The sequence below is a fragment of the Balaenoptera borealis genome (assembly GCF_965194805.1).
Source record: "Balaenoptera borealis genome assembly, chromosome: 14".
Lineage (NCBI taxonomy): Eukaryota > Metazoa > Chordata > Mammalia > Artiodactyla > Balaenopteridae > Balaenoptera > Balaenoptera borealis.
The window spans coordinates 44,468,916-44,613,094 of NC_138875.1; the positions used below are offsets into that span (position 1 = coordinate 44,468,916).

The window sequence follows — 144,179 nt, forward strand, 5'->3', positions numbered from 1 at the left end:
TATTTTTGTTTTTCTTTCTATTACTCTGGGAGACAGATTAAAAAAAAATATTGCTGCGATTTATGTCAGAAAGTGTTCTGCCTGTGTTTTCCTCTAAGAGTTTTATAGTGTCCCGTCTCACATTTGGCTCTTTAATCCATTTTGAGCTTATGTTTGTGTAAGGTGTTAGAGAATGTTCTAATTTCATTTTTTTACACATAGCTGTCCAGTTTTCCCAGCACTACTTGTTGGAGACACTGTCTTTCCACCATTGTATAGTCTTGCCTCCTTTGTCATAGATTAATTGACCATAGGTGCGTGGGTTTATTTCTGGGTTTTCTATCCTGTTCTATTGATTTATATGTCTGTTTTTGTGCCAGTACCATATTGTTTTGATGACTGTAGCTTTGCAGTGTAGTCTAAAGTCAGGGAGCCTGATTCCTCAGGCTTCATTTTTCTTTCTCAAGATTGCTTTGGCTATTTGGGGGTCTTTTCTGTCTCCATACAAATTTTAAGATTTTTTTGTTCTAGTTCTGTGAAAAATGCCATTGGTAATTTGATAGGGATTGCATTGAATCTGTAGACTGCCTTGGGTAGTATAGTCATTTTGACAATATTGATTCTTCCAATCCAAAAACATGGTATATCTTTCCATCTGTTTGTGTCATCTTCAATTACTTTCATCAGCATCTTATAGTTTTTGGAATATAGGTTTTTGTCTCCTTAGGTAGGTTTATTCCAAAGTATTTTATTCTTTTTGATATGATGGTAAATGGGGTTGTTTCTTGAATTTCTCTTTCTGATCTTTCATTGTTAGTGTATAGAAATGCAACAGATTTCTGTGTATTAATTATGTAACCTGCAACTTTACCAAATTCATTGATGAGCTCTAGTAGTTTTATGGTAGTGTCTTTAGGATTTTCTATGTGTATCATGTCATTTGGAAACAGTGACAGTTTTTTGTTTTGTTTTTTTTAACAGTGACAGTTTTACTTCTTCTCTTCCAATTTGGATTCCTTTTATTTCTTTTTCTTCCCTGATTGCCATAGCTAGGACTTCCAAAACTATGTTGAATAAAAGTGGTGAGAGTGGATATCCTTGTCCTGTTCCTGATCTTAGAGGAAATGCTTTCAGCTTTTTACCGTTGAGTATGATGTTAGCTGTAAGTTTGTTGTATATGGCCTTTATTATGTTGAGGTATGTTCCCTCTATGCCCACTTTCGGGACAGTTTTTATCATAAATTGGTGTTGAATTTTGTCAAAAACTTTTTCTGCATCTATTGAGATGATCATATGGTTTTTATTCTTCAATTTGTTGGTGTGGTGTATCACACTGTTTGATTTGTGGATACTGAAAAATCCTTGCAACCCTGGGATAAACCCCACTTGATCAAGGTGTATGATCTTTTTAGTGTGTTGTTGGATTTGGATTGCTAGTATTTTGTTGAGGATATTTGCATCTATGTTCATTAGTGATATTGGCCTGTAATTTTCTATTTTTGTGGTATCTTTGTCTAGTTTTGGTATCAGAGTGATGGTGGCCTCATAGAATGAGTTTGGGTGTTTTCCTTCCTCTGCTATTTTTTGGAACAGTTTCAGGAGGACAGGTGTTAGCTCTTCTCTAAACGTTTGATGGAATTCGCCTGTGAAGCCATCAGGTCCTGGACTTTTTGGTTGGAAGTTTTTAAATCACAGTTTCAATTTTAGTGCTTGTGATTGGTCTGTTCATATTTTCTATTTCTTCCTGGTTCAGTCTTGGGAAATTGTACCTTTCTAAGAATTTGTCCACTTCTTCCAGGTTGTCCATTTTATTGGCATACAGTTGTTTGTAGTAGTCTCTTATGAGCCTTTGTATTTCTGTGGTTTCAGTTGTAAATTCTCCTTTTTCACTTCCAATTTTATTGATTTGAGTCCTCTCCCTTTCTTTCTTGATGAGTCTGGCTAAAGGTTTATCAATTTTGTTTATCTTTTCAAAGAACCAGCTTTTAGTTTCATTGATCTTTGCTATTGTTTTCTTAGTCTCTATTTCATTTATTTCTGCTCTGGTCTTTATGATTTCTTTCCTTCTATTAACTTTAGGTTTTATTTGTTCTTCCTTCTCTAGTTGCTTTAGGTGTAAGGTTACGTTGTTTATTTGAAACTTTTCTTGTTTCCTGAGGTAAGATTGTATTGCTATAAACGTCCCTCTTAGAACTGCTTTTGCTGCATCCCATAGGTTTTGGATTGTTGTGTTTTCATTTTCATTTGTCTCTAGGTATTTTTTGATTTCCTCTTTGATTTCTTCAGTGATCCATTTGTTGTTTCATAGCATACTGTTTAGCCTCCACGTGTTTGTGTGTTTTACAGTTTTTTTCCTGTAGTTTATTTCTAATCTCATAGTGTTGTGGTCAGAAAAGATGCTTGATATGATTTCAGTTTTCTTAAATTTATTGAGGCTCACTTTGTGGCCCAGCATGCAGTCAATCCTGGAGAATGTTCCATGTGCACTTGAGAAGAATGCGTATTCTGCTGCTTTTGGATGGAATGCTCTATAAATATCAATTAAGTCCATCTGGGCTAATGTGTCATTTAAGGCCTGTGTTTCCTTATTGATTTTCTGTCTGGATGATCTGTCCATTGATGAATGCGGGGTGTTAAAGTCCCCCACTATTATTGTGTTACTGTTGATTTCTCCCTTTATGGCTGTTAGTATTTGCCTTATATGTTGAGGTGCTCCTGTGTTGGATGTATATATATTTACAATTGATATATATTCTTCTTGGCTTGATCCCTTGATCATTATGTAGTGTCTTCCTTTGTCTCTTATAACAGTCTTTATTTTAAAGTCTATTTTGTCTGATATGGGTATTGCTACTCCAGCTTTCTTCTAATTTCCATTTGCATGGAATACTTTCTTCCATCCCCTCACTTTCAGTCTGTATGTGTTCCTAGGTCTAATGTGGGTTTCTTGTAGACAGCATATATACGGGTCTTGTTTTTTATCCATTCAGCCAGTCTATGTCTTTTTGTTGGAGCTTTTAATCTGCTTACATTTAAGGTAATTATCAATATGTATGTTCCTATTACCTTTTTCTTAATTGTTTTGGGTTTGTTTTTGTAGGTCTTTTTTCTTCTCTTCCTGTTTGTTCTCTTCTCTTGTGGTTTGATGACCATCTTTAGTGTTGTGTTTGTTTGGGTTGCTTTTTCTTTTTTGTGTGTGTATCTATTGTAGTTTTTGGGTTTCTTGTTCCCATGAGGTTTTGATATAGCAGTCTATATATGTTCAAGGTTGTTTTAAGTTGCTGGTCTCTTCCTCGTCTAGAGGAGTTCCTTTAGCATTTGTTGCAAAGCTGATCTGGTGGTGCTGAATTCTCTTAGCTTTCACTTGTCTGTAAAGCTTTTCATTTCTCTGTCAAATCTGAATGACAGCCTTGTTGGGTAGAGTATTCTTGGTTGTAGGTTCTTCCCTTTTATCACTTTAAATATATCATGCCACTCCCTTCTGGCCTGCAGAGTTTCTGCTAAGAAATCAGCTGATAACCTTATGGGGGTTCCCTTGTATGTTATTTGTCATTTTTCCCTTGTTGCTTTTAATAATTTTTCTTTGTCTTCAATTTTTTTCAGATTGATTAGTATGTGTCTTGGCATGCTCCTCCTTGTGTTTACCCTACCTGGGACTCTGTGCTTCCTGGACTTGGGTGACTGTTTCCTTTCCCATGTTAGGGAAGTTTCAACTGTTATCTCTTCAAATATTTTCTCAGGTCCTTTCTCTATCTCTTCTCCTTCTGGGGCCCCTATAGAGTGAATGTTGGTTTATTTAATGTTGTCCCAGAGGTCTCTTAGACTGTCTTCATTTCTTTTCATTCTTTTTTCTTTATTCTGTTCCATGGCAGTGATTTCCACTATTCTGTCTTCCAGGTCACTTACCTGTTCTTCTGCCTCAATTATTCTTCTATTGATTCCTTCTAGTGTATTTTTCATGTCAATTATTGTATTGTTCATATCTATTTGTTTGTTCTTTAGTTCTTCTAGGTCTTTGTTGAACATTTCTTGCATCTTCCCGATCCTTGCCTCCATTCTTTCTCCAATACCCTGGATCATCTTCATTATTATTATTCTGAATTCTTTTTCTGGAAGGTTGCCTATCTCCACTTCACTTAGTTGTTTTTCTGGGGTTTTATCTTGTTCCTTCATCTGGGACATAATCCTCTGCCATTTTATTTTGTCTAACTTTCTGTGATTGTGGTTTTCATTCCACAGGCTGCAGGATAGTAGTTCTTGCTTCTGCTGTCTGTCCTCTGGTGGATGAAGCTATCTAAGAGGCTTGTGCAAGCTTCCTGATGGGAGAGACTGGTGGTGGGTAGAGCTGGTTCTTGTCCCTCTGGTGGGCAGGGCCATGCTCAGCAAAACTTTAATCCACTTGTCTGCTGATGGCTGAGGCTCTGTTCCCTCTCTGTTGTTTGGTCACCTGAGGCAACCCAGTCCTGGAGCCTACAGGCTGTTTGGTGGGATTAATGGCGGCCTCTGGGGGGGCTCATGCCAATGAGTACTTCCCCGAAGTGCTGCTGCCAGTGTCTTTGTCCCTGTAGTGAGCCACAGCTGCCCCCACCTCTGCAGGAGACCCTCCAATTCTAGCAGGTAGGTCTGGCCCAGTCTCTTATGGTGTCACTGATATTTTCCCCTGGGTCCTTGTGTGCCCAAGGCTTTGCATGTGCCCTCCAAGAGTGGAGTCTCTGCTTCCCTCAGTCCTGTGGAAGTCCTGCAGTCAAATCCCACTGGCCTTCAAAGCCAGACTCTCAGGGTACTCCTCCTGGTGCCAGACCCCCAGGCTGGGAAGCATGATGTGGGGCTCAGAACCTTCAATCCAGAGGGAGAACTTCTGTGGTATAACTGTTGTCCAGTTTGTGGGTCACCCACCTGGTGGTTATGGGATTTGATTCTATTGTGATTGCACCCCTCTGACTGTCTCACTGTGGTCTCTCTTTTGTCTTTTCGTGTAGAGTATCCTTTTTGGTAGGTTCCAGCATTTTTCCGTTGGTGGTTGCTCAGCAGTTAGTTGTGATTCCTGTGCTCTCGCAAGAAGGGGTGAGCGCACGTCCTCTACTCTGCTATCTTGAGCTAATCTCCCCATCTAAATATACTTATTTTATATCCAGTGACCTTACTAAATTCATTTATTTATCCTAGTGGTTGATCAAGACTCTCTAAGTGGCTATGCCTTTGTAATGATCTCTCTTCCTCTGTCTTCTAGATTTTTCTCTTATTGTTCTCTCTTCCCCACTCTGCTTCACAACTCTGGTGTAAGATTACACAGGAGATATTAGTGAACTAGACTTGTGTCCTGAATGGCAAGTACTGTTCAGAACCATGGAGAGCAGCGTTCATGGTTCAAACTTCTAATGGTCATGATATGATTATGGCAGGTCTTTGCTGGCCTTGTTCTAAAGCCTAGAGTTTACAGCAGTGTGTAATCTATAAAAAGGAGTGAGTAAGTATTTATTGAATGAAATGAAATGAATTCTCCATAGTGAAATCAAATTTGTGCAGGACTATAAACATTTTCATAGCTCTTGATACCTTTCAAATTGCTTTTCAAAAGTGGGATGTCAATTTACAAAGCCACCAAGTAAAACTTTTAAGATTTCTCTCTTTATAACTTTCACTCATTTATCTTATGTGGGTGATGAAATGAGTGCCTAATGTGTACTTGCTTGCTAAAAGCTCAAAATTTAAATAAGAGAACAGATGAGGAAACAAATGATTATTTTATGAGATACAGTCTATATTAAGGTATGCTATGAGACACATAGAGGGACAGCTTATGGTTAGATCTGAAGGTCAGAGAATTCTATCTCATGAGAAGGTGAAATTTGAGCTTAATGTTGAAAGAATAAGAATTAATCACATGAAAAGAGAATGATGAAGAAGTGGTAGTAGGATTAAAGGGAAGTTTTCATTGCCTGCCCTTCCCATAACACTTTTTATAATACATGACTGCTTGTCACTGACCATGGCTAATTAAAGCAAGGATGGACACCTAAAAACAACCAACCATTTAATCTGTTTTAATAAACTGAACAGGGAAGCAGAGGGAATACTTTATTACATCATATAGAATTGGGATTTGGACAACTATATTAAGTATCATGTAAAATGAGTAAAGAGAAAAAGGTGTGTTTCTGTGTGTGTGTGTGTGTGTGTGTATAAGAAATAGAGGAAGGAGGAAGAGGAAAAGGAGGAGGAGCAGGAGGAGGAGGAGGAATGAAAAGAAATGAAAAGGAGAGGAAGAGGAAGAGGGTGGAGGAGGAGGACAAGGAGGAGGAAGAGGATGAGAAAGAGGAGGAGGGAAAGAAGAAGAGGAAGAAGAGAAAGAAGAGGAAAGAGAGGGGTTTAGAAAAAGCATAGACTCCATAACAGAAAAGAGGCTGAGATGAAAAGGACATTAAGAACCCGGACTGAGGAAGGAGCTTTGGCTCTAGCATTTCTATTTCTGTTTGCATCAAGCCCTGTTATATTTCAGTTCCTGCCCTTGGATTTGATGAAAAGTCTATATTGTAACAGTTCCCTTTGCATTGTATGTGAGTTATTTTGAGTGGGTCTCAGTTTTCCTGTAATTAAAGGCTTAGGGAACTTCTATTAAAATTCTATTATAATTAAAGAGCGTTGATAGATTTAAGGAAATTTAAGTTTTTTTTGTTTTGTTTTCTTCTGGCCTCACAGCATGTGGGATCTTAGTTCCCTGACCAGGGATTGAACCCACGACGCCTGCAGTGGAAGTACAGAATCTTAAGCACTGGACCACCAGGAAAGTCCCATCAAGTGTTTCAAATATTGTTAAAATTTTGCATTTGAAGATCAAAAGACTGGGGGGAGGACAAGGACCATGTCAAGGTATATCCTAATATGTGCCAGGGATTTGTGCTATGGGGAGTCACTGAAAATTTTTATGGAAGTGAGTAACATGTTTACATATGCATTTTTGGAGAGTTCACTTTGGTGAATACAATTGGAACTGGGCAAGACTGGAAATTGAAAGAGCCAATTATTTGGCCATTGAAAAATTGAGGTGAGGTATAATGAAGCGCTAAAGTGAGACAATAACTGAGGCTGGAAAGAAGAAATGGAACTGATTTGAGAGATGTGTAAGAACAAAAACATAGAAGGAAAGATTTATCATAAATATAACAAAAAGAAAACATGTTTCTCATAAAAAGGCTTTATTAGAAACCCTTTATATGAAAAACATATTTGCTTTTTGTTACATGTATGATAAATTTTTCCTCCTGTCTTTTTGTTTTCCTGAATTTTGTTACTTTTTTTGATCAAATAATAGTTTTAGGGACTTCCCTGTTGGTCCAGTGGTTAAGATGCCACGCTTCTACTGCAGGGGGTCACGAGTTCCATCCCTGGCTAGGGAATTAAGATCCCACATGCTGTGCAGCATGGCCAAAAAAAAAAAAGTTTTAAGTTTTGAAGTAGTAAAATTTACCCATTTCTTCTTTTGTGATTTTAATATTCTTAACCTTAGAATTGAAGTCACATATTAATTGGGGAAGATCTGCCATCTTTATAGTACCGAGCTCATGAACAAAGTATATCTCTCTATCTACTTAAGCATTCTTTTAAATTCCTGAGTTTTTCAATAAAGTTTTGTAGTTTTCTTCACAAAATACCTCCAAGTTTTAAAAATAATTATATGTATTACTATATATAAATATTTTGTCAGTAGTCTCAAATATTTGTTATTGAAAAACGTATCTCTTAAAACATCTATTTTCAAATTTCTAATTGTGCTGATATGTAATAGCACAATTGATTTTTTTTGTATATTGATCTTTTATCTAGCAAACTTGTAGAATTCTTTTTCTGTTATCAATAATTTTTCTATGATACTAAAATAAATTTTCTATGTAGAAGGTATTATTCTGCCAAATAATGAGAGATTTATTTATTTTTCTTTCTGATCCATAAACCATATATTTCTTTTTTTTTGCCTTATTATGCTAGCTAGGGCCTCCAGTATGATGCTGAATAGAAGTAGTAATAGACATTCTTAAGTAAAGGAGTTAATTCATCAAGAGAAGTTAGCACTACTAAATGTTAATGTACCTAATAAAGAACCTCAAATTACATGAAGCAAAAACTGATAAGAACCGAAATGAGAAATAAGACAAATCCACAATTATAACCAGATATTTCTATACTTCTCTCTCAATAATTAATAGTAGTACACCAAAACTCTTACTCAAAATTTTAGTCTAAAGATATAGAAGGCTACATCCTTCTATGAGGATAAATATAAGGATATAAGACTAGATACAAGAATAGTATTGTAGGGGCTTCCCTGGTGGCGCAGTGGTTGAGAATCTGCCTGCCAATGCAGAGGAGACGGGTTCAAGCCCTGGTCTGGGAAGATCCCACATGCCGCGGAGCAACTAGGCCCATGAGCCACAATTACTGAGCCTGCGCATCTGGAGCCTGTGCGCCGCAACAAGAGAGGCCGCGATAGTGAGAGGCCCGTGCAGAGAGGCCCGCGCACCGCAATGAAGAGTGGCCCCCACTCGCCGCAACTAGAGAAAGCCCTCGCACAGAAACGAAGACCCAGCAGAGCCATAAATAAGTAAATAAATTAATTAATTAAAAAAAAAAAAAGAATAGTATTGTAGGGGAGTTCCCTGGTGGCTTAATGGTTAGGATTCTGGGCTTTCACTGCTGTGGCCCGGTTTCAATCCCTGGTCAGAGAACTGAGATCCTGCAAGCCACGAGACGCAGACAAAAAAAAAAAAAAAAAAAAAAAAAAAAGGATAGTATTGTAGGTTGAATTGCATCCCTCAAAAAGATATGTTGAATTCCTAATCCCGATGCCTATGAATGTGACCTTATTTGAAAATAGGGTCTTTGCAGATGTAATCAAGTTAAGATGAGGCCATACTGGATTATAGTGGGCCCTAAGTCCAAGGATTGGTCCTTATAAGGAGAGAGAGGTTTGAAGATACAGAGACATAGGGAAGCAGGCCAAGTGACAGCAAGCAGAGACTGGAGCTGCCACAAGCCATGGAATGCCAAGAATTGTCAGTATCCACCACAGGCTGGAAGAGGGAAGAGGATTCTTCCTTAGAGCCTTCTAAGGGAGCACGGCCCTGCTGACATTTTGATTTTGGGCTTCTAGAATCCAAAACTATGAGAAAAGAAATTTCTCTTGTTTTAGGCTTCTCAGTCTGTGGCAATTTGTTAGAGCAGCCCTAAGAAACTAATACAGATAAACATAAAAATACAAGACAAAGATATAGAGGACATGAAGAACACGATATTACATAATTAACATTTAGAGAACATCCTTCTAACAATTATAGAATCCATCTTTTTTTTCAAATGTGCAAAGAACATTTACCAAGATAGACCATATTCTGAACCTTAAATGAACTCTCAATAAATTTAAAATAATTCAATCATACCAAGTACCTTCTGATCACAATGGAATTAAATTATAAATCAATAATGAAAACATTTGAAAAATCCCAAATATTTGAGAAATAAATAACATACTCTTAAATAATCCATGGGTACACAAAGAAATAGCAAAGGGAATTTGGAAAGTATTTTGAACCAAACGAAAATGAAAAACAAACATATCAAATTTTGTGGAATGCATCTAAAGTAGCACTTATTTGTAATTTAACTGACCATTAACTGCGATCTTATCTGCTACTGTAGCATTTTTACAAGAACATTTAAGATTTGTTTGTTTTGTTTTGTTTTTGTCATATATGGTGTTGAAATTTTCATTGGTTGAGATAACATTCTAATTTAGGAGTATGGATTTGAATGTGATATCTTTTAAAAAAATTTTTTTTCTAATTGAATTATTCTTATTCATTGCTATTGACTTTATGAATTTAGAATTCTTTATTGAGTACTTTTATTAATTTTCACTATACTTTTCAGTAAATTTATCTGAGCTTTCTGAGTATATAATAATTTGCTTTTCTTTTCCAATATTTATACTTATTTTTATTTCATTAACCCAAATTTTCAAAACAATATTAAATATTAATAGTAATTAATAGTGCCTTGTTTCTGATTTTCACCAGAATGTTTCTGATGTTTATCAACTTCTCAAAGAGATCTGTGATTCTAAACATTAAGAACCGTTGTTTAGAATCATGAGTTATTAGCAATCATACAGTCTTTAGTCTACAGGTGATGATTCCTGAGATCAGAAAGGTTAAGTGACTAGTTCCAAGGTCTTAAAAGTGGGCAGTAGAAGAACCATGACTAGAATTTCTTTTCATTTATGGTTTTGTTTTTACCAAAACTTACAACAAAAATTGTAATAGTTTTCCTCATCTCTGATTTTTTAAAAATTGCAAAACATTGCATTTGTACCTTTTTTGGTAACAGCTTTATTGAGATATAATTCACATACCATACAATTCACCCATTTAAATGATACAGTTCAATGGCTTTTAGCACATACACTGAGTTATGCATCATCATCACAATCATTACTAGAATATTTTCACTACTTCAAAAAGAAACCTGGCGCCCCTTAGCCATAACCTCCCAACTCTCCTACTCTTCCCATCTCCATCTTTACCACCAGGCCTAGGCAAGCACTAATCTATTTTCTATCTCTATAGATGTACATATTCTAAATGTTTTGTATAAATGGATTCATATGTGGTCCTTTGTGACTGGCTTGTTTCACTTAGCATGTTTACAAGGTTCATCTATGTTGTAGCATGTAACAGTACTTCATTTCTTTTTTAAAATTATTTATTTATTTGGCTATGCCGGGTCTTAGTTGCAGCATGCGGGATCTTCGTTGCCACATGTGGGATCTTTGTTGCGGCATGTGGGATCCTTTAGCTGCGGCATGCGGAATCTTTAGTTTCAGCATGTGAACTCTTAGTTGTGGCATGTGGGATCTAGTTCCCTGACCAGGGATTGAACCCGGGTCCCCTGCATTGGGAGTGCAGAGTCTTAGCTGCTGGACCACGAGGGAAGTCTCAGTACTTCATTTCTTATTATTGCTAAATAACATTCTATTGCATGGCTATACCACATTTTACTTATTAATTTATCAGTTAATGAACATTTGGATTGTTTCTACTTTTTGACTGTTACTAATATACTGTTATGAACATTCAGGTACAAGTTTTTGTGTTGACATATGTTTTTATTTCTCTTAGGAGTCTCTTAGGATCATATGGTAACTCTATGTTTAATAGTTTGGAAAACAGCTTGTCTTCCAAACCAGCTGCACCACTTTACTTTCCCACCAGCATTGTATGAAGGTTCAAATTTCTCCACATTTTTGTCACACTTGTTATTGTCTTTTGGATTATAGCTATCCTGTGGGTGTGAAGTGGTATTTTATTATGGTTTTGATTTTCATTTCCATGATGGTTAATAATGGTGAACTCCTTTTCATGTGTTTATTGCCTATTTGTATATCTTTTCTTGGAGAACTGTCTATATCCTTTGCTCATCTTTTAAAACTTTGAGAATACTTAAATATATATTGGTCATTCAGATTTCCTCTTTTGTGACTTTCTGTCACTTGTATCATATTGTGTTGTGTTCTGGCACTTATACAGTATCAATTGTATAGCTTGCCTTTTTTCTTATTAATTATAGGAGTTCTTTACGGTAGATATATATCTTTGCACATTTGTAGCTTGAATTTTCACTACTTTGTGATCTTCTGATAAAAAGATCTTAAATTTAATGTAGTTCGATTATCAATCTTTTCTGTTATGGTTTGCACTTTTTGAATCTTGTTTAAGAAATCTGTCCCTATTTCCTTCATGAAAGGGAGGCAGTGTTAGTGTAGTTGTTTAAAATGGGTACTCAAGAGGCAGATTACCTGAGTACAAATCACAGCTGTTTTACTTTGTGGTACTGTGGCCTGGGACAATTTAGTTAATCTCTTTTGCGTCAGTCTCCTCATCTATAAAATGGGAATGATATTAATAGTACCTAGGGCTTCCCTGGTGGCGCAGTGGTTGAGAATCTGCCTGCCAATGCAGGGGACATGGGTTCGAGCCCTGGTCTGGGAGGATCCCACATGCCGTGGAGCAACTGGGCCCATGAGCCACAACTACTGAGCCTGCGCGTCTGGAGCCTGTGCTCCGCAACAAGAGAGGCCGCGACAGTGAGAGGCACGCGCACCGCGATGAAGAGTGGCCCCCGCTCGCCGCATCTAGAGAAAGCCCTCACACAGAAACAAAGACCCAACACAGCCAAAAATAAATAAATAAATAAATAAAAAAATAGTACCTACTCACAGGGTTGTTATGAGGACTAAATGAATCGGGATATATAAAATGCTTAAAACAGTACTGGGCACGAAATAAGCATCAAGTAAGTGTTATTACTGTTTGCATCTTTATTCTACCTGACCTGATTTTTTTTGTATGCCGTGACATAGAAAACGAATCGGGTTTTTGTTCCATAGAGATAACCAATTACTGAAGCACTGTTTATTGAATAATCTGTCCGTTCTACATTGCTTTGTTCATGTTTCAAGTTGCTCTGTCCCACAGCTCTCCATTCTATTCCATTGGCCTATTTGTCTACGCCTGTCTCTTCATCACCGTATTATAACTTTAATATATCTTGCTTGCTGGTCGGGCAAATTCCTCTCCCTTTTTATTTAACTTCAAAATTATCTTTTTTTAAAAAAAACATTTATTTATTTAATTTATTTATTTGGCTGCACCGGGTATTAATTGCGGCATGTGGGATCTTTAGTTGAGGCATGTGGGACCCAGTTCCCTGACCAGGGATCGAACCCAGGCCCCCTGCATTGGGAGTATGGAGTCTTAACCACTGGACCACCAGGGAAGTCCCCCAAATTATCTTAACTCTTCTTAGATCTTTGCTCTTAGGTATGAATTTTAGGATTACTTTGTCAAATTCCATAAAGTCTCTGTGGGTATTTTGATTGGAATTGCACTGAACTTCTGGATTAATTTTAGTGGAACTGACAGCTTTATAGTGTCTCTCACTACCAATGAGAGCATAAATGAAAGCTCTCCAAAAATGTTTCCTCATATAATTCACTTTCAGATAGGATTCTTGCAGATATATGTCTAGCTGACAAAACTTAAGTCAAATGATGATGTCTTAGCTATAAGAGAAGCTGAAAATATGAGTCCTGCCTCCTACTTTTGGGAGGAGAGTAGATGGGACAGCTATATAAATATGAGGAAGGTGTGCTATATATTTATCCCACTATATAATTTCTTTTTTTAAATAAATTTATTTATTTACTTATTTGTTTATTTATTTATGGCTGCGTTGGGTCTTTGTTGCTGCACGTGGGCTTTCCCTGGTTGCGGCGAGCGGGGGGCTACTCTTCCCTGTGGCACGTGGGCTTCTCATTGCGGTGGCTTCCTTTCTTGCAGAGCACAGGCTCTAGGCACTTGGGCTTCAGTAGTTGTGGCTTGCAGGCTCTAGAGTGCAGGCTCAGTAGTTGTGGTGCACGGGCTTAGTTGCTCCGAGGCATGTGGGATCTTCCTTTAACCTGTGCCCCCTGCATTGGCAGGCAGATTCTTAACCACTGTGCCACCAGGGAAGTCCCTCATTCTGATTTTAAAGGAAATGATTCTTACTTACATTTAACCATTAGGTATAATATTATGAATCTTTGCTGCATAACCTTTATCTGTTTAGGAGTTTCCTTTTATTTTTATTAAGCTATAATTGACATAATAGTATACTACTTCCAGGTGTAAAAGGTAATGATTCAGTATTTGTGTATATTGTGAAATGGTCACCAAAAAGTTGCTAAGAGAGTAGGTCTGAAAAGTTCTCATCACAAGAAAAAACAATTTTTGTAACTATGTATGGTGATGGATGTTAACTAGATGTTGCACATTTTTGATTGGATAATTTATCTTTTTTATTATTGAGTTATAATAGTTCTTTACATGTACTAGATTTTTTCCCTTGTATTTCTGCACTTTTGGTATCCAAAACCAGTTTTTGGCAGTATTTAAATTTATCAGATTTTCATCAAATCATATTAGATATGTGATTTGCAAAAAAAAATCTCCCATTCTGTGGGCTGTCTTTTCACTTTCTTAACAGTGTCCTTTGAAGCACAGGTTTTAAAATTTGGTGGTGTTCAGTTTCCCTCTTTTTGTTGCTGTTGTTGTTGCTTCTGCTTTTGCTGTTGTATCTAAGAAACCATTGCCTAATTCCAGGTTATCAAGATGCATGCCTATGTTTTTTTCTAGGAGTTTTATAGTTTTAGATCTTACATTTAGGTCATTAAGTGTGAGTTAATTTTTGTATGTATGGTGTGAGGTAGGGGTCCAACTTCATTCATTTGCATGTAGATAACCAGTTGACCTACCACCATTTGTTGAAAAGACTATTTTATTTTCCTCTAATTGTCTTGGTACCCTTTAAAAAATTCAATTGCCCTTAAATGCGAGGGTTTATTCTGCCTGTATCACACTGTCTTGGTTACTGTAGCTTTGTAATAAGTTTGTAATTAGCTGGTTTGAGTCCTCCAACTTTGTTTTTTGTTTTTGTTTTTTTTAAAGATTGTTTTGGCTATTCTGGATCCCTTGAATTTTGACATATACTTTACTATCAGCTTGCCAGTTTCTACAAAGAAGCCAGTTGGTAATTTGATATCAATCTGTAGAACAGTTTGGGGAGTGTTGACATCTTATTAAGTCTTCCGATCCATGAACATGAGATGTCATTTCATGTGTTCAGGTCTTTAGTTTCTTTCAAACTGCAAGTATTTTTTTAAGTTGCATAGCAAGTTAGCTAAAAAAGTACATGACTTTTGGGGACTGCTTAGCAGCTGTAACTATTCCTTTTATTTTTATAGAGATAAAATCATTTTTAATGTGTTGACATTAAAAGCATTTATATAGAAGTATGTATTAAAACAATATCCATTGCATTAAATAATTTCTGAAATAAGGAGGGACAAATAAGTAAAAACTTTTCAGTTAATATATAAACCGAGGAAGTATAATGAAAAGTGCTTGAAACTAAAAGTCAGGAAACTGGGAAGCATTTTCTAGCTCTGCACCTAACTAGGCATATAACCTTGGGGAAATTACTTTATCTCTCTAGGACTGTTCCTCACATTTAAAATGATATTGTAATTTTTCCTAAACGGAAAGTCATGGGTTTATGCAACCAATCTAAATATGGCATGCAAATTTGTATTTGTTTTTAGCCTAAATCTTGAGGATTAATGTTTATAGAATTGTTTAGAGTTTAGATCTTCAACATTCTCACCCACCGTTCCCCCATCTACATTTTTCTTATCCAAACCCAGTTGTTTTTGGAAGTATTTACATATGATTTAAAACCAAGCATTAATATTATTCCCTTAGAAGCATAAAGGAGAAAATATGTATAAAAGATTTTTACTTGCTGAAGATTAAATTAGAGAAGGATTTATATAGGGCTTAAATACCTATAATAAGTATAAAATAGAATTATGAGCAAAATTGTGGCTATGATTCATCCTTAAAATAACCAGGAAATGGATGCCATCTGTTTTAGTCAGAATTTTAATGATAATAAGTATACTCAAAACATCCAGTACAGGGGCTTCTCTGGTGGCGTAGCAGTTAAAAATCCTCCTGCTACTGCAGGGGACATGGGTTTGAGCCCTGGTCCGGGAAGATCCCACATGCCGCAGAGCAACTAAGCCCGTGCGCCACAACTACTGAGCCTGCGAGCCACAACTACTGAGCCCACGTGCCACAACTACTGAAGCCTGAGCGCCTAGAGCCCATGCTCTGCAACAAGAGAAGCCACTGCAATGAGAAGCCTGTGCACCACAAGGAAGAGTAGCCCCCGCTCACTGCAACTTCAGAAAGCCCACCCACAGCAGCAATGAAGACCCAATGCAGCCAAAAAAAAAAAAAAAAAAATCCAGTACAGTAAATAGAATAAAAAGTGTGGGCCAATATGTGGATTATATATTTGAACCTTTCTTTTTTTAGTGTTTTAAAGTAGCATAGCATAAAAATCTTTGAGCTTACAAAACTTTTTTAAAAAGTGAAGTATAGTTGATTTATAATAGTGTATTAGTTTCAGGTGTACAGCATACTGATTCAGGATTTTTGCAGATTATATTCCATTATAGGTTGTTACAAGATATTGGGTATAACTCCCTATACTATACAGTAAATCCTTGTTGCTTATCTGTTTTACGCATAGTAGTTTGTACCTGTTAGTTCCATACCCTAATTTGTCCCGCCCTCTCTCTGATAGTCATAAGTTTGTTTTCTATGTCTGTGAGTCTGTTTCTGTTTTGTATATACATTCACATTTTTTAGATTCCACAGAAGCTTAAGAAACTTTTAATGTACAAATTTTCTCAGCATCCCCTGACCTCCAATGCTCTGATGTACAGGTCGGTATCTCTTATGTGAGATCCATGTACTCAGGAATCAGAACTGGTTTTTTATTGGCTTTTGAAGCCAATACTCAATAGCACCATCTACTGTTAACATAGTGAAATTTAATAATAGTGGAAAGAATAATAGATTCTCATATACTCATACTCATACTGATTCCAGATTCTCATACTGGAATGGATACAAGAAATCTTCTAGTCCCAACTTCATAAGCTTACAGATAAAGAATGTGAGGTTCACAAAAGACAAGTAACTTGTTAAAAGTCACAGATTTCTTGCTAAAACTGTATTGCAAGCTATTGCAAGCTAGAATTTCTGTAGATGCTTTCAAAGCGAGGGAACACATAGAAAAACAATTTATCCTAGTGATCAAGTCTCAAGGATTAAGAACCGAGCTGGTTCTGCTCCAGTGCTATCTTTGGGCAAGTTAATTAATTGCTCTGTGCTTCAGGCGCTACATCTGAAAACTGGCAACACATGTGCTTCTCAGGGTTTGTGTGAGAAGCAGAATATATATGTAGTAGACAATGTATGTAACGTGCCATGCTTGATATATGGTGAACAATAATGGTGATATTATTTTTATTCACAGGTGGTGGAGTGGTTTTGAATTCAGGCTTCTCTGACTTCAGTGTCCGTATTCTTGACCACACCAGACATCAGAAGAGACTAGCAGTATCACACATGCAAAATAAAATAACCCATGAATGTTTCATAGCACAGTATTTCAAAATTGGCATAGCATACGTTTTACGGGATTCTTTGATTTTGGGGAGAGTAGGAAGCTGGGTCTCATCTTCAATACTTGGAAAAGAGGTCCTTAGTTGCTTGTGTTATTACTATTTTGTCCAGCAAGCTTCCTCTCTTTTAGTGATAGACCCTGTCTGCTTGGCCTTGAGGGTGGGCACATGGCCAAGGCCTGGCCAACCATAACACTTCATGTTTTCTGGACAGAGTAAATGGTTCAGAGGACAAGTGATGCAAAAAGGGTCAACGTCCAGAGGAGTCAGAGAAATGAGAGACGTGTGATATCTTAGACCTCAGGCAAATATTGATACATCCTGCAAGGTACCTCATTCCTAATAAAGCGGGGTGGAGACCGTTGACCGCTATCCCATATTCATTCTCCTCTTCATCTAGCAACAGAACCCTCAAGCCTACATTTTCCAGTCTCCTTTGGAGACACTGGGGCCAGTGGGATGTGAGTGAAATTGCTGAATGCCATTTCTACAATTTGATCTGAAACCATCAGTCATGTACGTTTCCATTCTCTTTTCCCCATTCATGTAGGCTGAAAAGCAAATGTGGCAGTGACTCAGCTTTAATCTTTAGGGGAAGACAATACCTTAGAAGATGAACATGTTAGATAGTTTAGGATAAACTAGTAGAGAAATAGTGTTTTACAGTGCAGTCACTCACTGGAAACAGTGTGTGCATGTGGTGTTAGATTGTAAAGTCAATGCATAAGACGAAAATCCATTTAGGCGTAGTCATAAAAAGGAAGGACGTACTGATTCATGCTACGATATGGATGAACCTTGAACGTTATGCTCAGTGAAAGAAATCAGACACAGAAGGCCATATACTGTATGATTCCATTTACATGAAATGTCCAGAATAAGTAAATCCATAGAGACAGAAAGTAGATTAGTGATTGCCAGGGGCTAGAGGGGGTGTTGCGTTGGAGAGTGACTGCCTAGGGGGCACCAGGCTTCTTGTTGGGGTGATGGAAATGTTCTGGAATTAGCAGTAATGATTGTGCAACTTTCTGAATACAGTAAAAAACACTGAACAGTACACTTTAAAGGACTGAACTTTATGGTATGTGAATTATATCTCCAAAAATCCATTCAGGCTAAATTACCCTTGAAAGTCCTTCTCACAGAGCCTAATACAGCTAGTTTTACCTTCAATGTAAAAAATAAATTGCCTTTTTAAGTTTGAGTTGAGTACTAAAGTAGTATGCTTGCATTAAGGAGCCCTGTTACCAAAAAATATATCTTATAACTTGAGTCACACTCTGTTGTGTGAGATTCTTACATTATAAAGGGTAAGGGATATATTAGAGGTATTCAAAAGGGAATATGTATACCCCTGGGGATAAAAGAAGACTTTCCAAGAGGTCCTCAGGCACAGATAGTTTTAAGGAAACGAATTTCCAGATCCTCAACTCGCACGTGTTATCTTTTCTAGATTGATCTGTGGCTAAGTTGTCATGTCATTATGTCCTATTGTCTTTTCCTACCTCCCATTTTTCAATTCATAGGAGAAAGTCATACTCACCTGTAATAAATTCTTACCAGGGTAGAAACTTCAGGGTGCCAATCTGTCAATTTGAGATACTCTTGTTTGGGGAAGCCTCCTTTAAATCAAGGACCATAAAGCCATGATGTTGGCTTTATGGATGTTGCATTTTTCCTTGTCTTATATTTTTGGCATTCAATTCAGAAGAAGTCCAATCAGCTGAATAAAATTATAGTAAAGTTCCTTTCATTCACTTCTACATATTTAGAGAAAAAAATCTATAAAAATGAAAGCTAGGAAGAGAAGTTCAGGCCTCCATTCGGCACATAATTACTGGATTCCCACACCTCCATCACTATAAAGTAAATACTCTAGCAGAGTGTAAAAAGAAGGCGGCAGCGGATGAACGGGTCGGAGATTGGCAGGAACACCCTTTCCCTGAGACCAACAAAAATGCAGTAGTTTCTCTTACACTCGGGCTAACTGCAGCGCCCACAACGGCACACATTTCTGCTCACTGGTTGAGTCCACATGCGTGGCAGTCCTTTCTAAAATCTTTCTCAAAGCATGGTTGTGTTTAAATGATACGTGGCCTGTTTAGGCCGGCTACAGCGAAACATCCAAACACGCAGCGGGCAGCACGCTTTCTCCGCTGAGCGGGTGCCCCCAGTCGCTCCACCAGGAGCGTGGGAAGGGCGGGGCGAGCGGGCAGGAAGCAGCTCGAACAGCCACATGGTTTGCCCACTGTTTCCCAGGAGGGCCGAGTGGGCGTGGAAGACGAACGGGTGCCTCCACCACTGTGACAGCACCGACCACGAGCGTCGGCCTACCGACCTCTACGTCACACCTCGCTGGGCTTTGCCAAGTACGTGCGCGAGAACCAGGCCAAACGCCGCGTGCCTCCGCGCCTGGCTCCGTCCACCGAGCTCGTAGCCCCGCCCCAGCCCCACCCAGTAGGGGGGCCCACCCGTCGCACTTCCGGCGCCAGCCTCCGGACCGGCCTCCGTCGCTTTTTACTTCCCTCTCCCTGGCTTTCTTCCCCCGCCCCCATCGTCTTTAACACTGTCACGTGAGGGGCGAGCGCGGGGGCTGCTGGGATAAGTACGCCGGTGGGTCAGGGTTCGGCCTCAACATGGCGGTTCCTGTCGGGCGGCGACTAACGCTTTGCCGTCGGGAGGATTAACTGGCGATTGTTGGCGTCTCCACCTATCAGGGTGGAATGCAAGGACGCCGGGGCGAGCGCTGAGGAGCGGCGGTGACGGGGAGGGGTCGGTGGTGGGTGCCCCGGGAGCCGAGGCGGCGGTGTCTGTTCTGTTGGTCTCAAGGCTTCAGTGTCGGGCCCCGCCCGGCCGAGCCGGGCCGGGCCAGGCCGGCGGGCGGCGGCAGTAGCTGCTGCAGCCGCAGGATCAGCCTCTGAGAGTGGGCCGGAGGGCGGGCGCCGCTGCTGCCTCTGCCGCGGTGATGGCCCAGTGTGTACAATCAGTGCAGGAGCTCATCCCGGATTCCTTCGTCCCCTGTGTCGCCGCGCTGTGTAGCGACGAAGCCGAGCGGCTCACTCGTCTCAGTCACCTTAGCTTCGCGGAGTTGCTTAAGCCCTTCTCTCGCCTCACTTCTGAGGGTATGTGGTCTCCCCTTTTCACTGAGCTCCCGCATAGCTGGGGCCGGGAGAGGGAAGTTGGGCGCGGGCAGGGAAGAGAAGGGCGGTGTTTACATCCCGGAGCCGGTAGAGTGGCGTTGGGCTGGGGCCCCGCGGTGTCTCCGGTGGCCGCAGGAGGAGGGGCCGTGAGGTGGTCAAGACATCATGGTTCTAACCTCCAGTTTTTCTAGGCACTTCCCTGACAAGCCAGACTGTTAGGTAATTAAAAATGTGAGCCCCAGAGAAGGGCATTGAGACTGTTCTCAGCCGCCACAGGGAGGGAATTAGGAAGTTGCAAGGCAGGGCAGGGTAAGAAGATGCTCCCTGTTAGACCGATGAGGTCTTAGGGGGAAGACGACGAATCATTTTCTCCTGGGAGTTAAACCGGGCTTTCAAAGTTGTCTTGAGTATTATATTCTTTAGCAGTGAGGTGCATCCCCTTCAAGCGTTCTGTTCAGTTATTTTACTTTTTTCTTTTGAGAATTCAAACATTTCCTTAGGTATCCAGTATTTTACTTAACCTCTCAAGAAAATAAAAAGAATTTTAAAATTAATGAAGCTTGCAGCAGCCTTTTTTTGCCTAATGGACGAGGAAGTAAGGACAAGTTGTAGTTAATTTAATCGAGATAGTTGGAGTTATGATTTGTAGGGATGGAAAAGTCCTGAATTTTTTTTTTTCAGTTAAAAGTTTAATCAACGGGAGAAATATCTTTTATAGAAGAGCTGCCTGTTTTCTCCAGCTTTAGATTCTTTATTAGGGAAAAGCAAGTGTAATAATAGTCAAGTGTGGTTTAACCAATATCTTTACCTGTACTTTGCAAACAGAATATAGCAAAGTATAGGTAAAGTTCTGTGTTAAGAACTTTAAAATAAAAAGGTTCTATAATAAAGCTGCGTCAAGCCAACGACCATGATGTTTATTTGGTTATGACTTCTCCACACAAAAAAATGCTGTGCCATAAATTTATTTTTTTACATGCCACACGTGTGTATTCTTTGGGAGAATATCTCCATTATAAGTTTGCTTTTGTATTTATTATTAAAATAAATTTATTTATTTATTTTTGGCTGTGTTGGGTCTTCGTTGCTGTGTGCGGGCTTTCTCTAGCTGCGGCGAGCACGGGCTACTCTTTGTTGCGGTGCGCGGGCTTCTTTGCGGTGGCTTCTCTTGTAGAGCACGGGCTCTAGGCGTGCGGGCTTCAGTAGTTGTGGCTCGTGGGTTCAGTAGTTGTGGCTCACGGGCTCTAGAGCGCAGGCTCAGTAGTTGTGGCGCACGGACTTAGTTGCTCCGCGGCATGTGGGATCTTCCCGAACCAGGGCTTGAACCCTTGTCCCCTGCATTGGCAGGCGGATTCTTAACCACTGCGCCACCCGGGAAGCCCTCACGTTTGTATTTAAAGGAGAGAGAGAGAGAGAGAGAGCTATCCAAGAAAACAAAGATCGGGAACTCTTGGATTATTTTCAGCATGTACTTTAGCCATCCATCTCATCTCCTCCAGTATTGTCCTAAGTCAATAAAAACAATAAAGCGCGCTACATTCTTAAAAAACAAAACAGTGCGTTTGACTTTGAGCTGTGTGCTCTTTCCTGCTTTGTTAGTAAAGAATAATAATGCTAACACCTATACCTACTTACGTAGCATTTCTCTTTGAGTCCTCCTTGAGTCCTATGAGGTAGATACCGTTTATACCATTTTAAATTTGAGGACGTTGAGGCCCAGAGATGTTAACTTGTCCAGTCTTACAGGTGGGAAAGATTTAAAAACAGGCAATGTGATTCAAGACAAGGTGTTCTTAATCAAGTCATCTTATCTGCTGGTAATATTTAGAATCACTTATTCACACAAGGGAGCAGTGCTGTGCAGTAGTAACATAATGTGAGTCACATGTATAACTTTAAGTTATTTAGTAGTCACATTTAAAAAGGTGAAAAGAAATGGGTGAAAGCAGTTTAAGTAATACCTTATTTAACCCAGTATTTCCAGAATGTTGCCATTTCAACATGTAATAAATATTAAAAAATCTTAATGAGATATTTTGCATTTTTTTTATTGCTAAGTCTTTGAAACTTGGTGTGCATTTTACACTTATATTACATCTCAGTTTGGACTAGATATGTTTCAAGTGCTCAGTAGACACATGTGGCTGGTGCCTCCTGTATTGGACAGTGCAGTGAATAGAGGCTGAAATCAGTACGCTGTTTTCCTTGTGTAGAATGCAAAAGATTTAGGGAAGGAGTATAATGAGTTGACTTTAATAGGTAGACAGTTGGTGGAAAAGAAGAGGGTGGGCATTCCCTGTCGAGGACAGGGATGAGGTTAGAATGGTATGGGCAAAGGTATAAATTATGATTGAGTGGTTGGGGAACAGTGGGAAAAGTCCCTATTGAGTACAGGATAGTTAAGGGAAAAAATGCCTAGATAAGGAAGGATCTTGAATTCTAGGAAAGGAATTTTTGATTTCATATCTAATGGTAAATATGTGGCACTCACAGATTTAAGCAAGGGTATGGAGTTTTGGGGGAGTTGGTGTGGTTTATAAGCAATTGAGTTTTTTTTTTTTTTAATACAGTAAAGTTTTGTGTGCTACGTAAAAAGATATCATTTTATTTTTCAAAATATGTTCTGTAGTACACCAGTTGTATGTTTCCTGGGAAAATTTTGTGGTCAAATAAGTTTGCTTAATATAGCACGTGTTTGGGAGAATTAGTGTCATTCAGCATATGGAGAGTTCTGGGAACACCTGCTGTAAAGAGACCTTTTAAAAACTTAATCCAGTATTTCCCAAATTTATTTGAACATGGAGTTGATTTTTCAGACAACTATCTTGAGCAACCAGTAATCTATGGGCAGCACATACTGGGGAATGTTGCTTCATAGTACAGTATTCAAGAAACTATATTTATATGGTAGTCTATAAACGTAAGGTAATGGTAGAGCTGAATTTCACCCTGAAATTGAGATGTTATATGATACATAACATCACCTTTTTTGACATTATAATCTTAATGAAGCCTTAATATAATTATTTAATTCTGAACCTTTGGATTTTTTGTGTGTGATTTAAGAGCATTTCTCAGTCATTCTTAGCTTTTGCCTTTCTCTTTATTAAGTTGGTTTTGTGCTACTCCAGTGTATTACTTATGTATTGTTGTGTAACAAATTACCCCAAAACTTGGCACCTTAAAACAAAAGCATTTATTACCTCTCAGTTTCTCAGGAATCTGGGCGTGGCTTAGCTGGACAGTTCTCTCTTGAGGTTACAGTGGAGCTGTTAGCAGGGGCTGCGGTCATCTAGGGCTGGAGGATCCGCTTCCAAGCTCACTCATATGGTTGTTGGCAAGTCTCACTTCCTCACTGGATGTTGGCCTGAGACCTCAGTTCTCTGCCATAGGTTCCCTGAGTGTCCCCATGACATAGCAGTTAGCTTATCCTGGAGGGAGTGATCAGAACCCAAGATGGAAGCTGAACCCTTTTTTTAAAAATATAAAAAAATTAATTAATTTATTTTTGGCTGCGTTGGGTCTTCGTTGCTGCACGTGGGCTTTCTTTACTTGGGTCAAGCGGGGGCTACGCTTTGCGGTGCATGGGCTTCTCATTGCGGTGGCTTCTCGTGGAGCACGGGCTCTAGGCGCGTGGGCTTCAGTAGTTGTGGCACGCGGGCTCAGTAGTTGTGGTACATGGGCTCAGTAGTTGTGGTGCGCGGGCTCTAGAGCACAGGCTCTGTAGTTGTGGCGCATGGGCTTAGTTGCTCCGCGGCATGTGGGATCCTCCCGGACCAGGGCTCGAACCCATGTCCCCTGCACTGGCAGGCGGATTCTTAACCACTGCCACCAGGGGAGCCCTGAACTCTTATAACCTTATCTCAGAAGTAGTATACCACTGTTTTTGCTGTGTTCCATTGGTCACACATACCAGTCCTGGGATGTGGGAGGGGACTCCACTAGAGTATATACCAGGAAATACCGGGATAATTGGGTGCCATTTCAGAGTCTGGCTGCCACACGTAATAACTCATTTCTGGATTATTAGTAAGATTACCCAATAACTAATAACGTCATAACTGACTAACCCGTTCTGAATATAGGGCGCAACTAGAGTAGCCTTTTTGTGTTAACACTTACGGATACTAGAGTCAATTAAAAATTTTGAAAGAGGTTTAATACACACATGGCTACTTATGTTATTTGACAATTATGGATCAACCCTTCAAGGAAACTACTTGTACAGTACGTTCTAAAAATGTCAGAAATGTACCATAGTATTTTTGTGTTTTTTGGTCTCTCTGTTTCATAGTTAGACCAGCTGAGACGTTTCATTAGGGAGAGAGGCCTGCATGTATTTATTTAAATAATTTAGAAGACAAACAATTACAGACGAATGCAGAGAATACAAGAAACATCCAGGTCCTCATTACCTAGAGCCAATGAATCTTGTCATATTTGCTTTGTATCTTCCTTTCCTTTAAAAAGAAACATTATAGAGTTGAATTCACCTTTTTACCCTTCCTCAGTCCCATTTCTTTCTTTCTTTCATCATAGGTAATCATTATAATGGAATTTGTGTGTATACTTTCTGTTCATATATTTAGTTTTGCAATACAAGTACACATATTCATGCCACATGTAGTATTTTATTTTTATTTTTTTTAAATTTTTATTATTTTTTTTTAATTTTAGGGAAGGCTCTTTTATTTATTTATTTATTTATTTAATATTTATTTTTGGCTGTGTTGGGTCTTCGTTTCTGTGCGAGGGCTTCCTCTAGCTGTGGCAAGCGGGGGCCACTCTTCATCGCGGTGCGCGGGCCTCTCACTATCGTGCACATGTAGTATTTTAAAAAGATTTTTGTCTGATGTTTTTTAATTAAAGATTTAGAAGTCAACAGAGCACACAGAACACTTCAGGAAGACAGTTTTTAACAGATGTAACTTTATTTAAAATGTAGGCGGACTTGAGCTTAAAAGTTCGGTATAAAGCATTTTCCATTGGGGAAAATAATGTCAGTTTTTAATGGGTAGGTACCCAAAGTCAGTTTTCCAAAAAGTGCCTCATATTTGTATATGATCCATGATGTACTTGAAATAGAGTATGTTGTACATGCTGCCTCCATCTTAACTATACAGTCATGTGTCGGGCTTGTGCTGAGTGCTTTACACTTACTATGTTTTCTAAGAATATCTCACCTAAATCCTTCAAATAACCTTGTGAAGTATGTTACTTTCTTTATATGTTATAGATGAAGAAGTTGAGCATGGGAAAGTTTAAAAGTTGTTTAGGGTAACCCAGTTAATAAGTGGTGGGTTGGAATTTCAAATAAAGTCTGACTCCAAAAGTTGGGTCCTTAATCAGTACAGTGGACTGCTTCTAATAGTACCATGGCAACTAATCATCTTGTCTGATTATATTTATGAGAAAAAATACGCTCACATTTCCTTCTGTGCACCGTGGACACTGTCTTGCTACAGTCGCCTGAGAACCTGTTCCTTGGCCTTGAAGCCCTGAACCACTGGTTATAAATCCCATAGACTGAGCCAAGGCAGGGAGGAGGCAGGAGGTATTGGGTTAGGAGAAGGGATCTGGGCATTGTTTTTTTTTTTTTTTCTTTCTTTCTTTCTTTTTCGTAGACTTTATTTTTTAGAGCAGTTTTAGGTTCACAGCAAGACTGAACAGAAAATACAGAGAGTTCTCATATACCTCCCATTCCAACACACACACAGCCTCCCCACACTGTCAACATCCCGCAGCAGAGCGGCATTGATTTTTATGATAGTAGAATAGGGGCTGAGAATGCAGGCATCGCTATCGGAGAAGCAGAGGAAGCCTGCATGCAGCATTTAATTCCCTTTCTTCCCTTTTATTGTTTTCAGTGTTGATACCATAGACCTCACACTGCCGTGGACCAACCTTAGGGTGAGGTGAGAATTAGACATTTGGTATGGATGGTAGTTGGTCCCTGGCAACTCCAACATAAGAGGAAGGAAAGGACCTAGAGTACAGTAGTTGTGGGCAGTAGCATTGTGGGAGAGGAAGGTTACACTGTTTAGCCCTTTTGGTGTATAATGGAATGTTGTAAGTCAGTTGTATTCTCGAAGACTGTTCCACTTGGAATTTCTGGTTTCCAATTTGAGCATCCTCTATAAACCATTAACCCAGTTTATTATTGTTGTAATAGTTGGCCTGTTACGCTTTGTATAGAAATAATTTCAAGTTTTTTTCTTTTTTCTTTTTAAGTTCATATGAGAGATCCCAATAATCAGCTTCACGTAATCAAAAACTTGAAGATAGCAGTAAGCAACATTATCACCCAACCACCTCAGCCTGGAGCCATTCGGAAGCTTTTGAATGATGTTGTTTCTGGCAGTCAGCCTGCAGAAGGATTAGTAGCTAATGTGATTACGGCAGGAGATTACGACCTCAACATCAGTGGTATGTAATAAGGTTTATTATTATTTTTTAAATGATGTTTTCTTTTACTAGAAAAGGTAATTCTATAACTTGGAAATCATTCAACACTTAAGTGCTTGCTGAGTGCTAGAGCCTGGAAATACAATGTTGAAAAAAAAGTCCTTGCTTTTAAGGAGGTTACAGTCAAGTAAGCAGGCAGCCATTCAAATAATAACTATGAATTATGTGATTTCACTTTACTATTTCATAATGAAAAATTTTTTTTGTAGTTCTAATTGTAAAGTTAATACAAGCTCCTTGAGGGCAGGAACTTTGGCTCTTTATTTTATTCCTAGTATCTAAAGTAATGCCTAGATCATAAGCATAATAAATATTTCTTGAATGAAAGAACTAACAGTAGATAAAAAACAACTATTCTTTTGTGACATTACGTAATACTATGATTACATAAAAAGCATTAAGTTTATTATATATATATATATATATTTTTTTTTTTTTTTTTTAAATGTAGGACCACCAATCTCAGGTGCCATGCAATCCTCCTATTCTTTCAGAGTCAATGCTCTTCCATTCTTTTTTTTTTTTTTTTTAATTAATTTATTTATTTATTTTTGGCTGTGTTGGGTCCTCGCCTCTGTGTGAGGGCTTTCTCTAGTTGTGGCAAGCGGGGGCCACCCTTCATCGCGGTGCGCGGGCCTCTCACCATCGCGGCCTCTCTTGTTGCGGAGCACAGGCTCCAGACGCAGAGGCTCAGCAGTTGTGGCTCACGGGCCCAGTTGCTCCGCGGCATGTGGGATCTTCCCAGACCAGGGCTCGAACCCGTGTCCCCTGCATTGGCAGGCAGATTCTCAACCACTGCGCCACCAGGGAAGCCCCAAGTTTATTATATTTTTTATCTTGCTTAGCGCTAAGTGAAGGAAATGTTTATAATATATAAATAAATATTTGATCTTAATTTGATTTGAATGGTAAATGTTTTCATAATAGGATTGGTAGGTAAAATTATGTAATACTATGTAAAGTGAGTTAGCAGTGGTTGGTGTGACTCTTTTCCAGTATGAAAAAGACTTAATGGGGAGACATGGGATAGATTTTTAGAGGGGAAAGATTAAAAGTACATCATCTGGGAGTTCCCTGGCGGTCCAGTGGTTAGGGCAGTGCGCTTCCACTGCAGGGGAGCACGGGTTCGATCTAAGATCCCACATGCTGCATAGTGCGGCCAAAAAAAAAAAAAAAAAAAGTACATCATCTAATTAGGATATTTTAGCAGCCTAATAAAATAATCTTCTTACATCAGTATAACTTATAATCTATTACTTTAACACCTCCTAATTGCATATTTAAAGATTTTCCCAAACATACAAAGAGAAATTAAGTGGCATGTTTTAAATCCTGAAGTTAGTTGGTTGCACTTGTATAGTTAGAAATATTTGTAGATTTATTTTGTTTAAATATTTATAATTTTTCTTCTTTCTGTGTCATTTTAATTCCAGCAAGGCAAGTTAACTTGATAAGACTAAGTTTAGAAGATTATGGTTATCTTTGTAAATCAAAAGAATCCATTTTCAGGATACATATTTTAAGCAGTTCCTGGCATAACATGTTTTCAACATGAGGCAAAATTTGCAGATTTCTGGGAGAAAGCGGTGGAATTTGAACTATTTCTGTCATCAATGGAAAATTCATGTTGAGATGTGAATGGCAATGAATCAAGGGCCAGAGTTATCCAGTAGTTAATTGGATAACTTGAGTAAGTCAGTTATTCAGAATCAGTTTTATTCTCTGAAAACAAGAGGAATTGGCTAGATTACTTCTTAAGGCCTTTTCTAGATCTTTAATCCTGTGATTCTATTTTATAGGGACTTTAACATTTTTATTATACATGCAACAAGGATTGATTTCCTACTGTATGCTTTGCATTGAGATATAGAGATGAATAAGATGCTATATATAACTTCATATATATAGTCATATATCTGGTCAATAATTATAATACATTCAAATTTATAGTATCTTAAAATGACAATATGTTATAATAGAGATATGGCATATCCAATATGCCAAAGTGCTGAGGGGCACAGAGAGAAGGATTAACTATCATATTTTTTAAAAATTATCTTTTTCTGTACTGAAAATATTTTCCTAACCTCCGAAGCTTATATACCTATTACTTTAAAAAAAAAATTTAATTTATCAGAATGATATATACACAGAGACATAATGCTAAAAAGACTTAAGAGGAACAAGCAACAGTTGATCTGCTCTCTGCACCCCTGCCCCACCAACTCTTTGCTCTGGTATTCATCTCGTGTTTCTAAGTAATATTTTTATATGGCTACTTATGGCTTAATTAAAATTTTTATTTACTGATTTCTCATTATAATTGATGAAGATTTAGCTTAATTACTCCCCTTCCTCCATCTCCCTAATGCAGTTTTTATAATTTTTGATTAATACTCACTGTTTACAGTACTGTGACTGAGTATTCACTTCTTCACTGCTGAGCCGAATGTTGGGCTTTCAGTTCATTCTTACACAGCTCTTTTTTTTTTTTTCAGTATTTAGTAATTGCCTTTTTAAAAGCAACTTGCCCAGAGTTCTTCGTATTTTTTACTAGTCTCTCAAACTTCTAATAGCCTCTCACTCAGTAAGATTTTCCCCTTGACAGATTAATTTATGAGATAATCCCTTTATTAAGATCTCCTTCCTGAAGGCTTCTCTCTTTCTACTCCAGGCATTCTCAATGGGGAATGATACCATCCCTCAATGGGGTGAAAATTTGGTACTTGGGGAGCAAAAATATTAGATATTATAATGGTTTGTGGCTCTCCAAAGGACCACAGTCTGTAAATGGATACACAGTATATCTAAGTATCTAAGAATACTTTTAAGTATTCTTTGGGGAGAATGATCAATTAGAAAAATGTCTAAAAAGGCTCATGGGAGGAGATAATGAAATAAAAGTTTCAGAACACTCTTCTACTCATTTGTGGTCTGGTTGCTTTCCAAGGCCTGCTCCACTGCTGTCTTTCTGGAGATTTCTTTCCCTTTTCTGTAGCCTCTCATTCATATCTTTTTCGGTGTATTTTGTTGATTTGGTGAAGGACATCTCTAGCGGCTTCCTGAGAAAAGTTGTGTGGAAGGTAAAATTTTTGAGGAATGAATGTCTGAAAAAGATATTAGTAAATTGTTGTTGGCTTCTTTTAAGTCTTTAAGTTTTTTTCTATCCTGTGCTTTTTATTTCATTGGTATTATTTTTCAGTTTGTTTTGTTCTCTTTTTCATGTTGGAAACTTTCCTTAAATGTCTGGTGAGCCTTTGGCATTATTTTCTATTTCAAATTGAGACATTATAACCCTGATTGGGCATAAAAAAGTTTGTCATCTTGTGGACTTCTTTATTGGGTGTAAGGCTGTGAATAGGCTTGAGAGTTGCCCAGTTTTTATTACTCACAGTTGTTTTTTTTTTTGGCTGCACTGCGCAGCGTGCGGGATCCCAGTTCCGCGACCAGGGATTGAACCCGCTCCCCCTGCATTGGAAGCTCGAAGTCTTAACCACTGGACCATCAAGGAAGTCCCTTACTCACTATGAATTATTTGGGACCATTTAAGTATCTTTAGAGAAAGATTCTCAAATCCGATGTCTGGTTGCCTGTATATTAGGGATTGGCGTATTTATTTTTTATAGTCTATTAAAGTGGTTTGGTATAGATAGTTTATAGGAACAATGTGGTCATGATTTGGTTGTGAGAAATTTTATCTAATTATATGACTTACATTCTCAGGTCCCTGCCAACGTCTCCACATAAGAAAAGATTCAGTGCCATTTGCCTTTAAACGTGGGTGGAGGCATTACTATAGCTGAACTCCTTAGGCAGATTTTAAAAAAGAATTCCAAGTGGTTAGGACAAACTACAGAAGAAAACAGTTTCTTTAAGTTCTTTCCCTGCTACTAAAGGCACCTCCCTTTAGCTTTATTTTTATGTTGGTCTTGAAGACTGGGAATGTGATATGAAGGACTGAATTCATTTTAATAAAATTCTGTTATAACAGAATACTTCTCTTTGGAGATATGAGGGTGGTTTTATCCATTGTAAATAAGATTAATTCTCTGTTTGTCTAGAAATACGCTTCTAGTTTTTACGATTAATGTGAGTCATCATACTTTTCACCCATTCTATTTATGAAATACATGTTATATATTTACCTCATAAGCCTGGCTTAACAGTGCCATGTTTTCTTCATCAGATTGGTCAATTACAGCTAGTGTTCCTTAGTACAGTAATTGGAAAGACACAATGATGGGATTGAAAGAATCTTCATTATATACAGTTATTTCCTGTGGTGGTCTGTTCCAGATTGTTTACACTCCACTCCTTGCCTATTATCTTTTTTTCCATTCAGCTACTACTATTATTAGCATTTCTGTCTAATTTTTCTGAAACGGAGATAACTTTTATCTGTCCTATCGTCTACTGTCTATTGTGTTTACTTTTTTTTTAAGGCAATTTAAAAAAATTTTTTTAAATTTTATTTGTCTGCGTTGGGTCTTAGTTGCAGCACGTGGGATCTTCGTTGCAGCATGCGGGATCTTTTGTTGTGATGTGCAGGCTCAGTAGTTGCGCTGCATGGGCTTAGTTGCCCCGCGACATGTGGGATCTTAGTTCCGCAACCAGGGATGGAACCTGCATCCCCTGCATTGGAAGGAGGATTCTTATCCACTGGACCACCAGGGAAGTCCCTATTGTGTTTACTCTTTTTTTTTTTAATATAAATTTGCTTATTTATTTATATTTGGCTGTGTTGGGTCTTCATTGCTGCGTTCGGGCTTTCTCTAGTTGCGGCGAGTGGGGGTTACTCTTCGTTGCGGTGTGTGGGCTTCTTATTGCGGTGGCTTCTCTTGTCGCGGAGCACGGGTTCTAGGTGCGCATAGTTGTGGTGCGCCGGCTCAGTAGTTGCGGCTCGCAGGCTCTAGAGCGCAGGCTTAGTAGTTGTGGCGCACGGGCTTAGTTGCTCCACGGCATGTGGGATCTTCCTGGACCAGGGCTCGAACCCGTGTCCCCTGCATTGTCGGGTGGATTTTTAACCACTGTGCCATCAGGGAAGCCCGACATATAGCATTTTAGACTAACACTGTCTAATAGAAATATGTAAGCCATTTACATTATTTTCAGTGTTCTGTAGCTACAATAAAGAATGTAAAAAGAGGGCATTCCCTGGTGGTCCAGTGGTTAGGACTCTGCGCTTTCACTGCCGAGCACCCAGGTTCAATCCCTGGTAGGCGAACTAGATCCCACAAGCTGCGCATTGTGGCCGAAAAAAAAACCAATGTAAAAAGAAACTGGTGAAATTCATTTTAATAATATATTTAATTTAATTCCAGTTTATATATATATATACACACAAAATATTATCATTTCAAATGTAATCAATGGAAAATTTTATTCTTTTTTTTGTATTGTCTTCGAAATCTTATGTGTATTTTACACCTACAGCACACCTCAGTCAGACAAGCTACATTTCAGGTGCCCATTAGCCACATTTGGCTAGTGGCTACCTACTTTATTGGACTCTGAGGACAATGGTGAAATTGATCATATACAGAAATCCCAGTCTGTGAGTCTTCAGATGACAATATCCAGGACAATTTTTCTCAAGCTCAAGAATTGATGAGTGAACAATGTATTTCTAAGAACAAAAAGAAAATACAGTATTTTCATCCAGCTAATCACTAATTTAGCAGGCAAGACTTTACACAATATTTTGAGATGATAACCTGGACCATCCCATTTTGTTAAAGGACATGTGACCGTATTCTTTCATCTTTTATGATGTTTGTGTAACAAAATTTACTTGATACAGTTTGTAAGTGGACAAATGCTGAAGGCAGGTATGTGTGTGAAGGTAATCTGAAAGAATTAGATGATGTAGAAGTAAAAAATTTATTAGCTTGATCGTTCTGTTTGCTGTTTAGAAGTCTAAAGAATGAAAACGTTTTGCAGTGATGGAGCAAATAAAATGACCTTTTTCTTCTCAGCGAATATGAGCCATCACATTTTTCCAAAATATTGCACCTTGACTATGCAAGTGCAAGAAGAACCAGAAGTAAAGATAAACTAGAAGTTGTTAGAGATGTGTTTGAATCTGGAATTGGTATTTACATGATGGATGTGTTCTAGGTTTGCGCATGATAGTTGATGAACAGTTAGTTGGCATGCAAAAAACGTTGCCTAACTGAGGCATGTATCTTTAAAATGGGGAATATATGGAATACAATTTGAGTTTGCTTTACTAAAATTTATTAAAAAGTTTGTTATGGTTTTACTCTCAATTCTGTAAATAATTTGTAAAATGAATTAAAAATACAATAAAATATCAAGGGTCAGTTAGATCCAGATAGTAAATGCAGTGACTATTTTTCCTGATATACTGAGGGTTGAAAGGAATATAGTTTCAATAAAGGACAGCCTGTTTTAAAAAGTCTTCTCCTGTGGTGTGTGAGAAATTTAATAATTGGGCATAAGTAATCATGACTCTCATCTCTTTAGAATACTTTGATTTTTGCTGATTTTTCTGAAAACACTTGATTAGAAATATTCTCTTCAAGGATAGTTCTCAAGGTTGTTGTTAAAATACAAGGTTAGTATTTCTTAGCTCTTCATATTATCTAAGATTATTTGATTTGCAAAATGCTCATAAATTTTATGAGTTCTGGTTTTAGTTTGTTGGAGCTTTTGTAGTCTAAGATACTCTGAATTAAACCATATATTCTGATAATCACCGTGTTGTCAAGTATTTTTGACCTTGAGACTGTATTTTAAAGAATTAAGTAATTATACAGCATCTAATTATCTGATTTCTTTTCCTTACTTGAATATTTTCGTTCTGAAATATACTAAGTTTTGGTACTACTGTTTATCTAAAGTTATAATCTTAAGTGACAACATTATGTGGAATTTGTAATATTTCTTAGTGCTTTTTTGTTTAGTCTGCATGGTGGTTTTCTGGTACTTTCAACTTTTGTGAATGATTACAAAGGGAAAATATGTGATTTACAGGTGACATTTATGTTTAGGGTAGTCAGTCTTTTTCACTGGCAGATTTGGGATTTCTAATGATAGTATTTGATTTCAGTAGAAGGAGGACCAGAGTTGCTCTAGGTCTAGCTCACTGCTGGCAGCCCTTGTTAGATATTGGAACACTAGTAACTCTGTGTCCGAAGCTACTGGCACTAAGAAGGGAACAAAGAAGAAACGGGGAGAGAGAGAGGGCTGCATTTTGTGAGTGTGAGTGGAGGATATAGAGCATTATGTTGTTTTTCAGCTCTTAGCTGCCTTCCTTATCCTTCTTACCAAGGGAAAAGTACATTCTGCACAGAGAAACTTGAACTGGTAGGATAACATGGTTGCTGTTTCAGTTCCAGCCAGAGAACATGTAGAGATGGAAAGGGGTATGAGCAAGATACCGACTTCATCCCAAAATAAGTCAGAGAATTTCTAAGGGAAGAGAATTGTCACTAAATGTTAGTCTTCTGTTAATATTAAAAAAAAAAAAAATTGAACTATTATTTTTTTCTACTTTCTTCAAAAATGTCGCTAGAAAAAGCAAAAAAGGATGCCCTAGACTTACTGACATGTAAGAAAAATAAAGGGGGACTTCTAGCCCTTCAAGGAAACATGGCTGAGGGAAAAACTTACCTCATGAACCTGAATGTGACCTACCTGAAGGATAAAACCCACTTCTGCCATATACATTTAGAAGATTTTCCTTTGCTCCTTATATTCTTTGTTGAGTACCCAGTGTTTTCTTGCACCAGTATTTAGAAAGTATTATTTCTGTTTAAGAACTCCTACATGTGTGTACTTGCTTTTTTTCTTTTTAATTTTAGTTATGTAGACATTTATATTGTTCCAAAGTCAAAACTGTGAAACAAGGTACATTCACAGAGGTCTAGCTTCTGTTCAGGCCCTTCCCCTTTCTCATCTCTTCTCTTTTCTTTCTCTTACACATGATGGCATTTGTTGGTGGCATTTATCCTTCTGTTATTTCTCTTTGACAATATAAGCTAATACATGTGTGGCTTTCTGTATCTTCTTCCCTTTCACAAAAATGTATACTTTTCTGCTGTTGCCTTTTTTCACTTAATGTATCCTGGGAGCATTTCATAGTAATATATAGAGATTTTCCCTTTTCTCTTAAAGCTGCATAGTGCCTCCATTTAATGTCCCCCTCGATGGACATGTAGGTTTTCTAGTCTTTTGTTCCAGATAGTGTTGCAATGGATAGCTGTTTTGGAAGACCTAATTTGTTTATTCAGAACTCCCCAGCCCACCATGAAACAAACCCCTTTTCCTGTGTCTACATTTTATATGTCTACATATGTCTTCATATGTCTACATATGTTTACAACTTACTGTTATTTGTTAATTTGTTAATAATTTGTTAATGTTGCATCATTGAAGCAACAAACAGAAAAGTAATCAAAACTGATAGTCATTTTCCCCATCTGTGGAGATTCCTTCTTCTTTAACCAAAATTTTCATTATCTAATCTTTATATTTTCTTGGCATTGGTATTAAATGAAAATTAATACTAACTTTCAAGATAGAGACTAATTTTGATTCATTGGGGGGGAAGATATAGTTACTGGTTGGTAAGAAAATTGCTTTCCTGTTTTAACAGACTAATCCTTGTCATTCATTCTCCTATTTTTGCCACTTTTCATATATATTGTACTATTTCTGGGAATGTTTTTCCTCTTTTATAGCAATGAACATGAGGTTTTTGTAATAGCCCTCCTAAACAATATGTGGGTTATTCTCATAGACATTTCTTGCAATTAAAGTTTTTTTGTATATGTGGCACCAGGTTGGATATGCTATTCAGTCAAAATGAATAGCTTTTTTTCTTCAACCTTCCCAGTCGTTTAATGTAGTATTATAATGTAAACAGAAAACATACTTGCTGTGTTTTCAGTGATTCTAAGAATAAGACAAAAAAGTACACAAGGTTTTATAGTCAGCATAAGTAAATAGGAATGGAGTATCCTTTTAGTAAAACTGTGATTTAGATAATCTGCTTAAACCTAATGAAATGACTAAGTTTAACTAAATTCAAATTTTTGTCATTAGTTTTAATGTAAAATGCTTAGCATGGAGCAAGAGAGATTTGAAATTTTAAGAATCACATCATATACATGTGTGCAAAAAGTGAAAGCACACGTCTTTGTATTTGATTAGAAGGTAAGTATGCGTTGAAATTCCATTTGAAGAGGTTTAGTTGCTATCATACTCAAGTAATCAAATTATAAAGTAGGGTTTGTCAGCCTCACCACTGTTGACATTTTGAACAAATAATTCTTTGCTGGGGTCGGGGGGTGCTGTCTTGTTCTCCTCATTGTAGGCTGTACTGCGTCATTCCATCATTCCTGACCTATTTCCCTAGATGCCAGTAGCACCCCCTCCCTATCCCTAGTTGTGACAGCTCAGAGTATCTCCTGACATTGCCAAATGTTTCCTGGGGGTCACGATCACTCTTGGTTGAGAACCACTGTTTGGAAATAATACCATTTATGAAAAGGAGCTACTTATGACAACATGACTAGTGGCAGGGATACAAAACTTTAGTTCTAAAATCTGATTATTCATGTAGGTAACATTGAAAGCATTAATAAATAAGCTGTGGGATCATTGGGTAGGTTTGGGAATAGGTCAGTTTTATTTTTGCAAATATATATACTGCCATGTATGAATATATTTGTGTGTAGGCTTATACACATACATCACATGTGTATCTTAAAGCAAAGTGAAAAATGCTTGTGTATTGCTAGAAATGATGTTTCATACCTTTTAGGAATATGGACTTGAAATTTTGTCTGTTGTAAACTGATTCTACTGAGGAATTTTTAACTGGTTTATTGTTAATTTTAGCTACTACTCCATGGTTTGAGTCTTACAGAGAGACCTTTCTTCAGTCGATGCCAGCATCAGATCATGAATTTCTGAACCACTATTTAGCATGTATCCTTTGACTTTTATGTTCTCTTAAAATCAAATGTTTTGGAAGTTATTAATCTCAGAAAGAGTTATATGAAGGCAAAATTGTTGAGAGGATATAGAGATGGAGAAATTATTTTTTATTGATGATGCTACAAGTTTTATTGCTGTCTTTGTTAAATGGCATCCTAGATACAGGACTGGTGTAACTAATTTTAGATTAAAAAATAAGAATACTAAGGGCTTGCTTATTTTTCTTTATCACCCAACTTGAATATTTCATGCTTAATATGTTTTTAAGCTATTTTAGAAAGAAAAAATGTAAACTGCCAGTGTTAACTGCTTTTGCTGATTGCCTCAAAATTAATTGCTTATGCAAAAGCTCATATTTAAAAAGTTATCCATTTTTTTAGTAATCTGTTTTATAGCTATTAACCTACTTTGACAGTTATGACTTTCATTTTCTTAATGCAGTTACAGTGAAAAGTTGAGGTGGGATAAAATATGAGATCACAATGGGATGGAATGGAGAGAAGCAAGATTCAGCAGAATTTTTCATTATGTTGATAGTTGCACAATTTTCATATTGTCCATTTTCATTTTCATGGATTTCCTTATTACATATATAAATGATCTTAAAAACTACCAACAAAAAAGCTTTACTATTTAGAACCTTGAATTACTTAGAAATGTTGAAGAAATTATCAGTGTTTTATGCTTGTAGGAAAACCTGTAAAATCAGATTTTTTTTTAGCTCAAAAAATATCTCCCTAAAGTTTATATTAATAGGATAATATTTATTATTAAGTGATAAGTGATAATTACCTTAACATGATTTACAAGGTATGTTGGTGGCATCGTCTAGTGAAGCTGAACCTATGGAACAGTTTTCAAAGTTGTCACAAGAACAGCATCGAATTCAACACAACAATGATTATTCCTATCCCAAGTGGTTTATACCAAATACACTTAAATATTATGTACTTTTACATGATGTAAGTGCAGGAGATGAACAGAGGTAAGCTTTTCTATTTTTTAAATTTTAAATAATTTCCTGTTAAATGAGTTAATGTTAATTTGGACATGGCTTAAGTTTTTGATATATTTTTCATCCAAGAAAGTAAAAATTCATTAATAAAACGTTTAACTATATCTCTTATTTGGAGTTATATTCAACAGCTACATCATTTTATGTTAGATTTCATATGCTTACCCAAAATTTTCTTTCAGTGTGTATCTCTATTATTGTAATCTTTGTTCACAAGTGCTTGCCATTTTATACCTATAGATCTTCACTGTTATTTCTTACTTTGTATAATATTATTTCTCATTTTTTCTCTTTTCTCTTTCCCAGTTTTCCTCTGACTTTTCACTTCCTGGCTTATAGGCACTGCTTTTTTCACTCTTCACTTTCTCATCACTTTATATTTTTAGCCTTGATGTTTTTCACAGTCTGAGAAACATCCAAGCACTTCTTTCTTATGTTCCCTTTAATGTTCATTATTAGTGATTTGCCATAGTCCTTTTATCTTTGGGATAAGAGAATAGATATCTTTAAAGATGAGTTCTTGAAAAATAAGATAATATTAAAACAATTTTACATTTGTGGCTTTGCAGTTTATTTTGAATTTTGGTTCAAGATGTGGATCAAATTAATCTTTTGTTTCAAACTGTTATTCTGATATCTCAATGCTGTTTAGGATATGCAATTAAATAATTATTTCTTGCCCTTGTTATGAGCACAAACCATCATTTAAAAATAAATTTTCCTCTGTAAGACCACAGAATTGTTCTGAGGGTTACTAATCTTTAGGATTTTTTTGACATCATAAACAACCTGTAGCCTATTGGATAAAGTGTACTATATAAATAGAAATAATTTGAACTGGCTATTAAAATTAGTTTCTGTCATTTGAATATGGTATATATCTTCCATATTGGATGGTTATAACTAGGATATTTAAGTGATAATTGTAGTATTAGATCAGTGGTTCTTAGGCTTAGCAGTGTCATTGGTAAAGCAAGTAGATGTTTAGTTTATTGTACTTGAGTGTATATACATACACATACACTTATATCTGTGTTTATACAAATTTATAACTATTTTATTTATCCAGCCTTAATTTTATAGTGTGTAATGTGATTTAATTATTTGTTAGGCTTGTTATTTGTATAGTATTAGCTTCTGCATTTGAATGTGATACAGGATTATCCATGTACTTTTGGGCACCAGATGGCTGATTGGTTAAAAAAAAAAAGCTTTTTAAATTAGGTTAGCTCTATGTACCAAAATTTCATTTTCCATCAGAATGTACTGTTTGATTCTTAGGCTGACTTATGATTTGAATTATCTTGTCTCCCACCAACTAGCAAGTCTAGTTAACTAAAAGTAAGGAAATCAAATGCTTTTTGTTGTATCTGAGATTAGCTCATGGATCCAGCTATTATAAATTTTGCAAGAAAAAGGGTGGATTTTTATATAATAAATATTTTGGCTGCTTTTCTTGCATTTTCTCTTTTTTCTTCCTCTGAACTGTGTCCCTTTGGAGACAGCTAAGGGAATGGTAAACTGTAGCAGTGAAAGATGATTTTTTTGGGGGGTGCTATAATTTTTTATATTAGCACTTACATTTTTTGATAAATGTCTGTTCTCTAAGACAGAATTTCGCAAAGTTGTATTTCCTGAAGGCTAGTTCACATAGTTGAAAGAGTTTCTGATCTATAAGTTTGAAGCCAGTCTTTGGAAATTCACAGTACATATTAGCAAATGGAAGGCTCTGAGGTGGTCTGCTGCAAAAGAAACTGGTTGGCTTGCTTACTGTAGTTCCCCAAACTAGTTTGACCACCAAAACTTTCTGTTTGACTAACATAAGAGTATCTTGCAAAATTTTATTCCATGATGCATACTTTGGTAACTGTGCTTTAAGGTGATAACCAAGCTAGCTAAATTTCAGTTAGGATCATAAACTTTTAGTTTTTTAAATTATTCTATCTCTAACTTTTTGTTCTGTCTTTTTTGGGGACTATTTTTTCATGGTTTTTGTATTATTTTAATATCTGTTATTGCCTAAGGTCTGCTCCCCATTGGCTACAAACTTTTCCATTTTTTATTTTAGAGCTGAATCAATTTATGAAGAAATGAAACAGAAATATGGAACTCAGGGTTGCTATTTACTTAAAATTAATTCTCGAACACCTAATCGAGCGTCAGATGAACAGATACCAGATCCTTGGAGTCAGTATCTCCAGAAAAATAGTATTCAAAACCAGGTATATGTAAAAAACAACAATGAAGCAAACCACAAAAGCTGTATTTCAGTTTTATGGCTAATGGTATCACTGTAGAATTTGTAGAATTACTAATAGTTATTTTGTGGAATCTGGCTAGTTTTGATCCATCAGTATGTGAGCTCTTAAGTCAGTAGTTCAGAAGCTGTTTTTAACTAACTGCAGTAATCCCTTATGTGTATACCTTTCAGGTATATAATATCAGTGTTAATTGATTGTTTTCTTAAAAGATGAAAAGTGGGGACTTCTCTGGCAGTCCAGTGTTTAAAACTCCATGCTTCCACTGCAGGGGGCGTGGGTTTGATCCCTGCTCCGGGAACTAAGATCCCATCCTTCATGACGTGCGGCGCAGCCAAAAAAAAAAAAAGAGAAAAAAAACGATGAAAAGTGAATTACACATTAAGAATTGAATTAGATTGACTAAACATGTAGAGAATAGAATTTTTGGCTTGTACATTTAATTCATTATGAATGCTTACAGTCAATTCTTTATTATCCACATGCTCTGGGGTTGCCTTCCTTCATTTTCAACATGCTGTTCTTATGGCCACCTTTTGGAGCTCATACTTTTTAGGTGGGTGGGCTTTTTTCCCTAACTTTCCTCTGATTTTCTTTTCTTTTGAATTTCCAGCAAGTTTTGTTTCTTCCTAATCAACTCTTCTAATATAGAGTTCTAGACTAATGTTAATTGTTGTCTGTTGGCTGATGCGTGTGGGTGTAAGGTTTCACATTCTGTCCAACTTTTAAGGTAGAATTTTATGCCACTTGGTAGTGGTCAAATGCCAAGTTACTATGCTTAGTTCAGATAATCAAGAGTTGACTGTTTTTTGTTTAGAAAGAGGATTTCTTAAGTAAATGGAAAATATATTTATATTTTGTACAGTTAAACTGCATTATGTACTTGATGTGATATTATTTTAAGAAATATGAATTAGAAAGTTCATGTAGTTTTGATGTTCTAATATAAATATTGTTTAATAATCTGTTTATTTGCCTTTTCTGTCTTATATATGGAATTTTTAATCCAGTTTTACTCACTTTAATATTGAGATGATTGTTGACCTTCTTTAAGATAATGCTGGGGAAAGGTGTCTGAGAGAAAAGAACCAGTTGGATGTGGAGAAACTTTAAATGGTGTTTCAGGGCCACACTCAGAATAGGAATAGTATTGAAATATTCAATTTAGAATCCAGCCATCTTAGGTTGGGAAAGGGAACATAATAAGTCAGATTGTCCAGTTGGAGAACTTTTAATAGAAGACAGAGCTATAGAAATTCTACAGCTTAGAATCCTAGAAGCCCAGGATTGAAGGATAGTTTAAAGGTTGTCAAATCCAACCCCTGTTCTAATGCTTTAATTTCCTTTAAACCTATAAATGACCTCAACTAGTAAAAGTACTCATTGTCTTCTCAGGTGACCTGTTCCATGTCTGAGCAGCTTGAGGATCAACCAGAATTTTTCTCCCTTTGCTTGTACTCAATCCTGCAGGGACCATATGAGTTTTCCATTAAGACAACTTTCAAATTATAGAAGATAGCTCTCATGTCTTTTTTAATATTTTTCTAGGCTAAATATACTGTTTTTTTCAACTCTTTCTTAAATGTTGTTTTTAGACTGTTTCTTGTCCTGATCACGTTCCTCTTATTAAGTTCTAGTTTATATATTTTTCTCAAAGTCTGGCACTCAGAATAATACCTCATAGTATTAGTGGTCTCATGGAGTAGTCTGGGTATTTTTAAAGTTTTTTTTGTTGGCTGAAATCAGTGCCCTTTTTACAAGTAAACGTTGCATTGGATATTTTTCCAAAACACTTCTGTGTATTCAGAATGCACTCCAACCTATTAACGCTGCATCCGTGATCCAGGAGATTCCATACCATCTTTCTTTTTTTACCCCTGCTTGACTCTAGTAGTCCATCTGTCTTGCCATTATTCCTTACATAGATACATATACAGGTATTCGTATAAGCATGTGCATATCACATATAAACAGAAAAACTGAGATAGAAGTAACTTGAATTCAGAAGAATTAGGATAGTAGGTTGCATGTGAAACAGAATTTAAGAATATAGTAGGTGTGGATTGAAGTGATGGAATATGATACATGGAAGAAGTTAAGAATTTGGAGGATTGGAAGAAAAGAATTGCTGTAGCAAAAAAAAATGAGATTTACCATAGTTGTTGATGAATTTGATGGTATCTTAAACATGATTAAATATAACCATTAATGCTGTTTAAATTTTATTTTGATAGGAATCATATGAAGATGGCCTTTGTACTATAACTTCAAATAAGAATTCTGATAGTAACTTGCTTTCATTGGATGGATTAGATAACGAAGTCAAAGGTCTTGATATACTTTCTCTAAGTTTCTCTTTTGATTGAAAATATGCACTGTTGTTAAATCTTTATACATAAAAGATGGGGGAATTTTCATGATGAAAAAAGATAATGGACAGGTTAGCTTTTCCTCTGAAGATTTTATTGAGTTATTTGAGTTTGATGTTTTTTGACATTTAAAAATTTGTTTTTTAAGAGTAATATATCAGGCTTCATAAAAATTTTTTTTGTTAGAAAGCAAGGGAAGATATTATGTGTAGCATTAATTATTCCCCCAATTCACATGATTTTGAGAGCTTTATTTTTGTATTTTAAATTACAGTTTAGATAGTGATAGCTTTAAAAATTTTTTGTTATAATTTTTCTTATTGGTTAGTTATGCTATTTAAAAATAATTCTTTATATTTTAACATTATTTTTCTTCATTTCTTTACATGAATTAAAAAATTTCTATTACATGTAACAGGTATTAACCCAAGTCCTAAAATTTTAGGGGGAAAACTTTAATGTTATTGTTTTAGATTTCTTAAGACATACAGAAAGATAAACGGTTCCAACATTCTTCCTTTTCTTTAGTAATATGGTAGTAATATCACAATTTTCTGTTGTTTTCTGAGAGTAAAAGAAAGATCTGTTTTTCAGTAGATGGCTTACCAAACAACTTTAGAACGCACCCGCTTCAATTGGACCCATCTGGTGACTCTTCTAACAACATTGATGGCCCAGATCATGTAAAATCTGCTTCATCATTACATGAAACAAAGAAAGCAAATGCTGGAATTATTCATGGTGCATGTTTAACCCTTACTGATCATGATAGAATTCGACAGTTTATACAAGAGTTCACATTTCGGGGCCTCTTGCCACATATAGAGAAAACAATTCGGCAATTAAATGATCAGGTAAGATTTAATTATTTGCACTAGTATTTTAAAAAATTTCAGTAAATAGTAAACTTGAGAATATAGTAGTATAAGTTATTTAAAGAATTTAAGTTTTTGTTTTAAAAATAGACCAATATTAGGGTTTATTAACATTACTATCAGTGATGAAATTCTGTTAAATCCTAGAAGAGGCTTATTTATTTTCACTAGGGATTTCGCCAGCATTTTGGACAGTTTTCTTTAAATCAGTGTTGTTAAAATGCGCATTTGCTCACTCTTAAAACTTTTTAGTTATTTAGAATTTTTTCTTTTGTATGTAAAAGAAAAATATTAAATTCTTATATTTGTCAATATGTTTAATCTTTTTTCTTAGCTAATATCAAGAAAAGGTTTGAGTCGATCTCTATTTTCTGCAACTAAAAAATGGTTTAGTGGCAGTAAGGTTCCAGAAAAGAGCATTAATGAGCTAAAAAATACATCTGGATTGCTGTGAGTAAAATATTATTGTTTTTAGTTTTCCTGTATTTAACTCTGATTAGTGTTTGACTATATGGTGTTCTGCAAAAAATGACTGTCTCTTTAGTTTCTTAGTTTCATATTGGTCAAAGCTGGGGTAGATAAGAATAGTGACAATAAGTAAATTATATTAAATTTAAAAACTATGATTAATTGGATATCTAAAAATAAACAAGATAATAAGGAGGGTCACTTTATTTTAGATCTGTTTTCCTATTTGTAAAAAGATGGAGTTAGATTAAGTATTCATTAATAACTCTATATTAAAGTATTGAGGTCTAATAATTCTAAGACATGGCATATATTTAGAAATTTTGTTTAATACAAAATTCTGTTTTAGGGGAAAATAAAATCCATTTTAGATTTTCTTTTTTTTCTGCTGTACATAAAGGTGAGTCACATGGAATTGATCATTTATTTACTTCATAATTTGACAATAGAGAAAAATGCTTGCCTCCTGTTGAGAAGTTCTCAGTATAGGGATATAAATTATATAAATAAGGATGTAACTATCTATGTTTCCGAATATCTTTGAGAAATGACACTCTCTCCTTGGAGGTAGAATTCTTATCAAACAAGATCAGTTTTTCTCATGTTTTGGACAGTTGGGCACCTTTTTAGACATTTTATGATATTTAATGGTTTAAAGGTCATAAATTGTAAATTCCTTTCTTAACTTAATTTGTATTTACAGGTATCCACCAGAAGCTCCAGAGCTTCAAATCAGGAAAATGGCTGACTTATGTTTTTTGGTGCAGCATTATGATTTGGCTTACAGTTGCTATCATACTGCAAAGAAAGATTTTCTTAATGATCAAGCAATGCTTTATGCAGCTGGTGCCTTGGTTGGTATTCTGTAGTATTGTAATTTCTTACTTCTGCTACCATAAATGACTTAGAAATTTTTATTTATGAAATGGCAAGCAAAAAACCTAGGGGTAAGTTGTACTCAAATAGCATACAATGCTTTATAGGTTTTGAATTCATTTATGATAACTTGATGGATTTTTCTTAAACTAGTGCATTCAAACATGGTCATATGTGAGGGTTGGTTTCTTAGATTTGATTAGTACTTTCTATTTAATTTGAATTACAGTTTTCACTGTATTCACAGTATAAAAACTTTTTTTTTAGAAGATGCTTTTTCATCTCTTAAAATGATTTAAAATTGTTTGAAATGTTTTTTTCTGATCTAAGACTATATATTGCTTAAGAACATGTACTTTGGTGTGAGACAGACTTTCATACATTGGGGAAAAACTTGTTAATGCCAATCCACTTTTAGGACGAGTAAACATTTTTCTGCAACAGTTTTTAAAATAGAAAATAAAATACAGAAATAATTTAATTATCTAAGAAAAAAGAATTAATTATCTAAAAACTGAGATATGATTAAAGCCTTTAACCTGACAGACTATATATAAAGTTCCATGACAGTATGAACCATATCTGTTTCAGAATACCTCTGTATCCTCAGCACCCAGCAGTGTCTGCTCAAAAATTTATTGAAGAAACTGAATGAAAATACGTGATTTTCACGTGAAAAAATTTTCTACAGCTCTGAAACGTCATGTTTTCTTAGCTAGTTTATATTTTAACTAATATACATAATGATATACATAGGGGTCTATATTATACAAAAAAATCTAATATATATTATATATATGGTATATTATATAAAAATACATTATATTTGCTATATATGAACTATATATACTGCATATGTATACATCAATAAAAGTGTACTAAGAAAAAATCCTGTAAGAAAAATAGGCCTGAATTCTAAGTTATTTTCTAATTTCATTCTACAAGAAATTACAAATCAGTATACACACAAACTGACAATTTCTAAGGATACAGTGAGAACATTCAGAATGATCACCCCAAGTTACTGCACGATCTTCAATAATCAACCATTAAATCATTTCATATAGTCTACAATAATGGATTAATACATTTCACAAAGACTTTCATCAAGAACTGGAGTGATCTACTTAACCTTCAGCTAGTTATGACAAATTTAACTACAGAAAAACCATATTTCTCCAAGAATTCCTATTATTGGCTTCACTGTGATATATCTTTTAACTTTATAGTTAAAATAACTAAGTATCTTCTTAACTATCATCGAAAAAGCCAGGCAATATAGTCTGTTATCAATTAGCTACTATGTGACTGGTAAATAGGAAAGAGATATCAGTACAAATAAAATTCATCTTAGGCAAGTTATTGAACATCTCTAAGCCTTAGTTTTCTCATCTGTAAAATGGGAATCCTAATGGCATAGGGTTAGATAAGGTATAAGGTTTGTAAAGTGCCTAGCACACTATCTTATACATATAATAAGCTGTCAGTAAGCATTGGCTGTGTTAGTTTTTGTAATCAGTATAAAACCTAGGTGTTTCGGAAAGAATTTTCTATGTTTGTTGCCTTATAACTTTTTAATGTAATTGAAAAGTTGTCATAAATATATTTATAATCTGCTTTCTGTGCTTAGAAAAGAGTAAACTAGCACTGTTACTTTCTACATAGTCTATTTATTTAAACAAGAAGTTTATTTAAACAAGACACTTAAGTTGAAGGAAAAACTATAGGATTCATTTCTTGTAGAGTAATTTATCCCTATTTAAAGACAGATTGCCCTACGTATAATAGCTATGTACAAAAAAGGTATAAAATTGTCCTTGGTTTTACAATGATAAATGAAAAACATTAAAATTCTCCAATTTTCCTTGCAACAAGGTATGCAAGGATTTTTATGTTGTTTTTTTTTTTGTTAAACAATGAGAGCAAAATAACTTGCTGAGTATACTATCCCATCTCCATTTGATGTCGATCAAAACATACCATTGACCATTTAGTTAAAAAAAAAAAATGCAATATGCTTGTGCACATACACCAGTTACTTTATGTACAGTAGAGGAATGGGGAAGGGGAAAATGAAAGAGTAGAGAAACTATATTGTAGTAGTCAGGATGTGGTGGAACCAAGTTGCGGTTTTCTAATTGAGAAAGTCTTCTTGGTCTGGAGGAACAGAATTCTGAAGTAAACTAGCAGGTTCCCTTTTTAGTAGATACCTCCTGTCTGCTGCTGAAACACATCAATTGTATCTTCAGCCTCCATTTCCAACTGTGCAGGTGTGTCTGTTTCATTGATTGGCTGCCCATCAAATCAGAATCTGATCTGCCTCATTGACAACCCCTGTTGTTCATAATAGGCTTTCATTAGTTTACTAAGTGGTGTATGCCTCTTAAACTGCACCTGAGAACCATCCTGCCCCACCACCCTCAAATTTATATGATCGTTGTTCTTAGTCTTGACTCCTTCCGTCTGCTTTCATTGGCCATGGCGAGCGCTGGAGTCTCCTCAGCTGCCTTTTCCCAAACCAGGTCTGCCCTGTACGGGCACAGGAGCAGCGCAGAAGGAGGAGCGGCAGCCCTGGAGGAGGGAGAGGGCCCGCGCCCCTCGTGAGCGCCCTCCCCCACACCCTGCGTGCCTACATAATCTTTTTAAAAACACGCAAGCTATAAACAAAAGTGGAAAGAATAAAAATACTTAAGAACTCTACTTCATTGATAATTATCGTGTAGATACTTGTATAATAACTGCCATCTCTTTTGCATTTATTTTAATACTCTGTCTATAAAAATAAAATAGGTGATTTTAAAATGTAAAACTAAAATAGCAAAATTACATTACTATTCTTTTTTATTTCTTAGTATTTTTAATTTTAAAAAGTCAACTAACTTTTAAAAAACCTTCAGGAACTGAAAATATGTTACCTTTATGAATAAGAGTGTTTGAAAAATTATGTGAATTGTCCTTAGCTAGACAGTCTCTGGTCTTATAGTCATCTAATATGAGCTAATGTAAAATCACAAACGCTTAAATTTTATTTCATCATTTATAAGTTTATAATTTCAAAATTGTACACAATGCATCTGCAAATTGAAAGTTTGGTAAAATCTTAGAAAAGTATGACAAAAACCTATGATTTTATGGTACCTAAGCTTTTTCATTTCTATCTGCAGTCTGATAAATACTGCATTTAAATCATTTAGATGGAGGCATATTAGTAGCAGCTATATGAGAGAAGGTAGTTTAACACTGGAAAATAAAGGCATAGCTGCTGTAGCATAATATATGCATACCTAAAAATCTTTGTAGTCTAGAATAGCTGCCCTAAAAATAATAGGCCTTAGAGAAAAATAGGGCTGGGAGAGTCTCATAAAACCTATGTATGTTTGTAACCAGAGCATAAAATGTTTGTGTGAGGCAGGTTAGCATGGCAGGAGGTTATCTCAAGGAATAAAATACGAAAAACAATATGTGAACGCTGGGGTGGGGAAGAGGAACTTGTAACCATTGTAATCAGCCATGAAGGTGAGCATGGAAGGAAGCGCAGCCTGCCTTGAACCAAGAACTGTGCAAGGCTGGGAGCATAAGTCTCTAGAGAGGCCCCCTCCAGCCCGCCAACCACACACAGATACGAAGTGTAGGCATTCATTTTATATTTTCTTAAAATACAGATTAAAAAAACTCCTGCTTGAGCAACAGCTAAGCTCAGAGCTTTTTCCTTTCCTGCTGAAGTTTATAATTCTATATTTGCTATATTTGATCCCGTTGCCTAAGAAAAACTATTTTTGAATGAATAAAAATTTCATTTGAACTGATATCTCTTTCCTATTTACCAGTCACATAGTAGCTAATTGATAACAGACTATATTGCCTGGCTTTTTTGATGATAATTAAGAAGATACTTAGTTATTTTAACTATAAAGTTAAAAGATATATCACGGTGAAACCAATAATAGGAATTCTTGGAGAAATATGGTTTTTCTGTAGTTAAATTTGTCATAACTAGCTGAAGGTAAAGTAGATCACTCCAGTTCTTGATGAAAGTCTTTGTGAAATGTATTAATCCATTATTGTAGACTACAAGAAATGATTTAATGGTTGATTATTGAAGATCGTGCAGTAACTTGGGGTGATCATTCTGAATGTTCTCACTGTATCCTTAGAAATTGTCAGTTTGTGTGTATACTGATTTGTAATTTCTTGTAGAATGAAATTAGAAAATAACTTAGAATTGGGGCCTATTTTTCTTACAGGATTTTTTCTTAGTACACTTTTATTGATGTATATATATACAGTATATATAGTTCATATATAGCAAATATAATGTATTTTTATATAATATACCATATATATAATATATATTAGATTTTTTTGTATAATATAGACCCCTATGTATATCATTATGTATATTAGTTAAAATATAAACTAGCTAAGAAAACATGACGTTTCAGAGCTGTAGGAAATTTTTTCATGTGAAAATCATGTAGTTTCATTCAGTTTCTTCAATAAATTTTTGAGCAGACACTGCTGGGTGCTGAGGATACAGAGGTATTCTGAAACAGATATGGTTCATACTGTCATGGAACTTTATATATAGTCTGTCAGGTTAAAGGCTTTAATCATATCTCAGTTTTTAGATAATTCTTTATTTTTAGATAATTAAATTATTTCTGTATTTTTTTTCTATTTTAAAAACTGTCGTAGAAAAATGTTTATTCGTCCTAAAAGTGGATTGGCATTAACAAGTTTTTCCCCAATGTATGAAAGTTTCATTTATTTCTAATTAAATTTTTATTAAAACTTGGTCTATATGAGACCACAAGTATGGACGTATTAGAATATTTTACTAAGAAGCCAAAACCTTCATTCTCATCTTCATTTCAAAATTCTTTAGCACTGTTGTATATTATTTGAATTATTAACAATGGAATGGGTTTTTAAAATGAAATTAGAAGTCCTAGAAAATTGACAGTAGTATAGGTCTCAGAAATGGTGTCTGTGCCTTCTGTATGATATAGGATATAAACTATAGAGTGTGTAAGTAGCTGAAAAGATACATAGTGCAAGCTGTTGTGAGCTCTGTTTTCAAATTTTGAAGCCAGTACATTGGAAAGAGACACACTTTATTTTGTTTCTCTCTATATGGTTCTGTCATTGGTCTGTTCTTTAGTCATTAAGGAATAGGGAATAACGAGGAGGAGGTGGTAGCAGATATCTTAAGCTAGGCTCACTTGGTAGTTATATATACCATGACTGAAAGTGGAGTTATATATATACCATGACTGAAAGTGGAGTTATATATATACCATGACTGAAATGGTTTACTAGGTCTTCTTGAAAAAACTCATTTAAATACTGAATGACAGACTTTGGAATTTGACTAGAGAACTTTGAAACTAAAAGCATATAAATATATTTTCCAAGTCTGCGTTAGGCTATCAGATTTATATATGTGGATACATAAAAAAACTCAGCAAACTTCATTCCAATTTTTAGACTTCCTGGATGCTAAACTACAAGAATATTCTCCTTTTGAAATACTATAAATCATGTCTTTTCCTCTAGGAAATGGCAGCAGTGTCAGCGTTCCTTCAGCCAGGAGCACCCAGGCCATACCCTGCACATTATATGGATACAGCAATCCAGACATACAGGGATATCTGCAAGTAGGTGACTAGAATGTTTATGTTCTGTCCGTTTAGAGGTAAATTTGACATTTATATGGTTATTAGATAGAAATGGTTCTTTGTTTTTTATGCTTTAAACTTAAATAAGCTCCCAAATCAAGTTAATATAGCCATAGATAAGGTGAGATGATCTTTTAAAACTAGGGTTTTACTACATTTTCCTTTCCTTTCCAATTTTGTTTGGATATGTGGTTAGGAATTTGTTACATGTAATGTTGAGGTTATTTGTTCTATTGAGGGTGATTTATATTTTGGGGACATCTCTAACTTTAGCTACTGTTAAGCCAGGAGTTAGCTAGCTTGAACTTTCCTTGTTAAATAGGCAAACACAGAGATTTAAATAATGGTTCAGGGAAGAAAATGAGAAATGTTTTGTACACATAGTGAGTTCTGTTGAAACTCTATGGGAGTTAGAACTTACCACCTGTAAAGGAGACTGTGAACTGGTCCAGAGAAGGTGTCATGGTATGCTTGAGGAACAGACCTTGAAAGAAAGGTGGTTGGGAGTTGATAGCCATAAAGACATTTCAGTAATTGTGATTGGCAGGAACAATGTTTTGGATACAGCATTACTGCTGAAAAGGAATAGAGCCCTGGCTAGCTAGGTTAGAGGGTTTGTATATATGGAAAGGTGTTTTGAGAGAAATCAGCGTGGGGGAGCATTAACTCTCATTATTATTTTTAGGCTGTAGTTAAGATTTATGTAGTAGTAAATGGGGGAGTTACTGTATATTTGAGTAGAGCCTTGACATAATAAAAGTTATTTTTCAGAAAGATTTTGTGTGTGTGTGTGTGTGTGTTTTTAAAAATTTATTTATTTATTTATTTATTTTTGGCTGTGTTGGGTCTTCGTTTCTGTGCGAGGGCTTTCTCAAATTTTGGCGAGCGGGGGCCGCTCTTCATCGCGGTGCGCGGGCCTCTCACTATCGTGGCCTCTCTTGTTGCGGAGCACAGGCTCCAGACACGCAGGCTCAGTAGCTGTGGCTCACGGGCCTAGTTGCTCCGCGGCATGTGGGATCTTCCCAGACCAGGGCTCGAACCCGTGTCCCCTGCATTGGCAGGCAGATTCTTAACCACTGCACCACCAGGGAAGCCCCAGAAAGATTAATATGACTTTTCTATGTAGAATGGATGGGTTAGAGTCAGAGACACAAAGGCAGTTTTGTGTCCTATAATGTTGAAGTAGAAGTAGTAGTCATAGCAATGTGTTTACAACACAACACTAGTAATAATGATTAACATTTGTTTAGTGCTCAGCATTTACCACTATGCCAAGGTAATTTACATGCTCATTTAATCTTTACAACAAGCCTATGAAATGGTGGATACTATTATTATTCCATTTGATAGACAAGGAGATTGAAACTTAAAGAGTTTAACTTGCCCAAGGGTATGCAGTTAATAAATGGTGGAGCCAGTATCAAATCCTGCCCTTTGTATAGAATACTTTGTATAATCTGTTTGAGAATATATTTGGAGTTTCTGGCAGGAGAAACAGCCTTCTGTGAAAGAGGAACCTTTGAAGGATTCCGAAAAAGAGAGATTCAAAAGGTAGAAGAACTATGAGAATGAGGCATTAAGGAAGCCAGAGCAGTAAAGTCCTTTCTCTGAAAAGATTTTCCTTGTCTTCATGAAGCACAGAGCTTTTGGAGAGATGCACATGGAGTGATGCAAAAGAAAAGTGAAAATACCAATTGACCCAGATAGCCAAATAAGCCATGGCAATCCAGTTTTGTCCTCCTGTTCATAGCAGACTATATGCTTTTTCTAAATACATACTTAACTGACATGCGTTTACCTTATAATCTTTTTTCTAAGTTACCATAATTGGTAAGGTTTATCAACAATTTAATAGATATTTTGGGATAAATTAGAAAACACTGCATTAGTTATACATATCAATTTTAAGAAGCTCCCTGGTCTCAGAAATATTAAAATGTAAATAAATTTTCTTGAGTACAGGAAATACAATATTACTTTTGCAATGCCCTTATAATGCCAGGCTCCACTTTTTAACTGATGCAATCCTATTTATCTTTATACATTTCTTTTTTGAAGCTTTCCCTTCCCTCCTTTATCTCCCCAAATCATAATAAAAATCAGTGGTACCCTGTTTATTATCTATTTCATGTCAGTTTCTGCTTTCAGATAGGGATTGTGTCATAGAAACACTTGAATCTTTAGTAATTCCACTGCCTGACACAAATGACTTTTTAAAATCTTGCTTTAATAAACAAATTAATATAAAGTCCTGAACTTGGTAGCCTGTGACTTCATAGCTGATCACAAGGGGAAATAGCTGAGGATAAAAATAAAACAATTGTGTTAAGATTTGTAAAGTTTACTTAAGAAGAAGATTTAAGAACTGAGCACATTTGAGCATATTGTAGTATGTGAGTAGGTACTGGCAAGGAGGAGTTAGTCTTTTGTATTCATTAAAACATTCTCAGATATTCAGATATTTTTTTCTAAAAAAAATCATGATTTGTAGAAAGTTTATGGCAGATCACTACAGTAATTTTGAAAGTAGTGAATTGTATTTTTAAACTATCACTGTTCAGAATGACCTTTAAGTTAGTAATCTTTGGTTGTAATTTTAAGGTCAAGTGGTATATTTTTGTATAAGAATTAGAAAGTAAAATGAGAAAAACTTTGCTGCTACAGTTTACCCTTGAACAGGATAGGTTTGAACTGTGTGGGTCCATTTCTTTTTTGGCCACGATGTGCGGCATGCGGGATCTTAGGTCCCCAACCAGGAATTGAACCTGTTCCCCCTGCAGTGGAAACGTGGAGTTGTAACCACTGGACCGCCAGGGAAGTCCCACGGGTCCACTTATACATGAATTTTTTTCAAGAAATATATACTACCGTACTACACAGTCCAAGGTTGGTTGAATCCATGGATGTGGAACTGTGGATACCGAGGGCCAACTGCATATTTTTGACTGCACTGTTCAGTGGTCAAGTGTATTTCTCAACAAAAGGATTCCGTCTTGTAATTTCACAGTAAAAAATATTTTCATTTATTTTTATTATTTTCAAGAATAAATAATACAGCTCTAGATTTTTGATAGTAGTTGTCCACAAGAAAAATCAACTGATTTTGTGTTTTTACAAAGAAGATTTTGCTCAGTAACAGTCAGGCAACACTGGCTCCATGCTATCTCCAAGTGAAACATCTCACTCAATAGTACTAACCAGAGAGAAATTGCCTAATTATTCCTAAAAGTAGTCAGTAAAATGAAACACACATAACCAGAGTTTGCAATAAGGAAGGAAAAAAGAAATCTGGGTGAAATGTTTATATTCCTTTATGTCTGAAAGCAAGTTTTGTTAACTAACTGCTTATTCAGAGATACGAGTTGGGTTCTAGCTTTTTTCATACAGGAAATGTGACTTTGTATTGTAGTCTTACTACAAAATTATACAATGCTAAAAGTTTTGATGAGTTATGAGAATTCTTTGAAGTTTTTTTTTTTAACGTTTTTTGGTAAGTAGAGAACAAGGACATGGATTTCTTTTTACTTAAAAACTAGAATTGGAAACTTCTGTTGAACACATGTTTACTATGATGTACTAAAATATTATTGTAGTGCTAATTATATTTTTCTTGCCTTTTTTTCTCTAGGAATATGGTATTGGCTGAAAGATGTGTATTGCTCAGTGCTGAAATCTTAAAAAGCCAAAGCAAATATTCAGAGGCTGCAGCTCTCCTAATACGGTTGACCAGTGAGGTACTAAAACTGTGTAGTATTTGTTCTAATTAGTACTGTTTCATATTTTTTTAAAAGTGTTTCTTTTTTCTTGAGAGGATATGCAAAACAAAATTAGAGGGGTATCTCTCTTTGGGAATTTATAACCTGGCTACTTTAGTAATTTGTTGAATTAATTTTAATTGCAGTATTCTATAAACTGAATTTATTTTATTTACAGATTTTAAGCCTGCATGATTATTAACCACAAACATGCACTGTATGTCTTCTATGAATTAGGTTTTGACTTATGGATAACAATATTTAAAGCAACATGCATATACATCATTCCTAATATAAAATTGATACTTTAAAAAGTAATTACTCAGGAATTTTTAATTTTGTTTTCATTCATATGAACTTGTTAAAAAATCATCTTACGCATTTTTTTAAATTTATTTATTTATTTATTTATTATTTATTTATTTATGGCTGTGTTGGGTCTTCGTTTCTGTGCGAGGGCTTTTTCTAGTTGCGGCAAGTGGGGGCCACTCTTCATCGCGGTGCGCGGGCCTCTCACTATTGCGGCCTCTCTTGTTGCGGAGCAGAGGCTCCAGATGCGCAGGCTCAGTAATTGTGGCTCACGGGCCTAGTTGCTCCGCGGCGTGTGGGATCTTCCCAGACCAGGGCTCGAACCCGTGTCCCCTGCATTGGCAGGCAGATTCTCAACCACTGCGCCACCAGGGAAGCCCCCATCTTACGCATTTTTTAAATCTATATTATGAATATTTCAAAAGGGAGAAAAAGAAATTCACTTAAATAGTTGCTGTTGAAGGTTTCCAACAGACATTAAGTTGCATTGACTATAGGCTTGTAAAGAATGGCAGTAATTCTTTGTAAGTATGGTTAAAGACATGTTTTTTAGATGAATGCTCAAGAACAGAAAAAACAAAATCAAACACCCTTGTGTTTATATTAATGTTCCCTAGGGTTTTAATCCTTGGACCATTGTACTTTTTTACTTCATACATGTTTTAGGTAATCTATTTACAGTTACGATTTTCACTCTCAAATCTGTCTCCAGCCCTGGCGTCTCCTTGAGCTTTAGATTTGAATGGCCAACTGCCTTTTAGACTTAACCTACTTGAGTGTTTCCAATGCACCTTTGAGTCAACATAGCAATAACTAAACTTCTACTTTCTTACCTTATAGATCTTGATCTTAAATTATAACCAGCCAGCTCCTTATTTGCTCAGGGCAGAAACTACTTGAGATGTTCCTATATTCTTCTATACTGTCAGTGACACAATTAGGGGATTTTTAATCAATCAATTAATTAAATAGGCTGCATCGGGTCTTAGTTGTGGCGTGCAGGATCTTTGTTGTGGCATGTGGATCTTTTGTTGCGGTGCGCAAGCTTCTGTCTAGTTATGGTGTACGGGCTCTAGAGTGCGCAGGCTCGGTAGTGGCGGCATGTGGGCTTAGTTGCCCCACGGCATGTGAGATCTTAGTTCCCTGACCAGGGATCGAACCCATGTCCCCTGCATTGGAAGGCGGATTCTTAACCACTGGACCACCAGGGGAGTCCCAGGGGATTTTTTTTTTTTAACTTCTTAAACATGTTTTTATGTCTTCACATATTTTACTTCTCTCTCTTTCTCTTTTTAAAATCCCTCCTATTACTGTCCTGGTTCATGTCCTTAATGTCCTTCTCTTGGACTTTGGCCCTTTTCCTCTTTCTTCACCTTAATTTAGTAGTCCTGATATCAGTCATATCCTTCAGATATTTGTATGTAGTACCCAGGTTGTTCTAAGTGTCTCTGTCCTGTCCTCTCATATATGCTCTGAGACCTGACTTGTCATATTATATTGGAAATTATATTTAAGCTGTAAACTTCTTGAGGATAGGGAACTGGGTTGCTTTCTACACTTTTTTTCTTTTTTAATTAATTAATTTATTTATTTATGGCTGTGTTGGGTCTTCGTTTCTGTGTGAGGGCTTTCTCCAGCTGTGGCGAGCGGGGGCCACTCTTCATCGCGGTGTGCGGGCCTCTCACTATCGCGGCCTCTCTTCTTGCGGAGTACAGGCTCCAGATGCGCAGCCTCAGTAGTCGTGGCTCACGGGCCTAGCCTCTCTGCAGCATGTGGGATCTTCCCAGACCAGGGCTCGAACCCGTGTCCCCTGCATTGGCAGGCAGATTCTTAACCACTGCGCCACCAGGGAAGCCCCAACTTTCTACATTTTTATCCCTAGTGCCTAACACTGGGCTTGACACATGGTATATGATTTACAGATGTTTGTTGAACTGAACCATTAATTATTCTAAAAAGGTTTCTGTCAGTTATAACTAAGTAGGCTAAGGGATGATTTTAAAAATATTTAATAATTGATACTGCATGGACACTGACCAGTATGAACAGTTGTCAAACAGAAACTATTTGTTAGAGCTGAATATAGGTTCTTGAGTGTGTTGATGTTCTGTATTATAATAAATAATCTTAACTTGGGTTTGAATATGTTGCTGAGTTTTTCAACCTAGGGGTTATCAGTGAATGTAAAAGGAATTTATGGTTTAGGAGCTTGGAGTAAAATTTCTTTAGAGCAAATTCTTCCGTCTGCATTGTAACGTTATTATTTTCTTTCATTATTCTTTTTTTTTCCAACTCTTTGTTTTTACCTTTCTTTTTCAAACCTGGATGATTTATTTTGTCATGAAATTCTAGGAAATTTATCATTGTCATTTACTGCTTTGGGGTGACAGATGGGGATGAATGCGATATATTTCCCCAGAAATTGTGATTTTCAATGGCCTTTTCTACTATACCTGTCAGATATTTCTTTGAGATAACTTGAAAGTAGAGACTGCTAGGCATAATATGTCTAAGATTATTAAATTTTAACTAATAATTTGTATTTATTGTAATTTTGTTAACTAGAAAGGCTGTATGAAGTGAAAAATGTACTCATCCTGAGGGTAGGGAACTGAGTTACATAGTCTTGACATTCATGAATTGTTTTTCCTAGATTTTTGTTAATACCATTATAGCAAAAGATAGCTGTGATGAAAAGAGTTGTGCTTTGACTTTATTTTTTGCACTGTAAGTGTATGGGCAAGTGGGTCTTATTCTTGTGTTATGCCCTGGCATTTTCAGCATGGCAGAGCAAACCCAGTTTAGTGATGAAACATGTCACATTTAGTAGCACATAGGTAGTGTGTCTAAATTTGGTGCTTAAAACATGGTGCTTTCCCCCTCCTTGTGTCTCTGTTTCTGTGTTGAACATTTATTCTGGTCATATAACCCTTTTTGTCTGTTACTCCATTTAAATACAATAAATCAGCTTATCAAGGATATAGTAATAGCACCAGTTTTTTGTAAGTTTCTCCAGCTTGGGAGGAACTGTTCCTGTGGTAAGTCGTTCAGCTGCTAGCACCTTTCCTGTTAATTGCACAATTAGGCAAAGAAAAAAAATCTTAGTGCCATGCCATCCTTGAGATTTGATTCAGTTCAGGTTGTGCAGCGGGTGCCTTTTTTCTATGGAAGTGTTTATGGAAACCTCTACCTCAAATGATTTTTTCCCTTATATTTATCTTCATATTTTAAGTTAGTGTTGCCTTTTCAGCTTTTGTTAAAATTATATCTTGGCTGTGGGCAAAGTTCACAGGCTGGAGTTCTTGTTGAAGTGGTATCATGGGGTTTTTTCCTTAGTTCCTTATAGAGCATATATGATAGACTTGTCATAGCGTGGATGTGAACTAACACTAAAATAAAATTTTATTCTTCAGCTCATTCAAAGAAAGCCTCTGCTTTCTGGATAAAACTATCACTTTGTGAAATTCTTCCACTTTTCTTCCTTCAACACAGATGGCAGTTGCCATTCTTTTCAGGGCCATTTTTTGGTTTCAAAGCAGTGTTTTTTTTCTACTTTAGGTGTCACTGTAAGACAGGACCTAAACGAAGAACAAAGGCTGCAGTGAGATATGAGTGCAGGGTCTTTAGCTCTGCAAATCGATTCTTTCTCAGCAAACAGTTTTACTGGATGCAGGGGGCAAATTTTGCTTCAGCTAAATTAATATATGCTGTGGACTTCTGGGTCTCTCTTGAATTGGTCAGTCAAATTAAAGTTCAGAATGCTGAGGGTTTACTGTGCTGGTTCTCAATTGAATTGTACATTAGAATCATTTACACACCATCAAAGATATCTAGGGTATATTCCTTGTTTTATTCAGAATGTCCAGGATTGCAGCCCATCTGGGTTTTGCAGGTTAATGAAGCTTTGTAGGCAATTAAAAAAATGTTTTTATGCTGTGTGTGTGCATGTGTGTGTGTGTGCGTGGGTGCATGTGCATGCTAAGAATAAACTTAAGAAATTTATAGGACTTAAACTGACTCTATTGAGAAACCTAAAATTCCAAAATAGAAGAAGTAATTAGAGGGAATCTACTAGATATTAAAATGTATTATAAGGCTTTAGAAATTAAAACTGTTTACAATGATAAGACTAGACAGAGTAATGGAATAGAATGAGAATTTAAATACTACATATAATTAGCTGTCATTTTGTCATATTAGTGGGAAATGTTAGGTTATTCACTGAATGGTATTGTGACATCTAACTAGCTGATTCCTATCTTATTCATTACATGATAATATAATTATAGCTTGATTAAGTTATAATATGAAAAAATGAACAACCTGGAAGAATATATGGGAGAACATTTTTTAAAATCTAGGAATGATAACATTCTTTCTTAGTTTGATACAGTATTTTGAAGTCATAGAAGCAAAGATATAGTACGTTTGACTACTAAAGAATAGACTCTTTCATGTCAAAACTGGGAAATACTATTTGCAAATGTATGACAGAGGCCTAATATTAATTAAGTGTACAAAGGGCTCTTACAAACCAGATAATCACAAAAACCCATTCACAAATGGGCATAAATAGGCAATTCGCAGAAAAAGTACAAAGACACTTAAACATATGGAAGATGAACAGCCTTACTATTAAAGAAATGTATGTTGAGGAACAAAATGTTATTTTTCTTTTATGAAAGTGATAAAATTTAAAAAAATGATTTTTGGCTGAGTGGAAAATGAACTCTTATTCTCTTATGGAAATTTTTACTGGTATGGCTTTTTTTGTACCAGTTTGGCTATATTAATTGGAATTTGAAGTATATGCATAGCTTTCATTAACTCAGCACTTCTACATCCAAAAACTTGTCTAATAAAAATATTTGTATAGTTACCGAAAAATCTTTTTGTAAAGATGTTTATTGAAGCATTTTTTGTAGTAATTAAAGTATGTGGCAGTATTAAATCAATCAATTGGAGACTGTATTAATAAATTATGGTACATTTATATAATAGAATACAATGTGGCTTTAAAAGAAATGAGAGATGTAGATGTTTTGGAAAGAAGTCCATGATATTAAGTTAAAACGCAAGATAATATCTGTATAATACCATTTATGCATAAGGAAGTATGAGTATTAAAAAAACTGTTGTATTTAACATGTAAGTACAGGGAGGGAGAGAGAGAAATGACACAAACCAGCACCATGTTGGTAATGGTAGTTACCTCTGGCAAATTGGATGAGGAATGAGGTGGGAAAGAAAGATACTCACTTTTTTTCTTCAAACATTTATTCTTTAAGGAAAAAAAGAGGCTGTATTTAATAATTTTTTAAGAAGAAAACATTTTCCTAAAAAAATAAAGAAGTAAGCTCCCTAGCTTCCCCAGGTAATTCCGATGCAAACCCTTGGTTAAGAACTGCTTTTGTTAATTGTATATTCCTAATTTTCCTACTCACTAGCTTTTGGATTTAGTTAACTAAGAAAATCATCTGATCATTTAGTTTTTGTTATGAGGGGGTTGAAATAGATTAATAATATCTACCATTTACTGAATGCTTTCTGGAGTGTCTCCTCAGATCTTTTTCCGCTCTAATATAATTTTATGATTGCTACAGAGATAGTTACAGTAATCAATGGTCTATGAACACTTTTTGATGTAACTATAATTTGTTGAAATTATTGCATTTAAAGTCAATGTTTTCTGTTTTCAACTTTCCCTGGGGAAAATAATGGCAGCAGAACACATGGAAGGGCATGGTAAGTTCAGCTTGAGAATAGCTGAAAAACTAGAGAAAGTTTGGTGAAAATGTTGTTGATGCTTGATCAGCAACCTTCAGTACTTTCTCAGTTATTTGTAAAGTGATGATGGCTCTGTCATTTGAAAGGTTGTCCTTACGGGTGAGGCTATAAATGTAGTATGTGGTTTTTTTAGACTCTGTTGTAAGTCAGTTGAAGTGGAAACTAATTTGAGTTGTACCATTTACTAACTAATATGCTAACAGTAGGTGATAATCTTTGAAGGGGAAACCTTCTGGACTTTTTAATGCAAATCAGTCATTTTGACCCTCTTGAGCTAGAGCAAAAACTGAGAATTCCTTTTAAGTACAGTAAAACTTGATAGAGGACAGAGTAGTAGATTAGATTATATCATGATCTACACACATTCTATTTTTCCTTTTTTCTTGGATGGATGGACGTATGCTATTGTATGGCACAGATCAGTTTCCAGAAGAAATTAGATTGGTGTGAATCTATTTTTTTCTGTACTCCATTTTCTGGTTTATCTTTAAATCAGTATACCTGTATTAAATTCCCAGTTTATATTATTTTTTGCCATTTGAAAAGAGATTGCATTTCTTCACAGATTTATTACATGGGGCATATCATAACCAGACATTTGGCTCTATGAAAAGCAAAAGGAAATATTTCATGATAGAGACTTTTTTGAACTTTTTTTTAATTTGGCTTATTGGAAGAAAGAATCATCAAGACTGGATTGTCTCTTGATCTCTGCCCTCAGATACTCCTAAGTTAAATATTACGTATGCTATATATTATTTTAAGAAAGTAAATGTTTTTTCACTAATTACCTCTTTACTTTTAATTTTGTGAAATTAACCTTCTTTTTCTTTAACATTCAATAGGATTCTGATCTTCGAAGTGCACTTCTTTTGGAACAGGCGGCACATTGCTTTATAAACATGAAGAGTCCCATGGTTAGAAAATACGCGTTTCATATGATACTGGCAGGCCACCGGTTTAGTAAAGCAGGGCAGGTGAGTGCATTTGCTTTAAAAAGAAAATAATTTATTTATTTTAATTTTTATTTGTTATAATTTGTTTAGTTTATAGATGTATGTTATTTGTCAATTTTTTTTAAAAATAAATTTATTTATTTATTTGTTTGTTTGTTTTTGGCTGTGTTGGGTCTTCGTTTCTGTGCGAGGGCTTTCTCTAGTTGCGGCGAGCGGGGGCCACTCTTCATGGCGGTGCGCGGGCCTCTCACTATCGCGGCTTCTCTTGTTGCGGAGCACAGGCTCCAGACGCGCAGGCTGAGTAGTTGTGGCTCACGGGCCCAATTGCTCCACGGCATGTGGGATCTTCCCAGACCAGGGCTCGAACCCTTGTCTGCTGCATGGGCAGGCAGATTCTCAACCACTGTGCCACCAGGGAAGCCCCAATTTGTCAATTTTTTGATTTCAAGTTCTAAAGATGGAATTAAATTTTGTTCTGAGGTAATGTGTTATATTGGTAAGGACATGAGATTTGGATTTAGACAAATCTGAGTTTAAATCTTGATCTACTCACAACTTGACTTTTTAAAGTTATGTCTTTGAGCCTCCGTTTTCTTTTAATTTATAAAATTTGGAATTTTGCCCCAATTTTTGTGAGGTTAAACTAAATCATATATGTGAAGGCCAGATATACTGCACTTAAGTAATTTTAATTCTTCTTAAAGGCGATTAAACCCTCCCTACTTCAACTCTGGTCTTCTATTTTCTCTCAGAATGTCTCTTAATGGTATTTACTAAATATTTAATGGGTAGCAATCTTCTGTCTCTTGTCCCTGGGAGCAGTTGGGTTGGAAAAGATCTTTATTAATTTAGAGAGATTCTCTGGCCCCAGTTGTCCTTTTAAGCGTTAGCTGGAGGGACCTTTCTAGAGGCAGTTACCACTTTCTAGAGTGGTAAAAGCAGTTGAGATACGGTGGTTTACTGTAAATATAGATAGAAGTGTGGATTGAGTAATCATCTCTATATTCCAGGGACTTTGCTAGGAGCTGAGCTTACACCCGTAAAACTAACATGTCTTGTCTCTTAAGGAATTTTTTAATCTAGTCAGGGAGTGTGAGGATTTTTTTGAATTTAGTTAATAAGAATTTTTATGAACATACATTTTTCAAAGTCTGCGATAACCAGAACATGCCAGTGTTGTAAATTATATGTTATTTCAAAGATACAAAGAAATAAAGGTGTTCTAAAATTATTCTCAATTTCATGTAAGAATGCCATGATTTTTAAAAACCAACTTTTCAAGATTTGGGTTCCTCCCTCTATTTTTGGAAACTGGCAAGTTAGAAAATATGTGACTTTGCTTTATATTAAATACAAAACTGTAAAAATATTTATAAAATTAAAAGTCTTTATAATAATTTGATGTACTTTATGTATTAGAATTTCTCAGGCTCTGAAGTGGGGAAAAAAAATAAAAAAGCTCTGATTTTTCACAGCTCTTTTTCCATAGTAAGTATAAAATGCATCTGAAACATACTATTCCATTGTTTATCTTTGCTTAAAAGTGTTATTCAAAAATCTACAAAATGTGTTAAGCATGTGGTTTCCTTTCCTTAGAAGAATAATTATATGCCCCATTAGGAATGATTGTGTGTCTCTCATTAAAAATAAGTTATCCTTTTTCCACATCTTTGTCCGCTTTTGTGAATGGTTTCATTTGTGGTTATGATGTCATTGGATCTTGTATTTACCTTCTAAAAGTACAGGGCATATTGCTTCTAGGAAATGTATATCAAGTTAAAAATGGCTACATTGTGGTAGGTTGACATACATTTGCTCTCTGGCCTAATAATCATCTTTAGCTGTAGTTATCTCATGGAGTTAATGATTCCAAGGTAGGTTGCTGCTTTGTGACCACTCTATACCTTGAACCCAGGGAATCGCTTTCTCAAGTAGTGGAAACTTGAAAATATAACTGGTAATGAAGACCTATTGGAAAAGCAAATATATGTCCCATTGAAGTTTGTCAAGAACAGTATCTTCCTTGGAAGATAGGGCACACATAGGGCATGTAATTCTGACTGAGGCCAGGTTGTTTCTGAGAAGCACCAACTTTTTAATAACATTTCCATTAAAAACAGGTGTGTGTATTGGGAGGGATGAGTGAGGAGCATAAAGGAGATTATATATATAGTAATGTCATTTCTCAGTCCTCTCTGATTGTGAGTTCATGTTGAATTACTTGTCCCCAGAAATTTTTTATAATTCAATTTTTTCATTAAGAATATGAACACGTATAAGGTATTTAAAGTTAGAGAACTGACATTATGAGAGACTTTTACAGTTAAAAAAAAAAATTAAGAAAGTGCTGGAGAAGGTGTTTGTGCCCAGAATACCCTGGACAGTCTTTCTATTTTTTACTTCAAAAGACAGACTTTAAATCCTTGTTACCTCTTAAATCTCTTTAGATGCTTTTTCAAGAGATCCTAAAAAAATGCACTTGAACGTGACACTTTTAGATATGTTTGTTTCTCTGTATCTCTCAGTTTTTAAGATTCAGTAGCTGTGTTCCTTTACTAAATGCAGTATGGAGATTGGGTTTTTTGTTTTTTAAAGAAACATCACTTAAAAATTATTTTGAAATAATCTCAAACTTATAAAAAAGTTACAAGCACAGTTCAGAAGCTTTTGTTTACCTGAGCCATTTGAGAGTTGTGTACCTGGTGCCCCAGTACCCGCCAGTACTTTAGGACATATTTCCTGTTTCTTAGAAACAAAATTTTTTCTCCTGTATTACCATAAAACAACAATGAAAATCAAGAACTTAGTACTAATACAGTACTACTATCTAATCCTTAGACGCCATTCAGGTTTTGATAGTTGCCCCCTAAATGTCCTTTATAGTGAAGGATCCTGTTCAGAAGGATACTTTGACTTTTATGATATTGACACTTTTGATGATTATAGGCCAATTATTTTGTAGAATGTCCCTCAGTTTAGGCTTATCTGATGTTTCCTCATCCTGAGATTCAAATCGGGTATCTTTGTAAGAATATCACAAAAGAGAGACTGTTCTTATTGCATGCTATCAAGTGGCAGATGATTTTGATTTGCTTTCTTTATCTCTTTTCAAGAAAATATTTCCTAAAAAAATGAACAATTCTGGTTAAACATGGTACAGAATTTGTAAATCTGCCCTGGAGGGAGGAGTGGTTACAAGAATTTAGTCTGAAGCAAAAGGTTAGGTGGAGAGAAGGCTTTTTCTTGGTACCAAATCCCATTTTTAGAATGGAGGTTGTCTGAGTTCAGAGGGTGGCAGTGATATGTAATTAAAGCCAAATATCTGCTCATGGGTGTGGCAGGATGCAGCGGTGGGCAGAAGAAAAGGATGCCAAACTCTATCACTACCAAACAAACAAGACCAATAAATATATGTACATACTTACACCACATACTCATATATGCAGTATTAGCACACACATTGCTGTTCAGCCCAGTGCAGTGGTATAGAGAGCTGACCATAACAAAATTTAGACTTTACAAGATAGCTCTCAGCTACAAGCTAACGACAAGTCTCTAACTCATTCATGACTCCATGTGCTACTGCTCTGGAAACTCCCAGATGGTTTTTCATGAAGTCATTATTAGCCCTGACTTCTTAGACTTCTTGCCCTTGCACAGAGCAGCTACTTGTTTGCTTCAGGACCTCTTGGTTTTTAGCAGTAATTGCAAAGGGGTTTTCATAAATGTTAGTTTCATTTTCCTCATCATCCCAGTGTCTGTTAGAGGAAGAACTGATTACCAGTTACTTGATTTCGTGTGTGTGTGTGTGTGTGTGTGTGTGTGTGTGTGTGTGTATTTTTTCCAGTCCAAGAGAAATTTGGATTGTAATACTTTGTTTTGTATATTTTCTTACAGAAGAAACATGCTTTACGCTGCTATTGTCAAGCCATGCAAGTTTACAAAGGAAAAGGCTGGTCTCTTGCAGAGGATCACATTAACTTCACCATTGGACGTCAGTCCTATACTCTTAGGCAACTGGACAATGCTGTGTCTGCTTTTAGGCATATTTTAATCAATGAAAGTAAACAATCTGCTGCTCAGCAAGGGGCCTTCCTCAGAGAATATCTTTATGTTTACAAGGTGAACACTGATTTTCAGGAGTGGATGTTAAAATTATATTTGTCATTATTCTCAGCAAAAAGCACATTCAGTACTAGCTAGTAGGAGTCTTATAAGTGGTTTTATTGGAATATATGCAATTATCTGTCTTAATATGGCAGGATAGGCTTTTTGGTCATAGATCTGAGTTGTGTTGCCCTTCCACAGTTCTCATAAAAGAGAATTTTAATATTCCAGTAAACATTTGTATCTGTACTTGGAATCTTAAAAAAAGAAAAGATGCCATGAGCTTTCTGGACTGTTTCTTCATTATATATTTTTGAATTATAACTGGTTTTACAGTATATTGGGTTATCTCCCCATTTGGAAAGTACATTCCTCTCTTTTTCCTATGAAAGATAAGGAGATACAGATCTGTGGGAGGTAGATAGATAAATTTGATGTAATGCAGAAAAATTAATAGGAAGAAAAAATATTTCACTGAGACAGGAGGATAGTAACTTTAAAGCATTGTTTTGTGGAAAAATGGAAAGTTGTAATTTTTTCCTCAGGGTCCATGAATAGTAAATATTTTATCTGTCCTGCAAAATATAATTACCCTTTTATACTTTATTAATTTGAAATCATATGGGTAAGAATTTTGGCAGATAGGATGCTATAATGAGTCCAGGTAAAAAACATACAAAAATAAAGATGTGGTACATATATACAATGGAATATTACTCAGCCATAAAAAGGAATGAAATTGGGTCATTTGTACAGACGTGGATGGATCTAGAGACTGTCATACAGAGTGAAGTTAAGTCAGAAAGAGAAAAACAAATACTGTATATTAATGCATATATGTGGAACCTAGAAAAATGGTACAGATGAACCAGTTTGCAGGGCAGAAATAGAGACACAGATGTAGAGAACAAAAGTATGGACACCAAGCAGGGAAAGCGGTGGGGTGGGGGAGGGGTGGTGGTGGGCTTAAAAAAAAAAAAATAATAATAATATTTGGAGGTATAACATCCAGAGAGAAGTAACTAGCAGAGTAACCTTAGGGAGATTCTCTTGGACCACAATCAATGATATCTAAAGTTCTTCCAAGTTATAAAATTTTATGACTCTAAAATATTAAGTAAAACTAGTAATTAATATTCTTGTTTAACATGTTTTTAATATCTTGTGTATTAAAAAATGAGGAAGTACATTTTGAAGATAACGAAGTTTTCTCAAAAACTGTTCTTTTCTTTGGTATTTTTCCTAGAATGTAAGTCAGCTATCACCAGATGGTCCTTTACCGCAGCTTCCTTTACCATATATTAACAGTTCAGCAACACGGGTTTTCTTTGGCCACGACAGACGACCAGCAGATGGTTAGTAAAGTTTAATTTGGCTTTGTTACCTCTTGACTTTTTTTTTTTAAGTTTTTTCATCTTTTTCCATTTAAAAAATAACGTGTAGTTGTTAAAGAATATTTGAAAATAAACAGCAATACCATATCATCTATCATCCTGCTACCTGAGCTACTACTTCGGGGTTTTCCTTCCAGCTTTAAAAACTAAAAACAATAACAACAAAATAGCCGTACTTATAATGACTTTTCTTATATAATATAAAGAATTCTCATGTTATTACATAATCTTGATAAACATTTTTAATGGCTGTAAAATATTCCATTCAGTGCATATAAAGTGTTGTAACATTTGCTTGTTATATAGTTTCCATCTTTTTGCTTATATAAAATCTAAGTTGTAATAGACATTTTTGTGGATAAAACTTGTCTTAACATTTTATTATGGAAAATTTCAAATGTACACAGATGCAGTGAACAGTTGCCAATATTATGCTGTTCTTGTTGTAAGACTTTTTTAAAACATAGAATTATTTCCTTAGCATTGAGCCATAGAATGGCAGTCCTGGGCCAAAAGTATAAATATATCAAGGGTCTTTATGCATGTTAAAGTAAACTTTGTAATTTTAAGCCTTCTTAATTGGAGCTTAATATGTTTCTTTTTAAGAGCTAATTTAGTAATTTATTTAAACATTTTTATCAGGATGCTTATAGCAGCATTGTTTTTAGTAGCAAGAAAAGTAAAACAGCAGGGAATGAATTGATAAATTTTGGTACATTCACATAGTGGTTTCATGGATAATACCTACAACATAAAGCTGAGTGAAAAAAGTTGCAGAATGATGGCTGAAATGTAATTCCATTTATATAAATTTCAAAAATGTAAACCAACTCTATGAATTGTTTATGTATACACTCATTTGGTAAGGTAAAAAAAATAAAAAATATGAGTGTGAATGCTATACTTCAGCTTCAGAGTAGCTCTGGGAAGAAGTGGTACCAGTGGAGGAGATGAAGGAGAGTGACAGGATTGGGGAGGGTGACATAGAGGACATCAACTCTATCTGTAACATTTATTTTATTTTTAAATAAAATTTGGGATCATATAACAAAGTTGACATTTGTTAAATTTTGATATACAAGTATTTGTTATATTATTCTCCATGCTTTGTTCGTATGTTTGAAATACTTCATATAAAATTGTAGACGACTAGGAAGATGTGTTCTTTCAGAGTCAGAAGAAGAAAAGCATCAATATTATAAGTTAAGTTCCAATTAGGCTAGAATTAGTAAGAGGATATTTTTCTCTCAGATAATTGGAAATAGGCAAGAATGGTATATGTGTTTATTTGGATACCTTAGACTTTTATTTTAAATATATTTCATTTGAGGGCAGGTGTTAATAAATATGTATATTTAATAGTGACACTTTTCTTTTTTCTTTTTTTTTAAGGTGAAAAGCAAGCAGCTACTCATGTAAGTCTTGATCAAGAATATGACTCTGAATCCTCTCAGCAATGGCGAGAACTTGAGGAACATGTTGTGGCTGTGGTCAACAGAGGAGTACTTCCATCCAACTTCCACCCCACAGAGTACTGTTTGAACAGTTATTCAGATAACTCAAGATTTCCGCTCACAGTTGTAGGAGGTGATATACTTGAATTTCTTTTTAAAAAATATTTATTTATTTATTTATTTATTTATATTTATTTATTTTGGCTGTGCTGGGTCTTAGTTGTGGCACACAGGATCTTTAGTTGTGGCACACAGGATCTTTATTTGCAGCACACAGGATCTTTAGTTGCAGCTTGTGGGATCTTCTTAGTTGTAGCATGCGGACTTCTTAGTTGTGGCATGCATGTGGGATCTAGTTCCCCGACCAGGGATCCAACCTGCATTGGGAGCGTGGAGTCTTACCCACTGGACAACCAGGGAAGTCCCTTGAATTTCTGTTCATGGTTTTTTTGGGGTTTTTTTCCCCACATCTTTATTGGAGTATAAATGCCTTACAATGTTGTGTTAGTTTCTGCTGTACAACAATGTGAATCAGCTTTTACTTGTTTTGTTTACAGTGTATTCAGGATAATGTGGGTTTTTTTGTTTTTTTCTTTTAATTTAATTAATTAATTTATTTGGGCTGTGTTGGGTCTTTGTTGCCGCGTGTGGGCTTTTTCTAATTGTGGCGAACGGGAGCTACTCTTCATTGCTGTGCACGAGCTTCTCATTGCGGTGCACGGGCTTCTCATTGCGGTGGCTTCTCTTGTTGCGGAGCACGGGCTCTAGGCACGCGGGCTTCAGTAGCTGTGGCACGTGGGCTCAGTAGTTGTGGGTCGTGGGCTCTAGAGCGCAGGCTCAGTAGTTGTGGCGCATGGGCTTAGTTGTTCCGTGGCATGTGGGATCTTCCCGGACCAGGGCTCGAACCCATGTCACCTGCATTGGCAGGCGGATTCTTAACCACTGCGCCACCAGGGAAGCCCTCAAGATAATGTTCTGCATGCCAAATATGACTAGAAGTTGGGGGTGCAAAAGTAAATTGAGTACTCATAATATAGTGAGTTGCATTTATAAAACCATGCAGTGGGGGCTTTAATACAGGAATATGCAATGTACTTTTGGAATATAGAAGACAGAATGACATTCTTTGGTACAGAGAAATTGGGGAAATCTTCTTGAGAAGGTAATTTAAACTGGATCCTGAATAAATGGACATTTACAAGGTGATAGGCAGAAATGCAGAGCTGTGAAAGCAAGGTGTGTTCAGAGAATTGAAGCATAGGGTGATGTATGGGGTTTATTCAAGTTATTAATTTAGGCCTTTCTTTTATAGAGCCAGTAACAGTGGAAGTGGCTTTTAGAAACCCTTTGAAAGTTCCACTTTTGTTGACTGATTTGTCATTGCTCTGGAAGTTTCAACCTAAAGATGTCAGTGGAAAGGAAAATGAAGAAGTTAAAGAACTAGTAAGTTGTTAAAAGGTATTTGTAATAAGCATGTTTCAGTTAACAGTCTAACAGATGCTGTAATAACATTTCAACTTCTGTTCAGTGAGCTGAAGTTACTCTTTTTTATGCTTATTTTCCCTAGTTACAAAAAGTATGATATATGCTTATTGAAAATTGAGAGTACAGAAGAAGATAAGGATAGAAGTAAAACTGTTTTGTCTTCTCAGCATTTATTTCTTCCAGTTTTATTGCGATATAACTGACATACAGCGTTGTATAAGTTTAAGGTGTACAGCATAATGATTTGACTTAACATACCTCAAGAAATGGTTATCATAGTAAGTTTACTAGCATCCATCATCTTATATAGATACAAAATTAAAGAAATAGAAGAAAATATTTTTCCTTGTGATGAGAATGCTTAGGATTTTCTCTTAACTTTCTTATATAACGTATAGCAGTGTTAGTTATATTTATTATGCTGTACATTACGTTTCTGGTATCTTATCTTACAACTGGAATTTTGTATCTTTTGACTTCTTTCATCCAGTTCCCCCTCTCCCCACTCCCTGCCTCTGATAACCACAAATCAGATCTCTTTTTCTATGAGTTTGTTCATTTGTTTTTTAGGTATAATTGACCTACAACGCTATGTTAGTTCCTGATACACAACATAGTGATTTGCTATTTCTGTACATTTTAAAATGATCACCATAATAAGTCTAGTTGTCATCTGTCACCATACAAAGATGTTACAGAGTTATTGACCATATTCCCCACACTGTACATTTCTTGTGACTCATTTACTTTGCAACTGGAAGTTTGTACCTCTTAATCTCCCTCACCTATTTCCTCCCACCCCACCCCCTGGCAGTTACCTGTTTGTTTTCTGTATCTATGACTGTTTCTGTTTTGTTATGTTTGTTCATTTGTTTTGCTTCTTAGATTTCACTGTCTTCTCAGTATTTAGAACTAACTACTTTAACACTTATAGTATGCCTTTCTAATCATTTGCATTTGTATGTTTTTTCCTCATACGTGGGATTCTCATGTATGTTGCTTTTTTCATTCTGTATTTATATGCATATTTTGGTATTAAATATATTAATATTTCATTTTTGTATAATATTCCATAACACGAATGATCTGTAAGCTATTCTACTCTCTCTCCATTGGTAGTAGTTTTGGAAGTTTTCATTTGTTTACTATTATAATAATTCATTGGTGAAAATTTGGGTACATAGTTTTTTATCCTGATTACTTCTGTAGGAAAAATTCCTAGCCATGAAGTTAGAATATTTTAGGGAATAAATATTTTAATACTCTTGGTTTCCCAAAAGGTCATACCAGCAAGCTTTGCACCAGCAGTATATGGGGTTGGGTATCTCATCTTTGCAAGATTAAGTATTCTTATTTATTTAAAAAAATCTCGATTTTATAGGTTAAGAAAAATGCTGTCTTACTATTTTATTTTCCATTTCATTGATTTCTAGTGAAGTTGAAGTTCTTGTTTTTGTATTTCTTCTTTTGTGAATTGTCATAACTTTCATTTATATTTATCTTTTTTCTTATGTATGTCTAATAATTTCTTTATATATTTAAGATAGTTATTTTTGAGGCAGGAAATTTTGTTACCCAGCTGATTGTAACCGAAATAACTTGGGCGAGTACATTTTTTTACTTAGTTATTTATTAGTTTATTCACCAATATCTTTTATGTTACTTACACTTCTTTATACTACCTTGCTATATGCTTTAATAATGTGGTAAAAATTATTTTTAAATTGGGAAGTATCCCAATATTTTGGTGCTGATTTATGAAGAGAGAACTTAAAAGAAGATGTCTGTTATACTAACTTTAAACTATTTAAACTATTTCTCTTGAAGCGTTTTCAGTTTTTTAAAGGTTGCTTTATTAAGTCTTAAGTCTTGCTGCTTAAATTCATTTGAAGACATTTTGTGATTATTTGTACTTATTGTGAATAGTTTTGAAAGATTGAGGTTTCCCAGGCTCTATTCTGACTTGAATTTTAGCAACCTCAGTAATTTTTCTAATGTTTTTTGGATGCCTGGAATACAAATTAGAAGAGTATAAATTGTTCACTCTTGGAAAAGTTTTTTTAAAAGATCTGTTAGTTTTTGATGTGTGTTAGTCTGTTCAAGATATTAGGTTTTAAAGGAGGTTTATTAAAGTTAAGTGAAAATTGTCATTGTGTATAATGAAGTTGCACTTTTTTCTTTAAATTTCAAACTTTTGGGGTTTCTTCATGAGCTTCTACTGGTGATGGACTAAGATGCTGAATTGGAATTTAGGGAAATGAAATTTTTATTTCTTGTGTCAATTAGCTAATTTCATGGTAAAATTTAAACAGGGTTTATGAGGATTAAGTTTACCCCCAGTGTGAGCCAACTTTAGCTCTGCTTTTGGAAGAGACAGGACTTTTTTGCTCTCCCGCACTGCCCTTATTGTCCACCAATCTTACGTATCCTACTTAAGCTGTTATTACTTTTTCCATGTGTAATTAGCCAATTTGGAAAAAGAGGCTGGTCGGAGTAAAAGATGAAAAAATTTGCTCTTATTGCAAGATTAAATTAAATGGCCATTTTTTTGCAATGAGCAACTGAACTTGTATCTCTTGAGATTTTATCTTCTTGGTGGCTGTGACCTTGAGTAGATCACTTATCCTCTGCAGTTGAATTGGACTGAATGAAATGAAAATAAAATAAATCAAGTGCCTACTACTGCATGACTTTACTGCCGGAGTGAAATCAAAGCACTTTGCATATTGCTTAGCACATGGTGAAAAGCTAATAAATGCTAACTATAACTATTGTTATTGTTCTTAAATATTGATACATAGAAATGTTAATAATCTGATACTTTATTCATTAGAATGTATATTTTACATAATTTACTTTTCAGGTAAAAGGTGAACCTGAAATGATTGGAACTGAAGTTGTTTCAGAATTCTTAATTAATAGTGAAGAATCTAAAGTGGTAATTTTTTCATTATTTTTCTGTCAAGTCTTTAAAAGTAAGATGAAAACAAATTTTAAAAATCCATTTATTCAGTTTGTTTTATATTCCAGTTTTCTTAAAAACTAAAATTTGGAATATTAGGAAACTGGAATTGCACGGGGGGAAATTGATTGGGAAAGTAGGTTTGCAGCGGCCTTTAGTTTGTTAATTTCCTAAGAAGCCTGGTGAAAAAAGTTTTTGCTTTCTTCTTGGGATGAGTGTTGTAATTTCATATGATATTTGGTTGACCAGAATATTTTGGTTTTTATTAAAAGTACTGATGAGGATCCAGGCCCATAACTTCTGAATTTAGAAAATTTCTTTTGAAGAAAATGCTTTCTATAAGAGAAATCAATTGATAGTTAAGTTTAGGTCATGAGTTTATATTGATATTAAATTATATTGATATTAAATATAAATTCTGCAACATTACAGAATTTAGGTATTGTACTATTGAAGAGACTATGAAAACAGATAATAAGAGTGACTTAAATATCTCCACAGGCAAGGCTAAAGCTCTTTCCCCATCACATAGGGGAGCTGCATATTCTGGGAGTTGTTTATAATCTTGGCACTATTCAGGGCTCCATGACAGTAGATGGCATTGGTGCTCTTCCTGGATGTCACACAGGTAAAGCTATAGAAACTAATAATTAAATCTCCATAGAATAAAATGAAAAATGAGGTATTTTAAAAATAAGTTTAATGTACATTTAATAAGGCACTTAATCAAATGAAAGAATGAATAATTTGGATTATTTTTAACTCTGCCATTGCTTCAAAAATAAACAACTTTATTCCCTTCTGACGTATTTTTGATAATTCTTTGGTTCTACCCTATGTATTTTTCTTTTTTGTTATTGATCCAAATTTAGTAAATTCTAACTAAATATATTCTAACCATTGGTTGAGATGTCTGCTGCCACTACAAAAATTGTCTGAATATATTCTATTTTTTGAATATGCAAACCAAAGACCAGTGTTTTCATATCATTGGATGTGAAACACCTTAAATTCTGTCATCTGTTTTGTAAAAAGAGTAGGATTTAGAGTTAAGCTGATATTCTTGGTGCACCAGATGATAAGTTTTACAAAGTTTTGAAGAGTAAAACTACCAGATATATGTTTAACATGGTTTGCCTTTTTTTTTGCCCTTTAATTTCATGGAACCCTTCTAATATCACCTTGTAATTGTTATTTGAGTTTAAGTTAACAAGATGCTAGAGAGAGAGTTTACTATAAAATCCATCACTTCTATCTCTTAATTTTAGTAGCTAAGTCTTATTATTTTTTTTAACAAATTATAGTCATTGGCAGACTTGAATTTAGCATTTACAAAAGCTGATTATATTGGGAAATCTTTTGGGAACACTTGGAAAATTTGTTGGTCCTTTTAACCTTCAGTTGGATATTTCTACTTGCCTGCATATCTAGGATAATTCAATAAAACATTTTTTAAAAAGTATACAGAAGTGGAATGAATCCATAAGAATTCAAAAATTATAAACAAAAAATTGATACTAAAGTTGAGTATGGTGTTTATGCATTTTAGTACTATATGTGTAATTCTTGGTTGAAAAGCACCAGACAAGATTCTTTTATAAATAATCTTGCTAATTTTTGAATATTTTAAGTAAGTAAACTGAGTGTTAAAAACTTTTTGAAGCTTCTTTCCTTTCCCACTGTACCTACCTAGGATTTTAATCAAGTACCACAAAGTTACGGTTGTCAATAAATTATATCTAATTGCTTCATTTAAGGTACCAAATATATGCATTAATAAATATGTTATTTTATGACATTAGTGGGAGGAGAACCTGAATTAACTATTAAATTGCATCTTATAGCAGAATTTTTCTGAAGTTTTAGTGTAGTTCTATTTACTATGTAAAATGCTAATAGGGATCTGGGTCAGATGAGGTATGGGAAATGCTGCATTGTGTGTCTGGTCTGGGAGTATCACGGTGATCTTCAGCACATTAAAGTCTCTAAGTATTCCTGCAGGAAATATAATTGTACACCCTGGCTTTTTTCACACCTACATGCAATGTGTGGAAGCTTTTGAGGAAAATCTCACATGATTATTAAGTGAGTTTAATTTTGAGAAAGCTACCTATACTATCTTTAATTTTCTTTGTGCAGTCTATTAAGAAGATGTAGTTATTTATAATCCAGAAATAATTCAAATTAATATATATATTGAATATGAGTAGCTGTTCTGTCAGATAGATCTTTTTGGTTAATAGCCATTATGGTTAAATATAGGTTTCAAAAACTTCCTATTTAGTAGTCCTTCTGCAAAGTAAGTAAATCCTAATAAAATGAGAAATTAAGCAGCATGCAATAGGTGTTGTTAAGCATGGAAATAAAATATGCTTAACTCTTTGATTAACCATGCTAATTAGTAATTGTCTAGAATTTTTCTAGAAATAATCTGAAACATACAGTATTCATATATTCAAGCTAAATTGTTACCAGTTAACATACCAAATTATTTTAGGGCATTGATTGTTTTTTATTTCAGGAAAGCATTCCTTGAGTATGTCAGTCCGAGGGAGACAGGATTTAGAAATTCAAGGTCCTCGACTTAACAACACAAAAGAAGAGAAAACATCTATTAAATATGGTCCTGATCGACGTCTAGATCCCATAATCACTGAGGAAATGCCACTGTTGGAGGTATTTCACTTTTTAAAATTTCATGCACTTAATAATTTATCTGTAAGGTGAGGATGATATTTTGGGTAGATTAATTTTAGACTTTGGTATTATTGATTTAGACTTTGGTATGATATTTTGGGTAGATTAATTTTAGACTTTGGTTGCACTTTTAAATTCTTGGGGACTTCCCTGGCGGTCCAGTGGTTGAGACTCTGTGCTTCCACTGTGGGGTTGTGGGAGGGTGCGGGTTTGGTCCCTGGTCGGGGAACTGGGATCTGGCGTGCTGTGTGGTGTGGCCAAAAAAAAGCTGATGCTGAACAGATGTAATTCGCAAAGATAAGGTAATCATGCAAATTAGCATTAAGTCACAGTCAGGTTGTAAGATATAATCCTCAAAATACTAATGGAAGTTGAGAAAAACCTTCTGAAAGAACACTTTGGTTGTTATTAAAATCAATGGCTCTTTCTGGGTAGGACATAAAAATAACAGGAGTTAATTCTTGTAAAAAATTTAAGCAATATAGATAATTTTTATATGAATAAAACCAATATTCCCTTCACTTTCTTTGTATCCCACCCTGTCATACTTTCATGCCATCTTTTAGTTGCAAAAGATAGAAACTGATGCCGGGTAGCATAACCCGCCTCCCCCCACCAATATTATTTAGTTTGAAGGATTTTGGAATATCTCATGGAAACTAAAGTAACATAGAACAGTAGGTCTCAAGGAAGAATAAGACTCAGCAGCTCCAGGGAATTCGTAAAGCCTTTAGAAAGCGTTACTTTTGATATGACTTCAGTCTTACAACTTCTGGTCTTTGTGCCACTTCATTACAAATTTCAAGTTTCTAGGAAAGAACTATGGCCCACCTTGAATCAGGTGTTTACCTGAGAGGCAGGCCAGTGGCACAGCCATGAGGTATAAGTGTGAACACTGGAAGGAGGGCCTTCCTCCTGCATCCTCAGGTTTCTCTAGTAGGGGAGTTAGAAGCTTAGTCATTCACCTTCAGAAAGTGCCAGTGATTCCAAACTGATGTTTCTCTTTTCAGACCTTTCGTTGTACACTTATATATATTTTTAGTAATCATACTGCACATTTTATCCTGTGACTTGCTTTTTGTCTTTAACAACAAAACTTGGTCTGTGTTTTCAATCAGTAAAATTCTTTTTTAACAGCTAGATAAGGTATTCCTTTATTCAGATACATTATAATGTATTTTAATCATTTACGTATTGATGAGTGTGGTTCTAGTTTTTCATCATTACTGACAGTTCTGCAGTAAACATTATTTACATATTTTGTTCATGTTCTAGTTTAGGCTAGGCTTTTAGAAATGGAATTGTTGGGTCAATCGTGCAATATACTATAAAATTACCTTCAGCAAGGCTGTAGGAATTGACTCTTTTCCTTCAGAATGAGAGTGCCCATTGCTTCATGTCTGTGCCATAATGGATACTATCAGGTTTTTTGTTTTTTTTTTTTAACTTCTGCAAATCAAAATGGCATTTCTTTGATAACTGATAGGGTTAGTCAATCTTCATTTTTTTGGTCCGTATGATTTTTTTCTTCTGTAAGTCCATATGATTCCCTTTAATTGGTGTTAACTTCCTTTTTCTCATTGGATGACTTTATGGGTACTAATCCTATAGTGGTGGGGTAGGTAACATGCTCATGAAAACGGTGATGTGTGTGTGTTGAGGGAAAGGTGTTGTTGAGCTGCATGTATTCTGCCCAGATTTTACACTTGCTTAATTATGTTGCATTTAAAGAGTTGTGTAGGGCAAATAAAAGACTCATTGAAGACTGATGGCAGTGCCAGTTTCTGGTTGATAAATATTTGCACATACTTTAACTTTGATTTGGTGTGTTTCACCACTTAAAGATTTTTAACTTATATTAAATCATTCTTAACTGATAGTCCTTTACTTGGTTGCTTCTAAGTTTTATATTTACTTACAGAGACTTCCCTAGTCAAAACTTTTATAGTTTTATTGTTTAGTGGCTTTGCTTTGAAATCCAAGGGAATATACTCTCTGAATGTCAGGGGGTAGGGATCAAACTTTGTTTCTAGTCCCAATTACCATTAATTGAATATTGGCAACTTATTATGGCATCTTTCTAATATACTAAAATCCTGAAAGTATATTATGCAGATGATACCTATTCTCCTTGACATTTCTTCTGTTTTTGTGTCAGTTCCATACTCTTGCTTTATCATCTTTTTTTAATTTGGCAAGCCGAGGCCTCATAATAATTTTTTTCTTACACTTGTGCCACTTTTGTCCAAGTTTGCAAGTTCCCACAATAATACAATAATGAAAGTTGGCATTTTTATTACAATTGCATTGCTATAGCTAGGAGTTTTGAGACTGAAGATGAAATGAGTTGGGATCCAAATGTTATTTTAGGGCTATTCAATACCATTGTAGTTTAGAAGTCACTAACTAATAAACATTTTGCTTAGGATTGTATATGTAAGAATTTGCTAGAGCTTACTTGCAGAAGGGGAGATTCTGACCTCTCTGGTTAAAGTTTTGAGATAAATCAGTAGAGAATACCAAAATACTCAGTTTTTATAGATTCTCCTAGCTTATGGTTTTCATTATACCATATCAGTTAAATGTTCTTCAGTTATTAAGACTGTTAAATGTGCCAATGGTTTTTAAGTGCAATGCTTCTCAGGCACACATTGTTAAGGATAGAGCTTAGCTTTTCATAAGCCCATCTCTAATTATTTGATCTTGGAAAGTTTCTTCACTTATAAAATGAGGAAAGTTGAACCAGTTGACTTTAAGTTTGTTTGACTTTAAGTTCTATTTAACTCAACAGTCTTTAAATTTACATTCATCTTGTTTTCGATATTGCTGGTTCTGTACTTAACTTTGCCTCTTGCATACCATAGTATTTTTGTTTTGTTTTGTTTTTTAAATTTTATTGTTACAGATGCAATTCTCCCTGAAAAGGGTGTTTTAGAGCAGAGGACCTCTTGTTCTACATAATACAGCAACTGGTGTTTGGTTAATTAAACAAAAAAGCTTGTAAAGTGAATAACCAAAAAAACCATAATAGATCCATACCCTAAACATTAATTGAAAACATACAAATATCCATTTATTTACTATTTTGGGGGTGTGGGTTTAGGTTAGAGGTCTTTTCTATGAGTTCTTTGTGTTGGTATGGGTTTCCTAATATGAGTTTCATTTCATCTTTCGTGCATTCTTCCACATCCATAAGTTGACATTTTAAGTTTCCAGTTTTGGTTTCTTCAGAGTGAGAAGCTAAGGGAAACTGTCAAGTAATCTAAGTACAGTATATGTCTAGATTTTATCTACAGATAAAAGTTGTACTTTAAGGTATAAAAGAGGGTGGGTTTAGTAGAAAGCCAAAAGCTACTAATGTTCAGTTCCATAAACATCACTTAGTATTTTCTACTGAAATACTAGAGAATTTGGTTAATCCAACAGACATGGTAGGATGGAGGTCAGCTAAGAGACCTTATATTATACTTGGATGAACAGTAATATACTTTAATATTAGTAAAAAAAAATCATAGAATATTCCCATTCCTAATATCTTATGTCAGAAATATTTTATAGAGTTTGAAGTGTTTAAGGGAGTAGTGAAAGAAGTAATCAATCTACAACATCTGATGAAATAGTCTCTCTAACAGTATATATTTATCAAAACAAGATTGAGGATGAAAATTAGGGAAACTCATTGAGAAAAGATAATTAAAGTGTCATGTGTTAACTCTCATGTGTATAGCATACTGAAAGCAGACAGTGAGCTATGAGCTATATCTACTTAGAAATATTTTGTATTTAAGTTCTGTTGGAGAAAAAATGGTGTCATTCCAAAACATTTTCTTCACTTATTAATTTTTAACATTTTGTTAGGATAAATTTTAACATAGAAAAGCAGAAAGAAGAGCAGGCCCCTTCAGGTTCTCACTGCATAGGCAGAAAGTTGTGTATCTGTAGTTTATTCAACCAGACTTGTCTATCACTTGTGTGCAATCACTTGCTGTTACAGATAAAACCACAATGAATAACCTTTGCATATCAGTTTTATACATTATGTATATGCATATCACACATATATCTTTAGGATAAATTAGTAGAAGTCACATTCCTGGTTCTTGGTCTTATTTTCCATTAAAATTTGAAGCTGTCCAAAACACCACCTGTTTAAAAGGACTTTTAGGGACTTCCCTGGTGGTCCAGTGGTTAAGAATCCGCCTTCCAGTGCAGGGGACGCGGGTTCAATCCCTGGTTGGGGAACTAAGATCCCACACACCATGAGGCAGCTAAGCCCGCGCACCCCAACTACTGAGCCTGTGTGCCGCAGCCAAGAGCCCACATGCTGCAATGAAAAGATCCTGTGTGCCACAACTAAGACCCAATGTAGCTGCCCCCGCCCAAAAAATAAATAAAATAAAATAAAGGACTTTCAGCAACAGTGCATTTGAAGTAAAGGCTAGATACACTGGTTCTCCTTAGAGTCAACATAGTGTATTTAGTAAAACCTTTATTCTGAAGGTATATTACACAATATCCTACAAGTGGTGTATCCCTGGTCTTATTCCATCACCCTTCCCATTCTACCAGTGCTGTAGCCTTATTGATGGTATCTGGGTATCGGTGTGTGTTTTAGTGTGTCTTTACAGTACTCTATTTCACTTGTTACTCATGCAGTTGTTTTTGATATAACAACTCAAAATTGATATTCCCTCACAAATTTTCGCTTATTTGACTAAGCTTATTTGATACTAGCTAATTAGTACATCGTCAGTGTCTTCAGTATAATGCTATACTTGGTTTATTTTTTCCCATCTTCTTAATCTGTGTTTTGGATTTCTCCCTTAATCTCTTATTTTCTCATGTCCATTTTTAAAGCTTCTGATTTTCCCAGATTTTATCTGATTCATTAAGAATATGGCCATAATGAAGTCCTATTCAAACTTAGATTAAAAGACACAGATATTTCCACTGGACTTTCATAACTCCTTTGGGACAGCCAGCTGTAACTTTATTCCTCATACTGTTACCTTTATATTCTTCCTTTCTTAGATGCTGTCAGAGTACTTCTGACATTTATTCTTCTGGATCTTTTAAATGCAAATGACTTACTGGATGATTTCGTTAGCCCGTATTTCCATCTCTTATCTGAAATCCTGAGGCCAGGCATGTGTTGGAAGTCAATTTTTTTTTTTTTTAATTTTTAGAAATTGTGCATATACATGTGTGTTTTTATCTAAAGCATTATGTGACCCCTGTTGGGTTTGTGGCAGCACCTGGTAATCAAGCACATTAACGTGGCTTGAGTGAACCACATGAATATCACACTAAATGGAAAAGGCTATAAAGAGCCTCCATTCGTCAGATCAGGTTTTGCTTCCATACAGGTTACTGAAAGCCTGAGGATGTTCAAAGATACCGGCTTTTTAAATTATACATATGGAATCATGCATCTACATGCTTTTCCCTTTTAAGACCTATTGTGCATCTTTTCATTTTAATGATGTATAAATAGATAGTTGAGCTACTTTTTAAGTTGACAATGTTAAGGGTTTTACAGCTGATAATTGTTCATGTAACCACGCTAAATTATTTATAGCTTCTCTTGTCCATAATCTACACAGTTGTGAAAGTTTTGCCGGTGGCCCTCTAGTTATTGACATTGTACCTTTAATTCATAACTCTGAAATCTGCTACTGAGTAAAACTGGTCTCTGTCTCATCCTCTTTTTTAAAATGGAGTTCTTAATACCAAATACCCAGGGAGATATCAAAGAGAATTAATAAAATACTTGTAAACCTGTAGTAAAGAAATACAGCATCTTAAAGTGTTATTAATTAGAGGTTCAGAATTTTTAACAGACAATATAATAATATTTTTTCCCTCCAATGCAGGTGTTCTTTATACATTTTCCTACAGGGCTTCTCTGTGGAGAAATCCGAAAAGCATATGTAGAATTTGTCAATGTCAGCAAATGTCCTCTTACTGGATTGAAGGTTGTTTCTAAACGTCCAGAGTTCTTTACTTTTGGTGGTAACACAGCTGTTCTAACACCACTAAGTCCCTCAGCTTCTGAGAACTGTAGTGCTTACAAGACTGTTGTGACAGATTCTACCTCTGTGTGTACAGCACTCATATCATCAGCTTCTTCTGTAGACTTTGGCATTGGCATAGGAAGTCAGCCAGAGGTGATTCCTGTTCCCCTTCCTGACACTGTTCTTCTGCCTGGAGCTTCAGTTCAGCTACCAATGTGGTTACGTGGGCCAGATGAAGAAGGTGTCCATGAAATTAACTTTTTGTTTTACTATGAAAGTGTTAAAAAGCAGCCTAAAATACGGTGAGTATTATAAAACTTTTTAGGTTTAACCTCTGTGTCTAATATATATAGATATATATACACCCATTCAAAAAAACATTTTGATATTTGTTAACATATGTCATAGTTTACTAAGAAATTACTCCCTTCCAAATTATGCATGAAGTTTATATCTGAGGTTGTCCCTAATCTAACTGTAAGTTCTAAGCAGCCAAAAGTGGAAAAAATTAAGCTACATTAATATTTTTCATGCTTCTTTCTATAAACTTCATGATTCTTTGATACAGCTAAGTACTATGGCCAGAGTTATCACATAATAATGAAATTCACAGGTATCATGTATTAAAACAGGGTGTCATTTGTATATGAAGACAACTTGCCTACAGTCATCCTTTTTAAAGAAAATTATTCTGTTTTACTTTTCCTTTTCCCTAGTGCCCTCCCCTGCCTCCCAAAATGTATGTATTTGCAGAGCACATGATTTAGGTGGTGTTATGGGCATGGCTGAAGAAATCAAACCTAACTGACTTACACAAGGATCTGTAGCCTGCAGCGCAGTAGAGTATTTTATGATAATGCCGTTGTCATTTTTACAAAATTAACCTGGAATAATTGTGCTACATTTTAAAATTTAATAAAATATCTTGTAAGGCTTACTGTGAGAACAAAAAGATATAATATTTGTAAGGACAGGTATATTTTAGGTCCTCGGTAAATGTTAATTCCCCTTACGAAGGTGATAAAGAGTTCTCTGGCCAAAGCAATCCATTAAGGCTTTGTAGAATGTAGTAGTGGTAAAATGAGCTTCCAAAGAAAGTAAAGATTTCAGAATTTGGATCAAAGGGGATAGGCAAGAGAGTAGTGGGTATTCCAGGAAGTAACTGTATATATGAATGAAAATTTACAAGTTGGGAAATATGAACTGCATATAATTAGTTTGGCTACAGTATAAAATGTATAAAAGGGGAATAAAGGTTGAATTGTAAAGCTCTATTGTGGAGAGCCTTAAATGCCAGGTGAAAGTTTGGCATTTACTTGGTAGGCATTCAGTCATTAACTTTGGAACTACTATAAGACGAGGTATAATCAAGACATGACTATATGATGATTATTTTCATGTACTATACTGTGGCTGAGTTTGATGAGCAGGGAGAAAGGGAGACTAATAGTTTTCTTCCAAACTGAGAATAAAGAATTGAACTAATGTTAGGCTAACTAGATAATTTTACCTTATTGTATCTGTCTTGGTTTTTTTAGAGTATGAATTGTCCTGAGGGTGAACAGGTTTTAAAAAGCTTTATTTGGAATTAGAGAAACATAACACTGGGAGAGGGTCTTAGATTAAATTTGTAATTTTTACTTCTTTAGTCACAGAGTATTAAGACACACGGCAGTCATTTGTACCAGTCGATCTTTGAATGTGCGAGCCACTGTCTGCAGAAGTAATTCTCTTGAAGATGAGGAGGGCAGAGGAGGCAATATGCTAGTCTTTGTGGATGTGGAAAATACCAATACCGTAAGCTGGTTTAAAACTAAATTTTGTCTTTAATTATATTTTAAGTGTATCCTTTGTTTTTCGTAATGATTGTTTTTTCCTTCACAGGACAGCATAAGATAGGAATTTAGGAATGTTCATATAGAATAGAATGTAAAAACATGTTAATTCTCAATTTGCTTTGTAATTTTATCCCTCAGTACTTCAAATAAAAGGATCTAGTGGTATTAATATAGTATATAATCATATGGTATATGGCCATATACCAGTAATTCAACCCAAAAAAGATCTCATAAAGTGCTTTCTAGTCTCACCATTGAGGATGTGTTTTGATGTGCTGAAATTTACAAAGTTCTGTTAGGATTTCACATTCAGTATTAACTTGATAACCCCTCACTTATACATTTCCAACAGTACCATTTCCTTTATATAAAGCATTTCAAACATTTTATCATTCCTGTTTATGTACTCTAAATATCAAAATGAATATTCTTGAAGAAGGAAATGTTGTCTTATTAATGTAGAATCTTAGCTTCATATTGATTCAGTTTAGATACCTATTTGAAATGTTACTTATTATTTCTGTAATATCTTTTTTCTTTTAGCTTCATAAATTTGTATGGTCACTTCATTTTAGGACATTTAAGGTCTATGTGCTGATACTTCGGTGATCTTACCAAAAAATCAATATTTGTAAGAGTAAGAACATGTGAATAATTTCAAATTAGCTCCTATTCAGGAGAATAAAAAATATATGCAATTTAAATAATTTTATGCACATTGACTGTATATTGGAATTCTGTTCTTTGTTGCTTTTTGCCTTAACAGGAATGTGAGAGAAAGATCAGAAGAAATAAAAGTGCTATGATTTTGATTAAAAATTGGCAGTAAATAATTTTTGCTATATTAAATAACTCATTATAATAGATTCTAATAACTGAATGCCTTCCAATATTTAAAAATTTGCCACTGGGAGTATATTATAATTAAATCTATTTCGTGAATAAGATGATGACTTATGTGTTTTAAGAATGTTTATAGAGGGATTTAAATAATTTACATTTCTGAAATGTATTGTTAATTTATTTCAAAATAAAAATTTCGTCTTATGTTAATTGATACTGACTTTGGTAGCAGTGTCATTCTCATTATTCTATATTAGAATAATGTTATCAATATTCTACGTTAGTGCTCCTCAATCCTGAATGACTCTTTTATTTCTTTTTGATAGAGTGAAGCAGGTGTTAAGGAATTCCATATAGTACAAGTATCAAGTAGTAGCAAACACTGGAAGTTACAGAAATCTGTAAATCTCTCTGAAAACAAAGGTTTGTGCCTTTATCCCTCTTCATAATAAATTCTGATATCTTCCTTGGTTGATTATATTTTTTTCAGAACAGTACCAGAATATCATAAGATTATTGGTGCCTTTTTTTTTTTCTCATTTAAATATCTGTATATACTTTGCTATAATTATATATTACATCATATCAAAGTCCTTTTTTTTAACATCTTTATTGGAGTATAATTGCTTTACAACGGTGTGTTAGTTTCTGCTGTATAGCAAAGTGAATCAGCTATATGTATACATAATATCGCCATATCTCCTCCCTCTTGCATCTCCCTCCCACCCTCCCTATCCCACCCCTCTAGGTGGACACAAAGCACTGAGCTGATCTCCCTGTGCTATGCGGCTGCTTCCCACTAGCTATCTGTTTAACATTTGGTAGTGTGTATATGTCCATGCCACTCTCTCACTTCATCCCAGCTTACCCTTCCCCATCCCCGTGTCCTCAAGTCCATTCTCTATGTCTGCATCTTTAATCCTGTCCTGCCCATAAGTTCTTCAGAACCATTTATTTTATTTTGTTTTTAGATTCCATATATATATGTATTAGTGTATGGTATTTGTTTTTCTCTTTCTGATTTACTTCACTCTGTATGACAGTCTCTAGGTCCATCCACCTCACTACAAATAACTCAATTTCGTTTGTTTTTATGGGTGAGTAATATTCCATTGTATATATTGCCACATCTTCCTTATCCATTCATCTGTTGATGGACACTTAAGTTGCTTCCATGTCCTGGCTATTGTAAATAGAGCTGCAATGAACATTGTGGTACATGACTCTTTTTGAATTATGGTTTTCTCAGGGTATATGCCCAGTAGTGGGATTGCTGGGTCGTATGGTAGTTCTATTTTTAGTTTTTTTAGGAACCTCCATACTGTTCTCCATACTGGCTGTATCAATTTACATTCCCACCAGCAGTGCAAGAGGGTTCCCTTTTCTCCACGCCCTCTCCAGCATTTATTATTTGTAGATATTTTGATGATGGCCATGCTGACTGGTGTGAGGTGATACCTCATTGTAGTTTTGATTTGCATTTCTCTAATGATTAGTGATGTTGAGCATCCTTTCATGTGTTTGTTGGCAATCTGTATATCTTCTTTGGAGAAATGTCTATTTAGGTCTTGCCATTTTTGGATTGGGTGGTTTCTTTTTTTGATATTGAGCTGCATGAGCTGCTTGTATATTTTGGAGATTAATCCTTTGTCAGTTGGCTTTGTTTGCAAATATTTTCTCCCATTCTGAGGGTTGTCTTTTCATCTTGTTTATGGTTTCCTTTGCTGTGCAAAAGCTTTTAAGTTTCATTAGGTCCCATTTGTTTATTTTTGTTTTTATTTCCCTTTCTCTAGGAGGTGGGTCAAAAAGGATCTTGCTGTGATTTATGTCATGGAGTGTTCTGCCTATGTTTTCCTCTAAGACTTTTATAGTGTCTGGCCTTACATTTAGGTCTTTAATCCATTTTGAGTTTATTTTTGTATATGGTGTTAGGGAGTGTTCTAATTTCATTCTTTTACATGTAGCTGTCCAGTTTTTCCAGCACCACTTATTGAAGAGGCTGTCTTTTCTCCATTGTCTATTCTTGCCTCCTTTATCAAAGATAACGTTACCATATGTGCATGGGTTTGTCTCTGGGCTTTCTATCCTGTTCCATTGATCTATATTTCTGTTTTTGTGCCAGTACCTTACTGTCTTGATTACTGTAGCTTTGTAGTATAGTGTGAAGTCCGGGAGCCTGATTCCTCCTGCTCCGTTTTTCTTTCTCAAGATTGCTTTGACTGTTGGGAGTCTTTTGTGTTTCCATACAAATTGTGAAATTTTTTGTCCTAGTTCTGTGAAAAATGCCATTGGTAGTTTGATAGGGATTGCATTGAATCTGTAGATTGCTTTGGGTAGTATAGTCACTTTCACAATGTTGATTCTTCCAATCCAAGAACATGGTATATCTCTCCATCTGTTGTATCATCTTTAATTTCTTTCATCAGTGTCTTATAGTTTTCTGCATACAGGTCTTTTGTCTCCTTAGGTAGGTTTATTCCAAGGTATTTTATTCTTTTTGTTGCAGTGGTAAATGGGAGTGTTTCCTTAATTTCTCTTTCAGATTTTTCATCATTAGTGTATAGGAAAGCAAGAGATTTCTGTGCATTAATTTTGTATCCTGCTACTTTACCAAATTCATTGATTAGCTCTAGTAGTTTTCTGGTAGCATCTTCAGGATCCTGTATGTATAGTATTGTGTCATCTGCAGATAGTGACAGTTTTACTTTTCTGATTTGGATTCCTTTTATTTCTTTTTCTTCTCTGATTGCTATGGCTAAAAATTCCAAAACTATGTTTAATAATAGTGGTGAGAGTGGGCAACCTTGTCTTGTTCCTGATCTTAGTGGAAATGGTTTCAGTTTTTCACCATTGAGAACGATGTTGGCTGTGGGTTTGTCATATATGACCTTTATTATGTTGAGGTAAGTTCCCTCTATGCCTACTTTCTGGAGGGTTTTTATCATAAATGGATGTTGAATTTTGTCAGAAGCTTTTTCTTCATTTGTTGAAATGATCATATGTTTTCCTTCCTTCATTTTGTTAATATGGTTTATCACATTGATTGATTTGTGTATATTGAAGAATCCTTGCATTCCTGGGATAAACCCCACTTGATCATGGTATATGATGTTTTTAATGTGCTGTTGGATTCTGTTTGCTAGTATTTTGTTGAGGATTTTTGCATCTATGTTCATCAGTTATGTTGGCCTGTAGTTTTCTTTATTTGTGACATCTTTGCCTGGTTTTGGTATCAGAGTGATGGTGGACTCATAGAATGAGTTTGGGAGTGTTCCTCCCTCTGCTATAGTTTGGAAGAGTTTGAGAAGGATAGGTTTTAGCTCTTCTCTAAATGTTTGCTAGAATTTGCCTGTGAAGCCATCTGGTCCTGGGCTTTTGTTTGTTGGAAGATTTTTAATCACAGTTTCAATTTCAGTGCTTGTGATTGGCCTGTTTATATCTTTTATTTCTTCCTGGTTCTGTCTCCGAAGGTTGTGCTTTTCTAAGAAGTTGTCCATTTCTTCCAGGTTGTCCATATTTTTGGCATAGAGTTGCTTGTAGTAATCTCCCATGATCCTTTGTATTTCTGCAGTGTCAGTTGTTACTTCTCCTTTTTCATTCCTAATTCTCCCTTTTATTCTTGATGAGCCTGGCTAATGGTTTATCAATTTTGTTTATCTTCTCAAAGAACCAGCTTTTAGTTTTATTGATCTTTGCTATTGTTTCCTTCATTTCTTTTTCATTTATTTCTGATCTGATCTTTATGATTTCTTTCCTTCTGCTAACTTTGGGGTTTTTTTGTTCTTCTTTCTGTAATTGCTTTAGGTATAAGGTTAAGTTATTTATTTGAGATGTTTCTTGTTTCTTGAGGTAGGATTGTATTGCTATAAACTTCCCTCTTAGAACTGCTTTTGCTGCATCCCTTAGGTTTTGGGTCGTCGTGTTTTCATTGTCATTTGTCTCTAGGTATTTTTTGATTTCCTCTTTGATTTCTTCAGTGTTCTCTTGGTTGTTTAGTAGTGTATTGTTTACCCTCTATGTGTTTGTATTTTTTACAGATTTTTTTCCTGTAACTGATATCTGGTCTCATAGCGTTGTGGTTGCAAAAGATACTCGATACAATTTCAGTTTTCTTACATTTACCAAGGCTTGAATTGTGACCCAAGATATGATCTATCCTGGAGAATGTTCCATGAGCACTTGAGAAGAATGTGTAATCTGCTGTTTTTGGATGGAATGTCCTATAAATATCAATTAAGTCCATCTTGTTTAATGTATCATTTAAAGCTTCTGCCTCCTTATTTATTTTCATTTTGGATTATCTGTCCATTGGTGAAAGTGGGGTATTAAAGTCCCCTACTATGATTCTGTTACTGTCATTTTCTCCTTTTATGGCTGTTAGCATTTGCCTTATGTATTGAGGTGCTCCTATGTTGGGTGCATAAATATTTACAATTGTTATATCTTCTTCTTGGATTGATCCCTTGATCATTATGTAGTGTCCTTCTTTGTCTCTTGTAATAGTCTTTATTTTAAAGTCTATTTTGTCTGATATGAGATTTGCTACTCCAGCTTTCTGTTGATTTCCATTTGCATGGAACATCTTTTTCCATCCCCTCACTTTCAGTCTGTATGTGTCCCTGGGTCTGTAGTGGGTCTCTTGTAGAAACCATATGTATGGGTCTTGTTTTTTATCCATTCAGCCAGTCTGTGTCTTTCGGTTGGAGCATTTAATCCATTTACATTTAGGGTAGTTATCGATATGTATGTTCCTGTTACTATTTTCTTCATTGTTTTGGGTTTGTTATTGTAGGTCTTTTCCTTTCTTGTGTTTCCTGCCTAGAGAAGTTCCTTTAGCATTTGTTGTAGAGCTGGTTTGGTGGTGCTGAATTCTCTTAGCTTTTGCTTATCTGTAAAGGTTTTAATTTCTCCATCGAATCTGAATGAGATCCTTGCTGGGTAGAGTAATCTAGGTTGTAAGTTTTTACCTTTCATCACTTTAAATATGTCCTGCTACTCCTTTCTGGCTTGCAGAGTTTCTGCTGAAAGATCAGCTGTTAACCTTATGGGGATTCCCTTGTCTGTTAAGTGTTGCTTTTCCCTTGCTGCTTTTAATATTTTTTCTTTGTATTTAATTTTTGATAGTTTGATTAATGTGTGTCTTGGCGTGTTTCTCCTTGGATTTATCCTGTGTGGGACTCTGCACTTCCTGGACTTGATTGACTATTTTCTTCCCCATATTAGGGAAGTTTTCAACTGTAATCTCATCAAATATTTTCTCAGTCCCTTTTTTAGTCTCCTCTTCTTCTGGGACCCCTATAATTTGAATGTTGGTGCGTTTAATGTTGTCCCAGAGGTCTCTGAGATTGTCCTCAATTCTTTTCATTCTTTTTTCTTTATTCTGCTCTGTGGTAGTTATTTCCACTATTTTATCTTCCAGGTCACTTATCTGTTCTTCTGCCTAAGTTATTCTGCTATTGATTCTTTCTAGAGAATTTTTAATTTCATTTATTGTGTTGTTCATCCTGGTTTGTTTGCTCTTTAGTTCTAGGTCCTTGTTAAATGTTTCTTGTATTTTCCCCATTCTATTTCCAAGATTTTGGATCATATTTACTATCATTACTCTGAATTCTTTTTCAGGTAGACTGCCTATTTCCTCTTCATTTGTTTGGTCTGGTGGGTTTTTACCTTGCTTCTTCATCTGCTGTGTATTTCTCTGTCTTCTCATTTTGCTTAACTTGCTGTGTTTGGGGTATATGTTTTGCAGGCTGCAGGTTTGTAGTTCCCATTGTTTTTGGTGTCTGCTCCCAGTGGGTAAGGTTGGTTCAGTGGGTTGTGTAGGCTTCCTGGTGGAGGGGACTGGCACCTGTGTTCTGGTGGATGAGGCTGGATGTTGTCTTTCTGGTGGGCAGGATCATGTCCGGTGGTGTGTTTTGGAGTGTTGGTGAACTTATTATGATTTTAGGCAGCCTTTCTGCTGATGGGTGGATTTGTGTTCCTGTCTTGCTAGTTGTTTGGCATACAGTGTCCAGCACTGTAGCTTGCTGGTCGTTGAGTGGAGCTGGGTCATTTTTTTTTTTCTTTTTTTTTTTTTTTTTTGGAGCTGGGTCTTAGCGTTGAGATGGAGAACTCTGGGAGAGCTTTCACCGTTTGATATTATGTGGGGCTGGGAGGTCTCTGGTGGACCAGTGTCCTGAACTTGGCTCTCCCACCTCAGAGGCTCAGGCCTGACACCCGGCCAGAGCACCAAGACACTGTCGGCCACACGGCTGAGAAGAAAAGGGAGAGAAAGAAAAGAAAAGAAAGAAAGAAAAACAAAAGAATAAATAAAATAAAATAGTTATTAAAATAGAAAAAAATTATTAAAAATAAAAAAACAAGAAAGTAATTAAAAAAGAGAGAGAGAAAGAAAGAAGAGAGCAACCAAACAGAAAAGCAAATCCCCCATTGATAAGAAGTGCTAAAAAACTGTACTAAAAAAAAAAAAGAAAAAGGACAGTCAGAACCCTAGGACAAATGGCAAAAGCAAAGCTATACAGACAAAATCACACAAAGAAGCATACACATACAGACACAAAAAGAGAAAAAGGAAAGAAAAAAACATATATAAAGGAAGAGAGCAACCAAATCAATAAACAAATCTACCAATGATAATAAGCTCTAAAAACTAAACTACAATAAACAAAACCAGAAACAAATTAGACACAGAAAGCAAACACAGTTGCTCCCAAAGTCCAGTGCCTCAATTTCGGATGATTCATTGTCTATTCAGGTATTCCACAGATGCAGGGTACATTAGGTTGATGTGGAGATTTAATCCGCTGCTCCTGAGGCTGCTGGGAGAGATTTCCCTTTCTCTTCTTTGTTCGTACAGCTCCTGGGGTTCAGCTTTGGATTTGGCCCCGCCTCTGCGTGTAGATCGCCTGAGGGCGTCTGTTTGCCAGACAGGACGGGGTTAAAGTAGCAGCTGATTAGGGGGCTTTGGCTCACTCAGGCCGGGGGGAGGGAGGGGTATGGAATGTGGGGCAAGCCTGCAGTGGCAGAGGATGGTGTGACATTGCAACAGCCTGAGGCACACCATGTGTTCTCCCAAGGAAGTTGTCCCTGGATCACGGGACCCTGGCAGTGGCGGGCTGCACAGACTTCTAGCAGGGGTGGTGTGGATAGTGACCTGTGCTTGCACACAGGCTTCTTGGTGGCTGCAGCAGCAGCCTTAGTGTTTCATGCCCCTCTCAGGGGTCCGTGCTGATAGCCACGGCTCATGCCCGTCTTTGGAGCTCATTTAGGCGGTTGATGACTTTCTTATAATTAACTTTTGTAAGCATTAAATTGTGCTTTCATTACTTTACATGACTGTAAGTGAAATTACAGTGTTAATCGATTCTTTCCCATCTTTTTATTCCACATCTTTTCTATTTGTATATATTTTTTCTTTTTTAAAAAATTCAGTTGTAAAATCAGTGCCTGAATACATGGTCACTGTCAAAATTTCAAACAGTACAGAAACATATAGACTATAATTGAAAGTTTCTCTTTGTTTCCTTTACTATTGGAAAGCTGTTTTTTCTGTGTATAGCCAAACTTGTGTGTTGATTGGCTTTTCTGTATATTTGCATACACATATAACTTTAAACAAAAGAATATGCACACTTGTGATACATACTGTCAAACTGTTTTCCAAAATATTTCCATCATTTTATCATCCTGCTAGTAGTATGAAAGTGCTTAGTGCTTGTAAGAGTAGATTGAAGCTGGCAAAATATTTACTGTTTCTGGAAAGAATTGTACAATGTATTTTAAAAGATTTAAAAAAATGTTTAAACTCTTACCTAGCTTCATAGTAATTCTTATTTTTGGAATTTATACAGAGGAATTAATTCAAAATATAAGAAGATCCATATATTCAGAGCAGTTTATTGTAAGATTATGTTTAATAGGGAAAAATCAAATGGAGCTTTAATGTGAATTAAGCTACAACTCAGATTATTTTGTGGTCATTAAAATATGTAAGCTTTTAAAATGTGTTGCAATAGTGGGAAAATGCATCACAGCAAAGTATGTGCATATAGTAATATTGGTATAAATCATCCATATGAAAAAAATATTGATAGAAAATGAAGAAATGATAGAGTGGTGGAATTGTGGACTCCCTGGCTCCCAAGTTCTAATTTTTCAAATTTTCTGTTTATCTGTAATGTCATACATATCTGAATATATATATGTGCATATGAACATGCATTTCAAGAAAATTTAATCTTACCCTTTTAAAGAGCTGAATGAGATTTGCTTTATTGAGAGGAAAGCAAAGATGTTTTTCATTAAACACTATTTATAATTATGAAATATTTTCCAGTGTGACTGAAGAAGCCTGAGTAATGAATTAGGTTTTACCATGTTATAAACTGAGAAAGATATTTGAAATTTTCTCTTTTCTTTTCCTAGATGCCAAACTTGCCAGTAGGGAGAAGGGAAAGTTTTGCTTCAAGGCAATACGGTGTAAGGAGGAAGAAGGTAAATTCATTTTACTGTCACACTTTGTTAAATGGTCATTTTATATTTCATGCCAATGATATGATTAGTTTGTTCTCCCCTGTTTTTTAGTTGCTACACAGTCCTCAGAAAAATATACCTTTGCAGATATCATCTTTGGAAATGAACAGGTATGCAAATAAGCACAATAACGTTTGATTTTAAAAGTCACAGTCTGGAGTATCTTGACTGGTTTGGTAAAACTGTTGCTTTAGTAATCCCCAAATTCTTTGGTGGATGAACATGTCAGCTTTGTTGGGTTTTGCAACTTGTCTTCATGCCCCAAAGCAAACAAAAATGCTATATGGAATATAGCATTTTAATTAGTTATTTAAATTTAACTTTCTTTTAGAGTGTAAGATACTCATGAAATAAGTTTAGTCCTTGGGATTAAAGAAAGAAACAGGATTATATGAAGGAACCTGTTTATTTGGGAACGTGGTCACAGTGGAACATACAGATGATAACCCTCTGAATTTGGGAATATCATATGGTTCTGTGACCCAAATAATAAGCTGTTTTGTAATTTTAAATATATTATTGACTAGGGCAGTGATGCTCCCAATAATTTTATGTTAGAACCACCTTGAGAATGGTTTTCAAACTTTGAAATAATGTGCGTATAAGTCACCTGGGGATCTTGTTAAAATGCAAATTCTCTGTCAGTGGGACTGGATGAGACCTGGGGTTCTGAATTGCTAAATCTCTGAGGTGATCTTGAGGTTATCAGTCTGCACCCTCTATTTTTTTTTAATTTATTTATTTTATTTTTGGCTGCGTTGGGTCTTCGTTGCTGCACACGGGCTTTCTCTAGTTGTGGCGAGTGGGGGCTACTCTTTGTTGTGGTGCGCGGGGCCTCTCATTGCAGTGGCTTCTCTTGTTGCAGAGCACGGGCTCTAGGCGCGTGGGCTCTAGAGCACAGGCTCAGTAGTTGTGGCGCGTAGGCTTAGTTGCTCCGCAGCAGGTGGGATCTTCCTGGACCAGGGCTCCAACCCATATCCCCTGCATTGGCAGGCGGATTCTTAACCACTGCGCCACCAGGGAAGCCCTGCACACTCTATTTTTTATCTAGAGAATTTTTATAAAAATGAAAGCTTTGCTGTCCCACCTCTAAAGCTCTGGCTCATACTTTGGGTAGAGTTTGGGAATACACATTTTCATCCAGCTCTGCAGATAATCAGAAGAGATGATTTGGGGACCTGCTTTGAAAAATACTGGACCAGATTCCCTGTCGTTTTGTGCTGTTACTGGTATTATTTCTTTGTGTTCTTCTCCTTGATAATTCCAAACATACTTAGACTTTTGTATTGCGCTTATCATTTGCCTTCATCTGACTCACTCTTTGTACTATCTTTTGGCCATTTGAGGAAGCAGCTATTTAGAAATATCCCAGAGCACCAAAAGTCCAATAATTCCAGAATGAGTATGCCTTTTGGACACTGTGCTTCCTTGCTTCCTGAATGGTTGAATTTTAGCTTTTAGGACTTCAGTTGTTTGCTTTGTTTGTGTCTTTTTTAAAAAATTCCCTAGAAACATCATCAGGACCCTTAAATTATATTAAGGTTGTAATTTTTATTGTATTTGTTGTTAGTAATTTTGTATAGGAGCACTGCAGATGGCATAAACAAAGACATTTTCCCTTTTGATGAATCTTACTTACCAGAACTTACCAGGCACTACACGTTAATGAGATAACTATGTGGACAGTGGTTTACCAGAAAAAGTTCATGTCTAAGGGGGAAAATATATGTATTTATTAATATTTAATAATTAACTTGAAGCTTAACAGCTATGTAATATAGTTTATAATGCAGGAAATTGTTAAGTGTAGAGATTTTACTATGAAACACAGTAGTCCATTAATTAAGGGAAATTCTGTTAGTTCTGAGTCTGTTTAAAAATCTTTTCTCAAAAAAAAAAAAAAAAATCTTTTCTCTTGTTCTCTCCCTTCAAGTATAAAAGCCAGGTTAATGCCAGTGGCTTCATTCGTTCTGTTTCTTTGGATATCACTTAGTCTTCCAAGTATTTGAATGGGAAATATTTGTGTTTTTTCATAGTTAAAAAAATCATAATTTCCTTTTAACAATTTACCTTTTTAAAAATTGAAGTATAGTTAATTTACGATGTTGTACTGGTTTCAAGTGTACAGTAAAATGATTCAGTTATACATATATATGTTGTTTGTCAGATTCTTAACAATTCACTTTTTATTCATTTTCTTAGAGATACCCATTTGCCCTCCCTGGGTACTTAGAAGGTCAAAGCCAATGTCATGGAAGTGTAAATTTATGAATTTAAGCTTCGAACTTTAAGATTCAGGGTAATTTGTGCCAAATATTTTAGGTATTCAAGTCTTAGGGTGGCCTCCTTGTATTCAACCAAATTGATAAGAAATTACTGAATAAGCCTTTTGGGTGTATGTAAGTTGTAGAAATATAAATTTTGGCAGGGTATATCTAATTGAAAGCACATACAGACAAACGATTTTCTTTTAACAGATAGTAAGTTCAGCAAGCCCATGTGCAGACTTCTTTTATCGAAGTTTATCCTCTGAATTGAAGAAACCACAAGCCCAGTCTTCTCTGCATACAGAAAAGCAGTCAATAGAGGACACTATGAGATTAATTCAGAAGTGCAGTGAGGTGGATTTGAATATTGTTGTATTGTGGAAGGTATGTGTTGTTAAATTATTTCAGCAAGCCTCACTTATACTTGATTCTCACACTTATACTTGATTCTTAAGCTGAAGAGTAAATGTAAGCTGCTCTTTATATTTTCTCTGCTTAAATTTTCGAATTCAAATATTGAAGTAGTTTTGTAAGTTTTTCAACCGTTCCAAAATAACTTTTTTTTTTTTGCCTAAAGGGAAGAATTCATTCAAATTAGATGACTTTCTTCTGTGTTACTTATTACTTGTAAGAGGTACTGAGAATATTGTAGACATGATAAGCTCCATGAAAGCAAAAATGCTGTTATTAAACTCTTTATTGTGAGCATTTTCAAACTCTGAAAAGGGAAAAGTAGCACTATGAACCTCTAAGTACCCATTACTTAGGCTCCAACAACCACTAATTTGCTGCTGTTCATTTTCACGTATTCCTTTACTTTGCTTTTATTTTTACCTTCCTTTATTTTTTAGCTGTAGTATATATTTTTTAATGACATATTTCATCTTCTTTTATGTGTACTTCTAGCAGATGAGGACTTTCTTGTTTAATATAACCCCACCATATTATTATCTCTATGCTTTTATATATACTTCAAGCAGATGAGGACTTTCTTGTTTAATGTAACCCCACCATATTACTATCTCACCCAAATTAACAGTACTTCTTTACAATTATCTAGTTGTTGGTCTGTGTTGAAATTTTTCAGATTATTTGAAAATGTTTTAATTAAAAAAAAAAATCAGATTCAACTAAGATTTGCACATACACATGACAGACCAGAATGAAGTTGTTTAGGCATTGGTCTTCCCTAAAGTTAACTATAATGCAGAAGAGGTTTATTTTTCACAGTACACCCTTTTGTATCTTAAGTATGTATCTTTTTTTTCCACTGTAGAAATGATTCTACAGTGAAATTTAGGATCTTGCCCAGGGGTATTCACCTGTACTATGTGAGGAGGTTTGATTTTGTATTGTCTGATATAAGGCCTAACATGGAGACATGCCCATGGTAGATGATTAGAACATGTTATTTTAAATTGATTCAGATGTTCTAAAGTGTTCTTTTTACTAAACTGCACACTTTTAAGTAAACTTTCTTGAAACCAAGCTGGCTTTACACGAATTCCAGTAAAACTGCTTAAGCAAATTGATACTTTTGTTGACTGTAGAAGGTGAAGGTGTTTAATGTTAAAAAGATAAGTTACACGTTATTAGTTTGAAATCAAATGTACTTGAAGCTTAGAATCAAGAGAATCCTGTTTTCAGGCTCAGTAGCATTACCCCTTAATGTAAACCAAGCATCCATTAAATGTGTAGTAGACCTTTGGCATTTGTAGCTGTCACTCCACAGATTCCTGCCATGTAACAACTTGTAATATTCGTGAGACAAGATTTTGAGTAATGTGTGCTGTATTCTGTACTCATCGTTGAGCCCACAGTAACCTTGGTGGGGGCGGGGTGGCGAGGGGTTATCTTTCAAAAAATCACCCTGAATAAAAACCAGTTACTAGTATTGCTGATCATCATTGAAGAAGAAGAAAACTACCCAAGATTATGATACTCCTTAGTTAGAAAATGGAAGTTTGAATAGATTACAGGACGGGATATTAAGTTTGGTAGGGGCTAGTAGCTATGATAAGTTTATTATTCAACTCATTTGAGGAAGTGACTAGTAGATTTTCTTTAGTGAAGGCTCTAGATAGTGCACAAAGGACCCCCTTGAATGAAAGAAAACTTGACAAGTCATTTAAATTGTGGAGTTGATGCATAGGGAACATAGTACTCTGAAAAAATATGATTCAGGAGAAAACTAAGACCTTGGACAACATTTTTGTAAAAAAAATTAGTTGGTAAGGGGGTATAGTATAACTTGTAACTGATCTTAACCAAAAATAAAGGTTTGTTTTGAAAAACTAAGACTTTGTGCAGGAAAGAGAATGCATTATAGGATTATGCATGGCTATGGGTGACTTTCGTTTGGTCCCTGAGACCATTGGAAAAGATGTGTGACCTGTCTCAGGACGTTATCTATCAGTTGTCATCCTCTCTTGATTAAAGGTCACCCCATCAAGTATTTAGCTCCTCCTGCATTTCTGGGTTGTGCATGGACGGGTGCTGAGCAGGTCCTGGGCCTGCCTCTGCCTTAGTGCAGCACTTCTCCAAGTGTGATTCATGGATGACAAATTGTCACTCATGATAAGTACAGAAATTGAAGATAAACACTTAGGAATGTTCATAGCATTCTGAGTAGTTTTGAATCTATTGAATCTAATAGTAAAAAAAATTGGGCTTATCAAAAAAAAAAATTAAGCATCTCTATTTGCATAATGTGACAGTACCAGTATATCAGAGCCATTTACAGATTTTATTTTCTCCAACACAGAAGAAGTTCAAGAAGAAAAGTTACGTACTGGAGTAAGTGTTTTAATATAGATGAGATCAGTTCATTGTATAGGAAGAAAAAAAGCCTTTTTTTTTCTTTTTTCTTTTAAGCATATGTATCAATACCTCAATTTAAGATCTCCAAGGACATGGCATTTCCACTTCTAGGATTTATGATTGTACTCACTGATTTTGCTCCACTATGCGATAAACCCTGGTGCATTTCAGAAGCAAGAGTATAACAAAAAGCCTTTTGCCTGTATATTGGCAGTCCAGTAAAGAAAAAAACTTGTGTTATGGTATAGCACTGTTCTTTTGGACTAGTTTCTTAAGCGCTCTAGAGAAAATTGGAAAAGATTTCAAGATGTGTCTCTCACGTATCCAGGCCAACTGTTTTATATTGAGGCAGAGCAGATTTTGACAGATAACTTAATTGATTGAATGAATGAACAAAAGTAGAAATGCTGACACAGCCATGAGTGTTGGTAATTGATAGTTATTAGCCATAATACCTCTGCTTTCCATCAGATACTGCATTGGCTACTTTTGAGGTTACTGCCAAGCAGGCTAACATTTCTGTGCTTTGTACTTCTCAGGCATACGTAGTGGAAGACAGTAAGCAGCTTATTTTGGAAGGTCAGCACCATGTTGTTCTTCGCACTATAGGAAAAGAAGCTTTTTCATATCCTCAGAAACAGGTAATGACAGAGTTTGCTTTGGGGCCTTCCTGTGAACTTGTGGGGTTTTTTGTTTGGTTGTTTTTTGTGTTTTTGAAGGTGTCTGGTTTGTGCAAGCTTTTATATTGGAATTTGAGTTGGGCTTGGTGGCAAAAAGCTGATTAAAATTAGAAATGAACATAAATTGATTTTAAAATTCACTAGCACTTCATAAGAGTATTAAGATGCATTTGTGATCTTGGGGTTTCCTAAGATATATTCTTTTTTTTTTTTAATTTATTTATTTTATTTATTTATTTTTGTCTGCATTGGGTCTTCGTTGCTGTGGGCGGGCTTTCTCTAGTTGCGGTGAGCGGGGGCTACTCTTCGTTGTGGTGCACGGGCTTCTCATTGCGGTGGCTTCTCCTGTTGCGGAGCAGGGGCTCTAGGTGCGCGGGCTTCAGTAGTTGTGGCGCATGGGTCAGTAGTTGTGGCTCATAGGCTTAGTTGCTCCACGGCATGTGGGATCTTCCCGGACCAGGGCTGGAACCCGTGTCCCCTGCATTGGCAGGCGGATTCTTAACCACTGCGCCACCAGGGAAGCCCTAAGATATATTCTTTATTGAATCTAGAACTCACAGTTAGCTTGAGAGGAAGGGAACCATATTCTCTATATTATCTTGTTTGTTGTTTAACAGGCCCATACCATTGCAGAACTCCATGGGGCCTATCATACAGTGTAAAGGATGCCCTCTGGAGTTGTGCAGCAGCTGGTAATACTGTTTATTTTCTTACTTTTCCTAAAATACTGTTTAAGCTTACCAAAAGTTCTCATAGTATGTGTAAATATTTAAACCCAAATCTGTTTCTTATTTTAAGAAAATTGTTTTTCTCAAACTGATTGGATTAGTTAAAAAATGTCCCAAGTTTTAGTTGCAAATTATCATATTTTGATAATTTCGGACGTCTCAAACAAGGCAAGATTTTTCACTTAGGAAATGAAACAAAGTGATTTCTATAAAATTCACTCAAGTTATAGTCCCATTTTACTAAAACACTGTGTAGGGCATATCCTTTTTATCCTCTGTATTTCACCTTTGAAATACTTTATATTCTCTTTATATGATTAACTGAGTTGGGAGATGCAGCATGTTCATCATACTGAGAATATAATATATTTGGAGCCCAGAGACTTGCAGATTGATGACCTAGTGCAGGTTACTCGCATAACTTGATAAACTTTTAGCTTACATATAAAACAGGGGTAATAGTACTTTATACCTTGTCTCTCTTGTGACGGGACTGTCTGTCATAAGGTTGAATCAAACCCTTATTATGAAACTACTGTACAAATTGTCCAGCACTCATTGCGAAAACACTTGCTGTTGCTTTTAAGCTAGAAGAGAGGGAAGCTCTTCTAAATATTCCCTCAGTAAATTACCTTCAGGTTTTTGGTATCCTTTTCTGGCCGTTGTTCGTGTGTGTTCCTCCTGGTAAGTGGTGTGTAGAGATTCATTTAGTATAATTTAGAAGTCTCAAATAACAGCTTGTTTTTCTTAGATGATTAGATTATAATAAACAGTAGTACATTTTTTGAACTTTTTATTAAAGTGTAACATACATGCAGAATAGTGACTAGGTCACTGACTTTTCACAAATTGAAGAACACTCCAATATAAGGAGGACCCAGATCAAGAAAGAGAACGTGACCCGCCCTGCAGAAGTTCTGCTCCTGCTCGCTTCCCTCCTCCAGAGTCAGCCTCTAGTCACTTTTCTCTCACTCATAAGTCAAAAGCAGTTTTAATTCTTGCTTTTGCAGCTGTATAAATCAAGGGTCAGCAAACTTTTTCTGAGAAAAGCCAGATGGTAAATATTTTAGACTTTGCTGGCTCCGAGTCTTTGTCAGAATTACTCATCTGTTGTTTGGAGTCCAAAAGCAGCCATAGCCAGTGTATAAACAAATAGATGTGGCTCTGTTTCCATAAAACTTTCTTTACATAAAGAGGAGGCAGGCTGAGTTTGGCCCATGGGCTGTAGTTTGCCAGTCCTTGGTGTAGATCAGAATCCAGCTAGGCTAGCAGGAAATTAAAAAATCAAAATTTTCTGGACAGTGAAGGAAAATGGAGAAAAAATTGCCAAGAAAGCAATAATAATACTAGAAGTGGGACATGATTCTCTATTTTCATTTAGACGATAATAATATTTATTGAAATGTTTACAGTGTGCCTCACACTAGCTATATTGAGACTTTTACATGTATGTTAATCTTCAGTTAATATAGTTGAGGCACTATAATCTGTAAAAACTCAGCAAGCTATTTTCAAAAAATGACTCTTTAAGGCAATTTTAGTTTTTCAACTATTAAAACAGATGCTATACAATTGAATATCTATAGCCTAAGTACTAAGCAATTTTATTAGATGAGAACCATAGCAACTTTTGAAATTATTATTATTGTGAACCCCTTTTTTACATATGGGGAAATTGTCTTAAAGTATTAAATAACTTATCCAGGATCACAGAGCTAATATGTGAGGTTGCTGGATTTCAAGTCCAACCCCAACACATAATAAATACAGAATGAATAAATGATTACAGATCCTAGTTTTTTTATCCTAGGTTGTATGTATAGCATATGATTTCAACTGTTAGTTTGTTAGTTTTTACAGCAGAAAAAGTATTGTTCATGCTTTACTTTATCTCTACTGGTTTTAACTTCTTTAGTTTGTATGTGCTATACTTTATTTTAACAGGGCAGTGTTTTTATTGTCATATATTTTTTCTTTTCTCAGGAGCCACCAGAAATGGAACTATTAAAATTTTTCAGGCCAGAAAACACTACAGTTTCCTCAAGACCATCAGTAGAGCAGCTTTCTAATCTCATTAAAACGAGTCTTCACTATCCAGAATCATTTAGTCATCCTTTTCATCAAAAAAGGTTTGAGATGTATTTTTGTTAACATTTTTCTACAATATACACACCTGTGCATGCATGCACACACAGACATACACACATTTATTAATAGCATTAACCCAGATATTGAAGAAATAATTTAGAATAATATTGAGTCTGTAGAAATTGCCTTTAAGTAATTTATTTACCCTTTACTATGATTACTATATGTTGCTGCTGTAATTAAAAGATGGATATTTCCTCAGCCAGTTAGTTGTCAAAAGTTTTCATTTGATGAGCAGGTTTATCATTAAGTCAAAAAGAAGGAAAAAATACCGTCATTTTGTTTTTGTTTTAAGTACAGAAATTAAACCTAAGACATGACTACAGTATAGACTCATCACACAGTTTAAATTTAGACAGCATCATTTACTTAAGATTTATTAAGTATTAAACTTTTGGGGGACTGATGTATTTATAACTTTGGTAAATAGCCTGATTATATAAACTTAAGGTTCTAAAATAAAAAGTCTAAGTCCGATGACACTTCAAAAAGTGGCTGGTTTACAGATATAAAAGAAGATGGAGAGAAGTCTGTTAGAGCCAGTCTGTAAATTATAACTGAAGGTATAAGTTTTGGTGAAGTCACCTTGGATAGAGGTAGGGATGGGGTGGGATAGAACAAAGAGAATGGTGACCTATAGAACAGTGGTGTTTGAGAGATGAGCTAAGGAGAAAGTCCACGAAGAAGACTGGTTGAGAAGTAGCAATCAAAGAATTAAGGAAGAAAAGACCGATGAGGAGGAAGTGGCATCACAAAGGTGGAGTGAGAACAGTTCAAGGAGGGAGAGTGGTTAACAGTTTTAAATGCTGCAGGAAAGTCGTTCATTGGCTCTGACAGTAAAGAAGTTGCTCATGCTTTTGAGAAGAATGTTATTTTATAGTGGGGGTGGAGGCGTGATATAGGAGGCTGAGGAGAAGTGGGAGGGAAGTAAGTAAAGATACTCACGTAGACCACCCTTTCAAGAAGCTGGGCTATGAACGGGGATCAGGGAATAGCCATGCAATATTATTGTTTTACTAGGTAAGCTATGGATGTATTTATGGTCTTGAAGGAAATGATGGGATACAGGAAGGGCAACAGAATCCTTAATAGATGGAAAGATACACCAAAGAGTGGCAGGATTAGCTTCGGACCTCCTTACTATGGAAACGGGGAAAGATGAAAGTAGGGAAAAATTTTAACACGTTTACACATTATTGGAATGCCTCCATTTTTCGGGAGTTTATAGAAGCACGGTTAAGTACTCAAAGTAATCTAGGAAATAAGAGAATAAAGGGTAGAGAATTTTTAAAAGTGAAATTTGAGGATAACTACTGAGAGTAATGAGGAGCTGGCCAAGGACACACAGAAAGAGTGCTGGGCAAAATTAAGATGTTGACTTAGCATCAGAAATATTTAAAAAGTAACTTAAATGCTGCTAACCATTTTTAAACCCTTTTATTGTGAGATATAACACACAGAAAAGTGCTCAAAAATGAAAACGTGTGGCCATAGTGATTATTTTTCACAAAGCTAATACCCAAATAATCACCTCTAGGGAAGAAATTAGAATATTGCTAGCAATCTCAGAAGCCCCCTGTGTACTCCCTTCCAGTCACTCCCCTGTCCATCCCCAGTATTAGCAGTCATTTCTTTGCTCCTCTTTATAATTTTCCAACCAATTGTTACATATCTGTATTTTGATTGTCGTGGTTTTTAAAAAATATATAATTAATTAATTTATTTATTGGCTGCATTGGGTCTTCGTTGCTGTGTGTGGGCTTTCTCTAGTTGCGGCGAGCGAGGGCTACTCTTAGTTGCGGTGCGCGGGCTTCTCATTGCCGTGGCTTCTCTTGTTGTGGAGCACGGGCTCTAGGTGCACGGGCTCAGTAGTTGTGGGTCGCGGGCTCTAGAGTGCAGGCTTGGTAGTTGTGGCGCACGGGCTTAGTTGCTCCGCGACATGTGGGATCTTCCCGGACCAGGGCTCGAACCCATGTCCCCCGCGTTGGCAGGCGGATTCTCAACCACTGCACCACCAGGGAAGTCCTTTGGGTTTTTTTGAACTTTATTTATGAATGGAATTATACAGAGTATATTCTTGTTACGTCCAGTTTCTTTCACTTAATATTATGTTATTCATCAACCATTGACGAAGCTGTGGAATTTTCATTGCCAAATGAATATGTTTGAACATATTAGAATTAGTTTATCTACTCTGTTGTTGATGGACTTTTGGATTATTTTCATATTTCAGCTTTCTGCTCTTGAATATTCTTGTATATATCTCCTGGTGCATGTGTGTTTGCTCCCCTCTTTTTTTTCCACATTTATCTAGGAATTTTTTCAAAGTAGTTTTACTGATTCGTATATCCCACTAGTAGTGTGTGGGAGTTCCCTCTGCTCATAACCTTCACCAACACTTTCTGTTGTCAGACTTTTAAAGATTTTAGCAATTTAAGTTATTTTTAAATACTTTTGGTCTTAAATCTTTGTCTAGGTCTTAATTGCTCAGTACTCATTCTGTATGCCTTTGACTGACAGAGGCACACTGGGGTCACCTGGGGAAATTTAAGAAATACAGATGCTTTGGTCCTACTCCCAGAGATTCTGATTTGATTGGCTGAAGGTTGGGGGCTGGACATCTAGATTACCTAAAGTTCTCCAGGTGATTCTAATGTACAGCCAAAGCTGAGAAAAAATTTCTTGTTTTATCCCTAGTGAACCTGTCTTCCCACTCTTCCATAGACAGTTTTGATTCCATAATGTTTCATTTTAACCCACCGTTCTACTTTGTCCCTATTTATCAGACCTGTCCTGCTTCACGTACTTCCTGAATATCTTAGATGCCGTGGTGCTGCTTAATGGTTGAAACCCTGGCTATGCCTTAGAGGCTGGGATATGTAGGACTTCTCCATGTGCTTCTGTTAGGGTAAAAAGCATCATAGACTCTAGGCAGTTCAGGGAAGTATGTGAAACAGGACAGGTTTGATCAAACTAAAAGGAGAGCAGTGGGCTAAAATAAAGCATCATAGAATTAAAACTGTGCATGGAAGTATGTGAAAACAAGGCAGGTTTGAGAAGGATAAGATATGGCAGGTTCTTCCAACTTTGGCTGCACATTAGAATCATCTGAAGAATTTTTGAAAATCCTGATACTTAGGCCAGTTAAATCACAATCTCTGGGGGTAGGACCTATGTGTCTATATATTTTAAATAAATCCTCAGATGATACCAGAGTGAATCTGTATCAGTTACTATTGCTAAATAATGCTTCGTAAGAACCCACTCCAGAATTCAGTAGTTTACAAGGCATTTATTCCCATGCTCATGGGTCTGCAGGCCAATGACGATTTGGCTGAAGCTCTGCTTCAGACTGTGGGTTGGTTGGGTTCGTGTTTGTGCCACATATATTTGGGCTCAGTCCAAATGGGCAGCAGCTAGCTGGGTTATGTTCTTCTCATGGCATATCTCTGGAGTACAAAAAGTGAGCCACATTGCAGTAGCACGTTTAAGGCTTCTGTTTGCATCAGAGTCATTAATATTCCATTGTCAAATAGCCTCTCCTTAACAATCAACAAGGATGATCCACCGTTGCACAGTGGGAGGTGAGGGGAGTGAATAACGGCTAAACAATAATTACCATTACCACAGTACCCAGGATTGAGAATCACTGAAGTAGAGGGTCAAGTGATTGGGCATCCTTGTGAAACTAAATATCAGAAGTGTAATTGAGTGAGAGAGCTGGAGATAGTGGTCAGAGAGTGGAGAATCTGAGTGGTATTTCAGAGGCATTTATTTTAGGTGACTAAAACAAATTCACAGTATGGTCATGGAAGTTAGATGGCTGAGTTTTGAATAGTACTGGTGGTTATGGAGGTGACAGATCAAGGGTTTGAGAAGGAGTTGAATGAGTTGTCTTACCTTGACAGTGAAGTTCTCCAAAAAGATGACAAAATTCAGGATTGAAAAGAAGAAAGCAAACTCATCCAGAAGCTTTTAATAAATGAAGCCAATAAGATGATATGGAAGAAAAATCTTGAGCAATGTTTCCTGTCTAGATGGTAGGCCTCTACTTGACCGATGTACTAGATGAATTTGGGGGTGGGGGGAAGGGGGTGAAGCAGATATTTCAAAAGACTCATCCCGTCCCCCTCCCCCAAAGAATCTCTGCTGTACTGAGTTACTGTCACTGGTTTTAGTTTGTCAGTATGGGGACAGAAAAAAAGAATAAAAACCTTGGAGTAGTTTATGACCAAAAAAATGAGGTGTTTTTATAGGAGAGATAGGAGGAAGAACTCAAGAAGTGGTATTAACTATATTAATGAGACATTCTGGCTAGAGATATGGAAGATGTTGGAAGAAGAACAGCATGTGTTATTGAGAGGCCTGCAGAGGAAGCTGTGTAGTCAGCCAAATTTCAGTTAAAGTAAGATGTAGACATATAAAGAGAGGAGATTGAGGATCTAGAGGAGTGTTGTTAACGTAATACAGAAATGTGGGAGGGATGGGACAGGGAGGAGGTTTGGTCATGGCAGTGGAACACAGGGCAGCAGAGGAATGAGAATATGAGAAACAGCAAGTGACCAGAGATAACAAAGGTATGAATCAAAGAAATTGACAGGAATTTGTGAAGAATAGTAGAAAATTGGGAATGGGGGCTAGTGAGGCAGTAGCCCCCATTCCCACTTATTAACACTTAGCATGATGCCTAAGGTTTGCTGGGGAGATGGGGGTGCTATTCACTGAAGCAGTGAATGGAGGAAGAAGAGGAATGAAGGAAATGATTTTGGGGCTGGGAAACATCCAGATGTTCTGATTTCTTCTTTTACTAGAAGCATTTAGATAAAGCATGGAGAATTTGAGGCCCAAATGGTAACAGAATAGCAAAGTTTCTGAGCTTTTGCTTTGGGTTACAAATTATGCGATTAGAATTTAACTCAATGGGGTGCTCTAGACTGGAAACCTATTCGGTAGTCTCTGCTGTCCTCTTCTCCTTGTTAGAAGTTTGTGGAGGAGGTGAGGGCGTAGCACCGGTGCAATCTAAGAATAAGTCTTTGAAATTATCTTAGTTTTTGTTTAGGGAAATTTGTTATTTGCAGTATGGTTCAGAAAGTATTTCTTAGTAAGAGGATATAAAATTTCTGAAAGCATAAAAATATATTATCTGAGCAGAATTTTAAAGTTAATTTTGTGGGAGCTTATAGGATTCCTTTTTTCTTTTTTACTATCCCTTTGTTCTTTGTGTTAATAGAGTAAACTATTTTCAATAATAGTGTGTAACCATTTGTGCATAGTTACGTTCATTTATTGTGTTCTTGATTTTAAATCTGCACCAGTCTGTTCATTAGGTCCTCTTCTATCACTCCATGTCCTTTCTCCTATGCTTTAGTGATTTACTAATTATAAAGTGAGATCAGAAATTAGGTTAACTGAGCAGACGTGTCTACTTGAAAGGGCTCTCCTCATAACTTGCTGTACAGAAATAATTCTCATATTCTCCCGAACGTGATGGCTTTTATGCAAATTTGATAGAAGAGCAAATGTCAGTTCTCAAAATTAAGTAATTTTCACGAAGCATAGAGAACAGGATTAGTTATTGGCATTTTCATGATTTTCTTTTCTCCATTGATCTTTCTTAGTTGCGATGATTCTGTTTTGCATTTTGGGAAATAACCACCTAGAAACATTTTGGTTATTTTTTAAGATTAGTTTTAATATATATAAATAAAATGGTTTTGTGGATGTATATATTCTGGTATTTAGTATTCAGGCATTGTATTAGTATGTTTTACTTCTTGTTTATGCAAATAATTTGGCTTGAGTGATTTTAGAATTCAGTTTTTTTCCTTACTTGAATGTAATTGTTTTTGAGGAGCTTATGCTATTAGGTACTCTTAAGTTTTATTTTCAAGAAAGTGTTTTTTTGTTGTTGTTTTTTTTTTTAATATCCCGCTAACCTTTTTTATTTATTTTTTTTCCACAGCCTTTGTTTAGTACCAGTGACCCTTTTACTTTCCAATTGTTCAAAGGCCGACGTCGATGTAATAGTTGATCTTAGGCATAAAACAACAAGGTAAAGATTTATTTAGGGCAAGTTTATTTTGTAGTTAAAGATTGATTTGAAAGCAATTTAATATTTTGAAATTATGCAAATAATTACCTAACATAGATAAAGTTTACTCAGGCATGCCTTTATTTTTTTATTTGGTATTAAGAAGTGTTAGAGAAGTCTTACCGAAGATTGTCTTAGAATTTCAATAGTGGCAAATGGAAAGCAATTTCCAAAAGCAACAAATTATTTTGACCAGAGGCAACAATTTTTATAAAAGTTTGTTGGTGATAAAGAACTCTAAAATTGAAAATCAGCAAGTTCAGAATAGAAGTTTCTTTTGTCTTGTTTTCTGATTTATAAAATAATGCTTAACAACAACAACAAAAATGCTGGTCCATACTGGCGCTCCAAGAGCTAGATGCTTTTCAGAATTCAGAAATTTTGGGGTTTTTAGAAAAGCAGTGTGAAGCGTATACTGATTATTATTGTATAACACTCCAAACAGGATCTGGGTTAGCTCTGTGAAATCCGAACATTTTGTGTATGATTATGTGTATCATAAATTAATTTGCTAATACCTTATTGGTAGACCCTTGGTTGCTTTCCATTTTTCAGTATTATAAACAATTTCAATATTATAAGCATTCTTATATGCACATTTATTTTTAGGTATGGATAACCAAGTGGTTAAAAACTCAGGTTTGAAATCAGGTTCCATTGTTTACTAGCTGCTGTTGTGAGTGTTAAGTGAGATAATTCATTCTTAGCATTGTGCCTGGAACATAGTAAGTGTTAATAAATTTTAGCTATTATAGAAATTATAATATTAGCTATTGCCGTTATTGTTATTAATACAGTTGGTGTCATAAAATAATTTCTAGAAATAGAATTGCTAGATGAAAGGGATGTGTTATCGGGACTTTGGGAAAAAATTTATGAAGAAAAAAATTCTCCAACTTACTACTTGCCTCCTCCCTTAGCCCAGAAGCATTGGAAATCCATGGATCATTTACATGGCTTGGACAAACACAATATAAACTTCATCTTAAAAGCCAGGAGCTTCACAGTTTGCAGCTGAAAGCATGCTTTGTCCATACAGGTGTTTATAACCTTGGAACTCCTAGGGTATTTGCCAAGTTATCGGACCAAGTTACAGTGTTTGAAACAAGTCAGCAGAGCTCCATGCCTGCCCTGATCATCATCAATAATGTGTGACAACTTACAAATTTGTACTGAAATCCACAGGAATCAGTTTTATTTTACTGAATGGTTTTTACAGCAGTATTTGAAATACCTAACTTGTTCGGGAGGTTGGTGTTAGATCACTGTAAAATACTTTTGATTTGTCAATTTGTTGATGATGCAAAGCACGTTGGACTGAGAGTACTTAAATTCTTTTTTTGTATTTCTTTAATCCCTGGTAATAATTTACATGCTCATAATACAGAATTTCAGCATATCCATGCACCTTATTAAGCCCCACTTAAAACCAGTGTCTAAGTCTGCTGTTACAACTTATCAATGGTATATGAACATTAGGAGATGATTTTGAGGAAGAAAAGGCCTTGTAAGGTGGCAATATTCCTGTTAAGCCATTAGTCTATAAATTCCAGCTTTACTGTGAAGTTCCATAGAGTGTTAAATACAGATTTTCCTGTCTTGCTTCACACAGTTCTCTAAAATCAGTTTTGAACGTTGGTTATAGGGTCTTCATACTTCAGTATCTGGTTGTTCCTATGGCTTATACATAACTTTGTAAAAAGAAAAAACTTTTTTTTCTGATGCTTTGATTATAGTTTTGGAAAGAGTTTGACTTTTCCCCCCGTCATTCATCTCAGCATAGAGTGCACTATTTCACAATATGAGATTTTTGTCATTTAAATTATCATATTCTTTATTATGTAACTTTAACAATTGAGATGATCTGTTTAAAATATAAATCTACTCAAGTTAATTAAAAATAAGCTTTTCAAAAATGTATTATATTTATAACAAATGTACTGTAAATAGAATAAAGACATGCTATTCACTGTATAGATTTATTAGATGCCTTTTTAAAAAAATTCTGAGAACTTAACATATTATTGAAAATGACTGTCAGCCGAGACTTCCCTGGTGGTCCAGTGGCTGGGGCTCCGTGCTCCCAGCGCAGGGGGCCTGGGTTCGATCCCAGGTCAGGAAGCTGACTCTCACGTGCGACAACTAGGAGTTCACCTGCCGCAACTAAAGTTCCCGCATGCCGCAGCTGGAGATCCCACACACTGCAGCTAAGGATCCCGCACGCCACAACTAGGACCCAGTACAGTCGAATAAATAGATGGGTAGATGGATATTTAAAAAGAAAAGAATGCCAACCATATTATTATAGCAGGTACCAGGTCAATTTCCTGAGAAAGCGTTATCTTTGTTTCCAAAAGTGAAGGACAATCTTTGTTCCTGTAGTCCTTGGTGGCCGTGTTATACATGAACAAATGAATTTTGTCTTTAAATGTTTCATGTCTGATACCCAGTTACAATTTTGGATAACCTCTTTATATCCTGGGAGAAAGGAAGATCAATGCTTATTGACCCTACTGTAAATAACCACATTGCAGACACTTATGCTGGTTATGGCAGACTAGGTAATTTAGCCCTCCTGCTGGAGAAAAGTAAAAAGTCAGAACAAAATAGAAGAAAATGTTTTACTAAAAACAAAGTGTTTTCAATATAGTCCATTATTAGAGGACCAAAATCCAGTAGAAGAGAGTCTAGAGAGATGATATTTGGACCTACTTTGCCTTGGGAGGTTTGCCCACTTAGGAAGAAGCAGCTGAGAGGCAGAGCCTATGTTTGACTTATTTTGAGACAAGAAGTATAGGTTAGGAGAAATAATTGAAACTGAAGCAAAGAGAAGGAAAGGATGGAAAATAGGCCAAAAAAAACCTGGATTCAGTGAGAAAGTCTTACATATTTATTTGGAGTCCTAGAAAGGGGAGAGGATAGGGCAGAAGCAGTATAGAATCTGAGAATTTTCCAAGACGGACAACAAGTTACAGATTCAAGTAGTTCAGTAAATTCCAAACAACATAAATGTAAAGGAACCTATATACAGATGCATCATAGCGGAACTGCTAGAAATCAAAGACAAGGGGAGAAACAGTCTTGAGTACAGAAGGCAAAACTTCCTTGAGTGGTAGCAGTAATTCAACTGATAGCAGACTTCTCAACAAAAATAATGGAAGCCAGAAGATAGTTTCTTTCAACCCTTGAAGATACCCCACTAACTGCTAAGCCCAAATTCTAAATGGCAAGGATACCTTTCAAGAATGGAAGTGAAACAAAGACGTTTTCAGACAAATAAAACCAGAGAATTTACTTCATGTGACTCTAGGATAATCTGCCTAAATCTAAATCTTTCCACTCATTCTCCAAATAAGTATACAAATCAACAAGAGCAAGTGAAACCACACCTAGCTCGTGTGTTTAGCATAACTAGACAAAATATGAACTTCAAATTATCTGCACATGGAAAATTTAGCCTTAAATTCCAGCTGGCTATCTCAAGCATCTATGTCAAACCTTTGTACAGAGTGGATGCAGGTGGGGAAGACCGGAATCCGGAAAGACCCTATGGAAAGGAAATAAGAGAACAGGGCTTAAGGGTGAGCTGAAATCACTAAACAAAGAAAGTCATCCTGACTGTAAAAGTACAAGACATCTGGTAGATCAGAGCCCTGGTGACAGGCAAGGCACTTGAGGCTTTGCAGTGGGGTCTTGTAGGAGCAGAAAGGAACAGGGTCCATTTATCACACAGCTAAAGAAATGCCTCCTAATAGGAATTACCTTATAAGTTGGTTACTTAGAGCGTCGAGTATTTTGAGGCTTGTGCACCCCGAATCAAGTGAAATTGTTCCATTAAATCTTCATACCCTTAGGCCTGAGTTCCAGAAGACTCCATTAAAATGCAACTGCCTGTAGGTACCCTAATAACTCACCCTCATTGACCTTTAAAATGTTAAGATTTGTCAGGCAGCCTATAAAAGTGAGGCAAGACTTGGAATGGGACACACAACAGTGTCTAGAAGGGAGGTGAGGGGAGCTGGGGGGAGGAGCAGGAAATGGGGAGAGGGGAAGGAGGAAGGGATAGGATGCTGAAGGAAAACTTGGCCCGTTTCATAATCTTGCTTAGGGTCAACCCTATTTGGTAGTATTCCATTGTTCCTCAGGATTATCGGGCTGTAGTTTTTCACCTCAGGAGAAAAGTTTGCATGTCATGTGTCATCTGTCCCCACACCCTGTGTTTTTTTTTTTTCTAATTTATTTATTTTTGGCTGCGTTGGGTCTTCGTTGCTGCGCGCGGGCTTTCTCTAGTTGCGGCGAGCGGGGGCTACTCTTGGTTGTTGCACGCGGGCTTTCTCTAGTTGCGGCGAGCGGGGCTACTCTTCGTTGTGGTGCGCGGGCTTCTCATTGTGGTGCCTTCTCTTGTTGGGGAGCACGGGCTCCAGAGCACAGGCTCAGTAGTTGTGGCGCACGGGCTTAGTTGCTCTGCGGCATGTGGGATCTTCGCGGACCAGGGCTCGAACCCGTGTCCCCTGCATAGGCAGCAGCTCCTTAACCGCTGCGCCACCAGGGAAGTCCCACTCCCTGTGTTTTTGTTTTGATTTTTAAGCTGTGATAGATGTCAGCTTTCCTAAAACTTGGAACAGTTTTCAGTATCTCACCTACTTGAGTAGTTATGCTGTACTTGGTGGCAGGAGAGGATGCGTCTGGTAACGGGATGTTTGTGAAAAGGCAAAAACGAGTGTTCTTTTTCACATGTGAACGAATAGTATGTCTTAGTTGAATTAACATTCCACCAGAATGTAGTATATAAAACAACGTGAAATCTTTTGAAGACCATTAGTAATCTGTTGCTTAGAAAGTCTGCTCTAAAAATAACTTTTTGCACTAGAGAAGAGGCATTTGGCCGCAAGAGGGAACAATAGGGAATTTTAATGCAAAGCGCAGAGGAAGGGGAGGAGAGTGCTTGGAAGGGAGGCTCCTGTCCTTGAAGGAGAAGGGCTGTGGGCGAGAGGGTAGCTGCGGGAGCCCGACCCCTGTGCCACCTGCGGCTCCAAGGTCTGTTCCAGTCTGCATCCCAGCAACCCTCCAGGGGGAACTGCACGAAAGTGAGGCGAGATCAATAAACCCCATTTTCAAAAAGACAGAGGATTCAAAGCCTGGGCGCAGAGCAACTCTTGTTGAGAGCAGGGGTTGCTGGTCTGCGCCTGCCACGTCTCACGTGGGCATCTCGTCTGCTCCTCCACGCCTTCCGCCCTGCGTTTCCCAGTGTGTAGGGCAAGGTCACATTTGGGGGCACGTATTTCTTTCCTGGAAGTTTAGGGCCATGGTTTGCAAAAAATGTTCAGCAAAGAGAGCAAATTTGAGAGTGAGAGGGAGGTGTAGTCACTGCTGAGGTGACACCGTACACCTCAGATGGGGCTGGAACCCACCATCTTCCGACTGAATCCGCACAACTTATCTGAGGACTTAATGAAGCTCAGGTTCTTTATGTCTCAGCGCAGAAGGAATTCAGCAAGCAGCAGAGTGATATGTAAGAAGTAAACTTATTGAGAGAGACGCATTCCACAGGCAGAATGCGGCCCCTCTCAGAAGGCAAGAGCGACCCCAGAATATGAGGTGGATAGTTTTTATGGGCTAGGTAATTTCATAGGCTAACTATTTTGGGGAGGGGAAGGGGATTTCCAGGAATAGGGCCACTGCCCACTTTTTGGCTTTTTATGGTCAGCCTGGGAACTGCCCTGGCACCTGTGGGGGTGTCATTTAGCATATGCTAATGTATTACAGTGAGCGCATAATGAGGCTCAAGGTCCAGTGGAGGTTGACTCTTCCACCATCTTGGGCCTAATCAGTTCTAACCGGTTTTTGTCTATCCAGTTTTTCTCAAGGGCTGTGTATTGTGCCCTGCCCCCTTCCCTCCTGTCTCAGAAGCATGTTCATAACATGCAGGAGGGCCAGTTATTAATGTTCAGGACTTCTGTGAACCGACTGTTAAACACAGACACTCCTGAAAAATCAAATTATATAAACTTACAGCTAAATACGGTGTATTCAAAATGAAGGTAAAACTGAAAATTCCTCACTTGCTAAATATTTTACTGTTACTTATACTTTTGTTTGTGTCTATTGTGTGTGTGGAGGGGTGCAGGGGTGAATACTACCTAATGGGGAGCCCCTGCGCATCTCCTCCCAACTCTGCGTTCAATCCCATCTCTTCCCAATTCCATGTTATCTGGCTCTGGGAGCTTGAAATTGGCCAGAGTGGGAACTTTGGCCTCTGGAAAATCAAATGCTGAACATCCGGGCTTGCTGTATTGATTTTTGCTGTTTACTCCCAAACTAAGAAAGTCATGCAGAAAATGTTAATGCAGATTAAACTTTAAAGCGTTGCCTGCCTGTAGCTGTCACATTATGAATAGCACAAATCATTGAGAAGATATTCCTCTGGTGTCCAAAAACGGTTACCCAGGTCAGCAAAGTTGCTCATGTCATTGGTGAACAGGAGCAGATGTGCCTTCTCACTTTCCTCTTCCTCCTTAGCATAAGCAAAAAATATCAACCAGCATCATACTGGAATTATTCTCATTTGTGAATCGGAGCCCAGGCTGGTTATCCAAGAGCTCGGCAAAACTCAACAAAAGTCCTTTGTGAGAATCAGTAGGCTATATGGAATTTTCAGTAAAGAGTATTGCATATTTTGTTTTTGTTTGTAAATTATGTGCTACAAGGACTTTATATCAGTTAAAAAAATGTTTTTTTTCCTGGAGAGGATTTGGTAGACATTTATCAGCACACCTCAGGGTATGAGCATAGACCATGAACAAGTTAGTGTCCTGACATCCACGTTGCTCTTAGCCGAGAGGTAAGGTGTCTTGCGGAATCTTCCAGCCATTAGGACCCCATAAAGCAGCGGTTCTCGAAATGTATGGGCATGATCATTGGGGTAGCTACCAAAAATGCAGTTCCAGAGGCTACCTCCCCAGCAATTTGGTCTACCTGCCTCGATCAGTTTTGTTGGTCTGGTTTGAGCGTGGAATCTTATTTTTGTTGTTGGGTTTTGTTTCGTTTGTTGTTTTTAAATCGTGGGGTTTTTAACAAGCCCTGACTCTGAAGAGGAGACCTGGACACCACACTTTGGGAAACGTTGCCCCGGAGAGCCTGAGACGCACTGTGTCCAGCAGCAGACTTTTATAAAGTTTGTTTCTATCAAGTTTTCAGGCACATCATGGAAACGTTACTAGTCTTTAAAAGTTCTGGGTGGCTGGGCCAGTGTTTTGAATATATGCCCCTAAGACATGGCAAATTGCTGAAAGATTAATTTTCTGCTTAAGGACAGTTGCAATAAAAATTGGGTTTACAATAACTCATTTGCTCAATTAGTTAAACACTAAAGGCTGGGATTGACACTCAATCCCAGCTTGCCTGTCAGTTTTATTTCTTGGCCATTGATCATAACTGCTAACACTTACTAGCTTTTGGTGTTGTCTGTTTTGCCATTCACAATGGTTAGGCTCTTTTGGACAGATATCTGTAGTCTCTACTAGGTACAGGTAGATGAGAGCTGTAGATAGGATAACCGCTGACGTTTTCACCCAAAATGAGGCATTTTGAGAGTGAAAGGGGGCACTTTAATAATTATGGTGTGTTCCAGACACGCTGGAGTGTGAGTTCATACTGACCTCAGCTCTCCTCTCAGGCTCTCTGCTGGCTGGTATGTTACAATGAATTCTGCTACCCATACAAATACTGCATATTCACGAAAGTCATATGGCTTATCCTTAGATGCCTGGGGGAGTCCTAGTTCCCTGTTTTTTTGGCAGAAATGTTCACTCAATTCAGATGTGATGATGAGTGGCAAGATTCAGCTAACCTTCAGATCAGAATCCGGTGGCAGAATCCTCTGGTTACCTAGTGCCTGGAACCAGGACTGAATTTTAGCCCTGGGCTAAGAATGCCACTGCAATGGGTATGGGCTACCGGCCTAACTAGATTTCTAAACCCTTTTCATTCAAGTGTGAAGGAGCTTGTACAATATTTTTAGCCAATACACGTATCTTGAACACCACTTATATGTCCTTTATGTTGCTTTGCGAACTTGTTAGTGCTAATATCTGCCGAGATAGCTCATATTTGAAAGGCTTTTGGTAGCCACTTCTGGATTATGGACTGACCAGAGTTTTTCAAAGGCTAAATAACCACCCCTGGGTTAGGTACTTGAAATGTTTTTTAACTACTCCTAGGTGGTTAAAACTAACTTAACTTACATATATATCACACTGTTTTTGGTGAAATATTTTAAAGTAAGTTATACTCAATATAACATTTGATTCCTAAGGCACAATGTTCCAAGACAGAATTTCCTCATATCGATAAGAAGTGTAGTAATAATGACTTGAATCTTAAATTTAAGCACAATATTATAAGATAGTATTTGCCTATTTCACTGAATAGGATGTTAATAGGTATTAGGTGAAAAAGGAGTTCCCTGACTAAACAAATTAGGGAAGTATGGAATTAAATGAAGTTAAAGAGGTTCCTTTATTGCTCATGTGCATTCATGGGGGGTTTCCCAAACATTGATAGGGACCAGCCAGCTCTTCCCAGACAAAGCCTTTTTCATAACTGGTGACATGCTTATAGACTAGAGGTTGGTAAACTTCTTCTGCAAAGTGGCAGATAGTAGTTTAGGCCTTACGGGTCCTACAGTCTCTGTTGAAGCTACTTAACTCTTCCAGCTGTAGCACAAAAGCTGCCAAACCCAATATGTGAGTGTAGCTATTTTTTTAAATACCTATTTCTGTAAATAAAGTTATATTAGCTTTAGCACTGAATGACATTGTCAGCATATCTTGGAAACCTGGATAAGACTAGACAATAGAGGAGAAAGGAGAGAGGACCGATTGTAGGGAGAAGGGATGCCTCATTCCTTTCTAAGGCAGGTTTCTTGTTAAAACCTAGCAAGTGAGTCTTGAAACCAACTGTATCCACTAGAGGGCACCAGAAGTGCAATTTTGCATCAGTGCCATCCTTACTATTTACCTGTAAAATATTGCAATTAGCATTTTATGAGGTAACACTTAGTGGGGTTGGGTTTCACATTACACATTTTTTTCTTCTGCTACAGAGAATTAGAATCAGACAAGTTAATGATAATCTACCAACCTAAAGTTACGATATTAACTCAGGAAATACCTCATAATTAAAACTGTTGCTGCTGGGCTTCCCTGGTGGTACAGTGGTTAAGAATCTGCCTGCCAGATGTAGAGAATGGACCTGAGGACACGGGGAGGGGGAAGGGTAAGCTGGGACGGAGTGAGAGAGTGGCATGGACATATATACACTACCAAAGGTAAAATAGATAGCTAGTGGGAAGCAGCAGGATAGCACAGGGAGATCAGCTCGGTGCTTTGTGACCACCTAGAGGGCTGGGATAGGGAGGGTGGGAGGGAGACGCAAGAGGGAGGAGATATGGGGATATATGTATATATATAGCTGATTCACTTTGTTATACAGCAGAAACTAACACACCATTGTAAAGCAATTATACTCCAATAAAGATGTCAAAAAAAAAAAAAAACGAATCCGCCTGCCAATGCACGAAACAGGTTTGAGACCTGGTCCAGGAAGATCCCACATACCGCAGAGCAACTAAGCCTGCGTGCCACAACTACTGAAGCCCGAGCGCCTAGAGCCCATGCTCCGCAACAAAAGAAGCCACAGCAATAAGCCCGCGCACCACAACAAAGAGTAGCCCCCGCTCGCCACAACTAGAGAAAAGCCCGCATGCAGCAACAAAGACCCAATGCAGCCAAAAATTAAATAAATAAATAAATAAATAAATAAATAAATTTATTTTAAAAAAAACCAAAGCTGTTGCTGACTTTTCAGTAGTCTTTACTTCATTCAGAGAATCAAGATAGATGGATTTTCCCAAAACTTAATCTTTTCAGACATTGTAAAGTTTTACTGATCAGAAAGTCATTTAATTTGTCATAGTGCAATCTAAGATGGAGGCTAAAATGGAACATTGTTAAATCAATGAAACTTCTGATAAAATATGTGGGTAAGAATTCTTCCATCCCTGCTTGGTGGACACACCTCTTAACCTTTTTCTTTCCTTATATCACAGGATTCTTTTATATACGGTGAGATAATGGGTTTTAAGGTTCCTAGAACGTGGTTGGTATCCAGTGCATGCTGACTAAGTCATGAGTTGGGGAGCTACCGATGTACCTGGAGGGTTCCTCCCAGCAGGATATGACGTTATAGGGCAAGATGACTCAAACCAGAAGAACGCCCACGCATTGCGGAGAGCAGGAAAACTTACCAGCTTGATTCAGTCATTTGGGCAGTTTTTTAAAGTATCTCACAGTTACCCAAAAGTCACAATCTGGGGCTGTTAAGAAAAAGTTGGCTTGCATAATCTTTCAAATTTTGTAACAGAAGTTACAATATTATAAACTAAAACATTGATTTCAAAATCAATACCAAGATAGAGATGTCAAGTGTAATACTTAAATATTTTAGATATTTAAAGGGAGGTTGTAATATTTCCTAAGTGAAAAAATAAGGGGCCATATGAATTGACTTGTGGATAATGGACCATAATCTCTGCAGACAAGACTGCCTTGGAAGATCTAGTACCAATGGCTCCTAAGTCTACATGGGTTTGAATCCACAGCTTTGCTCCTTAGCAAATGCGAGACCTTGGGAAAGTAAAGGTAACTTAACTACCTTAGTTTTCTCATCCGTATAGTATGACAACAATAGTTCCCATATGACTAGGTCATTGTGGTGATCAAATGACTAAATTCCATGAATTTCTTAGTTCAGTGACTGGTAGTGAACACTCAATAATCTGTTATTTATTTATTTTTTTTTTTTAATTTATTTTTTTTTGGCTGTGTTGGGTCTTCGTTTCTGTGCAGGGGCTTTCTCTATTTGCAGTGAGTGGGGGCCACTCTTCATCGCTGTGCACGGGCCTCTCACTATCGCGGCCTCTCTTGTTGTGGAGCACAGGCTCCAGACGCGCAGGCTCAGTAGTTGTGGCTCACGGGCCTAGTTGCTCCGCGGCATGTGGGATCTTCCCAGACCAGGGCTCGAACCCGCATCCCCTGCATTGGCAGGCAGACTCTCAACCACTGCGCCACCAGGGAAGCCCTGTTATTTTTAAACATGATTTACTTAAATCCCATTTAAGAATGCTCTTTGTAAGCTCCTCTAATAGATGCCATTTCAAATGGCTGTATGAACCATAAACCCATAATTCTATCTATAGCAACCACTGCACTATTTTAAGTTTCCAATTTTGTTCAAGATTATAGGCTTTATTTTGATTGCAGGCTTAGGCCTCATGCACATCAACTATGAGATTTGCTCCCTTCATATCATCCCTTAATACTTAGAACGATGTGGGACACATGCTAGAAATTCTTGTTGAGTTGAATATAAGAATTGATTAAATTACCTTTTGTCTATTACAAGCGCAATGAATCTTGTGATTCTCAGTGCCAACGGGCAGCAGCTCTTCAATGACTTTAATATAACATGTGTAATGCTTTATAAATGAGAAATATTCAGAATCCTGGCATTTAGTTTGATAAAAATGAGCTTTTAAAACTGAATTTACATACTTGCATTCATTTTCAAAATGAGTTCATTTTCCTGTTAAAAGAATGGAAGCAAACAGCAAGAATAACTGAGCCTTTTATTCATGACAAAATGTTTAAGGGTTTTAAGGAAGTGGAAACATTGGGTTTGCTTCTGTATTGTGCCTTTTTGCTAACATTTTCATTAAAAGTGATTTCAAGTATAGAAGTTCTAATGGGTCATTCATTCAACAGTTATGAATAGGGTTTTGCCTTGGCACTGTTCTAGGTGCTAGAAAGACAATCCTGGGCATTGGCTGCAGTAATAGCTAATGCTAATTTAAAGATACGAATTTGAGGTGGGGGGGAATTCCCTGGAGTCCAGTGGTTAGGGTTCCACGCTTCCACTGCAGGGAGCACAGGTTCAAACCCTGGTCGGGGAACTAAGATCCTGCATGCTGCACGACGGGACCAAAAAAAAAAAAAAAAAAAAAAAAAAAGTATTAATTTTTAACTTAAGGGTGGCACCCTTCAGACAACAACTATATGAATAGTACATTTGTGAAGAATCAGAATTTCATATTTGAAAGTTACAGGAAAGTGTTTTGCTATGTGAATTTACTGGACCAAGCAATGAAATCTTTTGATTACATTTTTCAAGCTACTACCTTTAAATTTTTTGTTCACTTTATTTACATACTGTAAATTCATTCCTTTCGGTATACACTTCTGAGTTTTGATAAACACATGTAATCATGTGACTACCATCATGATTCAGAGGCAGAACAGTTCATCACCCCCAAAATTCCCTTGTGCCACCCCTTTAGTTTAGTTTCCTAGGGCTGCTGTAATAAAGAACCACAAATTGGCTGAATCACACAATAGAAATTAATCTTCATATTGTTTTGGAGGCCAGAAGTCCAAGATCAAGGTGTTGGCAGAGTTGGTTCCTTCTGAGAGCTGTGAGAATCTGTTCCATGCCTCTCCCCTCCCTTCGGATAGTTTGCTGGCAATCTTTGGTATTCTTTGCTGTGTGGAATCATCATCCTATCTCTGCCTTCATCTTCTCATGGGTTCTCTCTATGTGCAAGTCCGTGTCCCAATTTCTCGTTTTTATAAGGACACCAGTCATTTCAAATGAAGGGCCCACCCTACTCCAGTACGACTTCATCTTAGCTAATTACATCTGCAGTGACCCCATTTCCAAATAAGGTCACATTTTGAGGTACTGGGGAGTTGAACTGGGGCGGGGACACAATATGAACTGGGGGCGGAGACACAATTCAACTCATACCAGTAGCCAACCACTACCCCGACCGTCATCCCTGGCAGCCACTGACCTGTTTTCAGGTCCATAATTGTTCCTTTTTCAGAAAGTCATATCAGTAGCATTATACAGTATAGACTCTTGGCTCTGGCTTCTTTCACTTAGTATACTGCATTTGAGATTCATACACATTGTTGAATTAATACCAGTTTCTGGAGGTCACAGATAAGCTTGCTATTAACAGTCACATTCGTGGTTTTATGTGAACATAGTTCTGATTTTTTTTTTTTCTAAATATTTCAGCTTACTTTTTTTTTTTTTTTAAACTTTGGGTTTATTTTATTTATTTATTTATTTATTTATGGCTGTGTTGGGTCTTCGTTTCTGTGCGAGGGCTTTCTTCAGTTGCGGCAAGTGGGAGCCACTCTTCATCGCGGTGTGCGGGCCTCCCACCATCGCGGCCTCTCCTGTTGCGGAGCACAGGCTCCAGACGCGCAGGCTCAGTAGTTGTGGCTCACGGGCTTAGCTGCTCCGCGGCATGTGGGATCTTCCCAGACCAGGGTTCGAACCCGTGTCCCCTGCATTGGCAGGCAGACTCTCAACCACTGCGCCACCAGGGAAGCCCGATTTTGTTTTTTAGTGAATTCCTAGGAGTGGGATTACTATGGCACACACTGTGCAGGTAAGTGTATGTTTAACTTGATAAGAAACTCCCAAATTGTTTTCTAAAGTGGCTCTACCAGTTGGCATTGTCACCAGCAATGAATGAGAGTTCTTGTTGCTCTGCATTCTTGCCAGCAATTAATATTATCAGTTTATTTATTTATTTTAAAATTTTAGCCATTCTAATAGGTATGGTAATTCTTAGCTTTTTTTTTTTTTTTTTTTGGCTGTGCCGTGTGGCTTGCGGGGATCTTAGTTCCCCGACCAGGGATCAAACCCATGCCCCCTGCAGTGGAAGCGCAGAGTCTTAACCACTGGACTGCCAGGGTTAGTGGTTTTAATTAGCATTTCTTCGTGGTTTTAATTAGCATTTCTCTAATAGTCATCACTTAAAAACTCTTTTGTTAATATGATGGGTACCTACTGTTTGTACTATATAATTGTTATGCTGTATAAATCCTGTCATCCCTTGATATTTGAGGACTCTCTTTGTATGTTTTTGCTTATAAAGAATATCATTTTGTTTTCATTAGAGGTTTAAACCTTGTTGTAATATATCAAGGAGCATGTGACTTAATTCTGCCATCATGCCTTTACTCTTAGCCTCAGTTTGATGCTGCTTTCTTATTTCTTGGTTTCTTGCATTGAAATATAGTATTTTAAAACAAGTAAAAAAACTTTAAAACTTGTTTTACCTTAAAACAAGTAAAAAAAACCAACAATTTTATTTTGTCAAAAAAAAATACGGTTTCCCAAAGCATCACGAGTGTTACTACCTATTAAAAAAAACTAGGTTACAATATGCTTTCTAAAATTTGAATGGTTTATAACTTCTAAGCCCACAGGAGTTGGTTGTGTGCTATTTAAATACAGATTTTGAAAACCGCGTGATGTTTAGATTATATTTATGGAAGGTTACAGAAGAACCAAGTCATGGTGGTTGCCTCTAGACTGGAAAGTTGATAATAGTGGGACAAGAGTGGGAGGGAAACTTGCTTTCCACTCCATATTCTTTGTCGCCATTCATATTTCAAACTAGGCAAATATCTTTATTTTAAAAATTGAAATAACTAAAAACAAATAACTTAAAAGCTAACTTCCAACTTTAAATTAAGCAGCTCTGAGTAGGGAATCATGAATTTACATATATAACAACAAAAAAGTTAACTTTTTAGGTTTCCTCAGGAACTTGTCATTGGTATGAGTGTAATGATAGAATTTAGAATTATCTTCTGAAGGAATGCGTAGTATCAATATTTACCAGTTGTTGCTGTTAATTGCTGTAGTTTTCACATTAACTAGATTCATAATAATCTAGTTTTTTTGCCTCTAACTGGATCAATTCCCCTTGTTGACGAGGGAGTGGCATGTTCTCACAGAGATTCTCAAGAAGTACTTTACATCACTCATGGGCAAAACACGTCCCATTTCCTCACACAATGCTCAGTTGTTTCACTCTCTGAATTACCAATAACCCAAACTCTATGTGTAACGGAAGCTCGAAGGTTTGTGGCATTGGAGGGTTGTTATTTTGAAGCCAGCCCTATAGCAAGTGAAAACTGAAAACCAGACATCTAGGTAGAAGTCCTTTGACGACCCTTATCCTTGGGCATCATTTCCCGCTGACCTACTTTTGCACAGTTTCCATCTCATCGTCTGGCTCCCAAACCTGTCTCCCTTTTGCACTGCCTCCTGAAATGCAGTCTTCCTGTCTTGTGTAGCTGTTACCTGGAAAGAGCAGGACTTCATAGGATGCAGGAGAAAACAATTCTATTCTTTTCCCTCCCTCCCCCTGCCCCCAACACATGCACCCAAACCCACCCAGACACATTGAATGAAATGTTGGTAACTCTTTCAGTCAATGTGCTCCTGTCACTTTAAATCTCAAGAACAGCCTCGATTTCAATAATTAAATTTTCTAAGCACTTTAAACAACCAGCATTCTGAATGTCATAATGTTAAAGCTCTAGCTTTCTGCTGGGAAGCCTTAAATTAGGGAGGAGGGTGGCCAAATCTCCCTTCTATCGTGGGCATCGCCTCTTCTGTCCCAGTATACCTACCTCCCAGAATTTGTCCTCCCTCCCTGGTGCTGTGGGAATCTGGCATTGATGTCCTCTGGGCACTCTGGTCTTGGTAGCTGTTTAAAACTCATTCTCAACATCTTGTCCTTGTGATCTTGTATCTCTCTGCCTTGTGCTCTTGTTACAGAGGGGTTTGGTTCATTGTGTTTGTTTGTTTTTTTATCTGATGGGTGTATCAGTATCTTCGGTTGCATATTCTGTCTGCTCTGTGTCAACATTATTCTGATAATTTTTCTTGTCCTTCCTTTTTCCTTGTAGTATTTTTTATATATATTCTAGTCCGATTTCTAAACCTATCTTTAAAAGAAATGAGTTCCTCGACCTATTGTTCCCGTTTGCAAGAGGCCCATGGAGAGAGGGTTGTGTATGTTTGATATTGTTGTGTCCCAGTAATCTCCTTATGATTGAGGGTTTTATATACAGATAGATAGATAGATAGATTATTTTATTATATATATATTTATATAGATAGATACAGAGATAGATAGATAATTTTAGCCTTTGCTATTTTTTAGCCAACTAGGATTAATAGCTGTAGAAGTTGTTGCAGAGTTGCACTCTGCCTCACTGCAAGATTTTTTTTAGAAAAATGGCTGGTCAGTGTAATTTCTAGTTCAGCCCTGCCTTCTCTGCTTTTCTTCAGATTCAAACTCAGGAGAGACTGTCATCTTGACTTTTATGTTAGAACACCCTTCTGGTTTTCCTCAGACAAATCTGATGCTCCGTTTGTGTCTCCTTTTTAAGCTCGTTTTCCTTTCTTCAACCACTTCAACAGGCCTAATTACTTTCTTAAAGAGTGAGCTGGTTTGGGCACAGAGTGAGGTTTCCATTAAAAGGGGGGCTTGATCCTATTCCTATTTTTTATGTCCACACTTCCCTGGGATTTGGGGTTAATAAGCATAGAAAATCATAGGGAAAGTGACCTTTCTCCTGGATTTTCAGGGTGCATAATTAAGCATTTAAAAATTAACAGTGCTCAAGGACTAGATGAATTAATAAGAAAGACAACAGGGAAATAGCTGTATAATAGAAAAACACTCCAGAGAAATGAGATAAAATATTCTTATATAATAAATGCTATTCTTTAGAAAGTTATTATTTTGTTATGAAAAACAGAATTGTAGACTCAAGGAAAGTTAATTAAAATCTAGGAAATGTCTGTTAGTCTAAAATGAATTGCAGTTTGGGGAGGTTCAAAACTCCTTGTTAAGGATCCTAGATCACCCATGACATGCATGCCACGTGTCCCTATAATTGATGAATCTTGTCATTTAATTGAGGTAAAACTATTCACTTAGCCAAAGCTAACTGAATTTTTGAATAAATAAACAGACTCAAACCACCAGCAGACAAAATATTTATGGAAGTTATCAACTTAATTTTTAAAAAGGATCTAAAAATGCAAAATAAAATGTATTTGATTTTACAACCAAAAAAAAAAAAAACTCCTTGTTAAGTTTAATATTTAAAAAATTGGGACCATCTGCCAAGCAGTTAAATTTTTTATGATGCATATTTCATGCATGCAATCATACCTGCAATTCAGGTATGATTTAAAAATAAATGATTATTGCTAATGTAATAATTAACCTAATACTGGGCTTCCCTGGTGGCGCAGTGGTTGAGAATCTGCCTGCCAATGCAGGGGACACGGGTTCAAGCCCTGGTCTGGGAAGATCCCACATGCCGTGGAGCAACTAAGCCCGTGAGTCACAACTACTGAGCCTGCGCGTCTGGAGCCTGTGCTCCGCAACAAGAGAGGCCGCGATAGTGAGAGGCCCGCGCACCGCGATGAAGAGTGGCCCCCGCTTGCCGCAACTAGAGAAAGCCCTCGCACAGAAACGAAGACCCAACACAGCCATAAATAAATAAATAAATAAAAATTAAAAATATATATATAATAAAAAAATAATAATTAACCTAATACAATTAATGTAATGTAGTAATTCCTATATTCCTGTATACAGGAACTTAGAAGGGGCTACTTTACATAAACATTCATCTGCCTATTATAATTATTTTTAAATGTAAATTTAGGTCTACCATATAGGAATTTGGAATTGGATACTTTTCACAAACACACATTTGTCAGTTATAATTAATTTAAAATGTAAGCTTAGATCCACCATTTTGAACATGATGATCAATCACAAATTTCCATCTCTAGCCAAAATTTCTCTCTGAGCCGTAGCCCTGGACATTCGGCCTCAGCATGTTCTGAGCTCCCCAACCCTCCCAAACCCTGATGTGCCTGCCAACTTCCTTGTCTTGGATGTGGCACTACCATCAGCCACATCAAAGCCAGGACACGTAGACTTGTCCCTAACTTTTTCCTCACCCCCATTCTCCACATCCAATGAACCTCCATGTCCTCTTGATACTGTCTCCTACCAGGTGAATTTGTCTTCCTTTCTCCTTTTCCCTTGCTACCCGCAGACTCCAGGCTGCTGTGATGGCTAGTCTGGTTTACTACAAAAGTGACCTAATGTGTCTAACCCTTGTGCTACCCCACCTCCAATCCAGTTTCCACATTGCAGCCAGAGTCTCCTTCTAAAGTGCAAAGGTGATCAAGTTATTTCCCTGTTTGACCCCCTTCATTTTCCAAAAAGAAAATCTAAACTCCCAGCAAGTTCTTCATTGTGAGTTTTATTTTAGCTGCATCTCCCACCCACCTCAACCTTGCACTCTGTGCTCAGCTTTCAAAAGGACTTTGAGCTTCTCTAATGCATCATGCTTTCTCTCACTTCCAGGTCTTTGTATAAACTTCCCCCTCTACCTGGAATGTACCCTCCCACTCATGCCTTCAGGACAAGCCTAGCTGTCCTTCAGGATTCCAGTTAGATCTCTTCCCCAAAGGTCCCCTAAATCCCAGAAGTAGTTCCCATAGCTCCCAGTGCGCTGCCTACCGCATTGTGTTATACAAGCTATGGTGGTGCTGGTCATCTCCCCTCCTTTCACATAGTAGAGCCCCACATCTTTAGCTGGCACATGGCTGGTCAGAATAAGGAACTCTCTGGTAGAGTTGATGTAGCTATGTTTCTAAACTCCAGCCTCTGGTATGTAATTGGAAGTATTATGTGGGACTTCTGGGGAGTGTCCCAAAAGGGAGGGGGTATACCTTCCTTCTCTCTTTTCATCCTTGCTAAAGGCCAGGAAACACAGGCTGGGATGGCTGAAGCTAGAACAGCCATCCTCAGCCACAAGGTGGAAGCCATGTGTTGAGAATGGAGAAACCAATTAGTAGAAGCCCGTGGTCCCAGTGATTGTGGAGTCTACATAGTAGCCTGTCTACTTGAACTTTGGTGGAAAAGAAATGAACCTTAATTTTATTTAAGCCATTGCTCTTTTTACTGAACATAACCCTAAATAAAACATAATAAAACTGTGTAGCCATTGTAAGATGTGTTGTTACCTTTAACTGTTAAGATCCTCGAGGGCACGCATCATGTTCGCCATTGCACCTCTGCATCTTAGCATAGTGCTGGCCGGCAACTGTATCCTCAGAAGTATTTGTCCAGTGAGTGGATCACTCTGATGGATTTATGGAGGCAGGCTGGTTTGGTGTGCCATATTTTATTTTTTTAATTTTTATTTCTTTATTTATATAATTTTGCTTTTTTTTTTTTTGGCTGCTTTGGGTCTTCATTGCTGCTCACAGGCTTTCTCTAGTTGCGGTGAGCGGGGGCTACTCTTCATTGCGGTGTGTGGGCTTCTCATTGGGTGGCTTCTCTTGTTGTGGAGCACAGGCTCTAGGTGCGCAGGCTTTAGTAGTTGCGGCACGCGGGCTCAGTAGTTGTGGCAAGCAGACCTTAGAGCGCATGGGCTCAGTAGTTGTGGCTCACGGGCTTAGTTGCTCCGCGGCATGTGGGATCTTCCTGCACCAGGGCTGGAACCCGTGTCCTCTGCATTGGCAGGTGGATTCTTAACCACTGCGCCACCAGGGAAGTCCCCCATATTTTATTATTTAAACCCAACTTTTAATACAGCAGTTAATTTGGTTGAGGTTAGCATTGCTATTGTAAACCAATTACTCCCCTTAATTCTCCATTTCCCAGACTCATCCTTTTAAAGTCTAGTCTTCGACCAGATTCCCCTCACCATTCCCAAGGAAGTTTACCCTACTGTAAGTCTGATTTTGGAGAGACAGCAGTGAGTGCTAGCTCGCAGTGAGCGGCAGCTTGAAGCAAGATCTTAGTTCCCTGACTGGGGATCAAACCCTGGTCTCGGTGGTGAGAGCGCCAAGTCCTAACCACTAGACCCCGAGGGTCAGTGGCTAGAGTCTGGGTCCCAGTTCTCATCTGCCTTGAAAAAAAAATAGACAAGGAGACAGAAGGTAGAAAGGAAAGTACGGCGTTGTTTTAGAAAAACAGAGTACATGCAGACAGATGCACGGGGGAGCTCAGAGAGAGAGTCGTGCCTTTGGGAAGTTTAAACCATTTATAAGGGGCCAGTCTTCCAGGTCTTTGTTTTCCTCTGGCCAATCGTCTTGCTTTGTTCTTTGACTCAGGACCCTCTCTTATGTGTGCGTGCATCATTTAGCCAAGATGGATTTCAGTGCAAGGACCTTTGGGAAGTTAGCAGAACTTATTATGGTCTGGTGTCCCCTCCCTTTTTGATCCCCGAGGAGCCTTTCTGCTCATGTGCAGTCGAGGTCTCTCTGACCTCAAGGATGAAAATTATGTGACCTCTTTATTTTTTACACAGGCAGTGGTTAGCCCCGCACTGTCTCTGCCATTACTGTTTTCTTAAAGTGTCCACAGGAGACAAAGTCCAGCTATTTACCCTGTTCCTGTTGTTATTTCTATCTTGAAGTATAAACAGGAGGCTGGCTGTAAATGTCTAACCTGGAGCCCATCCATCTCCTGCCTCAAGTTCATCCTGGTTATGCTTGTCTGGACAGCTGCTGCTCTGGCTTCTGGGCCACCTCTGGCCATTGGGAAGGTAACAGGCTTCTCTTCAGCTGCAGCTTCTCCCAGGCTGCTTTGCCCCAAGTGTGGCCAACCTGGGCCCTTTATTAAGTCCCCAAAGGACAGCTGTTACTAAGCTGTAGCACTGAAACAAGAATTCACTGAAGGCTTACTGTTAACAAGAACACAAACTAGAGTCTGTTTTCAAATGGAGTGAAATTGCCTAAATGGCCAAATTTCCTAATTTAAACAAAAGTTTAAAGTCCAGTCTTCATCAATCCATTTTTCTCAAAGGGCTTTCACTGACTGATTATGGGACAACATAAGTTCAAAAGGCTGTTTATAGAATATTTATGCCAACAAAAAATTAATCAATAGTTGATCTAAGAAAGAAATGGAAGATTTTATTCGAGCCAACCTGAGGATTACAGCCCAAGAGATAGTCTTTCAGAAAGTTCTGAGGGCTGTTCTGCCCATTAGAGATCAAAGCATAGTTATATACGGTTTTGAAACAAAGGATTATACATCAAATAATGCACTGACAGTTTACATAATCCAGATCTGCATGTACAAAGCAAGTAGTAGGTCATCGTGATCCCTTACGAGATTAAGAAGTAAGGTTATCTCCTAGGAGGGCTGGTTAATGCTGATGCACAATACGCACTAGAGGGGAGGGAGGAGGCCTAAACGGGCAGAGAAAACTTTTATGTTTAAATTTTTCTTGTATAGCCATAAAATATGAATTTTATTTCATCATTTGTAAGATACCTTTTATAATGGGCTATAAGCCAACCTGCTTGAACTTGACTGCAGAGAGGGTCATTAACTAGGGTTTTCCTGGACACTAAGCTTACAAGGCTGTTCAGTACACATCCTGGAAAGGGTAGTCTGAAACCAATGGCCACGTGATGCTTCGGCTCACAAGACAAGCAGAAATGCAGGAGCCCCGTGGAGAACTGTCTCCCAACAGAAAGCAGCATTTTGTCTCTTGAGGCTACTTGAACATTTGAGAAGTTTCCTGAGTAATGTTAAGACTAGCAAAACACTTTTACACCTCAGCATGTAATCTTAAAGGAACAAGGAACAGGTTATATCAAGAAATTGTTGGGATTGCTAGCCAAGAACCAAGGAACATGGATAGCCTTAGAAACGATATCTATACCCTCTGCTGTTCCATCATAAACAAAAATCTGTGCTAGACATTTATTTCTTGGTATCATGCCTTAATAGTCTGATGATAATCAGGAATTCTTTGCAGATGAAGACAGTTGTTCTACAGTCTGTCCTCAAATGACTGATAAAGCAATTCCAGGGTTCCTGATATTCACACAAATTTTTCTATTTGGGGAGGCTGGCACCTGGTCCACAGCTTGTTATTTCCTTTTTCTTATTCACCAGTTTGGCTTTGCATGCATTCAAACATTCTATATTTAGCATAACTCTTCCCCAATATGAGATGGGGTGATATCAGAGAGGATTGTTAACTCTTGCCAAGTAATGTAGCTTTACCTTTTCCTTATTTATGACAGAAATATCACAACTCTCATATTTTGTAGTATTTTTAATTCTTTCATTTTTTGTGTGACAGAATAATATGATAGAAAAAATATAATTTTAAAGAGAAAGAAAGAGACAAGCTGACTCTAATTGAGCAAATTAAACTCTGAACTTTACGTCAACTTTTAAGTGATTGTGGCTTTGGGCATTAAAATTCTATGTGCTCCAATTTGTGAATTAGAAAGTGTGTGTGTGTGTGATATACACTTTCTTGTTTGTAATATTAAAATACATATATGAGTATATTTATTAATTCATAGACTGTTTCATAGAAATAGTTATTCTGAAAATTAGAATTGTTTGCAATAATCACAGCAATGTCCCTATTTGGTTGGAACTGATGAGGTTTCATACAAAGGAAGTTCTCTAATTTGTTGATTTAAATTAAGCTCAAATTTTCACCTGTTAAACGTTCTTAAAGCACAGGATCTTATACTGTTGCCATTTTGAACGTTAGGATACATGCCCAGGTGTTGCAGGAGGGTGTCTGTCGCCGGCAGAGACCAGCTGCCATGCCCAAGAGCGTTCACAGGTGGTATTCGCCTCAGCCCGTTCACGGCTTTGAAGGGATGTTCCAGAGCCTCCAACTCTCAGCAATCTGGCTTTGACAAAAACCGAGAAAAAGATTCAATACTTGCATAGACTGAGGTAGGCACACAAGCCCTGCCCCAACACATGCATAATAACTGAGGGGAGTGCACACCCATTTATTAACTTACAAAAACAACAGCACCAACAAATTGATCAGAATACTTACGTTGTCAGATCTGCCCTTGGGCTTCTTGCGGACAAGCTACTAAGGAGGCAACTTGTCATCCAAATGTGGTTTGGAGAGTGTAGGGTCAGAGCAAGGGGAGTCTTTTGATTGGAATCTTGAATTTCACTGACCTATATCAATCTCCATGAAGAAGATCTCGGATAGGAGATCTGGGAGTAAACTGTAGATAAATAATGTGTCTGAAAAGTCTACAAATATCTAATCCTTCAATCTAGATTACTCTGAAGCAAGGGACTGGAAAGTGATTATAATTTAGTAAGGGGAAAACCAAGTTATATGATGCCTTCTTTGGAGAAAGCCTGCAGAAACACAAGTGGCTTGGTCAATTTGAAACCTATAAAACTTGTTCCCAAAGAACCAGCCGTTGGCAGCACCCACCCAAACAGGTTTAGGAGAGAGGGCACCCCATCCAGACCTGTGCCCCTGTGTCCTGCCTCAACCCCACCAGTCATTGACCTTGACGTGAAGTACAGTTTCCTCATTAGAAAATGAAAAAAGTCCTCACACCAAGTGCTTTGTATGGTCTGAATGTTTGCACCCCTGTACAATTCACATGGTGAATCCTAATGCCCAGTGTGATGGTGTTAGGAGGTGATTAGGTCATGAGGGTGGAGCCTTCACGAATGAAATTAATGATCTTATAAAAGAGACCCTACTGAGCTCCCGAAAACCGCCTGGCGTGTAGAATCTTGGGTTCTATTCATAGGAAGATACCTCTATCATGAGAGGAAACAAAGCTTTGTTCAAAGCTTATTCCAGTGAGGTACAGAGGACATAGAAAACAGGATTTTGATTATTTTTTTTTTCTTTGATGACTGTGTGTCCTTTCTGGGTTGTTACCTTCTTTCTGATAGCGCATGATCTTGTCAGCAGGCAAATCACATGAATTCTGGATGTTTCATACAACAGCGTGTTTCAAAATTTGTATATAAGTGGTGTGGATTTGGCTGGGATTGAGGATTTTGATTCTATTAGAAAGTGATAAAACCCAACAGATGTAGCAGAAGTATTCTAAGGCAATTAGCTGGGACAGCAAAAGCTACAAAGGCTGGTCATTATTGCAAATGCAAGGTCATTAAATGCCAGCTTTCCTTGCATAGATAACAGTCAGAACCAGCTTTACACCCACAGGAAAGGAAGATAAATGCATAATGTTTTCTTTCAGCACAATTCACCCCATTCAGACGAGCCATCCCCATTAAACCAGGCTAACAGATTTTGCTTAACAGTAAAGTCTAGCAGATGATTTCTGACGTAAATGATGTTCTCGCATTCTGGTTTGGTCTCCTTTTGGTATCTCCTCAACTTTGAAGGTTTTTTTCCCCTAAGTTTCAGGGTCAAGGGCACACAAGAAAATAAGCAAGGAACATAATCTTTTAAAAGTGTAGTAGTCCATTTCCCACCTATTTTGCATCTCATGAGCTGTAGCAAGTATTTGCGGGGACAAAGTGTATCCGTTTTGCTTCACCACTGAACAATCCAGATTGTGATAAATGGCTGTTTTTCCTCTTTCTCCTCACAATCTTCTCTTCCAAGAACCCGTTCAGGTTAGTGTTGCCTTGCCTTAGGACTCCTTGCTAAAAGAGGACAGAATAGGGGTTGTAATTTATAGTTCAGTTATTACCTAAATGAAAAATCCCAAGGCAAAGAGCGGTGGCATCACAGAGTGAGGGGAGAGGGCGGCGCTGTTGCGATGTTTCTACGTGATCCTCACGACAGTCTAGACACAGCGCCACCAAGAGGCACAAATTGGGAGGAACGTAAAGGGGAAGGATGGAGTGGCAAGCAGGAAAGAGAAATGACAGAGGCTTGACGAGAAAGGGCATATCTGGGGAGATGAGCATTGTTTTGGGGTCAACAATCCTACGGGGGAAGTTTCTCTGACTTGGACTCTGAAGATCGGTTTTAGATCAGTTTGCTGCATACTAGCAATGGTGTTGCCTGTTTCCTCTTAGCAAGGGGAGCCTGACACCACCTTCTTTGCTCCCCTCATGGAGATTGCAGCCAGTGAGATGCAGATGAAACCCTCTGTGAACTGTACAGCAGAATCCAAATAAATAGGAGTCCTCAAGAGTGTTAAGCTGAGGCATATTAAAAATGTTGAGTTTGTCTGAGCAAAAATCTGTGAGAATCAGGCAGTGGCAAACTGGAAGTGATTAGGGGCATCCAAGGACAAGGAGCTGGGGGACACTCAGAAAATTCACGGAAAGGAAATTACAGTAAGAAAGAAAGGAAATTACAGTAAGTCCCCTACATATGAATGAGTTCCGTTCCGAGAGTGCATTTGTAAGTCCAGTTTGTTCATAAGTCCAACAAAGTCAGCCTAGGTACCCAACTAACACGATCGACTATATAGTACTGCACTGTAATAGGTTTATAATACTTTTCACACAAATAACACATAAAAAACAAACATAAAAAATAAAGAAAACATTTTTAACCTTACAATACAGTACCTTGAAAAGTACAGTAGTACCAGCTACATCACCACCGCTTTTACGCTTGCTTCCGGACATCCTCGGCTTGAAAAAAAGATACTGTACTACTGTACTCTATACCGTACTGTGCAGTAAAGTACACAATAGCACAACCTCTTGTAGAGGATGCACGCACATGACAACGTACACCGGACACGTGAACTGACTTACGTGATTGGACGTATGAATGCATGTTCGCATCTTTGAAAGTTCGCAACTTGAAGGTTGGTATGTAGGGGACTTACTGTATTTGATTGGCTACAGCTTAAAGCCTACGTGGCTGTTTGTGGTCTTAGTGTTTTAATTTGTAACCTTGAGGCATTTACATCACACTGGTTTGCTAATGGAGGATGGCAGGGCATCAGAGGGCATCACCTCAGTCTAATGGCCTCCTCGTCTAATTTAACAAGAGCGACAGGCCACAGAGAGCTGAGGTGGGTCCCCCCCCCAAGAAATGAGGAAGCAGCTTTCCTCTGCTCTCTTGTTTCTCTAGCCTGCATTCCTGTTTCTCCGTAAACCACAGCCTCCAAAAGAGTACTTTCTGGTGATGGAGTTTCTCAGATTTAATGTTTCTTCTTCCTGGCTGAACCCTGAGGAATCCCTTCTCATCATTCAATACCCGTTTATTACCTTCCCTGCGGATGACCGCCTCTGCTCACCTGTTCCCTCTTCAGATACTCCTGTGGCCGTGATAAAGCTGGTTTCCTTCTGTGTTCAGTCAAGCATCAGTTGCTTTTCTTCTGCTTTCTTCCCATTCATGGCCCTGGGAGAAACTCTAAGATAAACTTTGAGCAGATTGAATCACATCTGCTATAATTCACGGGTTTAACACTCAGGGGTTAATATGGTATCTCTTTCTTAAAATTTATTGGGGGAGATTTCACAGTCACATCCATATATGTGTCATTATCAGAAGGTGGAAATGTCACGAAAGGAGGGATTTTGGACTTGGGGGACTGCTGACTGTTGCCATGGCACTGGCTGAGCCTTGGACCCCGCACCATGCTGTGTGTGTGTGTGTGTGTGTGTGTGTTGTGTGTGTGTGTGTGTTGTGTGCGTGTGTGTGTGTGTTTTGTGCGTGTGTGTGTGTGTGAGGTTTCCCCTGAAGAGAATACATGTTTCTACTGTTAATCATCCTGAGGTAGGATGGGAGGAGGGAAGACACCATCTGGGGTAGAGTTGGGTCTGGAGTCAATTTGTGGGGATGCTTAGAGATGCCTGGGATTCCCACTGGGGAGCAAGGCCTGCTCCTGGCACGAGGAGGTCTGTTGTAAGTCGGTTAAGTAAGTCTCAAGGTTAGGTGTGTAGCAGTTACACTGTGTTCTCAGCATAATTTTCTGTATTCCCACTTTACTAAAAATTAATAAAAGCTGCCATCTGGTCTCAGCTGTTCTCTGGGCAATTAGTGGCAACAGGATCCCCAAGCTGAGGACCGAGTGGAAGCAGCGGCATGGTCATCATGAGGGACAGCTGACCCCACCAGGGGGCCATTTCACAAGGCTCATCAGGGTTGCAGGTTAAGAAGAAACCAGGGCACCTGCGGTAAAATTCCCCTGAGGCAGGACCTTGGAAACGCCGGCAAATAGCTAGGAAGGCACTTTGGTGGAAGCAGGCCTGTGGGTGTCTGAGTCATAATAAGTTGCATACACAAAGATGTAAGCCCATTCTGAGGTCACAGGGCCTTGTCACTGGCAACAGGAGTTGCGGCAGTGTCTTTCACACCCTCCACTTCCCTTTCTCCTAAAGCCACGCTCACCGAGTGACCTTTAAATAATGATTTAACTTCCCCAGGATTTGCCAACAGGGAGAGAACATACTGGTAGTAGTAGTAATCTGTATTCCAGTTCTCCTGCAGGCTTTATTTTGCTTGTTAATCAATATTACTCTTCTGGTCCATAAAATAACCTTTCATGAGTTTGGTACCTATAAGTCAGTCCTTGAATGATTATCTAGTGTGCTCACGAACAAAATCAGATTTTTGTTTCTGCAGGGTTGAGGGTGAGATCCGGGTCCATAGCCTCTTATGTTAGTCTGCTCTGGCTGCCAGAGCAAAGTACCATAGACTGCGTGGCTCAGACAGCAGAATTTTATTTTCTCACAGTTCTGGAGGCTGAGAATCCAAGATCAGGCGTTGGCAGGTTTGGTTTCTCCTGAGGCCTCTCTCTTTGGCTCACAGATGGCTATCTTCTTACGGTATCCTCACTCGGCCTTTTCTCTGTGCACCCACCCCCTTGTGTCTCTTTCTCTTCTTATAAAGGACACCAATCATACTGAATTAGGGCCCCACCCTTAATGACCTTAATTGCTTCTTTAAAGGTTCTGTCTACAAATTCTGTTCTATCACATTGGGTGATAGGGCTTCAACATGAATTTTGGGGGCACAATTTTGTTCACAATACCCTCCTTCTTTTCTCCCCCAACCCCAGGAATACCGCTCTGTGAGGCCCAAAGAAACCAACTGCCCTCCCTAGACAGCCCTTCCCTAATGACCCTTCTCTATGACCGCATCAACTCCCCATACAGTCCTTGTCACCACTGATTGAGCATCAGGAGACTCCCCTACACATGGTGACGCTCACCCCAGAGTCCAGTCTTGACTCCACCCTTCCTCATGCTGTCACTGTGGGTGACTTCAGCAAGTGGAACACTTCTCTCCCAGGACTCACATCTTTACAACCAGGTCGACCCATTGAACTACTCCCTCCCTACCAGTCTCAGCTTGTAGATCCGCTGTGGTTCCATACAACTCACTTCGTAGGCCCTCGACCTTGGATATGTCTTAAAGCTCACTTTCTCTTCTCCAGCACTAGGTAGCTTAGCTCTTCTTGAGAAAATCTAAACATCTTTATTTTTTTAAATTAATTTTTATTGGAGTATAGTTGATTTACAATGTTGTGTTAGTTTCAGGTATACAGCAAAGTGCATCAGTTATACATACACATATATCCACTCTTTTTTAGATTCTCTTCCCATATAGGTCATTACAGAGTATTGAGTAGAGTTCCCTGTGCTATCCAGTAGGTTCTCATTAGTTATCTACATATAGTAGTGTGTATATGCCAATCCCAATCTCCCAATTTATCCCTCCCTAAACATCTTTAGATTAATACAACAATCAACCCATCGTCTTCAACCTCATTTAAGCATCACTGGAATTTCATTTTACCTTCCTCTTGCTCTGGTTTCTCACAGTAGCTCTTACCAACCTTAAGCCTCCAAATAATAATACACTTAATATGTGTCAGTCACTATTCAAAACGCTTCTTATGTATTAAGTCATTTAAATTTAATTCTCATAACAACCCTGGGAGGTAGATACTATTATTATTACTTCTCACCTCATTTTATAGATGAGGAAATTAAGGCACAGAGAAGTTATATAACTTGCTCAAGGTCACACAGCTACTAAGTACCAGAACTAAGATTTAAATGTAGGCATCCTGTCTGCAGAATCTCTTAATCACTGTGTGACATTGCCTCTGTTTCCTGTACATTTGGGCTCTGACCAAGGTCCTCTCTTACAAAGAGATGATGAAAGCATAAACACCATTACCTTCTTGTCTTTCATCTACTCAGTTCTATACTGGTAAACAACTTCTTTCCCTCCAGGCTCAGAACAAGAAATGCTTTTTCCTGTCCCAGGTAAATCCCTCCACTTGAGATATCCATCATATTCCCTCTTCTGAGACCCGGTTCTCTCAGTTATTTCCTGTCTTCAAATTCTTTCTTTCATTGGCTTTTTCTAGCTTCGTGATTCCCCGAAGCTCAATTATGTCAACATCTGCGAAGTTGAGTGAATTCACGAGAACTGATATATCAAACAATCCTGAAAAGTGGCATCCCAATGTATTAATTTAGAGTGACAGGTGTACCTTCCAAGGAAACCAAGAAGTCATTACTGTTCCTTTGAGACAAAGCTTAAATCTCATCTCCAAGAGGCCCTTTCTTGTTTTGTTGTTTAGCTTTCCTTGGGCACTTTGCATTTGCCACTGTGTGTTGCTATTATTGTATTTATTACTATCCTGTGACACCCAACTAGGCTGAAGATCTGTTGAGAAGAGAGATGATAGCCAGTCTTACTTTCTATGTTTGGCCCAGCATCTTGCACACAGCAATTGCACATGAGAAATCTTCTTGGTTCTTTCAGCATTTTTTTCATCCAACACATATTTATTGAGCTGCTACTATGTGTCAGACATTGTTCTAGATTTTGGGGCGTCAGTAGTGTATAAAACAATGAATCTGATTGCATGGAGCTTGTGTTCTAGCAGAAGGAGATGAGCAACTAGGAAATAAATGTATGTCAGGTTATAATATGAACTATAGAGTAAAATAATGCAGAAGATAGCATTAGGGGCTTGAGAGGGGTTGTGGCATTATTTTTACAGAAAGAGTCAGAGATAGCTCTGATAAGGTAAAATTTGAGTGGAGACCTGAATGCAGTGAGGGAGCAAAGGACTGGCTTTATCAGCATGAATATTTATGAAGCTGCTGGTTTAGGCCATCTGACACCACTAACCAGCCACATCATTTTTTTTTTTAACATTTACAAAAGTTGAAAAAATTTTACAATGAACAATTGTAATACCATTACATTGTTTATTGTGTAAACAATACCACCACCTAGATTCTACCACCAACATTTTGCTTTATCACACATCTCTCTGCCCATCTTCTAGTCATCCATCAAGTCATCTTTTTTTTTTGATACATTTGAAAGTAAATTGAAGACATTTGAATAGTTTCCCCTAAATACTTCAGCATACATAGCATTAGTTCAATTTTTTTTTAGTTTTATTTTTCCTGTACGTAAAATGAAATGCACAAATCTTAAGTATGCATACACCTGTATAACTGAAATTCTGATCAGGATATAGAACATTACTTTCACTTCAGAAATTTCCCTCATGTCTCATCCCATTAATCCCTGTGACCTACAGGCAACCACTGTTCTACTTCTTACCACCAAAGATTAGTTTTGCCTGTACTAGAACAGCATATAAATGGAATTATACAATATATGCTCTTTTCGGGCAAGGCTTTTTTCACTCATAATGTTTTTGAGATTCGTCCATGTTGTTGCCTGTATCAGTAACTTTACTTCGTCTAAAACTCTTGTCTGGTGGTTCTCAATCAAGGGCAATTTTGCCTCCAGAAGACGGTTAACAGTGTCCGGAGACATTTTTTTTGGGGGGGGGGGCCACGTTGTGCGGCTTGTGGGATCTTAGTTCCCTGACCAGGGATTGAACCCGGGCCCTGGCAGCAAGAGTGCCGAGCCCTAACCACTGGACCACCAGGGGATTGCCTGGAGACACTTTTGGATGTCACTCTGTGTGGGTTGTTACTGGCATGTAGTGGTTAGAGGCCAAGGATGCTGCTGAATGTTTGGTCCTGCAAGGACAGCTCCCTCCCTGCACCTGACTCCAAAGAATTATCCAGGTCCAGAGGTCAGTAGTAGTAAGGTGGAGAAACCCTGCTCTAGCCAGATATAAAGCATGAATGGGCATCTTTCCATCCAGTCAGTATCTTCTGTCAGTTATCATTGATCAACTAAGGTATTAAATCTGGATCTTTGCTTGGTGTTAGTTTTCTTGGGATATTTTACATTTTATAAAAGGACAACATTTTAACAAAAATAATTTTTCTTTCAGAGGGGAAAATCCATTCATCATAGCAGACCCAGGTAAGAGGAAATTTGGGTATGATTCTTTCCTGGGATCCATCAAATCCTATTGCATTCAGACTTCTTGGAAAACCCAGGCTGGGCCCAAACTACACTAGCCTCTAGGAACGACCAGAGCAGATGCAAGTTAGAACTTTCTTTTCCCTTCCCTTCCCTTCCCTTCCCTTCCCTTCCCTTCCCTTCCTTTTTTCGATATCCCTATGAGCATGGGGAGTGACTAAAGTGGCCATTTGATTGAGAGAAGGTTCTAGATGTTTCTTGGTTTCATTTTTTTCCCATTCAGAGCAATACTCCAAGAACAGAAGCAAGCTGGTTGGGAGGAGGAAGAAGCAGACAGTACTTTGAAATGTTCTGCTGCATTTTTCAAACAAAAGTCATTGACTACCATACAGAGAAAATGAGATTCATAGAAATGTATTGGAGAGCAGTTACATTAAGTGTCTCATAAATTTAATGGCTACTGTTTTCAACTACCTGATAGATTTTCTCTTATAGATTCTGCCATGAGGCTGAATTTCTTGTTTCAACAAGAGCCGTGATTAGCATTCGCATAGCTCCCAGGTACCTCTGAAAGTGGGGTAAAAACAGAATAGAACAGTTCTCTTAAGAATCAGCTGCCATTTTTGCATTTACACACAAATTTTAGGATTCACTTGTCAATTTCCACACACATACAGTGATTGAATTGAATTTATAAATAAATTTGGTGAGAATCGATATCTTTACACTATTGTTCTGTAATCCATGGACATGATATATTTCTCCATTTGCTCAGTTCTTCTTTAGCCTTTTAAAATAATGTTTTGTAGTTTTGTTAGAGGTATTCACGTTTGTTAGATTATTCCCAGATATTTAATATTTTTGATGCTACATTAAATGCTATACTCATTAAAAAAAAACAACAACACAGAATCAGCTGCCATGAAGCTCTCCATTTACAAGGTTTTTATTATCTCCATCTATGTTGAGTTTTTATTATTTTAACTATTTTATCTACGTTAACTATTTTAAACATTAATGAGCAAAATTAATAAAATCGTGGGTGTAAATGCCATATTTGTAACTTTGGATTTTATTTTCATTGTGTCCCTGACTCTCCTTGTGTATAAATATAATGCAATCTGATTTTTGATAATCAGTAGTTTTTAATTATGATTTTTTTACGTAAGTATATTTTAAGTTAAACAATGTGCTTATAAACAAATAACATAATATAATGATATATGAAATACATAGGGGAACAAATCACAATAAGCCTGTTGTATAGTAGTATCTGTTATCTAACATTTACATTCACATAGTTGAAAAATAACTTCCTTGAAAATATCAGTATGTTTCTTCACAAGTCAAAGTTCTGTCAGCTGGTGTCCTTCTCTCCTTATTTTCCAGAGCCTCTTCCCCCGGTAGCCCCTCAAGAAACTTCTAACAGGAACCAAATGTGGTCAGCTATTGCTCACCAACATTCTTTTCCTTATAGTTTAGTTAAGGAGTTAATAATCTCCTTAAGTCAAATATATATCTTTTGGCACAATTAGCTTCTTACCCTGAGGGGTCCAAGTGATATTTTCCTCACAGATTCTTTCAAAAATGCCATTACTGGTCACAAATTCCAGATGAGAACATTGTCTTTCTTCTACACAGTAGTATTAAATTGATTTGCTAGGGCTGCTATAACAAAGTATCACAAATGGCTGGCTCAAATAACAAAATTTTATTGTCTCACAGTTCTGGAGGCTGGAAGTCTGAAATAAGGTTTTGGCAGGTTGGTTACTTCAGAGGCTGTGAGAGAAGAATCTGTTCTAGGCCTTTCGCCTTGGCCTGTAGATAGCCATCTTCATGTTCACATGGCATTCTGCCTGCATGTGTAGATGACTCCAAATTTCCCCTTTTTATAAGGACACCAGTCATATTGGATTAGGGCCCCGCCTAATGACATCATTTTAACTTGATTACCTTTGTAAAGACCCTGACTCCAACTAAGGTGACATTCTGAGGTACTAGGGTTTAGCAGTTCAACATATCAGTTTTTTGGGGGGGGAAGGGCACAATTCAACCTTATGGTCAATGACAAGTGTCATTTTCTAAACTTCCTAAGAACTCTTATAGAGCTTAACACCTATTCATACCAAATAATATACATATAGATTAAAACAGTTCATAGACAATTTTTAAAACTACTCAGTTGAACACAATAAACATCTCACACAGTTGGTGTTTTATCACAAGACCAAACATATTAAGAAAATAGAACAAAGATTTAAACATAGATAATTCTATTTTCAAACAACATTCTTTTATTGTCATTTAGAGAATGATTACAGAAGAGAGCCTTTTAAAAATCTTTGTTTAACAACTTTATTAATGTATAACTGGCATATAATAAACTGTACATATTTAGAGTGTACAGTTCGGTGAGTTTTACACAAGTGTATACACCTGTGAAACCATCACCAGAATCAAGGTAATGAATGTATTCTTCACCCCCTCCACCAAGATTTCCCCAGGCTCCTTTGTCATTTCTCCTTCCTGTTCTTCCTCAACTTCTCTATCCCCAAGGCAACCACTTATCTGCTTTCTGTCATTAGTTTGCATTTCCTATGATTTTATATAAGTGAAATCATAAGTACATAGTCTTTTTTGTCTGCTTTTTTTCACTTAGCATAATTACATTGAAATTCATCCATGTTGTTGTCTGTATCAACTGCTAATTTCTTCTTCTTGCTGAGTAGTATATTCCAATTTTTGTGTACACTATAGTTTATCCATCCTCCTGTAGATGGACATTTAGGTCATTTCCAGATTTTGGCTATCACAATGAACTTTAGCTAATAGCTATGAACATTTGTGTACAAGTCTTTCAACGGACATATGTTTTCATTTCTGTTGGTAAAATGCCTGGGGGTGAAGTGGCTGGAACATAGAATAGGTGTATGTTTAACCATTTAAGAAACTGACACAGTGTTTTCCAAAGTGGCTGTACTATTTTATACACCACCAGCAGTGTATGAGGGTCCAGTTCCTCCACATCCTCACCAACACTTGGAACGGTCAGTCTTTTAAATTTAGTTATTCTGATAGGTGTGAAGTAGTAACTCATAGTGGATTTAAGTTGGATTTCCCTCATGAATAATGACGTAGAACATCTTTTCAGGTACCTTTGGGTCATTAATCCAGAAGAGCTCATTGTGAAACAAAATTTCTTGGACAAATTTGATTGTGATTTTGCCAGAGTTCATTAATTTTCTAGGGGGCAAGGGAATCAGTAAAGTTCAAAGAGGAGAGAGAGAGAAAGAGAGGGAGAAGGGCAGTGAAAATAAAGGTATTAAATAGTTGGGAAAAAGAATGATTACATAAGTAGCTAATGTTTTTCAAAGTAAGAAGTATTTGCAGTTTCATTTCATATCATGACTCTATCAGTGGTTACAAAAAAAGTCTGTGAGGGCTGGTCCCAGATGCCAGGTATGCTGTCTACCAGACAAGAAAGAACAACCATCTACAAGCAAATGATGCAGATATGTCTATGGTGCTGATCACTGGAATAGCAAAGTTTCATCCTCCAGCTGATGTGCTGATTAGTCCAATCAGCCTGAAAGGGTGAAATGGGATCAGGCAGAGAGCAGAAGCGGAGGGCCTGGGAGTGCAGCTGAATTTTAAACAGGCCATTGCCTGTAATGATGCTTTTCAGGATCCAAATAAAGAGGCAAGATACAAAGTTCTTCCATTTCCCAGTTTGGAGACTATTCTTTCCCCTGTGATACTATTACAGAGCATGGGAGAATATAATTGTTCTAGGTAATAAAGTGAGGGGAGTTAGTTAAGTTTCTGTGGATTGTCTGAGGAAGGGAACCTCTGAAAAGAGAATGGTGTTGGAGGAATGAGGGCAGCTGAATTACATGATGAGTTAGTGAAAAACAATTTAAGAACCGGTTTCATCTAATTTTTAGGATTTGGAATTGCTGTCTTGTATACCTCTGTCGACTCCAAATGTCAGTAAATTCTGTTATACGCATGAATGCCTCATTTTGGTTGTGTGTGAGCGTATGAGTGTGTGTGTGTGTGTGTGTGTGTGTGTGTGTGAAAGAGAGCTATTTACTAGTTACCCATTGGAAGGTCTGGAAGGACAGAGAGCCGTATCTGTGTCTGACACTGGCATAGAGACCACAAAGGGGACCAGACTTGAAGTGACCAAGCCCTCACCTGGCGGTTCTGTGGAGCTGAAAGTTGCAAAGTATATCTTGACTTGTGCTGCCTGCCTGCACGGAAGACTTCGTTCCAGTGTGAAAACATACAAACCGCGACTTAAACTTATTTATATCCATGAGTTGGAGGCTGTTGTATGAAATCCATTTGCCAAACCTCGAATGGTCCATTAGGCAGTTTAAAATGTCCAGGAGCTGTATAAACAGGCTTTCTTGAGCTGTATTTGGACAAGTGGGACAAGTGAGGTAGGCACTCTTTGTGGCCTTGTTAATGTTTCCCCACCAATATTGGTCCATGAATGCTATAATTTTTTCAGTAGACCAATGGTTTAAGGCATGTACAATGGTGAGGAGTGGAAATTTGAGAGTTTCCAGTAGGACTGACTGGGTTGTTACTTGGTGCAAACCAGAGCTTTCTCTTTTTACCAAACCAACAATTGTTGAACTTCCAATCTTGTTTCTCCTTCTCTGAGGTCAGTTGTTGCACTGTTCTAACCAGTTTTCCTAAGTTGTCATTTAGGGAAATATCTCTTGGGACAATGGCAGAGGTTTGGCTGATATTGGTTTCTTTAAAGGCAGCGTTTTTTTGAGGAAATGTCAGCAAAATAATTTTCCTTAACTTCCAGAGAGTCAAGTTTAGAATGCCCTGAAGTCTTAATAATAAAGCTAAAACACAGGTAAAAGTATTGCATCCAATAATTCTTGAAATAGGGGCCATTTAAAATTCTATTTCCGCTGGGAGTAAGGAAGTCACATTACTTCTACAACATTCCAAAATCATGGGCTATTCCAAAAACATATTTACTATCAGTTATAAATGTTGGCAGTTTTGCCCTTGGCTGAAGTACAAGCCCATGTAAGAGCATATAATTCAGCCTGTTGGAGAACTTATCTCTAAGTTCTAGAATGATTCAACGATATCAAAAGGAGTAGCAATAACATACCCAGCACAATATTTGCATTGTCACCTTTTAAATAAGAACCATCAGTAAACCATAAGAAGTCAGCATTACCCAATGGAATTTCCTGCAGATCTTCAAAAGGAGTCAGGTGATTTGTCAGTGTTAAGGAGTCATGAGGGACTTTGTCAGTGATGGAGGGGAGACGAGTATCCAGGTTAAGGTTATGACAACGTCAAAGAGTCATGGAAGAAACAGTTAACAAGGGACTTCATAGTAGGTGAGGCATGTGACTGAGAAATATTGAGTGTGATGAGAATTCAGGAGGGCTTCTACTGTATGAGGTACAAAAGCGATTAAAGGGGATCCCACAGTGATGTCCTTGGTGGCCTTCACCAAAAGGGCAGTGGCTGTAATGACTCTAAGGCAAGGGGGTTATTATCCCCATGCCACAGGGTCCAGCTGCTGGCTGTAGTACCCTACGGGTCAGTGGTGGTCCTGTGTTTGGGGGTGAGTACCCCAAGGACCGTCCCTTCCTTTTCATGTACAAAAAGGAAGAAAGGAATTCAGAATTGGGATGCCCAAGGGTGGATTCATCAAACTCTCCTTTAAGGCCTTGATGACTATGTTGTCTGATTCTTCCCATGAACTTGGGTTCAGGGTTGTTATAATTGAGTAAAACACAGAGGTTTGACCATAAGAGAGACACTTGGAATCCAATTTCAGCAATAGCCAACTAGCCCAAGAAAACTTCGTAGTTGGTTCTTAGTTTTGGGTTTTGGGAAACTCAGGACACCATGAAACCTATCTAGATCGAGGTGTAGTCCTTATCCTGATAGCACATGCTCTGGATATTGAACCTGGGTCTGGGCAAGCTGCAATTTTCCTTGGCCATCCTAAATCCCGTTAAGGCTAAAAGCTTTAGCAAGTGGGTGCTGTCTTCCTGTGAGGAAGCCCGAGAAAAAGAGCAAAGAAGCAAATCATCCACCTATTACAACAAAGTAGAACCTCTAGGGAACTTTA

At 36.9% G+C, this 144,179-nt stretch overlaps 1 protein-coding gene and 1 pseudogene across 11 annotated transcripts; one reads left to right on the top strand and one right to left on the bottom strand.

Moving 5' to 3' along the window:
• The first annotated feature begins 19,722 nt into the window (after positions 1-19,722).
• On the top strand, positions 19,723-109,052 carry TRAPPC8 (trafficking protein particle complex subunit 8). Of its 10 annotated transcripts, none has more exons than XM_082354175.1 (29): positions 19,731-20,226; positions 26,476-26,670; positions 36,577-36,666; positions 37,486-37,660; positions 39,759-39,912; positions 42,183-42,276; positions 42,912-43,171; positions 43,527-43,642; positions 44,364-44,514; positions 50,093-50,193; positions 53,843-53,948; positions 60,911-61,042; positions 64,919-65,143; positions 66,375-66,483; positions 67,915-68,109; positions 69,289-69,419; positions 72,325-72,399; positions 72,925-73,051; positions 74,945-75,099; positions 80,994-81,436; positions 82,784-82,931; positions 84,142-84,238; positions 92,237-92,305; positions 92,396-92,454; positions 94,822-94,995; positions 97,971-98,072; positions 100,823-100,968; positions 106,950-107,039; positions 107,999-109,052. In XM_082354175.1, the coding sequence occupies exons 1-29, from the start codon at positions 20,070-20,072 to the stop codon at positions 108,231-108,233; spliced, it is 4,311 nt and encodes a 1,436-aa protein (XP_082210301.1). In that variant the 5' UTR covers positions 19,731-20,069; the 3' UTR covers positions 108,234-109,052. The 10 variants fall into 10 exon arrangements, with proteins under 10 accessions (XP_082210310.1, XP_082210302.1, XP_082210306.1 ...); XM_082354177.1 differs by having other exon boundaries at positions 42,915-43,171; XM_082354179.1 differs by having other exon boundaries at positions 19,732-19,883.
• LOC309611264 (small ubiquitin-related modifier 2 pseudogene) lies at positions 45,738-47,281 on the bottom strand (annotated as a pseudogene). The gene is made up of 2 exons: positions 47,264-47,281; positions 45,738-46,999 (listed from the first exon to the last, which is right to left on the bottom strand). The product of its transcript is annotated as a small ubiquitin-related modifier 2 pseudogene (transcript).
• Positions 109,053-144,179: the final 35,127 nt, after the last annotated feature.

Bases quoted from the DNA above. Each gene is read 5' to 3' on its own strand.
- TRAPPC8 (XM_082354175.1), top strand. From the start codon at position 20,070: ATGGCCCAGTGTGTACAATCAGTGCAGGAGCTCATCCCGGATTCCTTC. The intron at 37,661-39,758 runs GTAAGCTTTTCT...TTTTTATTTTAG, and splicing joins AGTGCAGGAGATGAACAGAG to AGCTGAATCAATTTATGAAG. The intron at 61,043-64,918 runs GTGAGTGCATTT...ATTTTCTTACAG, and splicing joins GGTTTAGTAAAGCAGGGCAG to AAGAAACATGCTTTACGCTG.